At 53.9% G+C, this 141,614-nt stretch overlaps 1 protein-coding gene across 3 annotated transcripts; it reads left to right on the forward strand.

Annotated features, from left to right (window-relative positions):
* The first annotated feature begins 37,583 nt into the window (after positions 1-37,583).
* On the forward strand, positions 37,584-116,625 carry LINGO1 (leucine rich repeat and Ig domain containing 1). 3 transcript variants are annotated; one of them, XM_082452628.1, is made up of 3 exons: positions 37,584-37,713; positions 51,845-51,942; positions 113,777-116,625. In XM_082452628.1, the coding sequence occupies exon 3, from the start codon at positions 113,789-113,791 to the stop codon at positions 115,631-115,633; it is 1,845 nt and encodes a 614-aa protein (XP_082308754.1). In that variant the 5' UTR covers positions 37,584-37,713; positions 51,845-51,942; positions 113,777-113,788; the 3' UTR covers positions 115,634-116,625. The 3 variants fall into 3 exon arrangements, with proteins under 3 accessions (XP_082308754.1, XP_082308752.1, XP_082308753.1); XM_082452626.1 differs by lacking the exons at positions 37,584-37,713; positions 51,845-51,942 and adding an exon at positions 99,463-100,106; XM_082452627.1 differs by lacking the exons at positions 37,584-37,713; positions 51,845-51,942 and adding an exon at positions 104,921-108,528.
* The last annotated feature ends 24,989 nt before the right edge of the window (positions 116,626-141,614 follow it).

Consider the following 141,614-nt stretch of genomic DNA (forward strand, 5'->3'; position numbering starts at 1 on the left):
GGAAGGGGGCCCAGTCTGAGTGAGGAGAAACAGCCTTGACCTGGGGGTCATGTCTGAAGAGGTTCAGTTTGAGGACCTCCTCATCCCCCCGCCCCCCATTTGTATATCTTCTTTGGAGAAATGTCTTTTCACTTTTGGATTGGATTATTTGGTTTTTGGTGTTGAGTTGTAGGAATTCTTTATATATTCTGGATATTAACCCCTTATCAGATATATGATTTGCAAATATTTTCTCCCGTTCACTAGGTTGCCTTTTCACTTTGTTGATTGTTTCCTTTCACACGCAGAAGGTTTTAAGTTTGATGTAGCCCCATTTGTCTATTTTTGCTTTTGTTGCCTGTGCATTTGGTTTTATATCCAAGAAATCATTGCCAGGTCCAATGTCTTGAAGCTTTTCCCTTATGTTTTCCTTTAGGAGTTTTATAGTTTCAGGGCTTACATTTAGATTTTTAATCCATTTTGAGTTAATTTTTGTATATGGTGTACCATAAGGATCCAACTTCATTTTTTTTTTGCATGCGGATGTCCAGAAACTGAACATAGGCTGTAGCAACTGCAAGCTTCTTCTTTCTTGTGCAATATCTATATACCCGGGTCCATCAGACCCACATCCTTTCCTCCTAGGGAATGACTGTTGCCCTGGCCATGAGTCCTTCCTTCTCCCCTCTTTAGGCACTGCTGTACCCAGGCCTGGTTAAGCAGGACAGGGGCCTATGGCCCCACTAGGGTGGTGTGGACCATTGCAGGGATGCAGGCTTCTTCCCCGCCCATCTCCAGGGCCTCTGGGGCCTCTGGGTGGATTCAGGGGCTCTGTGACGGGACAGATACCGGTGCCCAGTGACAGTGCACTCGGGAGGACTTGGGTAGGACCAAGGGCCCAAAGAGTCAACACTGGACGTTGGTCTGTGGGAAGAAGGTCCCCAGTGGGGCAACTTAGGGCTCTGGCCTCATTCTGCCCCAATCTTCTGGTGACTTAGATGAAGGCACAGAGTCCCACATTTGCCAGTGAGAGGTGGTTCTCACCTTGGGTCCTCAGATGATGGAAGCTCTGGGCTAAAACCCACCAAACCAAATGGAATCTTAGAGGTAGAAAAATGAAGTTCTGCACTTGGGTACAAAAACTCAGTGGCCAGGGGATGGGTGCAGGAAGGGGACAGGGCCACTTTCACACACACTGCCGCAGTGCTGTGCTGGAGCCAGCTCGCACACCTCCTCCTCGAGGTGTGTCCATTGGCACATGTTCAGGAATCTTGCGAGCCAGTGGTTCAGCACAGGTGTCCCAGGTGTCCTGACTTCCCCAGGCCTGGCAGATGCAGGCTCCACCTCTGACAAGGCTGCCCATGTAGCCAGGGGGTTAAACAGTCTTCCACTAGCTTTCTGTGTGACGCAGGCAGGCCTTTTCCCCTCCCTGGGCCTCAGTTTCTTCATCTGTAAAATGACCACTGTTTCCTTCCCATAGGGGAATTTTGAGGGTTCAACAAGATGATGGCTGTAAGTCTGTCTGTGAGGAGTCAGCTGTGCTAAGAGTGGGCTGTGAGCCCGAAGGTTCCCGGGGACCACGGGTCCACTCCCTGCGCTGTATGGGTGGGGGAACGGATACCCTCAGGCTCATATGGCTGATCCAGGACTCAGACTCCAGTCCCTGAATCCCGCATCCAGGGCTCTTTGTCCTATTCAGGTCCTGGCACAGGAAATCAGCTAAGCTCAATTAGACCTGCCTCTGGACTGGGTGCACCCAAACCAGCTTGTGATACCCAGGCGGGAACCCCACCACCTGGAGGGGAGTGGTCATGAGGGTAAATCCTTCTACCCTGATCCTCCACCATAGCTTATGTGACCGGTGGGAGGACGGAGAGGAGGCCAGGACTCCATCTCAGGCTCCCCCAGGGTAGGTAGTAACAGGGTCCACCTGCCATCTGGGAAGCACCTACTGTGGGCTGGGTGTGAGCTTTGTGGAGACCTGCCAGGGTGGGATGTTGGGTGGAAATGGACCAGCCCCTGGCCATGAGGCTGGAGCCTGGCCCAGTGGGGGCTCTGGCCAAGGGAGGCTGTGGGGTACTTCCGGCCCTTGGGAGCTCGTGGCCCTCTTCCTCATTATGGAATGGTGGCTTCGTGTGCCTCGCTCCGTTTGCTCCTCACAGTAGCCCACAAAGTGGGTGCCAACCTTATCCCCACTTTACTGATGACGAAACTGAGCTCAGAGAGGTGAGCTCGAAGCTGGAAAGCGGCTCTGCCACTGATGGCTTGTGACCTTCAGCTCTCAGCTGCCGCATCTGAGCAATGAAGACTCAGACAGATGCCTTTGGGGGAATGTGTTTGACTTCAGATATATATTCTGCTAAGGATGCTGAAGTGTCAGAGTATCCACAGCTTTGAAGATTTGACAAGTCCAAGGAAGGGCCCTGATCGCAGTCTGTAGACCAGCAAACCCGAGGCAGAGAGAATTAGAGTTACGTCTTTGGAAGTCACCCCCTTTCCCGCCTCATCCCATCCCCCCGCCAGCCCCGGGTAGGGCTTGCCTGCTGCTCTGAGCCCTCTCCAACGCCCCCTGAGGCTCAAGTCCGAGCCAGCAGTCACTGGCAATGTGGGTCTGGCTGTGTGTGTGTACGTGTGCACACGCCTGTGCTGGGGTGAGGGACGTGCCTGGAGGGAGCCAGGGAAGCCGAGCAGACTCTGTGGCTACTGGGCAAGAGGAGGCCCCCCACCCCTCCCCGCTCCTGCTCCAGGGGGCAGTGAGTGGGAGATGCCCTGGGTGAGGGTTTGTGCCCACTATATATAGCTTCTCAGACACACACACCCAGCTATTTCTGTGTTCTTCCTCCTACTGAGGCAGGGGGGAGGGGAGAGAAAGTAGTCCATCTAAAAATATAACCCGGGGAAAATATCACAGCGCCAGAGCCGGAGCCTGAGAGATCTGTCTCATTCTCTCGCCTCCCACCCCCGCGCCCCGACTTACCTCACAGCCGCCTCGGCTCCCTTTGGAACCTTCGAGATGTGGCCTCCTCCCCAACCTGTGCTGCTTTCCCCTCTTGCCCGCTAGGTGGGGCTGGGGTCTCCCTGCCCCCATTTCACAGATGAAGAAACTGAGGCCTGGAGAGGGCTGGCTTCGGTGGGGCCACAGGCTCCCAGACACAGCACTTTCTGCTGATGGCCCCTTGGGATGCCCAGGTGTCCCCAGCGTCTCCCCACCCTGTTGGGCCTTGGACTTGGGTGGCAGGGTTCAGGCGTGACTCTGCACTCTCTTGCTGCAACATCTCCCCCGGAGCCTCGGTTTCCTCAGCTACAGGGGGGATGATGGTACCGTGTACCTGGTAGGTGGTGGTGAGGATAGAACAAGAGGTGCAGGTGAAGGCTGTGACCCGGTGCCAGTAAGTCAGGCCCCATCATCGTTGTTCCTATTACTACTATCATCCTTGCCTTTTTCCTGGCCCAGAGTCCCTCTTTTCCTGAGGCTTGGAGTCCTCTCAGCCCAATTTCCTGAGGCTTTGCTGGGTACAGAGTAGTTTAAAAAATGACTTTATCCCTGGGAGCTTCCTGAGGGCAGAATGGCTCTTATCAGGTCTGCATCCCTGTGTCCAGTGGGAAGCAGGCCTGCCCACCCCAGCCTTCAGTAGCTGAAGATGGTTGTATTTAAATTTGCTGAGGAAGGCGGGGCCAGTAGAAGGGTGATTAAGGGTGATTAAGCACCTGCCTCAGGTTAGGCTCCTGCTACCTGGGCAGGTCAGATGGGTCAAGTGGGGAGAGGTGTTGCCACCCCCATTATAATGATAGGAACCTGGAGCTCAGAGAGGGAAAGCCATAGTCCCTGGGTCACACAGCTGGGACAGCGGACCTGAAACAGAGGCTGCCTGACTCCCCTGGGATCCCAAGTCTCCGGGTTATAGGGGCCCCTCACTTGCCTGTCTCCCCTTCTGTGGACTGCAGGAGCCTCTTGGGGTACCTCTATGAAGGTTTAGCCCCCCACCCCATGCTCCTTCCTGGTGCTTTATGTTGTTTTGCTGCCACCTGTCTCTGAATCTTGCTGTGCAAGGGGTCCAAGGCTTCTGCGGCTGGGAGAGTGCACCCCTGGATTTAATGAACACCTGGTGGATGCCTGTGTGATGGTTCGGTGTGAAAATGTCAACCTATCCGAAAGTGGAGAGACTAGTCTACTGAACTCCACGTTCTCATCAGCGAGCATCAACTCATGACCAGACTGGTTTCCTCTATACCCACCTACTACCCACCACCACTGGGTTATTTTGACATCGTATAATTTTATCCATAAACGTTTCAGTGTGTATCTTTAAAAGGTAAGGACCCTTTAAGAAACATAACCATAATGCCATTACCACATCTTAAAACTTGAATGTTATCTCGCACTTGGTATTTATTACCTGATTCACTCTTCAAAAAAGCCCTGAGGTAGGAGTTAGCATTGCCATTTTATAGATGAGGAAACTTGGAGCTCAGAGAGGTTTGGTAACTGGATTTAGGTCACACAGCTGGTAAGTGGCCAAGAAGGGATTTGAACCTGGGCCACCTGACTATAAAGCCAGTGCTCATTCCTCTTTCCTCTGCCAGGCAGGGCCCAACTCTGCTCCTAGCCGTTCCCAAAGGGTTGCCAAATCTTGTGACCCCAGCAGGGATCTGGGCATATTTTTGTCGGGGAGTGTCTAGTTCCTGGGCTTCCTGGTCATGCCAGAGTCCAGTGCAAGGCTCAGCACGGGTGTGTGGTCAGAGCGCAGGCTGCAAGGGAGTCCAGGCCACACCAGGACCAGGAGTGAGCTGTCTCCTCCGGCCAGTGCTGAGCTTCACAGGAGCACTAACAAGCCATTTAAAAAGAGCTGACAATACACTTTGCGGCTCCTATTTAAGATGTACTAAAAAATAAGCACCTTTTCAGGGAGGAAACTGAAGCATGTTGGGGTAAAATACGCCCCTGGTGTCACCTATGCACGTGTCACCCTGTAGGTGTTGTTTCGGGAGCAGCAAGCTCTCAGTCTCACCCTCCCTGTGTGGCCACAGAGGGTGGCACGTACCCGGTGAGCAGGTGCATTTGTCAGCATCGCCAGCTCTGTGGGGGAGAAGGAGGGAGGTCTGAAGCTTTGGGGGTGTTAGATGTCAGGGTGGGGTGGAGTGGGAGTCATGGGTGGAAGGCAGAGGATGTTCCCTGCTCCAGACCACCCATTTCACAGATGGAGAAGCTAAGGCTCAGATGGGCTGAAAAGTCCCAGGTCACACATCCTAAGAGGTGCTCCCAGCAGTTCTCAGACCCTCCAAGCCCAAGGGGGACACTATATCCACAGTGGGTGGTCCTGTATCTCTCTCCTCCCTCCTCATCCCACCTCAAAGCAGACATTCTCAGAGCCTCAGACAGGCGCAGACTCTTGCACTGGTTCACTGTAACCTTGGGCGTATCCTGCTTCTCTACACCTTAGTGTCCATATCTGTAAAATGGGGAGAGCAATGACGCCCAGATGGGACGAGGGGAATGGAGAGTTTCACAGTTTGTTGGGGTGACCCCTTACCTCCTTGAAATGCCCTCAGCTGACACGGGGGCTCCCTCCCCTTCCCTCCTCCCTCTCTTCCTTCTTTCCTTCCGCGAATATTTCTTAAGTACCTACCACAAGCCAAGCACTGTGATGGACACTGGGGACACAACAGTGAACAAACAAAAATACAATCAAAGCAAAATAATAAAGGGTCTGGCTGCTTCATGAAGTTTATAGTTGAACAGAGGAGACTAAAGCTAAATAAAGAATCACAGCACTGTTGGAAAGCCACTGTGTACACACTAGCAAGGGGCGGATATGCGGTGCTGTGAGAGGATTTAAGAGGGGATGGACCAGGTCCAGGAGGTCAAGGAGGGCTTCCCTGAGGAGGTGACACATGAGCTGAGCACTGCAGCCTGAATGTGTGAGCTGAGAGGGTGGCAGGTGGTGGCTGGAGGGATGAGGGCAGGAGGTAGAGGGAATAGCACGTGAGCTGAGAAGGATGAGGAAAGGCCAGTGTGGCTGGAGTGGAGAAAGCCAGGGGAGGAGTAGTGGGAAATGGGGCTGAAGGGGGCTGGGCCAGGCCTCCATGAGGGCCGAGGAGGGTTATACACTTACATTTGTGGTATGAACAGATTTCTGGCTGTTATGTGGGGAAATGGCCTGAATTTGAGTCAAGAGTGGATTGGAGAGGTAGTTAGGGGGTGAAGGTGAACATCCAGGTGAGAAGGGCTGGTGGCTTGGACCAGGGTGATGGTCTGGGGTGCCCACTGGCTGTCCTCCTCAGTTATTCCTTCTGGGCCTGCTGACCCAGGAAAGTCCCTGCAGGTGTCCGGGAGGGACAGTGCTCTAGGACTTGTCATCCAGCAGGGGGTGAGGTGTGTGCCTTTGGAGATGGGTCTCCTTCCTTCCCTAGGAGGTGGGGAGGCCCTTCTGAGGTCAGGCATGAGAGGGGGTCATGGTGCAGGGCCCACTGGCCCGGGGGCACACTCTCTCTGAAATGCAGCTCAAGAGGCAGCCGGGGTGTGAGAGCATGAGTGCGTTGAAGGTGTGACATCTGCCTTGTCTCCACTTAGAGATCTAACCTAGGGAGGAGCGGGTGCCCGAGAGGGGAAGGGAGCAGGAGAAGAAAAAAGTGGCTCGCTTTACTTAATTATGACTGATTGTGACAGCTTGCATCTTTAGTCTGAAAAGTATCTATGGGGTAAGGACTGCTTTTCTCAATTGGGATAATTATGTTAATTAAAATGCTTTCTTTATAGCAGTTCTGATTAATAAAAACAGTTTCACTGCTCTCTTTAACACTCTAACCTTCTGTTGCACGGGGAAGGAGGCCCTTTCTCAGCAATTTATGGTTCTTCACGCAGATTCCAAGAGGCGACCTGCTGCTGGGTGGCCTGGTGGCAGGCACTTTGCTCACATACACACGGGGATGGATGCAGGGAGAGAGGGCAAGAGAGCAGACCTGGCAGGCGGCTGGACTGGCCATCGGGGCAGGGATGGGATGGGCACGTTGATGCTGAGTCTGCTGGAGAATAAAAATACCATTTATTTCTCTAATTGCTGTTTATTTCCTCTGAAAAACACAGGGATAATTAGAGAGCTCCCAGTTAAGAAAAATTACATATGGTGGAAAGAGGTGACCGGGCCAGGAGTGGTTCTAGAATTGAGGGGTGAGCCTGGGGGATGACCCCATCCTGGCCTTGGTGGGTGGGATTGGGGAGAGTGGAGGGAGGAGGGTTAGCTGGGGGGTAAGGAGCAGGGGGAGTTCCCTAATAAAGTGGGATGGTTGTTGATGTGCAGGGATGAGAGATGGAGTGAGGGAGGGACAGAGGGAGGGCAGGAAGAGGGGGAGGTGGGGATGACACCTGTTTCCCACTCCCAGTGAAGCTGAGCTGGAAGGGGATGAGAGCGGGGGCCTTGATGGCAGAAATCTGAGTTCTGGGCCTGGGTCTCCAGCGACGTGCTGTGTGACTCTGAGCCTGGCCTCACTGTCTCTCAGCCTCGATTCTTCACCTCTGCCTAGGCCTGCATCACAGATGCCGCTCAGGCAGAATCTGCTCCATAGGCGTGTGCGTGTGTGCTTGTGTGTATGTGTGGGTTGTGCTGGGAGCCGGCCCACTCAGGATGCTAGTGAGTATCCTCTTGGGTGCCCGTTTCTAGGTGGGCCTGGCACCCCACTGGCAGCTCTCCGGCCTGCTAGCCCTTGTATGGAGAGAGCAGGGGCTGTATAACCTGCCCCGTGACTCCACTGCCCAGATGTACCGAGGGCAGAGCAGGGACCCTCCTCGTCCACTCCCCCTGAGGCCCAGCCGTGGCTGGGGTTGGGCTGGTCCCCACATGGCCCAACCAAAGCCCGGCTGTGCAGTGGGGTCTGAGCACCACTGAGGAGGGCCTGGGACTAGGTGCCTGTCTGCCGGGGCTCCCTTCCCACAGAGCAGCCTGGGCCCTGGCACAGAAGAAGCTGTGCTTGCCCTAGTCTCCCAGGGCTGCCTCTTCCTCTTCCCCCCAGCACGCTGGCTAAGGTGGGGTCAGCTCAGCCCTCCCAGTCTGTCTGCCTCCCCTCCCTTCTCTCTCCTCCCATTATCTGACAGGCCCCGGGGCTGTCCCTCTACCAAGAGGGAATGTGTTTTCAAAGATAGGACAGTTCCGACCCCTAAGACGCCGGTGTGCTGATGGAGGGGTTTCAGGCACTGTGAGCAATGCCGCTGGTGCGCCCCTTCTGGGCAGGACCGCCCCCTCGCCTCAGCCGACACAGCTGGCTCCTGCATGCGTGTGGCGGCCCCTGCATGCGTGAGGCGGCCCCTGCATGCGTGTGGCGGCCCCTGCATGCGTGTGGTGGCCCCTGCATGTGTGTGGCGGCTCCTGCATGCGTGTGGCGGCTCCTGCATGCGTGTGGCGGCCCCTGCATGCGTGTGGCGGTCCCACAGGCCTGCTGGGACCTGGGCCTGCCACCCCTACCTCAGCCTGCCTAGGAGGCTGCCCCCCTCTCACCTCCACTGTATTTACGTGTCTATTTTATGATTTCAATTTTTAATGCCTCTGCTCTTTGAAGACGCTTAATGCTTTTGAGTGGAACATTTCCTTCCAGGACCTGAGCGCAGAGTGAGGACAGAGCAATAAATCAACTAATAACTGGAACCTCATTTTCTGCTCCACAGCAGAGAGTTAACCCCCGCCTCGCTGTATTCCTCTCGGAGGCGGGCAGCTTCTGGCAGGTGAGGGGGGCTCGTGATCTGAGCCGGGCTCCCTGCAGCTCACTGCTCAGACTTTCCCGCTGCTCTCCTCCTCTCCTCTCTTCTCCCAAGTCTCTCTCCTTCTTGCCTCTGTTTCCCCTCTTTCTCTTCTTGTCTTCTCTTCATCTCTGTCCTTTATTTCTGTCCTGCTCAAAGCAAGCAGGAATAGAGGAGATGTCTGGAATTGGAGATTGTGGAGGGGACCCTGGGATGGTGTGAGAAAGCATTTGTTGAGAGCTTCCTAGGTCTGGGCACTGGCCCAGTTTTGTCCTGACTTGCTATGTGACCTAACAGGAGCCTCTCTGAGCTTCCAGGCCACCAGCTATATAATAAATGGATCTCACCACATGGGCAGACGAGGATTTGATTTTTAACATCTAGGATAGACTTGACAGCAGAGGTGGGCAGTGCCTGAGATTCCCCCTGTTACTCCCCTGCCCATGGTGGCTTGGGGAGAGGAGAGGTGAGAGCCTCTCGGGCAGAGGTACTGGTGGTGATGGCTCTTCACTCCTTTTCTGTGCATGAGTCTGCATGTTCACTAATGCCTGCATCTGTATATATGTCTGTGTGTGAGTGTTTATGCATGTGTCTTGGCCTCCAGGGTCATGAAGCACCACCACTGTTCACCTAAGATGAATTCTGACCCTCTGCAGGACTTGTGAAAGAGCTCACACGGGAACCACATCTGCATTGAGAGGCTGAATGGTGCAGGTCGAGGTTAGGAGCACAGACTCTGGAGGTCACACCGCCTGGGTGCAATTCTGGCTTTGCCATTTACTGCTGTGTGACCTTGGATAAATCACTTAACCTCTCTGAGCCTCAGTTACCCCATCTGTAAAATAGAGATAAAATAGTGCTTCCCTCATAATTTTGTTGTACTCATTAATGAGTTAGTTGCCTGTAAAGTGCCTGGTACATAGTAAGTGCAATGTAAATGTTTACTGTCATTATTGTTTAAGACACACACACACAAAGCATGCTCCCCTCCCCCAACCCACTGACCATGAGACACCAGAGATGCAGTAGGCACATGTGCCCAGACCCACCAGCCTCCAACACCTGGTATGCAACACAGCTTGCAAGTGAGGAGGAGCTCAGCGTCTATCAGAGCAGCCTGGGGAGGCTTCTTGGAGGAGGTGGTGCCAGTACTAGGGTTCAGGTAGATAGGAGGGTGGACCTGCAAGGGCAGGAAGAATATTTGGAGAGTCCCAAGGCCCAGATGGTTGTGCTTACATTGATTCAGAGGGAAGCAGGGAGGGGAAGGACAAACATTTAGTAGGCACCTACTACATGCAGACATCTTGTATATGTTACCTCTCTGTGGAGATGAGGAAACTGCATCTGAGCACTGAGTTGTGACTTGCCCAGGGTCACCCAAGCTGTCTGTAGCAAAGGTGGGATTTGAATGCGTGTCTGTTTGACCCTGAAGCTCTACTCCACTCGTGGCTCAAGTCCCAGTGCTGCAAGGCTGGAGAAGGGCAGCCAGTCCAAACCCTTCCCCTACAATGTCCTGCTCTGCTGGACACCTCTGGTGACAGGAGTTCACTACCTTTCAGGGCAGTTCATGTCATTTTCACATGGTTGCACTCTAACCGTGATATTCAGGCTCAGCCAAAATCCAGTTGCTATAGCTCATCCCTCATACACCGTACACCTCCTCGGCCATGCCCTGCCCAATGGGCCCATGCTGAGTGGGCCCCACTGATGTGTGAAAGGAATGGAAAGTGCCCCATATTGAGTGCCTGCAGCGTGCCGGACATGATGAATGGCACCGCCGCATTCCACCTGTGACCACGGTCACCCTGTGGAATAGGCTGGTGCCCAGTCCTGGGCGTTCAGTGTTCCACACAACCAGGTCCACCATTGGCATCCAGGGCAATCCGGAATAGTGCTCAGCCCCGAGTATTTGGTTTCCAGAGTATTTAAACAGATGATTCTACTAGGTTATAATTTTAGCACATTACAGCTGATGTCTTCTTGGGGCCATAAAACAGCAAACTTTTACTGCTAGAAGCAGCTCCCAGCAAGACGTGGGGAAATTATCATGTCATCGAGTCATCTGGGTAACAGTTACTGTTTTGGGGAGAGTGGAGTGTGTGGATATTTATAGACACGTGCACCCTCCCCCACGTGCAGACGAGCCTGCCTCCTCAGGGGAGAGAGGGTGCTGCTGGGGAAGGAGACCAGGGAGCTCTTGTCCATTCACTCAACAAGCACTACTGAGCACCTACTATGCACCAGGCACTGACGTGCAAACTCCCTCTGGCTGGTGGGTAAGGAAGACACAAACAAAATAAAGGCAAACAGGAGATTCGAAATTGCTAATGGTGCAGTGATGGGATGAATGGGGTCACCTGTGAGATGAGGCCCGGCTCCCTCTCAGGTGAGGGAGCACCTGCGGGAGGGCCCTGAGTGGGGAAGGGGAGACTGTGTGGTGGGAGGGAGGTGGCCTCACATGAGGGCATTTGCACGGCACTCTGGGGCTGTGGGGAGGAGCTGAGATGTTTTCCAAGGGGCAACGTCCAGCTAGCTCTTGATGGGTTAAGCCGGGGAGCGACTGATCTGATTTATGATTTAAAAAGAGTTCTCTGGCTGCTGTAGGAGGGATCAAGAGGGGAAACAGGGTAAGGCAGAAGTGATGGAAGCTTGGGCCAAAATGGTAGCCATGGAGATGGAGAGAGGCAGATGATTCCAGACCCACTGTGGAGGCAGAACTGGGAGTTGGGGGAAAGACATGAAGGAAGCAAGGAGGACCCCTTGATTTCTGACTTCAGCCACTGTGGCCATCTTCTGAGATGGGGAGGACCAGATGACGTTTGAGATTGAGAGTCAGATAGGAGTTTGATTCTGACCACCTCCTGGAGCAGAAATGTCCACTGATGGTTGGGTTCATAAGGCTGGAGCTCAGGGAGAAGGTTGAGCAGGGGATGGAGATGCGGGAACCAGAAGCTGTAGGTGGTGTTTATAGACATAGGCGCTGATCGCCCAGGAAGAGATGTGGATGGTGGAGAGAGAGGACCCAGGCCTGGGCCCTGGGCTCACCAACGTGGAGAGTTGTTGGAGGTGAAAGAGCCAGCACAGGAGGCTGACGGGGCATATCCAGGGAGAGCGAGGAAAGATCCACATCAGGATGGTGTGGCAACTCAGAAGCCAAGAGAGGGTTCCAAACAGAAGGGCAAAGTCAGCCATGGTCGAGGATGCTGCGAGGGTGAGTAAGATGGAGACATAGACACCGCCCTTGCCTTTGACAGCAAGGAGGCCATGGCAGGCTTGGATGAGAGAAGTGTTGTGAAGGGATGAACGAATCCAGCTTCAAGTGGGCTGAGGATAATGGGTGGAGAGAGAAGGGAGAAAGGGTGTAGTTGACTCTTCCTATTGTGAAGAGGGGAAGAGAAGTAGATGGAGTGGGGGCTGGAAGGGGGAGGGTCACAGGAAAATCCAAAGAGTATGTAAGTCCCAGACACTCTCTACCTAGCTGCCCTCAGCGGTGATGTTCTGTATAACTGTAATACACATCAAATATCAAACCAGGTCACTGACATTGATACAAGCCACAGACCTTATTCAGATTTCCCAGTTGTGTGTGTGCATGTGTGCATGTGCGTGTGTGTGCGTATGTGTCAGTACTGTGTAATTGTATTGCATGCGTAGCTTTGTAACCACCACCACCAGTCAAGACACAGCCTGTTCCATCACCACGAGGCTCCCTGTGCTACCACATACCCCTCCCCTCCCCCACCGTCCCTCCCCCGCAGCTACCACTACTTTATCCTCCATCTCTGTAGTTTTGCGATTTTGTGAGTATTATATAAATGGAATCATATAGTATAGAATCTTCTGAGATTGAGTTTTTTTTAAACTTAGCATAATTAAGGAAGGAGTTTTTAAAGGACGAGAGATACCAGAACATGATTGCTGCTGGTGGGGGGATGATGGACCCAGTAGAGGGCAAGATGGGTGATGTCAAGAGACAGCACAGTGGTGGGAGCCAAATTCTTGGGACCAGAGGTGATCGGTTCAGAGTCCAAGTGGAGCAACTAACCTTCGACAGGCAGCGTGACCCCTCCTCAGGCAGGAAGAGGGGATACAGGCAGAAGCAGGTGGGCTTCTGGAATCTGCAGTAGGCAGATGAGGGGGTTCACATCTGCCGGCTTCTGCTTCCTCAGGGAGACTGAAGGGAGGGCTCAATTGAGAGTGACGGGTCAGACAGAGATGGGAGGTATGAGGTAAGTGGGGTAGGGGAGACATTGCCATCTTGGAGAGCAGGAAAGTGAGCCAGCCCGTGACACAAGCTGGGACTGCTGGGCAGTGCTGGGACCACTCAAATTCTGAGATTTTGAGCTCACGGAGGGCACAGCCTGCATGGTGGGCTCATTTTTTCCAATCACATTTGACTTTCCAGCTGTACGTGTCAAGAGGGTGCTAATTGGGTTCCTCCAGACATGGGTTTCATGAAAGTGTTGCCAAGGGAGAGAGGGGGGCAATGTGCTTGAAGGATTTATTATACTGATGGACCGTGGAACCCAAGCTAGGCAAAGAGAGTGAGGATGGAAGAGCAGTGGGGGAGAGAGGGAGGTGTGAAGGTCTCAGTGGTGGCAGAGGGCTAAGGAGAGGCACAGGTGGGGTGGGCTGGGAGGCTTGATCAGAAGCTGTGGTGGAGACAAGGGCCAGGCTACAGCCTGGGATGGAAGCTGGAGGGCATGAAAGCCAAAAGTCACTGGAGGCAGGAGGTCAGGGAACAGAGAGCCCCAGTGTTGGTCTTCCCTAGCGTGGTGAAGTCACCAAGAGGATGACAAGGGCTGAGACTCGGAGGGAGATGGGAGCCTTCGGTGGGTGTGGAGGAGTGGCCAGGAAGTTGGAAGGAAGAGATGGGCGAGGCACAGCCCAATGGGGTAGTCATCCAAAGGGCAGGAAAATTCTAGGTGGGAGAGGTTTGGAGCTGAGGTCTGGAAGGGACTCAGAGGAGCAGGGAGCACGTCAGCCTTCCCTGGCCTAGCAGAAACCATCTACAGAGTGTCACTGTGCACCCAGCCCTCAGATGGGAAAATAGAGGCCCAGAGAGGTTAAACAAGCTTCAGAAATGATAGGCTCTGTGGAAGCTTAGCCAGGGCCCACTTGAAAGTCAGTGGAGTGGTGAGGAAGGTAGGTTCAGGAGCTAGCATGTTGCTGGGTTTGAGTCCTGCTTCCAGCCACCTATAAGCTGTTTTCTAAACCTTTCTGGGCCTTTCTTCATTTGTGGAATGGAGCTAGTAACAGTGTCTACTCCAGAGGTGGGCACGAGGATTGAGTGAGTTAATACACACATTCTGTGAGTCCTGGAGCCAACCCTATTTACATATAGGGAAACTGAGGCTCAGAGAGAGGCATTGACTTGTCCAGGCCCCAGTGGTTCCCAGCTTCCCTGCCAGAGCCCACCGCCCTGCTCCAGGGGTACCCCACCCACTGCACTGCCCCACTTCCTCCAAACACATGCTTCTGTCAGGGTCATCCTGGATACTCCAGCAGCCCCAGGAAGCAAGCAGGATGAGGGTCTCGTTCCCATTTGGCAGATGGGGAAGCTGAGGGCAGGATGGTGTCTTTTCTCCCTATGTATCCCAGAGTGCCAAGGGAGGGTAGAATCTTTATTATCAGCCAGTCTTTACTGTGGGGGACACAGAGTTGACACAGACACTGTTCCTGTCCCTGTGCCACAGTCTCACAGGGGAGACAGGACAAAATAATGAGGCAAGGTAGTAGCATTAAACAATGGAATACAAGGCAAGGAACAGTTGCGCAAGGTGACAGGGATATGGGGCTGGGAGATCTCAGGGGGGAAAGAAGTCTGGTGACTGTGGTGGCGAAGGAGGAGCAAGGGTGTAGCTGGGTTTTGAAAGGTCGTGTGAGTTTAGAGAGAGGGGCATTTGGGGGTGGGGGGCGAGGAGAGGGGAGCTGTACTAGCAAAGACCCAGAGCGGGGGTGGGGAGGAGGCTTCCACTAGAGCAGAAGAGGTGGGAGGGCGAGGCCTTGCAGGCTGGCTCCTGTGATGTCTCAATCTTCTCCAAGACTGGTGAACCAGATGTCCCTAAGGCTTGTGAACAGATGCCAACAGTGGGAAATTGGCCAGTGGATTCTCTATGGCCCAGCACGCCTGAAGCCTCCAAGAGCTGAAGCAGAGGGGCCTGCAGGCTTGAGGGGGGCTATTGGCCCCAGGGTGCACTGGGCCAGCAAGCTCTGCAAAATGGGGCTACCCCAGCCGCCCCTTGCCTCTCCCAGGTGGGCTGGGTGAGGTGTCACAGCCCTGTGAAATCTTCTTCAGCGAAACAAAAGCTGGCACCGGGAGTGATGGGATGGAGGTGAAGGCTTTTAGACACCCAGCAGAAACCCAAGGCACGTCAGAAAGCAGAGTTTCGGGAGAACCTTTGATTTAGAGAACAAGGTTTTGTCATCAAACTGCTATCAGAGAACAGAGGCAGCCGGCCACGCCATGAAACTGAGCGCTGTAAACCTCATTAATCTGATGCCTCCGTGTTCAAAGAGGTACCTAATTAGAAAGAGCCGAGACTCTCCACTGGCTGGGTGGCCCATTGTTCCCGCTGGACAATTCACATCAGGTGACTTCAAAGCCCACTCCTCCCGTCCCTTGGCTGTGCGGCGCCAACTAACCAGCATTAGGAGCGGGCTGCCCTGGCTGGTGAGCTTGGCTGCACTCACGCTCCGTTTGATGCCAGAGCTGGGGGCCTCCACGCTATTCTCTAGCTCCTGGGGTAGATGGAGCCAAGTGCCAGGTGCAGGTTGGGGTGCGGTGCAGCCCACCGGGGCTCAGAGCCTGGAAGGAGCTGGAGAAGGCCATACTGTCACCTCCCATCCTTCAACTTCCAGGTCCAGCTCCTCCTCCGGAGGCCCCAGGAGAGGACCTAGGATGTCCAGCCAGAGGTCACACTTGGTCTGGGGACACCCTATGGGGTCTTGCTGGGTGGTCTGATCTGCATGGACTCTGGGTCCCCAAGGAGATGCAGTAACCTGCCTTCCCTGGTTTTCACCCCCACCCCACACTGTGCCAAGGGCTTTGCACAGACAGAGTAGGTGCTCAGTAAGGGTCCCAGCACCTCCCTCTCTTAGCTGAATGCTGTGTGAGAGGCTGGTGACTGCACCTGGATGCAATGGCCAACAGTGCTGCTTAGAAGTTTCTGTTTAAAGTTGGGCAAGGCTTTCAGCAGTGATGTCACTTTCAGTCTGGAACATCTGGGTTCAGGGAGACTGTGGATCTTTCTCTGCCTTTCAGGATGTTGAACTACAGTTGAGTCTAGAGTCAGGGGAGGCACAGAAGGAAGACTCAGGGTCATGAGCCTGAAAAAGGCCAGGACTGGCATTCAGGATTCCAGGATTTCAGGCCTGTGGTTGGCACTGACTGGCTACCTTGTGCTCTTGAACAGGTTATTTGCCTTCTCTGGGCCTCAGTTTCCAAATCTGTGGGATGGGAATGATAACTCTTTCCTGTCCAGTTCTCTGGACTGCATACAATAAGGTCAGATGGGGGACTCAGTGTGAACCTGCCCTGGCATCTGTTCAGAGTACGGGGTCGGGAGGAATGGGGACACTCCCAGATTTGCTTGCACACCTCCAGAGGTGAGGTGCTCACCACTTTTGAGGCTGCCTTTTAAATTGCTGGATAGTTGCAGTTGTTAGAATGGTCATTGTATTAATTTCCTAGGGTTGCCATAACAAATTACCACACACCTAGTAGATTAAAACAACAGAAACTTATCTTCTCAGTTCTAGAGGCTAGAAGTCTGAAATCAAGGTGTTGGCAGGGCTATACTCTCTCTGAAGGTTCTGGGATGCAAATTTCTTGCCTCTTCCAGCTTTTGGTGGTTGTTTGGCATTGCTTGGCATCATTCCAATCTCTACCTCCCTCTTCACGGGGCATTGTTTCGTTTGTGTGTCTATGTCCAAATTTCCCTCTTCTTATAAAGACACCAGTCATTGGATCAGAACTCACCCTAATCCAGTATGACCTCATCTTAACTAATTACGTCTGCAATTGCTAATTACCCTGTTTCCAAATAAAGTCACATTCTGAGGTTCCAGGTGGACATGAATTTTGGGGACACAATTCAACCAGTATATTCATTTTCCTTCTCCTGACCCCACCTCTGTGACCCCACCCCCAGAAATTATCCCCTGCCCAGCCCCAGCTCTGTCAGCCTCCCATGCCCTTGTCTGCTCTTCCGGGACACCTTTTGGCGTTGCAGCAACATTTCTGGCAGAGTGTCCGTCTTACCTCCCAGGTTTTGGCATCCCTCCTGCTCTTCTCGCCTTTATTTATTTATTTATTTATTTAATTTTTTAACATCTTTATTGCAGTATAATTGCTTTACAATGGCGGGTTAGTTTCTGCTTTATAACAAAGTGAATCAGCTATACATATACATATATCCCCATATCTCCTGCCTCTTGCATCTCCCTCCCACCCTCCCTATCCCACCTCTCTAGGTGGTCACAAAGCACGGAGCTGATCTCCCTATGCTATACAGCTTCTTCCCACTAGCTATCTATTTTACATTTGGTAGTGTATATATGTCCATGCCACTCTCTCACTTCGTCCCAGCTTACCCTTCCCCCGCCCCATGTCCTCAAGTCCATTCTCTACGTCTGCATCTTTATTCCTGTCCTGCCCCTAGGTTCTTTTTTTTTTTAAATTAATTAATTAATTAATTTGTTTTTTGGCTGCATTGGGTCTTCGTTGCTGCGCGCGGGCTTTCTCTAGTTGCATTGAGCGGGGGCTACTCTTTGTTGCGGTGCGCTGGCTTCTCATTGCAGTGGCTTCTCTTGTTGTGGAGCACAGGCTCTAGGCATGTGGGCTTCAGTAATTGTGGCACACGGGCTCAGTAGTTATGGCTCGTGGACTCTAGAGCGCAGGCTCAGTAGTTGTGGCATGCGGGCTTAGTTGCTCCACGGCATGTGGGATCTTCCTGGACCAGGGCTCGAACCCGTGTCTCCTGCATTGGCAGGCGGATTCTTAACCATTGCGCCACCAGGGAAGTCCCTGCCCCTAGGTTCTTCATCTTTTCGCCTTTAGATGTGGAACTCCCCATCACTCCACTCCAGGACTCAGCCCAGGTCCCACCAATTACCAGCTGCCTTGATGTGTAATACTTTAAACCCATTCACCTCATTATAGGAAATTTCTTTTGAATGGCCTTTAAAAACCATCTCATTACACAGGAAGAACTGTAATTATCTTGCACAAGAAGGAGGTTCTGGATGAGCTGCTGCCCAGCACTGTCCAAACCTCCAGACAGGGTTTACCACTTGCTGGTTTGGCCACTAGGGGTGAGCTCCTCCTCTCCCCCATTTAATCCTCTCCAGTCCCTTTTCTTCTGGGATCTGGGCACCCTTGTCACTGTTGGTGGCCTCAGGAGGTCAGAGCCTCCCATAGAGAGAGCAGAGCTGCAGAGTGGCCAGGGCTGGGGGTGGCGGACTTGGATGGGGGCCTATGCTCCGACGGTCAGAGCCTCCCACAGCCATTTTCAGGGGCTGCCCAGCTCTTCCCGAGCCCACCCTCCAGGAGGTATGTGCAGCTTGCCCGGTGGTCGAAGAAAATCACGGTGGGGCGGGACCCTGGAGGTCAATAGGTCCAGTCCCTGCCCTCAACCTCTTATCCAGTCTTCCCCAGGAGCCTTCTGAGAAGGGACTCCAGCCTTCCTGGAATCATCTTCCTGGGATCAAGTTTTTTCCAACCTTTCGGAGGATTTCTTTCGTGTCTGGCTAAAACCCCTTGCTGCCCCAGTGCTGACCTGATTTTAAGCCCCTCTCTTCCTGGCTGTGTGACCATGGGCAAGTCATGTGATCTTTCTGAGCCGAACTTCCTCACCTGCAGAATGGTCAGGATCGTTTCTGCTTCGAGGGTGTAGTGGGATGGGCTATGGCTGCCCATGTGGAACACCTGGTGTTGGCGCATAGTGGGAAGTGAATCCGCACTGCTTCCTTTCCCAGAAGAGACTGGCCGTGGGGCCTTCTTTCCCTCTCCTCTCTGCTTAATGCTGGACCGAGTGGCCACTCTGGTGACTTGAAGGATGGCTCCCCAGCGTCCCTCAGTGGTCCTGGGTGGGGGTGGCTCTCCTCCCTCATACACTGTCCCCCCTCCCCAGCCCAGGGGTGTGTGTGTGTGTTTGGGGGTGGTTGCAGGGATGACTACTTCCCTTTTCTTGGTTCCCCTCCCAGTCGTGCCCAGGCCAGAGCTGTGGGCACAGCCCGGGCCACTCCTTAAGCCTCACCCTCCCCTGAGGTCACCAGCATATTGGGGGAGTTGCAGTGGGAGGGAAGAGAGGGCATCAGGGTGCCCCTCACTGGAGATAGCCCCCACCCCGCCCCGCCATGGAGCCTTTTTGCCATCCCGAACTTTTCAATTCTCGGCTTTCTGATAGGCTCCAGGGACTGCCTTAGTCCCCACTGACTAGTTAGATGGGCCACAGCCAGGAGATGGCGGCATGTGGAAATGTCAGTGACGTCCATGGAGCCTGGCAAAGTGGCTGTCTTGGGAGGGGGGCTGCTGTATCAGTGTTAGGACAGCTACGAGGAGACACCAAGTTCCCTCCCCCCACAGGCCTGGTGGTCAGGAGCTGGGGATGGAGTCTGGGTGAGGAGGCCCCTGAGTGGGAGCACTGGGCTCCTGGGGTTTAGTGCCAGGTGCCCGAGACCCTCCCTGCCACCACACCTGTCCCCTAGCCTCTGTCCCACTCTGCATCTGAGCACAGACACCCTTCCTCCAGGACACCTGTCTCCAGGATCCCTGAGCCCTCCCAGTCTGGTCTAGGTGGCCCTACTGGGAGCCCTCTCAGCACCTTGGAGTGCCACCGCAAAGCTCTCCCTCCACTCACCTGTGCACCGCCAGGACCTGGGAGGCCCTGAGCAGGCAAGCTTGCAGGAATGTTATCTGTGTGGTCCTCTCTCCCATAGTCACGCAGGGGACCGTGCCGGGCTTATTCACTCTGGTACCCCCAGTGCCTAAGCGGCGCCAGGTGCCTGGTACAGATTTGCTCAATGATTGGATGATAGGAGGGTTGGCCCTCGTGGCTAGGTCTCCTTCATCAGGCCAGCGAACCTTAGGGGCAGGGATCCCGCCTGGCTCTAAGACTGAGGCTCATCTGAGGGTGGAGGGTGTCTCCCCCCAGGCTCCACCCTCCTTTCAGAAGAACACGACTAGCAAAGGAGCAGGAGGTGCTGGATGCTGACCACACACACGACCTTGGTTTGCTGCCAGCACTCCACCTATACTCACCAGGTCTCCATCCCACCTCCCAGGTGTGCTGACCTCCACCTGCAAAAACAATGGTGGGAACAGAGTACTGCTTCCTGGGAGCTCCCTGGGGCTGGGGAGTCCAAGAATGCTTCCTGCAGGAGGTGGGACTTGATCAGGACGAAATCTGGATAGAGAGATGAGGAAGGGCTTTCCAGGCAGAGGAAGATGCAAAGGTGTGACTGGACGTCCATGGCCTGCTGGCAGGAAGACGGGAATCTGAATTTTTGGGAGGATCAGTGTGGGAGAATGTTGAAGGGGTCAGCTTGGGAGATGCCTGGACCCCAGATGCCAGGGGACAGATGCTGTTTGGTTCCCTGCCCTGCCAGCACCTCTAGCAGTTCAGTTCCATGATTTGAGTTCCAGGAACCCCGTGTGTGAGACCCAGTCATACCCGGCCACTCCCCTCCCCACCCCACCCCCCCTGCCTCCACAACCCAGGTCAAGTTGTCCTGAGCCTGGGTGCAGCAGGGGTCAGCCACAAAGGGCTGACCTGGCCGAGGCTGCTGTGGGTAGGGCCAGGCTCAGGAGCTTGCCAGAGCCCAGTACTGAGAAGGCACAATCAGAGGGGCGAGCTTGGATTTTTTTTTTTGTCTCTCTCTCTCTCTCTCTTTTCTGGAGCATCAGGAGATGTGGGCACATCTTATTCCTCCCCACATGCCTGCCCACTGCCTGCCTCCTGCTGAGATGGTTTGCTGTGAGAATGCCCAGTCCCTGGCACGGTCTCAGCAGCTGCAGGTCCATGCCCTGCTCTGTCTCTCGCTGCACTGTTCCCTACAGGGGATCTGCATGGTACCTTGGCATAGCTGAGGCCATGGGCACCAGCCAGGGAGGCAGCATCATGCCTTTCTGGGTGTCTGTGCTTGCCAAAGCCTCCTCTGAGACTCCAGATGTGGCTTTTGGAACTGGCTGTGGAAGCAGGGAGGGTGGACTCTCTGATTGGCTCCTGAGTGATGAACCTCAGGGGGCATTCCTGTTTACTGAGCCTCTACAATGTCCAGGCACTGGGGATCCAGGGCTGAACACGGCAGCTCTGGCCCCTTCCCTTGTGAAGCTCACAGCATTTGTTAGGGTGGGGGTGGGGACAGACAATAAACAAGTAAACAAACAAATAGATGTATAATTGCAAATTGTGACAAGTGGTACAAGGGAATAATAGAGAATGTGGAGGTGGGGAAGGCTCCAGGCCCGCTGAGACAGGGCAGTCTGGGAGGGCTTCTTTAGGAGGTGTCTCATCCCATAATCAGATGGATGAGGCGGCGGGAGCCGTGTGCAAGGAGTGGGGAAGAGCATTCCATGCCTGGGGGAACCTTGGTGTGTTGAGGAGCTGGAAGGAAGCTTGTGGGGTGAGGGGAACAAAGCCGGTGGGGGCGGGTCAGGCAGAGTCTGTGGACCATGGTGAGGAGGGTGGGTGGGTTTTGCTCTAAGAGAAGGAGGAAGTTGCCAGAGGGTTTTAAGGAGGGAAGGGACCTAATCTAATTCAGGGTTCACTAATACTGCCCTGGCGGCCATGTGAGAAACAGAGTGGAGAGGCATAAGGACAAAGGGTGGCGGTCCAGCAGGCAGTGGTAGGCTTGGCCTGGACGGAGGTGCAGAGAGGAGACTGGATTGGAGACACTTTTAGGACTGTGCTGGGTGGGATGGGGGAGGGAGTGCGGGAGGAGTCACGAGGAGTTACAAGGGCTCCCACGTTTCTGGCCTGCACAGCTGGGTTGATGGTGGAGACATTCACAGAGGCAGGAGCACAGGAGGAGGAGGAGGCTTGGAGGAAGGTGGGGGATGAGGGGTTTGTGGGACATCCTGGGGGAGAGGGCAAGGATGGCAGGATCTTAGTGGTAACAGTCAGGTGACTGACATATTATTGTTCCCCTAATCCCACAGTTTATGTGGGATCTGAAGCTCAGAAAGGCACACAGCTGGTAGTACTGAGAGCCAGGATATGAACCCAGAGCCGTCACCTCTAGGGGTGACTCCCCACCCTTGCCTAGTCTTGTGTTTGAGAAGGGCAGTGCTTTACCCAAAAGGATGAGTCACCAGTGGTGGGATTTCAGGCCTGGGTGGGCAGGTCATCTCCCCGTGCCGCCACCTTGGTCTTCACCCAGGGCCCTGTCTGGATTCAGATGCACACTCTCCCCTAGTATCACGCTGTAGTGCTGTTGGCCGGGAGGCCTCAGCTGCCCTGGGAAGCGGGGGCGGGGCAGCTCATCCCTGCGGCCCCATAACGCCAGGGAGGATCTGGAAAATCTCTTCAGTTGTTCAGCCTGAGAAGATGTCCAAAATTAGCCTGGAGTTGGGGCTTTCCGAGGACAGAGGAGCCCAGGACAGGGTGGTTCCCTGAGGCTCTGCCACCTCCTGCTGCCTTCCTGGATGTGGGAGGGGGCTTGGGGTTTGCCTGACTCCCATCTGCAGGGGCCCCTCCTCTGTTGGCTGGGTGGGGGGGCGCACTGAGAGAAAGGAAGCCCTTTGGCAGCCAGAGGGCTGGGTAAAAAAAAAAGTGCTGAACCAGGATGGGAGTCCTGAGGCTGCCATTTACCCCCAGTGGCCTCAGTGTCCCCATCTGGACAGTGAGCCCAGTGAGTGGGTGAGGCCGGGGGCCCCTTCCCGCAGGCATCCCAGGATCTCCACCTTCTGAGGTCAGAGTGGCAAAACATACCAAGAGCTTGGGTCGTGGGGTTGTGATCAGGGGACAAAACTCGTCAGGGGGGCCAGGGTGATGCAAGCAGGGCTGGGGTGTGTGTGGGGGGCATCTTCAGACAAAAGCCAGTGGCATAGGGGAAAGGTGTGGGGAGGGTGTGAACAGAGGGGCAAAAGGCCGGGAGCACACACAGCCCACAGGCTCCCGCCTCCTCCCCGCCAGGGATGACCAGTTCATTTGATGGAAGATTACTCAGCAGCTTTTCTGCAAGAAGATGGGAGCCCGACAGCCCTCCTTAGGGCCGACTATGACATTGGTCTCTGGAGGGGACTGGCCGCAGTGGCTGGTGACTGGTCCAAGGCTCAGTGTGACCGGGGTTGGGATCCGGTGTGTGTCCAGGGTCAGGGCTCAGACTGGTTCTCTAGGTCGAACCCCGCTGGGGCAGGTTTGGTACCCACCTCATCCACACGTCCTCTGAGCTCTCAGCACTCATCTCCCCCATGGGCCCTGTTCTTTATGTGCCCAAGGCTGATGTCACCCACTCTGGGGCTTGATATGAAAAACCCAAAGCCCTGGCCAGGAATCTGGTCATAATGTCTACAGTTCCTCCAGAACTTGCCGCTACTGGACACTGTATGGTGTGATTATTTCCCCCATTTTATAGATTAGGAAACTGGAACTCAAAGAAGAAAAGCAACTTTCTGAGGTCAGCCAGCTAGTTGAGTGATGGAGCCAGGATAAAACTCTCTGTCCCTTTCCCCCTTTCCCTCAACATCCCTCCCTGGGGTAGAGAGGGGCCTTCAGCAGAGCTCTTCTTGCCCAGGTCCCCCCATGGAATCTTATTCCCTTTTCCATCTAGATTGGGGGTGTAAGTTCAGTCTTCCTCAGGCTGAAGTTCCCTGGGTGAGTCAGCTGGGCCTGAGGATGGACTAGGAGATACAGTAAGTAAGTCTGCTGGGTCCCGTAAGGACCAGGGGTTTGGCTTTGCCCTATTAGAGGACAAAGGAGCATGGCAATCCCAGTGGAGGCCTTTGGGCATCATGGTTCTGGATTTGAGAGCTTTAGAGGGTCCTTCCCAGCACCTCTGACATCACCCCTACAGGCATTTTCCTCCTCTGCTTCTAGGAAGTGGTGCAAAGAGGGCCACTCCACCTCCTGTAGGCCTGGACAGCTCATGTGGCAGGCCAGAGAAGAGAAGACACTTGTACTAAGAAACAGTATGTTAGTAGAGAAGAGGGACCAGAACCCCAGCACCCTACCTGCACCGTCAATATTCCTAGGTGTTCCCTCCTTCAGGCTCAAGATGATTGTGGAAACTGAACACTCATGAGCCCACAAAGGAATCAGTTCTAATAGTGGGACTCCGAGCACTGTACCAGCTATTCTCTTGGGCTTTCCTGACCCCTCTACGAGCCTCAGACATTTCTCAGTGATAAGAATCTGCCCATTTGTGAGTCATTTAGAATATTTCATGGGGAGAAGCGGTCCAGAATTTGAACGAGGTCCCGGGAGGGTACTGAGGTGGGGTCAGCAGGCAGCCCCACTGACATGGGAGGCAGCAGCCCCTGGCATGGCTTATCTGCACTCTGTTGTGTAAACCCCAGCAGGCTTGTGAGATGGACAGGATCAGCTCGTTTCCCAGCTGGGGAATCTGAAACTCAGTGAATGAAGTGAAGTGATGGGCCTAGAGTTTTCCAGCCAATTCTCACCCACATCTAAAGCCAGTGGAGTCCCCTCTGTGTGCCCAGACTGTGGCATAGAGAGGAAGATGGTTCCCTGCCCTCAAGGAGCTGCTGAGAGAATGAGATTTAAGTCAGAGACACAAAAGGGAGCAAGAGCTACTGAGCTAGGTCTCAGTGCTGTGAGTACAGATCCTAGCCATGCCAGGAGCCCAGGAGAGATCAGTGCAGCTAAAGCAGTTAGGGGAAGGTGGGTGAAGTTTGTATAGGAAGGGAGAATTGGGAAAAGCAGGCATAGCTAAGGGTGTGTGTGTGGTGGAGGTGACCAGGTGGTGGTCAGGAAGGCAGCAGCCAAGAACTGTCCGGGGTGCTGAACAAAACAGCACTCACAGGACTTGTCCTCAGCTCTTCCTGTCTTCCTGGAGCCTTGGAGTGTCCTTTCTCATGTCTGAGCCTCAGTTTGCTCACCTAGACAACTGGAGTACCGATACCTACATCACAGCCTTGTTGAGAGGGTAAAGGAAGGTCACAGAGGATCATGCTGAGCACGTAGCCTGCATACAGTTGATACAGGCATTGGGAGGGGCGGCTTGTCTGGAGCGTCTCCACTCCCCTTCCGTGTCCCCCAGCCTTTAGGCCTGGACACCTCGTGTTGCAGATGGGGCAACTGGGGACCAGAGTGGGGAAGACACTTGTGCCAAGAAACACAGTGTGAAAGTAGAGGAGGACCAAAACCTCAGGGCCCTACCTCCCACTGCCAGTATTCTTATTTATTTTTATTTTTATTTTTTTTATATATTTTTTTATATTTTTAAAAAATTTTTTTTTTTAATGCTATTCTTGTCTGCTTACATTCTTTTTATGTATGTATGTATGTATGGCTTTGTTGGGTCTTCGTTTCTGTGCGAGGGCTTTCTCTAGTTGTGGCAAGCGGGGGCCACTCTTCATCGCGGTGCGCGGGCCTCTCACTATCTCGGCCTCTCGTTGCCAAGCACAGGCTCCAGACGCGCAGGCTCAGTAATTGTGGCTCACGGGCCGAGTTGCTCCGCGGCATGTGGGATCTTCCCAGACCAGGGCTCGAACCCACGTCCCCTGCATTGGCAGGCAGATTCTCAACCACTGCGCCACCAGGGAAGCCCTGCCAGTATTCTTAGATGGTGCCTCTCCCTGGCTCAAAGCTTATGGAAACTAAACACTTCTGGGGACTCAAATAGTGGGAGTCCAGGCAATGGACACCTGTTCTCTTGGGCCTTTCTGACCGCCTCCCCACTGCCCACCTAGCCTCAGCCCCCTTATCCTAGCTCTGGGCTGAATTTCATCTCTCTTTAACCACACCCTCACCTGCCCTGGCCTCATATGAAGGTGCTTCTCAAGCCCTGTTGGCAACTTCAGGCCTCCAGGGTGCCCCATCTCACCAGGGAGATGAATGCTTTGAGCAGGGGTAGAATGAGGCAGAGGGCTGCTGGAAGCCGCAGGAGAGATATCCCTCACCCTCCCCTGCCTCTTACCTCCTCATCTCCTCAAACTGCCTGACCCCCTGAGTCCTGGGCATGGGACAACTTGAAGCCACTGGGAGGGGAGCCAGGAAGACTTCACCCCCAAAGACCTCTCTCAGGCCTACTGATTATGCTTGAGATACCCTCCAACTTCAGCCCCATGAGCCTGTTCAGCCTTTGGCATCTCCTTGTTCATTAGAAGCAGTCCTAGGTGTGAGTACCAGCCTGACCATTCCCATCTGTGACCTTGGGCAAGTATAATATAATCCCCTGGAACCTGTTTCCACATCAAGTGGGAATAATAACATCTACTGCCTAACACTGTTGTGCAGTTTCACCACTGTGCCTCTTTAGAGCCCGAGATCTGGAACCTGGCATGTGGATGAGGTGGGTCCTGTGGGAGATAGGCGGGGGGAGCTGCAGGTATAGGCCATACTCAGCACCAGCGTTTTAAACACTGGGATGGCCAAACTGAGCTGCCACCATAGCCACTGTGTAACCTCTGACCTTGCTACCTCTGACCTGACTCTGGAAGGTTCCCTCCCCCAACCCCTACCCCCACCCCACTCACCCAGGCTCAGGAGTGGTCACTTGGAGTTATGCTGAAAACATGGGTCAACTCGCAGACCTTGGCCACTGGTGACACCCACCTCACCTACCACCCTGCCTGCAGCTGGCCCAAGGCTCAGACCTCAGTCAACCCTCCACCAGCTGGTCCAGCCAAAGAGAGTCTAGGAGAGGGGCGGGCTTGCCCTCAGCTCCACCTCAGTCTCTCTGGGCACAAAGTGCTCACACAAAGCCTAGCACAGAGTAAGCGCTCCAAATTCTTAAGCTATTATTATTATTATTATTAGTAGTAGTAGTAGTAGTAGTAGTAATAGTAAGAGGAGGAGGAGGAGGCAGAGGAGTAGTAGGAGGAGGAGTACTTAGTAGTACTTAGTAGTATAGCAGTCCCATTTCACAGCAAAGCAAGGTGAGGCCCAGAGTAGTTGAAAAGCCACCACCTCTGTAAAGCCTTCCAGGTTCTGCCCCGTCTCCCAGAAGTGGCTCTTCCTTCCTCCTGACTTGTTTCAGTTTCTCTCCAACTTTCTTGGTTGGGTAGGGCCTGGCACACAGTGGGGTAGATTCTGAGGTGGGCGGGGTGAGTTGGAGGAGCAGCTCACAAGGCTATGGGTGCTATGAGGAGGCCTGGGCCCAGGAGGCCCATCTGCCCAGGGACCCTCCACCTGGGTGAACCCCATTCCCCAGCCCTCACTCCCCTCCTCGGGCTCCCCTGCCGGCCTGCTAAATGATTAAGGAGTGCTAATATGTGTGCTGAGAGCGGGGCCTCTGCTGCCCCAGCAACCTTGGCCTCTGCTTCATCCTCATGTCTGCTCCCTGGGGCATCTGCCATGTCCCTCTGTGATGTCCTCCTCCTTCCTCTCAGCCCCTTCCCCACTGGGTCCAGTGGGCAGAATTCTGACCTCCCTACATTGCTACCAGCCGGTTGGCAGTTGAAGTCAGTTCAGTAAGAGTGAATTGAGCAAAAATGTGTGTGAGACACTGGGGATGCTGTGAGGACTAGAGGAGACTCCACACCAGGGACGGGAAGGGGACAGCCATCCACGTGCACCTACTGTGTGTGCATCCGGGCACGGGGCAGCGCTTTCCTGGCCTGACCACTGAGAGGTGGGGTCGGCCTCAGTTTACTGATGAGGCGAGTAGGGCCCAGGGAAGTGAGGAGCCCGCCGGCGAATGCTCAGTGTGCTGGGCTGGCCTTGAGGAACCAAAAGGGAACAGCTGCTCCTGAGCTGACCCAGGTGGCTCCCACCAGCGGCAGGGAGAGTCTGGAGGCACTTGGGCTGCTCTGGGCTGTGGCTGGGCCCTCGGGAGCCCACACTCTGAGGAGGTTCTTCGTGCCCCAGGAGCACAGGGCAGCCTGAGGCTACTGTATGGGGCACCCGCTAGGGCAGTCATGGGCCCTGCTCCTCCCTGCCGGGCTTCCCTGCCCTCTGCCCTTCCCCTAGCTCAGACATCTTAGGGGGCTCAGCCCAGCTCTGGGTCCTCCTGATGTGCCCACTCTGACCCCTGTCACCCTCTGGCCCTGCCTGTGTGCCCCTTCGTCTCCTCAGGTGGGGCTGTTGACCTTGTCATTCCTCACCTGTGCCTCTTGCGCCCTTTCCAGCCTCTTGCCCACAGAGGAGAACTCCATCGTAAACTTGCCTCCTTCCCCTCACACTTTCTCTCTGGCTTCCCACCCCTGCCTTAGAGGAAGAGGAGCTTTCACTCCAGGCTGAGGCTCCTCCCTGCCCTGCCCGTGATCCCCCCCTCACCCCCATCAGGCTTCCCCTTTCCACAGCTGCTGTCTGGCTTCTGCCCCCGCTCGTTCCCCAACTCTGGAGGATTATCTGGATCCCCCAGCCCGTGGTCATTCCCGATCACTCCTGCAGACTCTTGGGCTGTAGCAGAAGCCCTATAGCACCTGTCACTAATGGAGACTGACAGCAGCCCTGGACTTCTGCCCACCCCGTGTGGCCATGGAACTTCCTGGGCAGCACTTGTGGGGCTCAGTTTCCCCTCTGTTGAGTGAGCCAGAACCATGCCTGGAAGAGAGTAGGCACTCAAGAAGTTCTTGTTGAATTAATGAACTAAGTAACTAATCCCTGAGGGCTGTGCAGATCAAAGTAACTAATGGATTTAAAAGGGCTTTGCAGAGTTGGACAGTGTTGTTTGCACATGAGCATCCGTGACAGTCAGCGGGATGTTGCTGCTCCCCACCCAGCTAGAGCCATTTGACCTTTGCCTCTCCCCCTACTGCTCAGCCCTGCCCCTCTTGACCCCTGAGACCCTTACTGGCCTGAGCACCTCCAGCGCCTCAGTACTGTGCCAGGAACCCAGCACTGAGTCCCACCTCTACGCTGCTCTAACCTGGCCCCAGCCCTGCCTTGTGCCCTGGCCAGCCTGCAGATGGTCTGCCCGCCACCCTGCTCTTGCAGACTCATGGCCTGGAATTTCTGGCTTCCTGGCCTGGCATCCCTGGTGCTGAATGTGTTACCATGAGTGATGCCCTTCAGTGGACCCAGGCCATGCCTGATTCTGGTTTCCTCCAGCCCTCGCCTACTAGCCTGCAAATCTGAGCAGAGTCCTGAGTGCCAGTCCCGCGTGTGAGAGGGCTTGGGGAGGATGGGAAGGAGGAAATGCTGTCCCGTTCAGAGGGAGCCCCTAAGGCTGAAGGGCCCGCATGTGAACAACCACCGGAGACTGGCAGAGCCCAGAAGGTGGGGTTCTGGCTGTAGGAGATACCCAGGGGTGGGGGTCAGGGAGGGTTTCCTGGCAGAGGTGGTGGTGCCCTATGGGGGCCAGTGAGGACGAGGAGGAGGGGATGAAGAGGAGGTCTTCACCCGTGGGCAGAACAGCGTGAGCAAAATTGTCCTGGGTGCCCACTTTGTGCTGGTTCTGTGCCAACTTCCTACCCCCACCGCACAGCCTTTGAGTGCGTATCGTCAGCTCCATCTAACAGGCAGGGACACAGAGGTTCAAAGGGGCGCAGGAACTCACCCAGGGTCACCCGCTATCACTGAGGCGTTGTCAGGCCTCGACTCCACGTCTAGCATCTTTTCAGACTCCTTAGTGGAGGGAGAGTCTGGGGAGGAGGGGGCGGGATGCTGGCACCCGCCGCAAGCATCACACAGCTGGTGACTGTGACTTTCCGGGGAGGGGGTGTGGGATGGGGGGGTGGCTTTCCTAGTTGGTCCTGTTCTTCCCTCCCCCCACCCCCGTGGAAGAGCCCTCATGATGAGAGGTTCCCACCGTGCCCCCTTTCTGGAGAGGCCGGCAGTTTGTCTTTTCAGAGGATAATTCCCCATTATACAGAGATATTTAGCCTAATAGAAGCTGACAGATCGTTCAGGGCAGTAATGCACTCCGGCTTCAAGCATTTAGTTTCCTCAGCCTGAACTCCCAGATTAAAGGCTCCTTGCCTGCGCCTGCCCCATAAGGATGCCTGTGACCTTGACTGCAGTGATGGGGTAGGTTTCTCCCACCCTCCTTCCCTCCCCCTCCTTTGCTGGCTTCCTCCTCCCTCCCTTTCTCTCTTTCTTAAAAAAACAAAGGTATTTTTCTTCTTAAATATTCAGTTGAGAGGCTGTTGCTTAAACCCTGCATGCTCTGGGGACAGGCCAATTACGCTCGGCTGCCAGTGGGGCACGGGAACACCTGGCGAGCCCGGAACACTCCCACAGCCACGTGGGGCCAGCGGGTATGCTGTACCTGGTGGGCGGTCTGGGCAGCTGGACCCTCCAGCCTGGCCTGGGCAGACAGAGGCCGGGCAGATGGCCTTGCCCAGGGATAAAACTGGCCCCTTACTTTCTCCGCCCACCTCCTTGGCCCAGGGATCTGGCCTGACACCCTTGCTGACTGGGGGCTCCTAGGACAGGAGGTTTCTTCTGCTCCTTGGACCTGGGCATCCCGGGAAGGACCTAGGGAAGACCAGTAGCTAAACTGGAGGAGCAGATGGCCGCAGAGGTGGCACTGGAGGGCCTTTCATTGATCAATAGGGTGGTTTCTGCAATTGCCTCCCTCTGGCCCCTGCAGGGTCCACTTGTCAATTCGTCTGTCCCTGCTGCTCTCTGTCTTGTCTTTGTCTTGCCTTCTGTCTCCCTCTCTCTGCCGCCCCTGCCCCTCTTTCATCTGCTCACCAGGCTGCCTTTTGAGTTTCCTTGCACTTCTGTGGAGGCGGCAGGGAGCATGGAAAGCACAGGGTATTTCGAATCAGCCAGTCCTGGGTTCAAATCCTGGCTCTAGAACTTACCGGCTGTTTCTGTTCGGTTTAATATTTTGAGTTTGGGCACGTTCTTAATCTCTCTGAGCCTTCATTCCATCATCTGTAAAGTGATATGCTGCTACTTGGCTCACAAGAATATCCTGGGGTTCAGTGTGTGATGTGACATGGAGTGGTGCTAAGGGGTGGGAGCTTTCCTGCCTCGGTGGTCCCAGTCTCCCCACCTCCTGACACTCCCACCTCTCCTGCCCAGATGCCCTCTCTCTGACCCTCTGGCTAGGAAAAGGGAAGGTGTTCAGGAGGGATACCTGGCAAGGTGGGCCCTGGTTCCCCCTGGACACAAGCTGGCTGTATAGGGGTGAGGCAAAGAATAAGGCTGAGTGGGAGGGACCCTTCTCCCTGAGTTCGTTTCCTGGGCAAAGCCTAGTGTCTGGTCCTGGGTCTGGTTTGAAGGATCCAACCTAAGGGGCTGTGGCAGTACTACCAGGGGAATGAGAGGAAAGGGTGGGAGAGCAGGGCCTCTGTAACCTGGGAGAAGCCTTCTGGGCTGGGACTCACCTCCCAGGTTTCAGTGGGGCGGTGTGCAAAGAGAGACTCTAACCTTCAGGGATGGGGAGTTGTGGCAGCTGGACAGGAGCCCAGGGTGGAGGGGAGATTCCTGTTCGCTCCTTCTGAGGCAGTGGTGGCAGGATGACCATTGGAGTGCAGGAGGGGAAGGCCCCTAGGTCTGGGGCTGACGTGCTGGTCGGACCTTGGGCTGGTCCCATTCCTTCTCTGGGCCTCAATTTCCACATCTGCTAAATGGGGTTAATCATCCTGCCCTATGTTCCTCATGGGTTGGGCAGAAGATCCAGTTAGAGAATAGATGGGAATGTGTGGTGATCTATAATGTAGTAATAATAATAATAACTATTATTCTGGCCATTACCTTGCCTTCCTTTCACTCTCTGTAAAACCCCCTTTGATCCACACAATCTAGCCCTGCTTCATATGTGAATAGAATTAAAGAAACTCATGGCTGAAAGGAACCCCCCATTTAGTGCAAATCCCTACCCAAAATATATGTTCTCTAGACCTCTGCTTGCATGCCCTCAGGGACAGGGAGCTCACTACTCCTCATGCTGAAGAGAGATCTCTCTTCCTGGAATCTTTTCTCACTGGGCCTAGCTCTGCTCTCTAGGCCCATAAATGCCAAGTGTCTTTATCAGGGATCTGAAGTCCTGACCAGGCCCCCGAGGCTTCCCCAGGGAACATGGGTTCCAGGCCCACCTCTTCCTGTCAAGCCCCTGTGAACAGACTCCACTGTATCAAAAATCTTCTAGACAGATACCTTGATGACTGACATGGTGAGCTGGAGGGACTGGCTCACCCAGCCCCCACGGCTCCTGGCCACCAGGCTCCACAGAGGCCACGACTCCCTGGCCACTCACGGAGCTACTCACAGAACTCAGCCAGAGCCTAGTAACTCTCTCTTGTCCACTTTGGCCCTTTCCTAGGGCAAGTGGAGGGCTTCGAACAGGGGCTCCTGCCTCCCTAATTGACCCCTCCCAGGCTGGACCTACTTTCGAAGCTCCATCCTAGTCGCTGCCAAAAAAGGTCGTTCCAGGCAGGGCCAAGGACCAGCTCTGCTGATGCCAGTGAGATTCTACCCCAGGGACCAGTCTGACCCACTCTCCCACATTCTTGGACATGGTTATGTAGCTAACCACTGAGAAGCCCAGCCCATATTTTTCTGTCTCATCCATCAGGGATGTCACGGGGGCCTCGCTAGTGGCTGGTTGGAGTGCATGTCATCATTTTGAGCAGCCAAGAGAGGACATGCAGTTATCCCGCAGGACTCTGTGGTAGTGAACTTCTCAAACTTACTATTGTCTTTCCTGGCGTTCTGGGCAGCACTTCTAGAATCTCTATTGGAATAGATGTAAGCTTTGCAGTCTAAGCTTAAATTGGCTTTTTTAGCCCCCTTTTTAATAAAAAGGGGAGAGATGCTAATATTTATAAATGCCAGTTCTTGACATGTGTCATTTCAGCGAGTCTTCATCACAGCTCTCCGTGGGAGGATTGTGGTTGCCACTTGGAAGATGAGGGATCTGAGCCTTGGGAAGTGAAGTAGCTTACCCAGGGTCCCACAGCGAGCAAGGGGTGGAGCAAGGACTCAAACCCAGGATTGTCTTAGCTTCAAACTCCTGCTTTTCCCAGATTCTGGGCCCTACCTCCCCAGTCCCCACACTCCTTGGTATAACTTTACAGGTTCAGCCAGCATGTTCTTTTTGTTTTTTTTAATCTGACAAATAGTGGTTTGTTTATTTATTTATTTATTTATTTATGGCTGTGTTGGGTCTTCGTTTCTGTGCGAGGGCTTTCTCTAGTTGCGGCAAGCGGGGGCCACTCTTCATCGCGGTGCGTGGGCCTCTCACCATCGCGGCCTCTCTTGTTGCAGAGCACAGGCTCCAGTCGTGCAGGCTCAGTAATTGTGGCTCACGGGCCTAGTTGCTCCGCGGCATGTGGGATCTTCCCGGACCAGGGATCGAACCCGTGTCCCCTGCATTGGCAGGCAGATTCTCAACCACTGCGCCACCAGGGAAGCCCCTCAGCCAGCATGTTCTTTACAAGCATGTGCTGGGGGCCTGCTCTGGGCCAGCCCCTCTACAACCTCCCTCATCCTGCCCTGTCCTGTCTTTTTGGACAATCTTGTCTCCTGTCAGCCTGAGGGTGGGCCCCAATCTCTGCCCCTCCCTGTGTGCCACACGTAGGACCAGAGAACAGAGCAGGGGCTTGGGAAGAAAGATGCACCCCGGGGGGTGTGAGACTCAGCATGTGTGTGGGGTGGCAGTCTTCCTGGTGGCTCATCTGCTGTTATTTTTTAATAGTTATTTAAATTTTTTGTGGGGGGGTCTGGTAGTAAAAATAGTACGTGTCTGTGGTAGAAGATCTAGGAGTCATCCTTGATTCCTTTTTCTTACCCTCACCTTCTCACATCCAACTCATCAACCAACTGCCGATGAGTTGGTTTTGCTATAACATATATCCTGCATCTGTCTGCTCCCGCCCTCACCCCAGCCCGAGCCTCATCTTCTTGTCTTGGGTGACTGCGGCAGTCAGCCCACTGGTCCCCTGCTCCCCTTCAATCCAGACTCCACTAAGCAGCCCAATGGAACTTTTCACAATGAATAAAACAGCCCAGCACTTCCCAGGTGACTCTTCATTGCACTAGGGATGAAGTCCAAAACTTTACCTTGGCCTTCAGGGCCCACCCTCCTTCTGTGGCCTCCTTTCCTGCTGTCGCCCCCACCTCTGCCCATCTCATTCTGCGTGCTGACCTGCTGTTGCTCCTCAAAAACACCAGGCTCCTTCCCAGCTCTGCTTTTTTTTTTTTTTTGAATATTTTATTTTTGGCTGCGTTGGGTCTTCATTGCTGCGTGCGGGCTTTTCTCTAGTTGCGGCGAGCGGGGGCTACTCTTCATTGCGGTGCGCGGGCTTCTCATTGCGGTGGCTTCTCTTGTTGCGGAGCACGGGCTCTAGGCGCGCGGGCTTCAGCAGTTGTGGCTCACGGGCTTAGTTGCTCCGCGGCATGTGGGATCTTCCCGGACCAGCGCTCGAACCCGTGTCCCCTGCATGGGCAGATGGATTCTTAACCACTGTGCCACCAGGGAAGCCCCCCACTCTGCTCTTTGCCCTGCTCCTGCTGCTCTAGGAGTGACTGAGTTCTAATTGTCCAGGTATAAATTCAGATGTGACCTCTGCAGAAAGGCCTCCTCTGATCCTCCAGCTAAAGTGACCCCTTAGCCCCATCCCAGGTACTCTCTCTCACATTACCAGGCTCGATTTTCTTAATTGCACTTGTCACTCTCTGGAATTATCTTGTTTCTTTATTTGCTATTTATTTGCTTATCATCTGTACCCCCCATCCCCATGAGGGGTACTCCACTGAATCTCCAGCACCTATAATATACTTAATATATAGTAAGTGCCCAATAAGTATTTGGTAACAGAATGAAAAATAACAGAGAAAAATGTAAAGGAGAAATAGAAATAAAATTGTGGATATGGTAGCAGTTAATAATGTAATAATTGTTGTGTGTGTGTGTGTATAAGCTGGGGATCACCTGCCCTTTTAATTATAGGCTTGAGGGTGCCTGGGCCTGAAGCATTGCACATACGGGAGACACACATGTGCACATGTGGATTGTATGCATGCACATGCATGTGCACACACTCGTTTTCCTGTTCAGTAGCAGTGTGACCTCTGACGAGGTCTTTTACCTTTTGGGCCTCAGTTGCTTCACTTGTAGAATGGGGCTGCCTGGGGCTGGAGGCAGAGGCCTGGATATCTTGGCCTCTTGAGGTCAGCCCTGGCCAGCAACAGCAGCACTGCAGGCCGCTGGGGCTCTGAGGCCTGTCTGCTGGCCTGCTGCGCTGTGCCAAGGGGTGCCAGGAAGTGTTTATTGAAGTCCAGCTCCATAATGGGCTGCTCCCCACTGCCCTCTGAGGTGAGGATCTCACCCAGGCAGGAGGGAGTAGTCCGAGGTCAGGAAATTGGCAGGAAAGCCTGGAGACATGAGCTTTGCTGCCAGGAGGTGGATGACGTTCACAGTCGAGGTCTCTTGGATGCATCAGTAGCTTCAGTTTGAATGTTTTCATTTTTGTGTATGTGTTTTTGTTTTACATTTTTTTGATACCATATTTTACTTCTGGAATTTTTTTTCTTTCAATTGCTACAGAAAGAATTTCCCTGCAATTAAAAAGGGAAAACACACACACATCTGTATTTCTACTGTTCCAAGTCAACAGCTGTTCCCTCCCTGCCCCCTTGCCCTTTTCCTGTGAAGACAATACTGGAACCTTGCAGAACATGTGGGAAGTAGAAGTGGCCCTTGACCTCTGTGCCTCAGTTTCCTGATCCAAAAAATAAGAGTATAAATTGCTCCTCGTACAGTTGTTGTACAGACCACATGGGCCAACATTTGTAAAGCACTTAGAATGTGTTTTTGTCAAATAGGATGAGTTAATTAATAGAAAAGAAAGGGCACCGTTAATGCCACCATTATGGCACAAAGAGGCAGCAGTGGAAGTCTGTCCTTAGAGTCAGAAATCAAGAGTTTGAGCCCCGACTCTGCCCTCACTCCCCATGTAACCAGGCATATGTGTGTGGCTTCTCGAAGCCTCAGCTCCTCCATCTGTAGAATGGTTATGAAATCTGGAGGTCGTGATGCTGCAGTGCGGGCTGGGTGTAATAGATATAAGTGGGCTCTGTGAGCGCAGAGACCTGCACACCGCTGCAACCCAGCCCCACCCTCATCCCTTTTCTGTTTTCTTGCTCAATATTGTTAGGTAAATGTTGCTCTGTGCTGCTACCAGTCTCTGTGTTTATCATTTTTAATGGCTGTGTAATATTCCATCCAACAGAGGTGTCATGATGCACTTTGTCATCTCTAGTGTGGGATGTTTAGGCAGCTTCCAGCATTTTGGTGTTATTAATAACCCTGCAGTGAACGGCTCTGTGCCCAGAGCACTTTCTCTCTGATGGATGATTTCCTCAGCCAACCTCAGGGATAGTCACTGAGGCTGCTTTGCTGGGGGGCTGGGGGATGGGCCAGCAGCAGTGGCTGGGAGAGTTAGGTCCCTTCAAAAGCGGCCTGATACCCTGCCCCAGGAGCAGCAGCATGGGTAATGGGGCAGCAAGACACTCTGTGACAGTGCTGAGCAAGATGGGAGAACATAAGGCCACCATGGGAAGGGCAGTGGGTGCTGTGGAGAGTCGGGGCTAGGAGTCTGAAGACCTAAGTTCTGGGTTTTGCCTTTGCCACTCTCCATGTGACCTTGGGCAAATCCCTTCTCCTCTCTGGACCTCAGTTTTCTCTGGGTACTGTGGCCAGGGACTGGGCAAGTGTTGGTCCGGGGCTGTACTATTCAATGTGGTAGTCACTAGCCACATGTGGCTATTTTGATTTAAATATAAATGAATAAAATAAAAGAAAAAAATCAGATTCTTAGTGTCACTATCCACATTCCAATATCCGCGTGTGGCTAGTGGCTACCGTATCGGGCAGCACCGGTAATGAACACATTCAACATTGCAGAAAGCGCTATTCGAGACATTTCTAGAGATCCAATCAGCCCAGTGTTCTGTGATTCAAGATCTCTGTCATCATGCCTTTTTCTGGAGCCAGGAAGAAAGCCAGCATCCCTTAGATCAGAGGATTCATTAAGGGCCTAAAGAGGCTTAGTGACTTTCCAAAGCCCAGGACCTCTGACAGTGTCCTGAGTCTGAAATATCCTCACCCTCTTTCTCTCCCCAAAGGTCCCAGCTTGGTCTCAGACAGAAGCTGGGGAAGAGTGTGGGCCCCTCGAGGGGTGGCCCCCCAGCCAGGGACAGTGCCCAAGGGAGGCTGGTGTGAAGCCAGAGTAGTTGGTTTCCTGGTTCCTCAAACAGGAAGGCACTTGGAGGGCCTACACTGCTCTCTGCCTATGCTTGGAACACCACCATTCATGCCCTTGGGTTAAGCATTGTCCTCTCTAGGATTCTTTTAGAAGTCCAGACCAGATATCAAAGGAGGTGGCTGCCTCAGTCAGCTTTGTCCTATTCTGGCTGCCTCAGGCCCTAGGCCTAGTTCTGGGCACGCACTGGGAGAGGAACTGTGAGAAATGAGTCCACAGTACTGAGGGTGAAGCTCCCCCGCCCTCTCCCCTCACACCAGGCACATACACTCTGGCAATAGCACATGGATTCCAGCCATGCCTGCCGCCCAGCCCTCCCTTCTCTTCAGAGGGAAGGCCTTCTACAGATGCTCTCCTACAGCCTGGAGGTACTGCAGGGGGAGGGGGCAGTAAATGGGGGAAATGAGATACAAGATGTGAGGAAGTGAAGATAAACTTGGCTGACTTTGGTCTCACCTTTGTCAAGGTGTGGCCACCATCTGCCTTACGCCCTGTGCCCCTCTGTCTCCCATGTGAACTGTACTGCTCACTCTTGCTTCTCCTTTTTCTAGGGACCCCGCAGCCATGTCCTGGCTGCCTTGAGTCTGCCTCCTGCCAGCGTTCCAGGGCTCTGGCCCTGTCCAGCCCCTGCACCCGCTCCCACGCCTATTCCTCACCTCAGCCTGCGCCGAAGGGACTCCTCAAGCTTCAGGACTCAGCAGGCACAATAGCAGTCACGGTAGGTGGCATACCCGCCCTGCCTACTCCCTAGCTCCTGGGGATGCCTGAGCCTTCTTGGTCTCTGGAACAGGAAGGATACATTTCTGAACACTGTATCTGTCAGGATCCCTTTGGTTGCAAGTAGCAAAAATCTTATTTCAATAAAATGAAATTATCAGCTCATGTAACTGAAGTGTCCAGGGGTAGGTTGGGCTTCAGGCAGGGCTTGATCCAGTGGTTTCAACAATGTGAACAGGATCTGTTTTCTGTCTGTATTTCTCTGCTTCTCTTTTTTGGTGATGGCTCCAGTCCTAGTGGCTTTTCACATGATGTGATCATAAGACATCTGCCAGCAGTTTCTGGGGCAACATGCTACCAGGTTGAAATCTGGGGTCTGGGCTAGAGACAAAATCTGGTTTCCTGATAGAACAAATAAAAGTCCTGGAGTTGATCTCTTGGGCCCTATTGTTAGGATTAAGATCATCCTGCTCCTTTAATTGGGTCCGCAGGGATTGGAAACATGGATGGGCTGGGGATAAGGGTCTGTCCTTCCCCAACCATGTGACCAGGAATGAGGGGGAGAGTGTTTCCCAAAGGAAGCGCAGGGTCCTGCTGGCAGGAAGAGATGCCTCCAACTGGGGGAGGCAAATAACAAATGATTATTATAGATGAGTCTGCCCTATCCTTTTTTTTAAGGCCCAGTTTAGGTCTCTCCTTCTCTAGGAAAGCTTTGCTGGCTGCTCCAGCCAATGGTTATTTCCTTTAGTTCATCCGCCAGCTCCACCCTTTTTACAGATGGAAAGCCTGAGGCTCAGTGTGCATTTCCTTATGAATACTCTATTGGTTACTGCATTAGTGCCAAAGTGTGTTGCTCTCTTTGCCTTGGCTGCTAGGAAGCTCATAGCTGGTTTGTGGCCCATTTCTGATAAGTGCTCAGGATGCTGTGGCATGCAGTTGCTCAGTAGTCTTGCCATTGGCTTCATCTTCTTCTCTCTCATATTTTTCCCTTGTTCTGATTTCTTCTCTTATGTTTCAGTTTGTGCTGTTCTTAGCAGCCTCAAACTCTTTTAGAAGGAGGTGGGGTATAAATAACCAAGAGTGGCCATAAATGAAGCATTCAGCGCTGACTGCAGCCAAATGCTAGGCCTTTTCCTTTCTAGAGGCAGCTGGGGTGGGGGTCTCCCCAGGCCCAAGGCCAAGCCTGTCCTCAGGGAGGCACCAAAGCCTGACCATGGTAGCCCCAGTACAATGCCCACCTTGCCCTCCTTGGGTTAAAAATGGCATTGTTCTGTTTCCCACCCTCTTCCCTTCCCATTCCTCATCTTATCAGAAGCTAATGAAAGAGACTGGGAAACCCAATCCTCTGGTAATTAAATTTACTTAACGGGTATTCAAGTGGAGTAATGAGAAGTTTAATGCAGTGATTAGATTTTTCTTTAATTAATTAAAATTAGAACCATGTGTCTTTCCAGCAAACCAACTTGACCCTCTGCTTGAGAGTAGCAGGCAGAGTAGTAGTGGAGGGTTTGGCGGGGTGAGTGGGGCTGCTGAGGGGCGGGTGCTGCCCAGCTCCGATGCCCACTCAGGCCAGTCTCTGATTCAGCTCCCATTTCTGAGCCCTGTGAGTGCCAGACCTGGGCTAGACCTGAGTCACCCAGGGCTGAGGGATCCAGCAGTCCCCGCACCCAGCTGAAAACTGATTCAGGACGGAGGTTTCAGAGGAGGGTCAGCAAGAGTTACTTAAAGCAAGGAGCACAAAGGAGGGATTTCAGGCACTGTGATAGGAGGAGGTATTTGGGTGGCATATCTCACTGCCATGTACCAGCTAACACCTTCGCCTTCATGTTCAGCCAGACCTGGGTTTACCTCTGTTGGCACTGGATCATCTGGGCTAATGGAATGGGGACAGTGGGGTGGATAATAGAAAAATCTGAGCTAACTCACAAACCGCTTCTCCTTGGCTTAGGAATGCATTCATGCCAGAAGGCTGACTGTCCTTGTTGTGTTTCTGAAGGCCAGTTAAGGATGCAAGGAAGCACTTCCTGCCTTGAGCCCCTTCTGTAGGCATCAGGTGGTGGCTGGGGCATAGTGAGTATGGGAATCCCAGCATAGCTGCCTGGAGTGGAGCAGAGGACAGGCCTTGCCTGAGTAGAGGGCAGGCATAGTGGAGACTCAGAAGACAGGCCCCAGCACCCCAGGGATAGGATATGTTGTTTTCAAAGCAGTGGGTAAGACTGGGAGAAGTCCTGAGCCCTTCATGGTAGGGGGCAGAAAACTTCCTTCATTGAACCCTGACCCCAGTCCCACACTGATCCTTGATCCTGGACAGACTGAACTTTGATCCCAGCCCCACACTGAGCCCTGATCTTGAACAGACTGAATCTTGATCCTGGTCCCACGCTAAGCTCTGACCCCAGCCCCACACTGAGCCCAGCATTGTCATGGATACTCAGTAGAGCAACAGGTGCCGGGTGGGAGGGGTGAATGGTCGTGTTTGTTCATTCCCACTGCTAGCTCTGCTGCCTGTGGGCAGGACTCCTGTGCCAGACCCCACACTCTGCAATGGATGAGATGAATCAGATGTGATTCCTGCCCACAGGGCTGGTGGGGGAGGTAACAAGCAAGCAGTCAATGACAGCCCAGTGATCAGAGTTGAAGTGGGCCTCACTTGGAGCATTCCTCTGGCAGCAGGTGGGAGGGGGAGGTGCTGGAGATGGGCCAGTGGGGAAGCAGCTAAGATAGGGTCCCTGTGAGGGATGAGGAGGATGGCACCCATGGGGGTCTTGGGTCTTGGGGGTGCCTAGGGTGAGTGATTCTCCCCGCCTCCAAGAGCTGGCTGTGACTCCCCCAGGGCATGCTCAGCTCCTGGTGAACCAAAGGACTCACCTCTGGGGCAGGTTGGTGGTGTGCTGGGCACTGGGCTGGTAATATTACTTACAAGGAAAGCATTTTTATCCATTTCACAGAAGCGGAAATGGAGACATGCAGGGACTTGCCTAAGGACACTCAGCCTGAAGTAGCCCAGTGGGGCATGGTCCCAGGTCTTACTTGTCTCTGGGCCTGCACACCACTGTTCCCACGAGTGAACTTGCCCTGGGAGGCAGGGGCTCCTCTTCTTCCAACTTCTCCACCCCGAACTGAGTGAATACGACCGGGCACTGGTGAGGGCTGGTGGGCCTCGGAGTAGGGGGTGTGAGGAGGGCCTTGGCTGGGTAGGGGACTAGCCCCAGGAAGGAGAGTCTTCTTCTTCCTCCATCCTCACTCCTCCCCTCCCTGAATCCCACCCCTCTGGATTTCTGCACCTCCCCCCACCCCCCCGGTTCCCTCCTTCCATGGCTCAACCCCTTCTGAATAACCAGGCCTGGAGAAACCACCCAACCAGTCACCCAACACTCGCATGGGGAAACTGAGGCCTTGGGAGGGGCAGGGACTTGCTCAAGATCGTAGGGCTCTGCCTCTCATGTCTCTTTAAGGTGCAGAGTGTGAAATGACATTACCTGGAGTTTATACTTTAAACACAAGGATAGTATTTGAATACTTTTTGCTGGGCTGGGAGGCCTTGTGGGTCATCTGCCCCCACAAGTTCACATCACACGGGCAGATGCCCCGTGAGCCACCTCGGCCTCCTCGGGTACGGTGCCCCCACCAGACGCGGCCATCCCCCCCTCCCTGGGTCCCAGGTGCTGCAAATCACTGTCTCATTGAATTCTCTCAGCAGTCTAGGAAGGTGCATGACTTTCTACAGATGAGGGCACCGAGGTGGGGAGCTAGGCCACTGTCCTGCAGCTAACTGCAAAGGTGGATTTGCCCGCCAGGTTCCGATCGTAGGCAATCCACCCACTCCAGAGTGCCCCCTCCTCGCCTGCGGGCAGCTGCCCCCTCCAAGGGCCCCCAGCACCCCTACCCCCTCATCCACTGCTGCTTCCCTACTTGTCCTGTGCTCCAGCCAAAACCAGTGACTCTTCCCCAATGCTCCGCACACTTGCCTACCCCCAGGCCCTTGTTCCAGCTGTTCCAGCCCCCCTGAGTTCCCTTCCCCAACTCCATCTGCCCAGATCCCCTTCATCTTTTTAGGCTGGGCCCAGATGCCACTTCCTTCATGGAGACCCCCTGTCTGCTTCATCCCAGTCAGAAGCCAGGGCCCCGCTCCTGTGAGCACCATCCGACAGCTCTTGGCCTGTCCCTCTCTTAGGCTCCTGGCCTCCATGTGTCTGACTTTACAGCACGTGGAGGGCGGAGTAGTCTCCTGGCCCCCGGCTTCCCTGGCCTGTTACCCCCAGGGCCTGACACACAGTAGGTGTGCAGGGAGTAGCTTGGGTCCCCGCCTCGGGTGGGGCTGCAGCTCCACAAACCGTCCCTTTCCTCAGCAGTCCTGGGTCAGCTGACCCCCAACTGCGCTGGTCCCAGCCCCCATCCTCACCGCCGCCCCAGCTCCCTGAGGAGACCAGCTGCTTCCTTTAGCCCTGGCTGGGTGGCGTTGGGGGCTGGCTTCTGGGCCCAGCAGACCTCCCTGTGCACGCTTGACCTGCCCAGGTTCTGGGGGCAAGATCAAGACAAACCCCAACCTTGAGACTCCCAGGCAAGTCTTGAAGCCTGGCCGGTATAGATACTTTGTGCTGAGCGCTGGTGGGGGGCTGCACGGGTGCCCTGCCGGGCACCACTCACTGGCTCTGCTGATTGTTGGCTGTGTGACTTTGAGCAAGTTGGGTAACCCCTCTCTGCCTCAGTTTCCTCATCTGTTAAATGAGGTGATGACAAACCTTCCTAGGGTTGCTATGAGGATTGAGGGAATCAATACAATGTAAAGCATACAGCACAGCCCCGACACAGACACATGTGTGCTCCCTGGTTGTTGGCTGTCACCGTTGCTGGGAGGGAGAGAGAAGGCAGAGTGTGGGGGAGTGTTCAGGGAGAGTTTCCAGAAGGTGGCGACACACGAGGAACGACTTGAAAGATAAGGCACAGAAGGCAGGAAAGTACATTGCGGGAAGATAGAACCGCAGGGACAGAGGCCCAGAGGCAGTCTGGGGGACTAAAAGGGAGCTGAGCTTGTCTATCTAGACTTAGGCAAAGAATGGGACAAGGGGAGACCTCAGGCTGGTGGCACACAAGGGCTGTGTCCTGAGGGACCTTAGGGGCCACCCCGAGGAGTTTGGACTTTGTCTTACAGCCAGTGAGGGGCCATGGATGGGGTATTTTTCTTCTTTTTTCCTTTCCTTTTTTTTTTTTTTTTACCACAAAAGCAATGTTTGCTCATGTAAAAATTGGAACAATGTAGAAGTGTGTCCTATTAAGTAGGGAAGTTCCCTCTTTGCCCTTAAATCTCATTTTGCCGAGGTCCCACTTTTGTTGGTCTGGTATGCCTCCTCCCAGAAGTTTTTCTGTGCTTTTATAAACATATTTATTGTATATTATCTAAAAAAAGAAATGGAATTGTATTATGCACATTACTCTACAACTTCCATTTTTCATTTACCAGTGTGTTGTGGGCATCTGTCAGTGTCACTGCATACAGATCTCCTATGTTCTTTTTAATTGTTGCCTAATACTCCATTGTTTGGACATAACGTAATTTATGTAACTAGTCCTGGGTTGATGGATATTTAGGTGGTCTTCAATTTTTCACTCTTGCAAATAATGCTTCAGTGAACATCCTTGTATATATACCTTGGCTGACACGTGTAAGCCTTTCTATAGGATAGACTCCTAGATGTGGAATTGCCAGGGCAAAGGGTATGCTTATTAAATTTTGATAGCTACTGTCACATTGCTCTTCCAAAAGGTTGGGCCACCCTTGGTATCTGCAGGTAGCCATTTCCCCAGCCATCCTCGCACTGAACATTATCAAGCTTTTTAATTTTTGCCAGTCCAGGAGAACATCTCACTGTGGTTTCAACACTCACTTCCCTTCTCCCCAGTGAGGCTGAGCATCTTTTCATGTGGTTATTGGCCATTTGCATTTTCTTCTCGGTGAATTGACTATTCACATCCTTTGCTTATTTTTCTTTTCTTTTTGCCTTTTTCTTATTGGTAAAAAGGAGCTTTTAGTATATTAGGAATTTTTAAATGTTCGTATGTTATATGTGTTGGAAATATTTCCCTTAGTCTGCTGTTTGTCTTTTTAACTTTGTTTATGGTATCTTTGGCCATATAAAAGCTTTATATCTTTATTCTGTCAAATCTGTCAGACTTCTCCTTAGGGCTTCTGAGTTTCACGTCTTGCTTGGCCAGGCTTCCTGGAATGCTTTTAAGCGGAGCGGTGGTGAGGTCAAATTTGTGACTGGGAAAGGTCATTCTGGTTGCCACTGTGTGGAGGGTGGGTGGAGGGAGGACTGCAAGCCAGCTGGGGTGGGGGTGAGGGAGAACCGGGAGAAGATGAGTTTGAGAAATAGTCAGGATTTGGCTGACTATGGTGAGAGGATGTGAGGGTGAGAGAGGGAAAGAAAGGACTCGAGAGTGATGTCTGGGTGTTTGGCTGGGGACTGCACGGCTGATGCCTCCACCAGCCTGAGTTAGGGACAGGACCAGGGAGGGAAATTCATGCCTGTGCATGTGAGTGCCCACCCAGGCAGGGACATGTGGATATATGAGTACATACATGCATATTCATGTCCATGCCCATGTCCATGCTTGGAAGGTCTGGAGACTGACACATCTGTGCTGTGGCTCCATGGCAGGGAGGAGGGGTGTCTACTTTTTGTGGAATTCCTGTTCTCTACCAAGTACTGTACAAGGCAACACACACACACACACATGCACACACACTCACACATGCTCTGTAATCTTTACTACCATATAAAGTATGTTATACAGATAAGGAAGCAGACTCAGTGTAAGTAACTTGCTCAAGGTCACAGAGCTAGTGACTGGCAGAAAGGGGATTTTTTGGACAACTTAGATCTGACCATCCACAGACAGAATTCCTGCCAGTAGCATTGAGGGGCGGGCCTTTCATTCATTTCTAACCTGACCAACCCAGTTTCATCAGAGACTCTTAGGATGAGTGCTGGAGCCTGACTGCCTGGGTTTGAAACTCAGCCCCATTCCTTATAAGGCAAGTTACTCCCCCTCTCTGTGCCTCGGTTTCCCCATCCTGAAAATGCAGACAGTGACAGTACCACCTCCTAGGGTGCTGGTGGGCATTGAACGTGTTCGTGCATGGGAAGTGCTTAGCCCAGTGAGGGCGGAGCTCTCGGGATGCTGTCTATGGTGACTGCGACGAGATGGTGATGTCTGTGCCCCTTTACCCTCTCCCATCCCTCTCCATCCTCCCTCCACCTGCCACCTCTCTCCTGTGCCAGCTCTTCCTCAATTCCCCACAGGAACTTCTTTCAATATTTGCCTTTGAAACGTCGTCCCCTGTTTTCATCCCCCAAACCCTTAACAGACAGTGAATTAAAGCCCAGTCAGTCAGCAAAAACCATTCAGGGGAAAACGATTCGTGTCGTGCTCACGGAATCCTCCCCCAAGCAGTTCCAGTCAGGCATTCTCCATGAGCCAGTGCGTTCATCCCAACATTGCCCGGGCCTCTGGATACCAGACCATAAGGTCCAAACCTAAAACCCCTTCCTCCCTGAGTGGGGATCCTCAAGTTTACTTTAGAGCCAGGGGTCTGAGCTGACCCCAGCCCAGCCAAATCTCCACTCTAGCCACAGGCCATCGCTGGATCCTTGACCCCAGGATGAGTAATTCTCAGCATCATTTGTCAGGAAACTTGCCCGTAGGAAACAAAAGCAGAAAGCACAGCAAATTCTGGGCACAGTTCCTTACCACTAGCATATCTAAGCAAATCCTGTGGTCATGAGGGTGGGTGCAAGGTGTCCAAACTGGGTTAAAATCTCAGGTCTGCACCCAATTTAGATTTTCTCCTATGCCAAAAAACTCACTAAAATCACCAAACTTATCATTATGGATTTCTCGTCATCAAAATAAACCCCCAGGTAAATAAATCCCCAAATAGGGACTTCCCTGGTGGCGCAGTGGTTAAGAATCCGCCTGCCAATGCAGGGGACACGGGTTTGATCCCTGGTCCGGGCATGCCGCGGAGCAACTAAGCCCGTGCGCCACAACTACTGAGCCTGTGCCCTAGAGCCCGTGTGCCAGCCCAAGTGCCACAACTACTGAACCCCACACGCCTAGAGCCTGTGCTCCGCAACAAGAGAAGCCACTGCAATGAGAAGCCCGCGCACCGCAACAGAGTAGCTCCTGCTCACCGCAACTAGAGAGAAAAGCCCATGTGCAGCGGTGAAGACCCAATGCAGCCAAAAAAATAAATAAATAAATAAAATTAAAAAAAATAAATAAACCCCCAAGTAAATAAACCCTCGTGGTAAAGAATGGAGCAGTTATTCCCTGTTTCTTTGGGGGATTTTGTTTTCATTTGAACTGTATCAGTTCACCCTTTTATTCTTAGCCAAAAGGATGGCAAAACTCACTTCAGTCCTTCCCAGGGAACAGCCACACCCAACTGCAGGCCCCCCACCCCCAAAGCCTCTGAGAGAGGATTCCTTATGACTGCTCTTTTAGAAGCCCCTGTCCCCAGGTCCCTGGGTTCCACCAAGTCCACCTTTGCCCCAGGGGCTTCTACACTTTAAACAGCCCCACCCCTGCCTCTGATCCAAGTCCCCACCCCGGCACACCCCAGTACCCCTGCAGGATGCCATGCAAGGCCACCGTTTCCAGCTACCCTGGCCCCATTTCAAAACCACAGGCCTTTGGATGCACGTAGACAAGTATTGACACCGGCATCCAGAGCTCATTCTCAAGAAGTCTTTTTAATGGCCTCGAAGAAGCCGTATTTTACCAGTTTGGAGGGGGTGTGTGGCAGGAGACAGTGTATTTTACTGTAGCCAAATCTTACTTCTTGGAAAAGGCAAGAAGTCCAGGGGCTTTATATAAACTAAGGGCTTTCCCCTCAGATCGTCTACCAGCGCCCCGCTCTTATCTTGAGGGGAGGCCTCTTCTCCGTATTCCCTGTGTTGTCCCACAGGAGCACACAACATTCAAGGTGATAATTGCTAAAGTGTCAGTAAGTTCAAAATATAAACCTACAATTAAGCTTGCAGTGCATTGTCATTTGAGGCTCCAAGGCCCTGTTGGAGTTTCATTCCCCTTCCCCCACTGTCCATCCAGGACAGACCAGTTGGGGGTCCAAGCGCCTTTCTGAGAGCTGGTCCCAAACCTGAGTTAGGGATAAAGCTCTAAAGACACTCCAGCCTTTGTTCTAAAGTCAAGTTCAAGCCCTTGAATGTAGGCCAAGGCCCCAGCTGTCATGGAGACGCTCCCAGCTGCCTCGGCTCACACCTCCCTTCCCCAGATGGGGATTGTCCTGCTAGTGGATCCTGCCGAAGGGCCTGGAACTTCCCCCTTTCCCTTGCGAATGGGGAACCTTTCAACTTGGTGATTGAGATATTCCATCCCCCACTGAAATCCTAGTCATTTAGGGGCTCCCAAATGGAGCTTAATTCTGTCACCCAGAAAGTCATCCAAACATGTTCTCAAACCATATGCCCCCATGTGGCCAGTGGGGATGTAGGTAGCATAGTGATGTGCTGCACGAACAAGCTGTCTCTGAACTCTCGGTGATTTAATGCGACAAGGCTCCTTTCTTCTTTCTTCCTTTACCATATGAATTCACATTACATGTTCGATGTGGGAAGTGGGGAAGGTGGCAGCCTCTGGTCCATTTAGTCACACAGGGACCCAGGCTGACAGAAGCTCCACCATGTGGTAGCTGCCCCATCTGGAACTTGTGGCCTCCTTCAGCCACTGTGGCAAAGAAGAGAAAATGGTAGAGGCACACACTGGCTCCTAAATGCATTGGCCCAGCAGTGACACACATCACTTTTGTTCACAGCCCACTGGCCAGAACTTCTCATATGGCCTCAACTACCTGTAAAGGAGCTGAGGAAGTGTGGGGACATTCTGTGGTGGGGGGGGAGGGCATGGAGGAAATGTGCCCAGACATTCAGTGAGCAGTAAAGTTATCTGTAGCAGGGGTTTTATGGGGTTCTCTCAGAGCAAGGGTTTCAGAATTGCCAAGGCCATGACTTCCTGTTCATTCCCTCCACCTGGGGAGGCCCAGGGTTAGTGGGAGGGACTGATGGGAAAAGCTTTGAGGAAGAGTCCCTGCGAATGAATAAGCCCCGTGGCAGGCCCAGGCCCTCTACCATCAGGCTCCAGGTTTGACTCAGCCTCACCCCTCTTATCCCCATTGGACACCTGCCATACCAACATAAAATGAATTTTTTAGGAGGAGAAGCAGGATTGAGAGTGAGAATGAGTTCAGCTTTGGAGGGAGAAAATCCAAGGGGCGGCGTCTAGAAGCCACTCTGTCTTAGTCTGTTCAGGCTACTATAACAAAATACCAGAGACTGAGTGGCTTATAAACAACAGTAGTTTAATTCTTACAGTCTGGAGGCTGGAAATCCAAGATCAAGGCGCTGGCAGATTCAGCGTCTGGTGAGGGCCTGCTTCCTGGTTCATAGATGCCATCTTCTCTCTGTGACCTCACATGGCACAAGGGGCGACAGGGCTCTCTGGGGTCTCTTTTTTTGTTTTTTAAAAAATAAATTTATTTATTTATTTATTTTTGGCCGTGTTGGGTCTTTGTTGCTGTGCGCGGGCTTCTCATTGTTGTGGCTTCTCTTGTTGTGGAGTACAGGCTCTAGGTGTGCGGGTTTCAGTAGCTGTGGCACGTGGGATCAGTAGTTGTGGCTCTCAGGCTCTAGAGCTCAGGCTCAGTAGTTGTGGAGCATGAGCTTAGTTGCTCCGCGGCATGTGGGATCTTCCCCGGCCAGGGCTCGAACCTGTGTCCCTTGCATTGGCAGGCAGATTCTTAACCACTGCGCCACAAGGGAAGCCCCGGGGTCTCTTTTATAAGGGCACTAATCCCGTTCATGAGGGCTGCACTCTCATGACCTAATCACCTCCCCAAAGTTGCACCTCCAAATACCATCACATTGGAGATCAGGTTTCAACATATGAATTTTGAGGGGACACAAACATTCAGTCCATGGCACGCTGGATTGAAGTTGTTGCCTTTCTTCCACATTTTCATTCCTTTAGCAAATGTGTCTGCTATGGGCCAGGTAATGTATTGATTATGACTCCAGACTCTGACTCCAGAACACCTGGGATTGAAGCTGGGCTCAGTCCCTTATTAGCTACCGGTTAATTACTTCTCTCTGTCTTTGTTTTCTCCTCTTTAAAAAGGGGATAGCATCTGTCTCTCTTAGGGTGGTTGTGAGGATTAAATGAGTTAATATTTGTAAAGCACTCAAAACAGTGCTGGGCACATGATAAAGACTCTATAAATGCTCGATATCATCATCATCACCATCACCATCATCTTCATCATTATCCAGTACCAGATACTCTTCTAGATATTGGGGGAGTAGATGCCAAGGTCCCTGCTCTCACATATGATGGGAGAAATGGAAAATAAACAGAAATAATTAAATCAAGATGGTACTTTCAAATAGTGATGGTACTAAAATAATAAATCAGGCACATAAAAAAATCACTCATCATCATTAGTCATTAGGGAAGTGCAAATTAAAACCCCCAGTGAGATACCACTGCGTATCTCTTACAATGACTCTTGCAAAATTGACAACAGTAAGTGCTGGTGAGGATACAGAGCAACTGAAACCCTTATATGTTGCTAGTGGGAATGCAAAATGGTACAGCCACTTTGGAAAACTGTCTGGCAGTTCCTTATAAAGTTAAAAATATGCTTACCATATAACCCAGCAATCCTACTGCTAGGTATTTACCCAAGGGAAATATAAACTTATGTTCACGCAAAAACCTGTATGCGAATATTTATAGTGGCTTTATTCATAATCACCAAACAGTGGGAAAAAAATCCCAGTGTCCTTCAGCTGGTGAATGGATAAACAATCGAATACTACTCAGCAATTAAAAAAAAAAAAAGAATGAAATTCTGGTACAAGAAACAACACAGGTAAATCTCAAATGCATTATTTGATAAATGAACAAAGCTAGACTCAAAAGGCTACATATAGATGATTCCATTTGTATGACATTCTGGAAAAGACAGAACTATAGAGGCAGAAAACAGATCAGTGGTTGTGAGAGGTAGGGAGTGGGGGGAGTTGACTACAAAGGGACAGCTCATGGAGATTTTTGGATCTGGGGGTTAATAGAATTGTTCTGTATCTTAATTGCAGTAGTGGTTACACGCTGTATGCAGCTATCAAAGCGTAGAACGGTGCACTAAAAAGGATAAAGTTTGATCCAGTTTTATTGAGAAATAATTGACATACACCACTGTATATATTTAAGGCGTACAGCATGATGGCTTGATTTACATATATTGTGAAATGATTACCACCTAATGTCCATCATCTCATATAGATACAATAGAAAGAAAGGGAGGAAGAAAAGAGATAAAAAAGTTTTTTCTCCTTGTAATAAGAACTCTTAGGATCTACTGTCTTAATAACTTTCCTATATAACAGACAGCAGTGTTAACTATAATCATGTTGTACTCTATGTCCCTAGAACTTATTTATCTTGTAACTGGAAGTTTTGATCACCTTCCTCCAATTCCTCCTCCCCCAACCCTCTGCCTCTGGTAACCATAAGTCTGATCTCTTTTCCTATGAGTTTGTTTTTTTATTTTTATTTTTTTAGATTCCACATACAGTATTTGTCTTTGTCTGACTTATTTCACTTAGCATAATGCCTTCAAGGTCCATCCATGTTGTCACAAGTGGTAGGATTTCCTTATTTTTTATGGCTGAATAATATTTTGTTATATCTCACATCTTCTTTATCCATTCATCCATTGATGGACACTTTGGTTGTTTCCATATCTTGGCTAGTGTAAATAATGCTTCAGTGAACATAGGAGTGTATGTATCTTTTTGAGTTAGTGTTTTCATTTCCTTTGGATATATACCCAGAAGTGGAATTGCTGAATTATATGGTAGTTCTATTTTTAATTTTTTGAGGACCCTCCATACTGTTTTCCATAGTGGCTGCACCAATTTACATTCCCACCAACAGTGCACAAGGATTCCCTTTTCTTCACATCCTCTCTAGTATTTGTTATCTGAAAAGGGTAAATTTTACTGCAAGTAAATTATACCTCAATTAACCTGACTGGAAATAAAGCTCACCGTGGGATTGTTGAGACAGGGAAAACCAAATGAGAAATCAGTCAATCAGGGTAGTGTGACACGGGTAAGGAGGGGCTCCTGCACATGGTGGTCAGGGAAGGCTTTCTGAGGAGGTGTCTTGAGCTGAACCTGGATGAGGAGGAGCCAGGCCTGTGTGGACCTGGAGGGAGGCAGAGGGAACAGCGGGGCGGCCCTTGTGGCTGGAGCTGAGGGAGGAGAGGGGAGGGTGGGAGACAGGTCAGGGGCCTCCACTCTCCTCTGGGCATGATGGGAGCTACTGGGGGGCATAGATAGAGGGTGATTGAAACACTGGTGTGAGTGAGATGGCCCAGGGAGAAGGGAGGGGAGGATGGAAACAGCAGCTTGTGACCATGGGTAAGGAGGAGTGATGAAGGGGTGCGATGAAAGTGAGGAGAGTTTGTGTCAGGAGCCTCTACAGGGGGGAGTGGTCAGCCAGCCAGAGACCCAGCAGGCTGGGGCAGGAGGACGGGCACGGGCAGGTGGGGGTCCTTGCTGAGGGTATTGTGGGCAGTGGTGGGACAGAAGCCAGACATCCTGGGTTGAGGGTGCTGGAGGTGAGGACATGTGAGTGAAGCTTCCAGGAGGCAGGGGACAGACTTCGTGGGTAGCAAAGGGAACCTCAGAGAGAACGAGGTAGAGCTGCCTCTGGTGTGTGTGTGGTGTGTGTGTGTGTCTGTGTGTGTGTTTTGAACAAGACTTGCCGAGATGGGCCTGACCCATTGAAGACAGTGTGAGATGGTGAGAAGGGAGGGGTTCGAACAGGCCCTTGGACACCAGGCCTGGGAGGGCAGTCCAGGGGGCTGGGAGACGGTAGGGAGGCCGGTGCCACAAGGCCCATCCCTGAGGTGGAGGTAGCGCTGAGCCCGCTGGGCTAGAGGGTCAGGATCTGCCTTGGGGGGGGGGACCCATGCTGAGGCGGGCCCACCCCGGGTAGCAGAGGCCCCATCTTTGTCCGCACTAACCCTCCTGCTCTTCCCACAGTGCATGCTGGGACCGAGACGGACAGGCTGCTGTTCCTCCTGCCGCTTCCCGGGCCCCCAGAGGACCATCTGTTTGCCTCCTGGTGCCGTCTAACCCAGGTAGGGGGAGATCAAGGGGGGCTCTCCCTGCCTCATGCCCCTGCACTGGGTGGGAGGGCTCTAAGTGTAAGGACCCCCGCCCCGGCTGAATGGGCCCGTGTCAGGGCAATGGGGAGGGGCACAGCATGGGGTTTGAAGTCCCCAGTCACTGCAGGGCCTCCTGGGGAGGAGCTTCCAGACCTCCAAGAAGTGGGCCACTCCAGCAGCAAGCCATCCTCACCAGGCCGCGTCCCTGGGACACTGAGAGGCCCCCCGTTTGGCTCTCACACGTTCGCTGTCAGCGGTTTGTTAAGGATCCTTCGTGGTACACACCTGCCAATTTCTTTGGCAGTGGGAGGTTTTGCATCTGAGGTTTCTCATCCGTTGCTGTCACTGGCTTTTCCCTGCCAGAGTCGCTGTACTCACTCCCCTGATGTTTGTGATTCCGTGAGTGGTGCCTCTTACTTACGCTCTCTACAGGACACCCTCAGGGCAGAGGTGCTCTTTCCGGCACCAAGAACAGCCCTGCCTACTTTTAATCCCCTGGGTCTTGGGCCTGAGAGAGGACATTTCTCTGCCTCTCCTGGGAGCCCCAGGTGGAGGGAGGCTTTCTGCTTGGGGCCAAGTTCCCCAAGGGCTGGGATGAGGTGGGAGCTAGGCTTGCCAGGAAAAATATAAGGTGTCCAGTTAAATCTGAACTTCAGAAAGACAACAAATCATTTTTTTAGCGTAAGTGTGTCCCCAATATTTCATGGGACATACAATTCTATTTATTAAATCTGGCAACCCTAGTGGGAGCTGAAACCCCAGGCTCCCTCTTCCTGTGTTCAGTCCTCCCTGCTGGGCTCACCTTGGTCCCCTCGGATCACCTGCATCCAGTGCCTGTGGAGGGTGCCCTGGAGCCAAGGGCGGCCGAGCCTACTCAGGCCACAATCAATGGGTATTTCCTAATCACCCAGGTCCTGCAGACTGTCCGTGGGGCAGAGACCTGGGGTTCCTGCTGGACGCTGGGGCAGCAGTCCTGGCTGTTAAGAGTGCTCTTGGGGTCCTTGTCTTCCCCTCTGGCTCTCTGACAGCAGAATTCAGGCTGAGGCGGTCACTGGGTGAGGTTGGTCAGGGCCTTGTGCCCGTGATCAGAGCTGTGAGACAGGTGTGGAGCTGTGAGAGGATCTAGGAATAGAAAATGGTTTCTTGAGCTTGGAACCCAGCATGCTGGGGGGGTTGGGGTGGAGGTGGTGGGGTATCAGGGATGAGGCAGGGCCAGATCATGAGGGAGCAGCTACTACCGCAAAAGGCCACCTCGGCAGTGACAGCAAAGCGATACAAAGGAAGTGTCTTCTCCTTAGGTGGAGTCATTTTTCCAACTGTTAAGGTAACATGTTCTCTATGTGTTTATCTATCTATCTGTCTGTCTGTCTATCTATCTATCTATCTATCTATCTATCTAACAGTGTAGAAGTATTTAAAGCATGCAGTTCAACCTCTTCCCATAATCTCTTCCTCGCCAGGGCTAACCACTGCTAACTAGTTCCATATATCATATCCTTCCAGACTTTTTTCTGTGTACTTACAAACATATTTTAAAAGGAAAAACATGAGATCACACTAGACATACTGCCCCGTCACTTGATTTTTCACTTAATATATTGTGTAGATCATTTTAACCTTCTTCTCTATCCTTTTACGCCCATTGTATGGATGGTCTTTAAATTATTTTATCAATTATTAATCCTGTTGGTGGCCATTTAGATTGTTTCCGGTGTTGGGCTACTTATAAACCTCACTCAGAGAACCTCCCAGTTCATACCTCTGTGTGCACTTGTGTTATGGGTCCTTTGGGAGTGTTTCTGGAAGTGGACTGTCTGGGTCAGAGGTTACGCACATTTCAAGGTTTGATCCATAGGCCAGATCAGCCTCCAGAAACTTGTGCCCACTTATCGTGTACAAGAGGCCTCCTCCCTTCACCCTTGCCAACCATGACATTATCAATCACTTAAATCCCCGCCAATCTGATAGGTAAAACTGATTTCTTTTACATTTCTTTGATCACTAATGAAGTTGAGCATATTTGTGTACGTTTTTTGGCCATTTCAACTTATTTGTGAATTGCCTATGCATGTCACGCCCTCAGCTCATTTTTCTATTCATCTGTCCCTTTATTCAGTAAGCATTGATTGAGCACCTACTACGTGTTAGGTACTGTTTTGGTTAGGGACCTAACAGTGAACAAAATTGACCAACCCCCCCCCACCCGCCCGCTGCTCCATGGAACGAGCTCTAGTGAAGGAGAGACAGCCAAGGGAAAATAAACAAGTGAAATATACTGTGTGTAGTATGAGTGTTAGGTGCTAAGGAGAAAAAAATAAAGCAGGTGAGGGGATGGGAGGTGTTGGGTGACTTGAATATGGTAGTCAGGAAGGCCTTACTGGGAGGTGGCAGTAAAGAAAAGACCTGTAGGAAGCGAGAGAATGAGTCACACAAATGTCTGGGACCCTGAGTCAGGAGCAGGCCTGGCCTGTTCAGGGCTCAGTGAGAAGGCCAGTGTGGCTGGAACAGGGTGAGGGAGGGAGAGAGTGGGATGTGCGACCAGAGAGGGATCAAGAGCCAGATCACGCAAGGCCTTGTGGGCCACCCTAAAGCCTTGGCTTTTACTCAGAATGAAGCAGGGAAAGCAGGGAGACATGGAAGCTTCTGAATAGTGATATGACATGATCTGAATTTCATTTTAACCAGATCATTCCAGCTACTGTGAAGGGGGCCAGAACGGAAGCAGGGAGATCAGTCAGAAAACTGTTGCAATGATCCAGGGAAGAGATGGTGGGGGCTTGGACCAGGGGGTCTTGATGGAGGTGGGGAGAAGTGGACAGATTCTGGGTGCTTGTTAATGATAGAGCCAATAGGATTTCCTGGCAGATTGGATGAGGTGGTGTGTGTGTTTGAGAGAGAGAGGGAGCCAAAGATTACTGTCTTAGTCATTTTAAGCTGCCATAACCAAATACCATAGGCTGGGTGGCTTAAACAACACACATTTATTTCTCATACTTCTTTAGACTGGGAAGTCCAAGATCAAGGTGCTGGCAGACTCAGTTCTTGGCGAGGACCCCCTGCTTGGCTAGCAGATGACTACCATCTCGTTATGTGCTTACGTTGACTACTTTGTGTGCATACGGAGAGACCAAGCTCTGGTGTCTCTTCTTCTTCTTACAAGGTCACTAATACCATCATGAGGGCCCCACCTTCATGACCTCATCTAACCCAAATTACCTCCCAAAAGTCCCACCTCCAAATACTATCACATTGGGAGTTGGGCTTCAACATATGAATTTTGGGAGACACAAACATTCAGTCCATAACAATGACTCCAACGGTTTTGGCCCAAGTAGGGAAAAGGATGGAGCTGCCATCAACAGAGACGGGGCAGAGAAGTGGGTTTGGTGTAAGGGAGGAGAAGAGCTCAGCTGTGGATAGGACTGGCTACATAATGTGTGGGGGCCAGAGCTAAATGAAAGTGGGTAGCCCTTTGTTTAAAAAATAATATTAAGAATTTCAAAGTGGTGACAGTAGAGCATTAAACTAAGCCTGGGACCTTTCTGAGTGTAGGGCCCAGTACGACTGCCCAGGTGGCATACCTGTGAGCAGGCCCTGGCTGTGGACATGTAAAGTGTGAGATGCTAGTAGACATCTGAGTAGAAATGGATACGTGAGGATGGAGTTCAGGGGCTAGGTCTGAGCTGGAGATACAAATATGGGGTCATCAGCATAAAGATAGCATTTAAAGCTATGAGATTGGATAAGAGCATCAAGGGAGTTGAGTATAGGTAGCAAAGAGAAAGACCAAAGACCTAGTCCTGGAGCCTCCTTTGGTCCGAAGTTAGGGAACTGAGGAGGCACCGAAAAGGTGACTGAGAAGGTGCAATGAATGAGGTGGAAGAGAGCCAGGTATGCTATCCTGGAAGCCAAGGGCAAGACATGTTTCAAGCATAAGGTCGAGTAAGATGCAGACTGAGTATTGATCATGCATTAGCAGTGGGGAGGTCACAGGGGACCTTGGTTCAGTGATGGTGGGAGGGTGTGTGAAATGCATCTTATTGACTTGCAAGAGCAAACTGATTTGTAAGAGGGTAAGAGATTTAACCCTTTTGCCTGTCATATGTTGCAAACATTTTTTTCACAGTTTTGTGGGGGGGGTTTTGTCATTTAAATTTATGGAGTTTTTTTTTCAAACCCTTAAAACTTTTAAATTGTCCCGTGGTCAAGTCTGTCACTATTTTCCTTTAGAGTTTCTGGCCTTACCCACTGAAGAGTTTTGAAAAGATGTCTTATGTTGTTTTCTATTTTTTATGATATTTAAAAATATTTAAATACCTAGTTAATTCGGAATGTTCTTATGTGTGTGGTTTGAGGATAGGGATCTACGTGGTTTTTCCCCAAATGACTAGCCAGTTGTTTGGACACTGTTTATTGAGTGAGCTGTCCTTTCTCCCTGCTCTGAAGCTCCATTTCTATCATGTGCCAAATGTCCTCACACTCTCGTGTCTGTCCAGGCCTTGCTGTTTGATTCCATTGATCTTTGCCTGGGGAAAGATTTAAGAAGTCCAGAGAATAGGTAGACTTGGAGATTGATTAGAGCTAGAGTGTGAGGAGGTGGGAGGAGTGGAAGGAAGAAACAAGGGGAAGTTAGGGATGATGGGAGCTCTACAGTGCTGAGGGCCTCCTATGTGCTGTCACAATTCCACAAGGTTGGTATTCTGTATACACGTCTGCAGGTGAGGAAACTGAGGTTCAGAGAGGCTTCATCACGTGTCCAGTGGCGTCAACTCTTAGCAGGTGGAGTCAGCCTGGGAGGCCGCTCTCTCGGCTCCCATGCTTGTGTTCTATCCATCCCAGTGACAGGGGAGGTGAGAGGGGTTGGGTTTCAGGAAGGCTGGAAGGGCTCCAGACACAAAATATCACCCCACCCCTCCGCTCAGCATCCCCGTCTGCCATTTGGCTGGATCTTGAAGGTTTTCCCATTTCAAAGAGCAACCTGTTAAAACCAAAATACTCCTGGCAGAGAATCACACGTTAAGTTTACAGCTAACATCTTAATTATCAGTTAACACCTCTGCAGGGATTAGCTGACAGCCAGTTGAGGACACTGAAGGGGGCCCTATTCCATGTGTATCTGGGTTGGGGAAGGCCAGGAGAGGGGAGGGGTGAAAGCGGAGGGGACAGGTACCTGGCAATTCACAGCTTTTTCCTGGAAAAGAGGGAGGTGGAGCTGGATCCTTGCGGGAGGGGAAGGGGGAGAGGAGCAAGGGAGCAAGCGCTGCAGAGCTGGGGGAGGGGAAGGGAGGGGCATGGCAGCCTCTCCACAGAAGCCTGGGGCTGGGGCTCCTAGAGGACCTGGTGTCTACTAGACACGTGCTGTGTCCTGGACACAGAGGAGATGGTCACCTGCTCAGTCTTGGTCTTGAGAAAGTCGGGAAATCAGCCACCACGTTCCACCTCGGGCACCAGCTGCCAACAGTCGCTCAGAGCTGGGATCTGTCTCAGGCACCCAAACACTGGATCTGTCACCCAGGCCTGAGGAATTGGGGCAGGTGAGAGGCTGATGCCTCTGGAACCTCCTCTCTATCTTTGAGAGCCAGTCTGCTCTGCGGGTCAGGGCTCCGTGCGTGACCTTGGTCGCAGCTCTGTGTGTGAGGAGGGTCCAAGCTCCCTGTGTGACTAAGGACAAAGCTCTGTGTGTGACCAGAGTTGAGGCTCCTTGTGTGATGGGGGTTGGAGCTCCATGTGTCAGGAAGGTCGGGGCTCCCTGTGTCACCACAGTCGGGGCCTCGTGTGTGACCAGGTCCAGGCTCCAGTGTGAAGAGGGTTGGCGCTCCGATTGTGAGGCGGGTCTGGACTCTGTGTGAGGAGGGTCCGAGATCAGCATGTGATGAGGGTCAGGGCTAAGTATGTGGCCAGGGTCAGAATTCAGCTTGTGACCAAAGTTAGGGCCCTGTGTGTGAGGAAGGTCTGGGCTTTCTTAGTCACCAGTGTTGGGGATTCATGTGTGACCAGTGTCGGGACTCTTTGTGTGAGGAAGGTCAAGGCTCCATGTGTGCAGAGGCTCTGGGATCAGCATGTGATGAGGGTCAGGGCTCCGTGTGTGACCAGGGTCAGGACTCTCCATTTGAGGAAGGTCGAGCCTCAGTGTGTGTCCACGCTCGGGGCTTGCTGTGTGACCAGAGTCTCGGCTCCCTGTGTGATCAGGGTTAGGGGTCCCGTGTGACTAGGGTCAGGGCTCAGCGTGTGACCAGGGCTGCAGCTCCTTGTGTGAGGGGGGGTTGGGACTCGGTGTGAGCAGGCTTTGGGCTCAGCATGTGAGCAGGCTTTGGGCTCGGTGTGTGAGGAGGGTCTCAACTTGTTGTGTGGGACCAGGGTCTGGGTGTGTGGGAAGAAGGTCAGGGCTCCTTGTGTGAACAGGACTGGCACTCAGTGTGTGACCAGGCTCAAGGGTCAATGTATGAACAGGCTTAGGAGGGGCTTCCTTCCCCCTTTACTTCACTCTGAACAGCGGGGGAATGATCTGTGTCTTTGGGGGATATTTGTGTCCACATGTAACTGGCTGCCCAGCTGCTTCATCACTGTGTTGGATTCTGACTTAGCCTTCCTGGGGCTCCGGGGCTAAGAGCAGCTCCCTCATCTTCCCTATTCCTCCCTATCTTGTCCCTCCTCTCCCCTTTTCTCCCTTCCCCTCCCCTCCTCTCCTCTGCCAGCCGACGCTGGCCTTGCACGCAGTTGCTGGCAGACAGACCCGGAGACACCCAGATGCCCTTCCAGCTCGAGGCTGGCCCGAGTCCTGGGTAACCTGCAGTCAGGCACACCTCCAGCTCTTCCCTCCTTCTCACCTGCACACCCTCCCTAAGGTGCTCAAGGGCTCAGCTGGGGAGGGAGCCTCATGGGAGGGGGCAGGTAGTGATGAAGTCAGACTTCCAGGAGGGGAGGAACTGAGCTTGATGCCTAGGAACAGGCTGAGAGAGGCTCCAGAAAGGGGACCTATGGGAGAAAAGGCTGGGGCTCTCTGGAGGTGCTGGAGGTGGGGCCTGTCAGTGAGTTGGGGGGCGGCTGGGAGGTGTGAGGGGTCAGATGGAGGAGGCCTCCATGGCCACCTGAAGACCTCTTTAGCAGTTCAAACCTGCAGTAGGGATGCCTAGAGTGGAAAATAGACCCCATTGTTCATTCAGCAAATGGGCACCTAGTTGTCTAGACTAGGCACATCTGGGAACCAAACAAAAAGTAGTTTCCTGCCCTGCAAGACCTGCCAGTCTACAGGGAGGCCATGACTGAAGGAGGAGTAAAGGGCCTCACCCTGCCCCCCTCCTCCCGTCCACCCAGTGGCCCCCAGGGCATCTCCACAACCACAGGGGCTCACGGGGCTAGTGCTGGAAACCTGCTGTCCTTGAGGGACCTGAAGGGGAAGCTGAAAGAGAGGATTCCTTTCTGCTGATGGATGGTTCTGGGAGGGAGGATGGCTGAGACAAGGAGAAGGTGAAAACGAGAGGAAGGGGAGAAAGGCCTCTGAGGAAAGGAGCCCCCTCCCTCTGCGGCTCCTACCGGCAGAGAAAGGGGATGGGCCCTCTCAGGCATCGCGGCCAACTGTCCCATTTGGCCCAGGACTGTCCCAGTTTTAACACTTCTCAGTCCTGGGATGGTTGGTCACCCTACGAGAAAGCCATTCTGCCCCGGAGGCTCGGCCTCTGCCGCCGGCAACCCACAGTGTCCAGGCAAGCCGTGCTGGGCCTCTTAGGACCTGGATGTCTAGGTCATGGTGCCGGCTGTGCCTAGGAATTGTGGGAAGCAACTCTGGGCTCCCTGGGGGGGCGGGGGTGCTGAGGAAGGAGTGAGGGGCAGGGGTCTCACCGCAGTGGCTGAGATGCCTTTAGGGCCCCAGGGGACTGAGGCCAGATCCAGTAGGTGCACTTGATTCTGAGGCCTGGGGAATCTGGGGGGCCTTGAGGCAGGAAGCAGCGTCAGAGCTCTCCATGCTTTTGTGTCCACCTTCCTCTGCCCACCAGAGTCTGGCTACCAGCTGCCCTGGTCATCCTGTACCGGGTTGGGAGGCCTGGCTTCTCTGTTCTGCCCCCGACTTGCCATGTGACCTTAGTTCAGTCAATCCTGAACCTGGGCCTCTGTGGCCTTACCTGAGACACGTCTGTAACTCTGGACCAGAGCTGTCTGAGGGAGGGACTCTGGACCAAAGCACAAAATGTGGCCTGGGTCAACATGCTGCTGTGGTCACTGTTGTGGCTCAAGTGCCGGCCCTTGGGGCGCCAGCTCTGGGGACCACCGAGGAGCCTCAGGTAGGGCCGAATCCCCATTCTTGTGGGGGGAGACAGATGTATGAACTAGAGGTTGAAAATTGGAGGCCCCAGCCAGGGATGTGGCTTATGGATAGGTTTTGTTTCATTTTAAACAATTTGTTTTTTCTCACTGAGATATAATTCACGTACCATAAAACTTACCATTTTAAAGTGTACAATTCAGTCTTTTTTAGTATATTCACAAGATTATGCAACCATCATCAGTATCTAATTTCAGAGCATTTTCCTCACCTCAAAAGGAAACCCTGTACTCTCATTAGCAGTTACTCCCCCTCTTTCCATCCCCCAGGCCCTGACAACCACTAATCTGCTTTCTGTCTCTATGGATTTGCCTATTCTGGACATTTCATATAAATAGAATCATACAAGAGATGGCTTTCTGTGACTAGCTTCTTTCACATAACAATGTTTTCAAAGTTCATCCATGCTGTAGCATGTGTCAGTATTTCATTCCTTTTTATGGCCTGATAATATTCCATTCTCCGGATATTCCATATTTTCTTTATCCATTCGTTCATGGACATTTAGATATTTCCACTTTTTGGCAATTATGAATACCGCCACTATGAACATTTGTGTAACGGTCTTTGTGGGAACCTGTTTTCCATTCTCTTGGGTTTATCCCAGGAGTGGAATCACTGGGCCATAAAGTGGCTTGGTGTTGATGCCTTAGGCAGGGCGTGTGCTCTCTACTTCTCAAGTCCTGCCCATCTCCCGATTGCATTACCTACACTGTCATTTCCTCTCTGGTCCCTGTAGGCATCTAAGTTTTCAGCCATTGATTACAGAACGGTGATGGAGAGAAACACAAGGGGCTGTAGGAGCCACAGAAAGCTCCTGACCTAGGGAGGGGTCCGGGAGGGCTTTCTGGAGGAGTTATCACCTGAGCTTAATTTAGGCTGAGTGGACTTTTTTTTTTTAAAAACTTTCAGCTGCACCACGCGGCATGTGGGATCTTAGTTCCCTGACAAGGATCGAACCTGAGCCCCCGGCAGTGGAAGCACGGAGTCTTAACCACTGGACCGCCAGGGAAGTCCTGAGTGGACATTAAAAAAAAAAAAATTTATTTACTTACTTATTTACTTATTCATTTTTGGCTGCGTTGGGTCTTCGTTGCTGCGCCGGGGCTTTCTCTAGTTGCGGCGAGCAGGGGCTACTATATAGTTGTGGTGCGAGGGCTTCTCATTGTGGTGGCTTCTCTTGTTGTGGAGCTTGGGCTCTAGGCACGTGGGCTCAGTAGTTGTGGCTCGCAGGCTCTAGAGCGCAGGCTCAGTAGTTGTGGCGCACGGGCTTAGTTACTCTGTGGCCACGTGGGATCTTCCCGGACCAGGGATTGAACCCGTGTGCCCTGCATTGGCAGGCGGATTCTTAACCACTGCACCACCAGGAAAGTCCCCTGAGTGGACATTTTTAAGGGCAAAAGGAGTGAGGGAGAGTGCTCCAGAGGGAAGCAGAAGCAAAGAGGTGTGAAACCGCTTCCTCTTTCTCTTCCCTGAGGGGTGAGCCCTGGGGGGGTGGGGGGTGTTCTCCAGGGGCCAGCCAAGCTACCCTCTCTCCCTTCCTCTAGAGCTTACCTCCTGTCTGTCTTCTCTCTTTCTCAGTCTTCTCTGTTTTCTTTTTTTTTCTGTCCTTTCTGTCGTTTGTTTGGGGAACTGCAAACAGTTCAACAGGCTGGAGAGGAGAAGAGGGAAGATGAGGGAGTGAGATAAGCCAGTGGTCTTCAGCCCCTGCAGAGAGAGCAGGGTGGGGTGAGGGGCAAAAGGATGGGGGACTGCGGCCCTTCCTTAGCTAGGGGCAGAGTCCGAGAACCTAGCACAGAGGTGACCCTGAGCCAGAACACTCCATGTCCCAAATGGCATCCAATTTTCCCTCCCTCGGGGGCAGGTGAGAGGTGGGATGGGCCCCGCCAGGCTGGACCAGGCCTGCAGGCAGAGGCAGAGCGAGGGGCCCAGACTCGGAGCTGCGCACACATCTTCCCAGGTTTCTGCTCCACTACCTAATGGGTAATTATACCCTGACATGCACGGAGGCAAAGAAGGGATTTTCTGTGAAGCAAAATCTCCCGTGAAATATTCAGGCCATGCTGGGCTTCGCTTCCCAGGCACCTAACCACTGCTGCTTGGCTTGGCCACAGTTTGAGAGGCCACATGTGCCTAGAAGGCCGCATGGGGCTTTTTATTTCCTTCTCGATAGGGAGAGTTTTTCATGGACTAGGAAGAACCTTGGCTTTGGGCCTAAGACGCTGCGTACATACGTGTGTGTGGTGTGTGTTTGCCTGTGTCGCCTCTGCACATTCATTTATGAACTTGGCCGTGCGTGTGTATTCTGAGGGTGCATGCTTACACATGCCTGTGATGCACCCTGGCATGGACAGTGCATTTCACACGGCTCTCTGGGTTGTCTCTGAAGGTGCTTCTCCACTGTGCCGTGTTCTCTGATTCTGGGGAGGCTGCCTATGAGACCCTCTTGGTGGGTGAAAGTCCACCCTGTGTGTGAGTTCTGCCTGTGACCGGCATGGCACTCAGGGTTGTGGGTTTGCACCGAAAGCCTTGAAGTCCTCACGAGTTCGGGGGCTCAGAGGTGTCAGCTGGTTTGCTGCACATTTGAGTCAAGCTTTGCCTCTCTTCTCTCTGGCTTATGGTTTGTTTGGTTTCCACCAAGTTTTGAGTGCTTGATGGAGGCTTGGGGGAGCATGTTCGCTTCTGAGAGTTCATTGAACTGGGACATGTCTGTCTCTTTGTCAGTGCCCCCGAGCCCCTAACCCTAACCCCACTTGTCTCCTCTGGCCCTTAAAGCCCCTGTATTTGCACTGAAGATCACCCTTCTCAACCCTTGCTTTTGTACTTAATTTACTCCTCCACATTGCACAAGATAGGCGGGACTAGAATTATTGTACCTATTTGGCAGATGAGGAAACTGAGGTCCAGAGAGGCAAAAGACATGCCTGAAGTCACGTGGTGAACCAGGGCTTTAAGCAAGATCACTAGCGTCTTCTCCCTGTGTATGAACCCTTTGCCTGCAGCTGCAGCCCTGGCCCTTGGTAGAGAGGACCCTGCCCAGAGGAAACAGTCCCCAGTTTCATGAATGAATCGAGCTGGAGGGTGCTGCCTTCTCCACATGGAGCTCTCCTCTCCTCTGTCATCATTCAACATTGTCCTGGGGAGACAGCCACAGGGCTCTTTTCATCTCCAAATCAACAGGCAGGGACGCAAGAGGCAGTAATATTGACGTCCATCATTGATATTTCCTTATTGTGGCTGTAATTAGCAATTCTTCCATGGCTGAGGCTCGATCTGGCAGACAAGTGGAGGAGCTCCAGCTTGTTAATGTCAGCCTGTTAATGTCACACTGACATGGCTGATGGGGGGGCGGTGGCCTTAGGTAGGGAGAAGGAGAAGCGAGAGGCTGAGCAGAAGGTCGACAGCTCTTCCCTCCTCCCCAGGCACTTGTTCTCCTTGAGCACAGCCTGCTAGAGCACCCTTCGTCCCGTGTACCCCAAGAGAGTTCACTTCCCAGGTTGCCTCCTTCACCCCATGCCCCCTCGCCCCTCCCTGTTCTGCCAGGACAGCTTGGATTAAACAGAGGCATCCACACCCCTGGGAAAGTCCACAGGCATCAGCCTGAGGTCCCCCACATCTCAGGAAGCGTCCCCAGAGGTGGGAAAGCAGCTCCTCAGCCCTCTGTCTTTCTCCTCCAGCTGGGAGAATGCCCCCCAACCCCACCCCCAGTCCTGCCACATCAGATCTGCATCTCCCTGCTGGCGCTGGCCTCCACAGCAAGGCAACCACAGCCCCTTCCAGCAGGTCCTAGCACACCTTCTCTCATCCGTGTACATTCTGAGCAAAAGGGCTAAGATTAGCACTCCCAGACCCTTGGGAAGCCACTTGTCCATTCACTGAAGCCTTCCCCTCTTTCCTCCTCTCAGGGTCCCTCCACCCAGATCTCTTTAGATCCGTTGGTTCCTTGAGCAGAGAAAGCCAAACCAAACATCCTCTGGTGAGGTTGATTTACTCAGCCCTAGACATCTCCCCACCTCCTCTGCTGCCAGCCTGCCTGTTCTCTGCACGCCTAGTCTAGGGCTGCTTCTAACTAATGATAAAACAAATAATAGTGGCCGTTCTTGTTCCTTGGGTGCTTATTCTGTGCCAGGCACTGTTAAAAGCATCTTATAAGCATTTGATCCTCATAACAACCCTATGGGATAAATACACGTTATCATCCCCATTTTACAGATGACGAAAACTGAGATGCAAGGAAATTAAGCTAGCTGCCCAAGATCACAGGGCCGCTAAGAGGTGGGCAGCATGAACCAGGATGTATGGCTCCCAAGCCACCCTCCTCTGCCTCTAGCTTTAGCCCATCAAGTCGTTTCTTCCACCTGCATCTCTACTTCCTGAGCTCCCAGGGCAGGCAGGGACCACATCTTCCTTGGTCCCGCAGCAGGTGCTCATAGTCGGCAAATGAGGTAGTGGTGGCAACAACACGTTCTTCGGAGCTCTGCGTCATGCAGATGGTTCCCCTCCCAGGGCTCTCTGGTGCTCCCAGGAGCACCGTGCACTCCCTGAGGACGGAGGCTTCATACACTGTATGCCTCGCTGGTAGTGTCTGCTGACTGAGGGACCAGCATCTGACTGTAAGACTCCCTAAAGCACATCTGCCCCCTTGAAAGAGACCTTCAAAGCTGTGTCTCAGCTTACGCTGGGACTTGGCAAGGATGTCCACACGTTCGCATCGTTCATTCATTCATTCATTCAATAAATATTTGCTAGATGCTGGGTACTCAGTGCCAGGCCCTAAGGAGAGCCTTAAGCATGCTGAAATGAAGGTCCTGACCATGCCCTGGGGGAGCCCACAGCCAGTCAGGACAAGAACATAGCCAGACCTGACCAGTGCCGGGTTAAGACTTGCCCCGTGGAGACAGTACCAGAGCATCATGTGGGTATGAGCACAATGGGGGAGGAAGGCTGCACAGAGGAGGAAACATTTGAATAGATTCATTAAGGAGAGGGAAGCATTTTCAGACTGATGGAGAGGGAAGGTCATCACAGCAAAGGAACAGCCTGTGCAAAGGCTCTGAGTCTGAGAGAGCCAGGCAGACTCAGGAAAAAGCAAGGAGTTCAATTACAGAATACCCAAGGGGGCCTGGCTGTGGAGACAGGGTAGGGGTGGCTGAGGGAGCTGTCGGGAGGATGGGTGCACCTCCTCTCTCCTGCAGATGCTGGAAAGATGCACCGCAGGGCGTGTGAGGACAGAGGCCAGGGCTTCTGCAGATGGCCACAGGCCCAGCACACATGTCGGGGAAGCTCAGCGTTGCTCCTTTCCTGCCTGGTGTCAGGTGAGGCGTGGACAGGTCAGCGTCCATGGGTGGTGACTGAGCCCGCTGTGAGGGGGTGTGTGAGGACTAAGGGTATCCTGACCATGCTGGGAGGCTGCCTCGGGCTCAGGAGCTAGGTGCTCTGGGCTGCAGCTGGCCTGGAGGGCACCCATGGCTGTGGCCGCATCCACCTGTGCCACACCTCCAGTCCTCACAGTGACCCCTCCGGAGGGGTCAGCCTTATCGGGCAGAAGGGAGACTGAGGCCCCACAGGGGCAGGGCCATGCCCAGGGTCTCACACGAGCGGTGCGTGAGCGTAGGGTTCCTCCCGCCCTTCAGCGGGATGTTGGGGTCCTCACAAGGACAAACCCCCCCAGCTCTCAGGGTTCAGGAGGGAGCCAGGGTGGCCGCCATGCAGGGCGCAGAGAAGACCTGGCTGGAGAGGAGTTGGTGCCGGGCCTGCCGAGGGCAGAGGTCTGGCAAGGAGCCTGGAATGTGGCAGAGGAGGACACCTCCCTCTGGAGTCTTACCACAGGAAGGTTTTCAAGGATTTACCTTGAGCCCCTAGTAGTCTCTGGGGAAAGTTTCTCTCACATGCCTCACGGGGCCCAGAAGAGCCCACGAGGGAACCAACCATTGTCCATTGTGTGCCCGTGAGTGTACCAGCTCATACCTGAGTGTACAGCCCTGCTTCTGTTTGCACAGGCAGGTCTCTGTGTATGTCACGTGTGTGTGTCTGATGGAGTGTGACCCTGTGGGTACAGTTCTGCATCTGTATGTGTACACCAGAGCCCCCGGCCATGACCAGCAGCCCTACCGGACAAACCCTTTTCCTTCCACCGGAGCCAGAAAGCTACTGAACCTCCCGCTGCCAGACCTGGGTGCAGCTCTGCCCTGCCCTCACAAAGCCCTTCCCTGAGTGCTAAGGTCTAGTCCCTTGGGGACAAGCATTGTGGGTAGACCTGGCATCAAGGGGACAGCTCACGCTGGGAGGGGCCATCCAGCTCTTTTTTGTGCTCGCCCCCTCCCTAGCCATCCCTAAGTACCTGCCATGGGATCCTGAGAGGTAGGTACCCTCCCCCTGCCACTTGTACAGCCCCCATGATGGGGAGCTCATTGCCTTCCAGGGCAGCATCAGTGTGACCTGTGGGACACTGCCCAGGAAGGAGAGGTCAGGAAGCCCAGAGGGTGGGGTTAAGGCTCAGCCCTGACCACTCAGGGCCTGGGGCTCTCCCCCAACAGCCAGGCCTGTGGCTCCAGCTCCTGGTGGCAAGGTCAGGCCCGAGTATTCGGGGCCTTTCACCTTGTTGTCAAGAGCATATTTTAGCTATTAGTGATAGAGCAAGGGATTTGGGGAGGATTTCTCTCTCATTTCCCAGAGCTTTCAGCAAGCTTCCTCCCTTCCCACCACCCCTCTGCCTGCCAGAACTGAGAATAACACACACACACACACGCATGCACACACGCACGCACATACACTCATACCCGGTGTTCCTATGTGGCTGAGAGAGAGGGAGAGAAATCTGGGTCAGTCTCACAGGGAAAGCTCCGTGGCATCTTCCCACCTTCCCCAGCAGATGCTCAGTGTTGCAAACTCAGACTGTGGTCTGAAGGCCAAGGCCTGTCTCAGTCCTGCCTCAGATGCCCTGTGGTGGGACCCCAGACTCACCCTGGCCCCTCCCTGGGCCTCTCTGTCCAGGTGACCTCATGTTCTGGCCTCAGTGTTTCCCCAGCCACGCCCCGGGACTCACAGTTCATTTTTGCCACTGTCTGCTGATTTCATGGAGGGTGGCGGAAGCTCTCCCTTCCCCCACTGGACCCTCCAGCTTCAGCCCCTGGGTTCTGGGGATGAGGGGAGGAGTGGCTGGGGAGGCCTGGCTGGAGCTGGGGCCTGTGTAATAGCACTCCTGTGGAGAGAATGCCTGACACAGAGGAGGGACCCCTAGTGGTGGAGTTTCAGGCAATAGGCAGGGTCTGAGGTCTGGGTAGGATGCGTCAGGGGTGGGAAGGGGTTTCCAAGAGAAGGTGGACAGATAAACGGCTAAAGACATTACTGCCATTTCAGGATGGACTCAGCTAAGTTAAATCAATGTCTGAGACAGGACCTAAGTCCAGGGTGGGAGCCTCGCCACTCCCAGTGAGCTCAGGGAGACATTCACTGGACTGGGGGCAGAGCGGGGAGGGGTATTTCCTCTTCAGCTGGGAAAACGGGATCACGGGGAATTGCTGTGGTTTAAGTCACCCAGGGACACTGGATGCCTTCCCCTACCTCCACCCCTGGGAGGCACCAAAGCCACTTCCTTCTTACTGCCCCTGGCACACAGTTCTCAGGTGACCCAGCAAATCTCACCTTCCTTCTACCAGGGCATGACCATGGGGTACTCAGTGCCTGCCCAAGAATGTCTGTTTAGTGAAAGGATAGAGCATTGATTTGATTTAAGCTAGACATAGGAAGGACTTCCTAATGCCACTGGGGTAGCCTTAGCCTCAGGGTGTGATGCAGGTGGAGGTGAGACAGATCCTCGAGAGGGCTGTCGTGTGGAAGGGGGGACCCCAGCCACCCCCAGCTTCTGTAGAGGCCAGTTCCTGCCTGCCAGGTGTGGGGAGTGGCAGCTGCCTGCCTGCAGGGGCTTCAGCTTGTCCCAGAACCTCCAGGCCCAGAGCCCGCTGGGATGCTCGTCTCTTTTCAGAGTGCATGTGTCCCATGGGGGGCGTGGCTGTTGAGATGCTGGTGTCACGTGTGTGGATGTGTTGGCACACGTCTGCGCTGTGTGTGTATGTGCATAGGATGGCTCAGGAGTCGCTTCATGGACTTAAAAACTCTTTTGAAATATGGAAGCAGAGACCATCCATCTTTCGAAGGGGCTACAGGGATTGTTTTTGAGGCCATGGAGGGGGTGGCTGGCCTCCCTTGACTCAACAGACACTTATGGAGTGAAGACTCCCAGGCTGGAGCATTCAGGGAAACACTGGTCTGGCTGTGAGAGGAGTTAACTAAGGTCAGGGAAGAGAGGGTGGAGAGGGTGGAGGTTTGAGAGGTGAGGGCGGGGTCATGCATGGCCTCTTGAGGTGGGGCCCCAGAGCAGGACTGGGTTTTTTTTCTCACACTGGGGTCCCTGTGGCATTATTTAGGCTCCTGGACAGCCTGGCCCCTCCTTGAGAACCTGTGGAAAAGAGTTTCCTGCCCCCTCATTCCCAAGGGCCCCAGCCAGGCCCACCCCTCTTCCCTTCTCACTACGCCCGGGCCCTTCCCTTGCTCCCATTCCCCTACGGCCCTGGCCAGGCTGAGCTGCAAGCACAGGCTCAGGGCCCCTCGGGCAGGAGCCAGACAGCTGGGGCAGCCGGGGCGAGCTCAGTTCCCACCGGGAGGGCCCGAGCTGCCAGCATGCCATCCCCTGATAAGCTGACCGGCTCAGCGCGAGCACTGGAGCCCCCAGAACCCCGCGGGCCAGGGGCACACACATGCTCACGCGTGTGAGTCCTCCCGGATCAATAGGGTAAGGAAGTGGAAAAGGTATAATTCAATCTGTCAGCCCGGTTACTAGTTATTGTGCTGGAGGTGGGCCCTGCTCCTCCTCTGCCTTCTCCTCTCGCCTCCATTCAGAGGGCCAGGCAGAATCCTGGCTGGAAGGAGAGCTGGGCCGCATGCAGCGTGGGCAGTGTCCCGGGTAGGAATGACCCGTGAAGACTGAGGCAGAATCTGGGACAGCCTCTCCCTGCCCAGAGCCATCGGCCCTTGGAGGGTCTGCGAGAACATGAGTCAGCACAGCCGTCGTGCAGACAGGGAAACTGAGGCCCAGCGAAGGTAGAGGGCTGACGCGTGCCTGTGTGTGGTGAGGGCCGCCCTGTGCCAGCTTGCTCAGCCTGCTCTGAGAAGGATAGGAGGGAAAAAGGGGCAGAGGGTGGGGAGGTCAGGGAGGAAAGGGGTGTGGGATCTAGAGTGGTGTGAGGATGTGACCAACTGTTCACCCGGCAAATGACGTCTAAGCCCCTGGGCCAGAGAAGGGCTTGTCTCCACCCTGCCCTCAGGGATGGTGGCCCAGCTGGGGAATGGACGGTGACCTGCACTGTGTCTCATTTGGAGCCTCATATGGCCTGGCAGGGTAGGCACTGTTACCCCCATTTCATATGCACAAACTGAGGCCCAAAGGGAGGCCTTTCCAAAGCCTAAGTATAGGGAGGGACAGTGCCCGCGCATAGGAGACACAGACCTGCTCCTGGTGAGGGGTCTCCCACAACTGAACACTCTTAGCAAAGGGAGCTTTCCTTGCTCCCTTGAGGCAGAGCTGGGACCAGCTCCTCTGAGAGAGGCCGACGCTTGCCTTTAGGACACCAGACTCCTTCAGTTTGTTCCTTGTGCTGGCCGAGAATTTCTTCTGCAAGTCTGACCACAGTCCCTCATGCTTTAACTTCACCCTGCCACTCCTGTGGGATCTTGTTAATCCAAAGGCTCTACTACCTCTCCTCGGTTCCTCTGCCTTCTTCATTCCAGGTGGGTATGGGGGCATGCACACTGGCCCCTGCAGCCTGGCTAGCCCGTGAGGGCAAAAGGCGAAGCTGACCTACCCCAGCCTTCCCAGCCAGGCCTGGTTGAGAATCAGCTCACCTTTGCCCGGCATTGCCATTCTCATCACAGCTTCTGCCCATCTCATTTCTGTTAAACTCATTTGCCATCTGAAGGGCTTCATTTTCCACTCTGTTTGCCCATAATCACCCCCCAACCCGTCCCCATCTTCCCAGCCTCCCCCCGCAGTGCCCAGAGCAGTGGTGGGCAGGCAGCCAGGCTTGGGCACAGCTCAGTGCCTCCCCTCTACCCCCAGCCTTCCCTCCTGCCTGTCTTGGGAAGAGGCCTGTGTTCCAGGCAGGCATCTCCCGCCTACCTCTGGGGATTTCCCTGCTCCCAGACCAGACGCCTGGTTTGGTTGAGAACTAGGGGCAGACTTAAGCCCTTGAAGGCTTTTCACCCTTCACTCTCTACCTTCTCCACCCACCCAGGCTAGGAAGACCTGGGCAACATCACCCTGAAATACAGTGCTCAGAGGCCCAGGTCTTTCTTATTATGCGCCCCCCGCACGACAAGCTCCAAATTTACCCTCATCCCAAGAGAAGCTGACCTTAGATGGTTGAGCAGGAAAGCAAGATGGTTTTTTAAACTAATTCATACTAAGGTGTGAGTGATTGGTAGCAACTTATCCTGCCTATGGTATTTGGATTTGAACAGAAGAGCATTATAGTAATAGTGTTAATAATAATAGCAATAATAATCACTAACACTCAGTTTTTACTGTGGGTCAGGCACTGTTGTTAACACTGTACAAGTATTAAAAAGCTGTATTAAGCCATTTAATTAATCTAATAACCCAAATTAATTTCTAGTTGGTAGGAAGGTAAGGGAAGAGTGTTGAGGGGCAGGAGGAGAATGGGGGGGCAGGAAGCAAACCCCTGCCTCCTCCAAACCTCTACCCCAGTTGTACAGAGAAGTACCAGTACATCCCCATTGTACAGGGATTACCTCCCACTTGGCACAGAGAAGAGAGTCCAGTTGTTTGCACTGCAAACTATGTTGGGCGTTCACTTGAGGTCACCTTGCAAGGGCAAGAGAGTCTCTGCGTCTCCCTGGGGGCTCACGGTTCTCCCAGGAGACGCCTGGGAGGCTGGTGCTCCAGGGTTGGCAGCCTTCCTGCAGGAACCTCAGATCATCCCTTAGGAAGTCCCTTGGTGCTGAGGGTCATCTCACAGGCCCCCTGAGAGGTCAAAGGCAACGTCCTCCATGGTCTCTGAACCCCTCCAAGTCTCCTGTGGCCGAGCAGCTGCCCGGCCCTCTGGCCACACCCTTGACTCTACAGTAGGCTGGACATGACCCAGAGCTTGACTTAACGTGAGCTTCAAACAAACCCTATAGGGTGAGTGGAGCTGGGATGAGGATCCCCATTCTGCAGATGGGGAGACGGAGACTCAGAGAAGAGAAATAACTGTGCTGAATCCTCCTATCCAGAAGGATGCCCTGATGAACTCTGTCCTGCGGGGCGAGGAGGGCTTATTGCATTCTGACAAGGACCTCACCACTTTAAACAGACAAGTGTGAGTTAATGGTGGCATTTCAGTCCCCACCCCTTTCGCTCTCCACCAAGCGGTCTCCTGTTTCCCCCAGGGACCCCCGTTGGAGGAGGCTGAGCACTTGCTCCTAGGCTACCCCCTCACCTCACCCCAGCCTCTCCTGCCTGCCAGCTTGCAAGGTCAGGTTGCCTGGTAATTCAGTAATTGTTCTGGGAGACTTCCATTATAAATGGAAGCCGTGGCCAGCTTTTCCCATACAGCCAGCTGCCCTATCCCGCAGCCCATTCTGTCCAGCTTTCCCTGGTAATGACCACTCATCTATTCCTTGTTTTCCCCATCACCACAGCCCTGTGGGCAGGGCCCCAGGGACTCTGAATTCAGAAAGAAGTGACATGGTTCTGAACTGACCTCAACCACCAAATGCTGTATGGTCTCAAGCAAGCCACTTCCCCTCTCTGAGCCTCCGTGTCCACACCTGGGACGTGGATCTGGTCAGATGGCTTTGGGGATCTAGTGTGACAATGTGTGGGAGCTGGCAGGGGTGGCCACTGTGATGAGGGTTCCCTTGGGACCCATGCTTGAGGGGCCTCAGGGTGGAGGAGCCCAGAGTAGGGCATGATTGCACCTGCCTCTCTCAGCAAGTCAGGAAGACTTCTCAGAGGAGGTGGCATTTGGGCTGGGCCCTGAAGGATGACCAGACTCTCCTACATTTGGGGGTGGGGACAGTGATGTATGGTATTCTAGGGCCCTACATGGAGGCATGACCAGCCTGGGGCCTTAGGATTTCTTACTTGCAAATCTGACCACATCAAGCCCCTACTTTTATACCCTTCAGTGGCTCCCTGATGCCCTTGGGCTAAAGTCCCCATTCCCTTGGGAAGCTTCGGAGGCCTGGCAAGATCTAGTCTCTGCCAGCTTCACATACTCAAGCCACTGTCTCCAGCCTTGATGAATTTTTAAAAAATTCTCTACAGGCTATAACCTTTGCACCAGATGCTCCCTAATTTGACTCTATGACCGCGATAAAATTTGACTCTGTGAACAAATAAAACCCCCACTCCCTTCCAGGGCCCACAAGGCCCTATGTATCTGCCTACTCCCTCCCCCTAGAGCCCACCCCCTCTCTCTCAGCGTCCCAGACCCTCACACTGAATCCCCATGTTTGCGACTCAGCTTATGTATGCCCAGCTTAAAGTAGCCACCAGGTGACCCGTCATCCTGGTCCACCTGGGACCGAGGTATTTCCAGGGTGCAGAAGTTTTAAAGCTAAAACCAGGACAGTCCCAGAGACATCAGGATGATTGGTCACCCTAATTCCCCTCCAGCCCTGCTGCCAGGCCCACCTGTTTTCTTGTCTTCACCACCCTCTGCTGGAAGACATTCATTCATTGAATGAATGAATGAGGGGCATGGACTTGGACCTGGGCAAGCCTCTCCTCCTCTCTGGCCTCGGTTTCCCATCTATACCATGACGGTGGGCTCCCAGCCCCAGTGCATCCAAATGCAGCAAACTGGAGAGGAGGGGCAGTGCCCAGCTCAGTGAGGGGCTGCGCATGAGCTGGACTGCAGGGTGGGCAGAGCTGGCAGTGGCCTGGCAGCAGGGTGGGGCAGCACGGCTCGGGGAGAGCAAGTGTCTAAGCGTTCACCTTCTTAGACATCCCACCGTTACCTGAGGGCCATTTCTGGGCCAGGACATTGGTCCAGACCTAGGATTGGGGGTATCCAGAGTGATGACACCAACTGCCAAGCCCCACTCCCCTCCCACCCCCGGGGAACAGATGGCCCAAGCTTGGGCGGGCGGCAGAGATGGGGACTGGCATTTGTGTATGTGTGTGGTTTTTTAAAAATCTGACACATTTTTGTCACATCTTGGTGCATCAGAACAGTAAAGGAGGCGGGAGTGTGAAGAATGTTTTAACTCGCAACTTTGTAACCGTTCCAGTTTCTCCAGGCCTCCTCCCCCTCCCCCAAGCCCCTGCGGAGGAGCCTCAAAGCCCATCTGTTCCTGAATCCCTGCTCCCGGCTCCCCCCGCCCCCATCCATCCATCCATCCAGTAGTCTGGGACTACTTGACACCAGACTTGCTGTGTGAGCTTGTGCAGTTTCTGACCTTCTCTGGGCCCCAACGATGTGCTCCTAAGGGCTCAGGCCCATCCCCTTTGGGGTTCCCTGACTCTGACACTCATAGAAATGTCAGGGGAGAGGGGATTAGAAATGGGAGAATACAGGAGGGATCAAGACAGGGAAGTTTTGGGTTTAGAGCATCCAGGGAGAATGGCCCCAAGGTGGTGAAGGGAGCCACATTCATGAAGCCAGACTAAGTGGGTCCCAAGACTAAGTCACTCCCCTCAGGTCTGGGGCTTGGTCCCCCCCATTAACTCCCACTACACCTAACCCACCCAAGGTGGTTCTTTGCAGGTGATCTGAGTTCTGGGCAGCTGCTCCAGGGTCAGGTGGAGGGATCCAGGCAGTACTAGGGACCTAGACATCCCTCCACTGCACCGCTGTGCTTGTCTGTCCTGCGGGGCCCTGGGAAAGGAAGCAGAGCGGGTGCCAGGCCCTGGAAGATTTGTTTCTCAGCCGCCTGCCCTGCTTTTCCCAAGCCTGCCTGGCACTAGCTTCCATTTCATTAGTCATGGAAATGCCAGCTGGCCTGGAAAACCATGAGTCCACATAGTAGGCTGGTAGGAGCTGCCCTGGGCATGGAGAGCAGTTAGAGGCATGAACGGGCAGTGCCCTGGGGCAGCTCAGCCATGGCAAGGGCCCAAGCCTTGCTTCCTCATTCCACAGCTCAGAGACCAGAGCTGCTGGGTACCCGTGCTGTGGCTTGGGATGGGGGCAAGTAGCTGGTGCACGATTGCCAGGAGCAAAGAAACAAGCCCCAGTTCCATACTGTTTCCTGTATCGATCCACACCTAACATGGAAATCCTAAAGTCCAGGAGACATACCGGGGAGCAAAGGCAGAGGGAAGGAGGAGGCAAGGGAGCTCCCTCCTACCCTGTTAGGCCAGCCCACTCTGCTCTGCCTTTAAGGGTGAGAAACAAAGTCTGCATCAGGTCAGAAAAGGCCCCTCCTCAGGGCTGAGGCAGCTCCTGAATATTGCCCCCACCTCCCTGCACCCTGGGTGGGACTTAGCACCCCCAAAGAGTCCCTGCAGGAGGTGGTCTTGTTTGCTCAGGAGGGTAGGTTCTGGCCAAGGCAGCTGAATAAACCAACATTAGCCCTGTTGAGGCCTAGGCCTGGGACCCCAGGGCCCAGCTGAGTCAATGCCATGTGAATCTTACCATATGGGCGCAGGGCGGCTGCGGCAGGGAGGAGCTGGGGTTGCCATGAGAACCCGCATGCTGGCATTTCCTCTTTGGGGGAGGCTGAACCATACTTCGCAGGCGGTGTAGGCTTCTGAATCCCATTTCTCTGTGTTTTTTAGGAAGGGAAAAAGGGCAGGGGAAGGGGGTGGGAAAGGCAGGGAGAGAGAGACGGAGTAAGACAGAGGGAGCAGTAGGAGGGCGGGAGCTCTGTGGGGCTGTTGAGGGTTGATTGGGGTCCTGTGTTCCCCAGAGCTCAGCCCAGGGCCAAAACAGGCCTGGTGTCCCCTGTCCAGGCCTTGGGTAAAACTTTACCTTAGAACATGCAGCCCTGTGCCCTGCCTGAGGGTTCACGTCAACTCCGCGGCCCTTTCTGGCTTCGTCACCCTATCCCTGTCCCCTGACCCTGTGGACAGTGACACTGGGGCAGAGACAGCAGAAGACTCGGGCGCTTCTCCTGGTCAGGGGCAGGCATCAAAATCTAACCGGAGTACATCACAGACTCATTGGGTGGCAGTGGAACTCCACATGGCCGGGGCAGACGCGGAAGGCTGCCTGGAGAACAGGGAACCGTGCAGAGGTGGGAGGTGGGAGGGGAGGCTCGGGAGGATTCGGGGAGCTGAAAGGAGAGGACTGTTTCCACCCATCCATCTGGCCAGGGATTGAGGGGGTAGGTATGCTAAGAGTACAGGCTTTGGGGACATGGCTGTGAGTCCAGCTCCCTCTTTTCACACCTGTGGTACCTCTGGTAAGTAAGCCTCCTTGAGCCTCAGTTTCCTCATTCTGTAAAATGGGGCTGATAGCCCCTACCTTGAAGGGCTCCTGTGGTGTGCACACAGCACGGGGGCTAGAGTAGATCTCATTAAATGGTAGCTGCCACTGGTGTGGTTATTCAGGACATGATCTCTGGCATTTGCTGGGGACATAGGGATGAGTTTATGTGGTCCTGAGCCTGGAGGAGGAACTGCCCTGAGCAGAGGCGTGGTGGTGGGACCTAGTGTGGCCATGTTCCAGGTAAGCAGCAGTGTAGAGAGGGGCTATCTGGATCAAGAAGAGTGAGATGGCAGGAAAAAGCCTGGGATGGCAACTAGGGATCTTGGGTCTGGGGGCAGAACTGGGCCATATGGGCAGCTCTAAAGCAGGACCGTCACCTACATTGAATCTCCAGCTCTCCCCTGGCTCCTCTTCCTGGAAGCCCTCCCTGGCGTGTCTGGGGCGGCCAGCCTTCCTTCTTGGGAAGTCTCCTCCAGACCCTTGGAAAATGGGGCTACTGAGCAACACTGTGACACCAGCTCCACCAGAACCTCCTGATGTGTGACGCTGGGAAAGCCTCTCCTCTCTGACTATAAATGGGTTTACAGAGAGCTATCCTTCCCTCCTCCAGGGGCTGATAGGGCCCTGTGAGATGATGGGGCAAGCTTCCTTTAGGATGTGTCTAGAGAAAACAGGGCAGGGAAGTCTGGCTTTATTCCGGTTGAGGAGGTGGGGAGGGCAGGGGTGGAGAGTGGGGTGGCCTCAGCTCTGGGTGTTGCCTCCAGTGATAACAGAGACCAAGTATCAGGTCCTACGATATGCCAAGATCTTTGCATCTCATTTCATTCTTACAATAACTAGGGAAGTAGCATTATCCCCATTTGACACCTGAGAAGACTGAGGCTCAGAGAAGGACAGTAACTTGCCCAAGGTCACCCAGCTAGGGTAGCGGAGCTAGGACTAGAACCCAGGTCTGCCTAACTCGTAACCCTATCCATGACCTCTCCAAGCCTCTCTCCTCTGACCTCCACCAGCCCTCACAGACTGAAAGGCCCCAGTCCGGCCCCTCCAATGGGCCACTGGGAGGGGTTACAGGGACACTACGCTCAGCAGAGCGGAAAATGAGGAGAAACGGACGCTGAGCAGCGGGCCCCAATCCCCAGTGGCTGGGGTCTGACCACACCCAGCCAGCCTGGGGCAGACACAGGACCCCAGCTTAGGAAGAGCATGGTCTTGGCATCAGGTATATTGAGACTGACCGAAATTTGCTACTTACTCACTCTGGTTCCCCAACAAGGTACTGAACCTCTCTATGCCTCGGTTTTCTCATCTAGAAAACGGGAACAGAGCGGCACTGTATCAGTCAGACTAGATAGGTTTTGCTGCGATAACAAACAACCTTAAAAATCTCAGAGACTTAAAACAGCTTAGGTGCATTTCTTGCATGACTGCGACAGGGGGAGGGAGGGTCTGTTCTTAATTGTCACTCAGGACCTTAGGCTGAAGGAGCTGCCCCCATTTCAACATGTGCGCCCATGATACCATAGCAACAGGAAGAGGCATGGCCAAGCTGGCAGTGGCTCTAAAGCTCCCTCTTGTAAGCGACACAGGTAATTGCCACTAACAGTTCATTGGCCAAAGCAAGTCACGTGGCCATGCCCAGCTTCAAAGGCAATAGGGAAGTACATTTCCTTACCACATGCCTGAAAGAAGAAAACTGAGATCTTAGCAAACATTGCTTACTGATGACCACCGGCACTGCCCCACAGGGATGCCATGAGCATACAACGTGCTAATACAATGGAGACCCTGGCACACAGAATGTGCCTAATAAATGTTAGCTCTCTTCCCCTGCACTTCCAACTCGTAGGGAATCCAACCTCCTTTCCTTTCGTGGCTGTCTCCCCTGATGTCATCAGGGCTGACCGACAGTCCCCACCTTGAGGATGAAGACTTTTGCTTCTGGGACAGAGCAGAGCGGTGTCTTCCCCTGGGGCACATGGCATGGTGGCAGCAGAGCCAGGACAAGCAGAAAGCAGACAGATGTCCTCACTCCCAGCTGAGCACCCCTCCCCCCCGCCAGTGCCTCTTTTAACAAATGAAAAAAAGCAGGAGATACCAGTAATACCTTGACTTTATTAAGGGCTTCATAAGACCCAGATCAAATTACACCTCCTGCAATTGAACAGTAAATTCAATTCTGTTCAACAAATGTTACATTTGACATGGAGAAGGCCTGGGGTGGTCTGCGTGACCCACCAGGCTGAGGACCCCTCCTCTCACTCAGCACCTTCCCTCATCACTCAGGAAGGTGCCATCCCCCCTGGCTGGAGGCCACACATCTGCCTTAGAGTCCAAGATGAGTAACCAAGAGCTGGGGCAGGGAGGGGACAGGGGGCAGGGACAGTGACTTAGGACTTGGGCTTGAGTCCACGGCCACATAAGGCTGTGTGACCTTGGTCATGTCCCTTTCTCATTTTGGCCCTCAGTCTCCTCCAATGAAGGGATTGACTTAGGTCCCCACCCCCACCTCTGACATCAGGGTTCTGAGAACTTCTTTACCAACCAGCATTTCCCCCTCCCCAAAGTGAGGTGGCTTTCCCTTACCCTACCCCTCACCCGATATTCACTGGGCCAGTCAGACCCTGCCCTCCCCTGCAGTAGCTCACAGTCAGAGGAAGAGATAGGCAGGTAACCAGGCAAAGACCAGGTGGTGTGACAGAGACACACTCCCTCCAGGGAGGCTCACTCCTTACCAGCCATGGCACAAACCAGACAGGCTATAGGTTGAGCCCAATTTCCTGCCTTCTCTTCCGTGGTCCTGCCATTGACCACTACTGGGCTGGAGAAATCCAGGAGGACTCCCTGGTGAAGGAGGAATTGGATCTGGACCCTGAACCACTTAGCTGGACAAGGAGGGGGAGCAGGTTCTAGGTGGAGAACAGCAGGAGCAATAGCTTGGAGGTGGGGTGCATCTGGACTGGGTGTGAGTGACAGATGTCACCTGGAGGATATATTTACATGGAGAAAAGTGATTTCCATGTTCTAGCAACACACACACACATACACACACACACACTTTCCCCAGCTGCAGCCACAGGCAAGGGATGTTGGGATTGTCCGGGAAGACAGAAGAGCTGTCAGCCAAGATTTCATAGTGCAGAGCAGAGATGCTGCTGGAAGGCCCAGACAGGCTTCTGAATCCCCGGGGACTGTAGGAAGGGACCCCCTTCTACTCAGTGAATCAATAACAGCAACAAGAATAGTAGTAATTCTTTCTGGCACTTTACCGTTAATGAAGTACTCGAGTATTCATCGTCTTATTCAATCCTCACAGTGGCTCTTTGAGGGATGCTCTGTCCCATTGATTCCCTGATTCACAGAGAAGGCAAAAGTTTTGCCCAAAGCCGGTGGGTCCATGAGGTGTGCTCATGCCCTTTGACTCCATGGTGTATTCTTGCCTGCTTTTCAGAAGCCACGTGGGCCCTCATGAGGGGGAAGCGCCTCAGCTCCTTGGTGAGTAGAGGGAACAGGGTTCTGGCATGAATGGGAAATGGATTCTAGATTCACTGCTCTGTGGCTTTCCTTGACTTCTCGAGTTTGAGAGGTCTCCCAAGGCTACCCTTGCTCGGCCTTCAGCTGAGAGTCCCCGAGGGCTTGACCAAACCCAGAGATCCAAAGACCCCAGGCCCCAAATTACTTCAAAGCCTCTTTCCCTTGAAGCAAGACTGTGGCAAAAGTAGCCAGTTCATTGGGTGAAGGGGTCAGCCACGACCCTGCCCCAGAATCTATATTTCCGCTAGCCGGAGTTACTTACCCATCAAGAACTTTTGAGTTTGTGTGTGTTTGTTCTTCATTTGAAGCTGTTTGGAAAGTGTGACTTCCAGGACTTCAAGCTGTGAGGCGAGCACGAGCTTCAGAATCATGGCTTATTAAGTTAGAGCATGACCTAAAGAAATCTAAACACGTGGGTACCTTGTGGTACTTTCTTGGTAGGAATGGACTGTTATCAGTCACTACTTGATATAAATTTGGGCTTTTATCATTTGACCTGAAGAAGGAACTGTGACCACTTTTTCCAAATCTGTGTTGCCAGACGCTCTGGGTGTGCCCTGGGCCACGTGACGTTCAGAGTCCTGTGGTCTCCTGGGCCAGCAACCTCCTCATTTGTATTTTTAGGTTGGCTTGGCTTCTTTTGCTGCTTAGCTTTCAATACCAGCCTGCAAATGATCAGAGACAAGGTGTCAACTGCCTCCTTAGAGCTTCCATGTAGCTTTCTGAACACCATACATTCAGTCCTTTGTCATTCATTCATCTGTTCAAAAAAGTATTTCTTGAAGTCAGGCACTAAGGATACACAATAAAAGAGGTAGTGAACTCCCAGCTACTTTCCACAAACGTAGGACTCTCTCTTCCCCCCAGTTCAGTTTTCCATTGAAAGTGGCCTCTGTGCATACCCAGATGCATGAATCTGCCATAGCTACTTCTTTCCAATCAGGATTTTTCTTATCCACATTTCTCTCCTGCCTGACCCCTGCCTTTGAAGCCCAACCCTGAGGCCAAGTTCACTCTAGACCCAGCCTCTAAAATGACTACTTGCCCTCCATTAACATAGGCTCAGGGGTGGCTTGGGGGAGCCACTAGCTTCCACACCATGCCCTGTCCACTCCAGCACCTGGACCCTCCAACACTTACTCCATCTCCCAATCCTTATTCCATCATCTGTATTAGCCATGCATGGCCTCTCCCCTCTGTGACCACCATGTGGGACTCCCTTGCTGCCTCTGGCAACCCTTCAGCGCCCCCATCTCATCCCCTCCCCATCCTGAGACTTCTCTACCTTCAGACTCAGCTCCCAGTCTCAACCTGGCCTGGCCCCACCACTAGGCAGCTCCTGTTTGTCCATCGTGGTGGCCTCCAGAAGAGAAGGAACTGGTGACCTCCAGGACAAGGGTACAGTACTGGACCCAGCCCCACCTTCTAGGATCTGCTGGGCTGACTCACCCTGTTCAGCCCAGAGAAACCTGCAGAGTCCAGGCTGCCCCCTGCCGGATGCCCAGAGTTGCTATGGCGACCCTCTGCCTGTCTTCCCTGCGTGGAGACAATCGAAAAATAAAAGCAAAGACTGTTTTATTCTGTGTCCCACCTGGGAGCCATTTAAGCCTCCCCACTCCTTTTGACACGTAATAATTTTTTTTTTTTTTGCTTTTAAGATTATCCTGAAATCTCACTTCCTTCTCTTCCCCCTCACTTCAAACCTCTGTGGCAGTCTCCGAGAGCCTCAGGTCTTAAAAACATATACACACATGTGTGTACATGCTGTGCACATGCTTACACACCACGTAGACATCAAATTGGCCTCCCTGGTGCTTATCAATCAACAGCAAAGCTCCAGGGACCAGGACTCCTCCAACCTCACATTGCACATCACTTTACAGCTTTCAAAGCCCTTTCACATCCTATCTCATGTGGGAACCACACAGGAGGTATTAACACACCCTCCATTTTTCATGTGAGAAGATTGAGGCCTGGGATCTTAGGTGCATTGACCAGTATTATCTGGTGGCTGACTAGGGCTGGAACTAAGGCTTCGTGACACTCTTGTTTTATTTTTCTGTCGTTGACCCCCTGGGATGCTAGAGTTGGGGGTGGTGGTGGAAGGATCCCCACCCTTTCATCCTCCCCGCTCTCCCCTTGGTAGGGCCTCACTTGCCCAGTCATGAGCAGTGGAGCCCAGCCTGGGTCCAGCTGGGCACACGGGATTCCAAGGTCCCCTAATTGCACTTTGGGTTCCCTTGGCTTCTGTTTCCCAGCTAGAGACCTTCCGCAGCCACGTCTGGACCCCAGCTGAGCAGGTTCTCCACCTTGACCCAGGAGCCAGAGTCCAATACCTGCAGCTTCTTTCTGCACCCTCCTCCCCGCTCAGAATCCTCCTCTCCTTTCCACATCGTGCCCCTGGGTCTTTGCTCTCCCTGTGCCACCCTTTCTCATCGTGATTTCCATCTCTGATAGTCAGCCCCATATTGCAGATTCACATGGGTATTTGCCTCAAGCTTGCATCTGTAGTGAACACATGCGTTACCATTGACCCCACATGTGCATCTCCATCGACCAAACGTATTTTTCATGAAGTCCTCTGTCTTAGCAAAGACTGGACATTTACATTGAACACAGCATCACCACCTATCATGTTCACTTTGAATTCATGAACATTTACACCAGCCACAATTAGCCTAGAACATTCCCATTGACATGAACATGTGTGTTGCTATTTAAACACATTTACATTGGACAGCCAAGCAGGGCTCTGGGTTTGCAGATAACACAGACTGCTATCCTATATTACTCCCAGGTCTGATCCGAACAACCTTTCTTAGCTTGCAGGATTGATAGTCATTCCTTGGATGTGTCTTAAAAGCACTTTCCCTAAGTTTGGACTTGAGAGTACACAGATCAAGACCCACAATAACACAGGCACAGCTGAGGGCCTCCTGGCCTTGCTGGGGTGCTGCAGGGTGTGTGTGCAAGATTCCTGGGAGCCACTGGGCTGTGTAACAGCAGGTTTCAGGCCCAGGCCAGGGTTCCTGTTGTCCCCTCCTTGTGTCTTCTGGCCACAGGGAGCAGACTGGGATCCCAGAGGAGCAGGGCCCTGCCTGTGGTCTCCAGCCCTGGAGAACAGAGTGAGCAAAAGGTAACCCTTGGGAAGGAGGCATGGGTTGCTCAGCATGGTCCTGGGGGGGCCTTGGCCCCAGTTCATGTGTTGCTATCCAGGGCCCAGCCTGTCCAGTCTCCCCCTTTCTTAGCAGGGTCTCTGAGGCCCAGACAGGGCAGGTCATGAGGATGAGCCAGGCTTAGCCGAGAGCTCTGTACCCCTTGGCCTGAGGAATCAGGTGTGGGTCAGGATCAGGCCAGGTCTTCCTGTGATTAGAACTGCTGTTTAATGTTCTCTTGGCAACAGCAATCAACATGGAGTAGAGCCCAGCTTTGGAATGAGAATGTAGACAAGTGTGGGTTCAAATCTTGATTCTCCCATTAGCAGCCAGCTGGAGGGCAGGGGAAGGTTGCAGCTCGCAGAGTGAACATGGGCATGGTTGTATGGGGGGACATTCCAGCTCTACGGGCCCAGCTGTGTGGCCTTGGGCTAGTGACTTCCCTTCTTTGAGCCTCAGTTTCCCCCTCTGTAAAACAGGGTCGGTAATGTATCTGCCTCATAGGTTCATTGCATGTGAAATGTCTAGCACAGTGCCTGGCATGCAGCAAGTGCTCCTTAAGTGCTGACTCTATGGTTAGTGTTAGTATTGTAATTATTGTTGTATCTGGGTGATCTTGAGGCTCAGTCTCCTCATCTGTAAAATGGGCTTAATGATGCTACTGAGGGCCCCAGCTGCCCACCTGATGCCAAAGTCATCCCCATTTACTACCCTTCTCCCCCAGCTGCTGTATGACTGCCCGGTCTTTCCTAGATTCCCACAGAACAGAGCCCAGAGAGGCGGAGGAATGAAGGAGACAAGGAAATAGATATCTTACCATCCATCCATCAGTTAGCAATGGTGGCGTCAGTTTTCATGAGAAGGGGAATCTGCAAAGTAGTCAAAAAAAATATTTTCTCTTTGACTCCAGCAGCCCAGCTGTTCTCTTTCAGGAAAAGTGCTGAGGGCTGAAAATAAAATAAGGAACAATGGTAGAAAGACACAAGGGAAGAAGGAAGGGAGGGTAGGGAGGGCGGGAAGGGAGGGGTGGGCAAAGCAGACAGGGAAGAGAGGGCATGGGGCACAGCAGCAGAGAGGGGAGCAAGGTTTTGCCAGGGCCTTTCTCAGGCTGCCTGGAATAGCATTCAGCAAGGCTGCCATTGACCCAGCATGTGCTCTAGTGAAAGAAGCCATCTGTGATCTTTAACACTGGGATTGTTTTTGTGAGTCTTCCTGCTCAATTTCAGGGAGCTTCTCGGATCCCTTGGCTTTTTAGAAAAGGTTGCATCTCAGCAATGAGTTAAAACACTGCCCTCAGTGCTGGGGAGGGAGACCTTGGAGAGGAATTCCCAGGCTTCCACTCAGCCTCTGACTGTATTCTGACTCTGACCCCATGCTGGGCAGTTGTGGCCACTCCATGGGCCTTGTACAGACCCCACTCTGTCCAGTCTTCATACCTTTATACCTACTGTTCTTTCCTCCTAGAATGTCTGTGCCCCTCTCTGAAGGTCAGGATCCTACCAATCCTGAAAGACTGCCTCCTCCAGGGAAGCCGCTCTGATTTCCTCCCTTCCCTGGGGTTCATCTTTCCTCCTTTCCTGCTCTGGTCACTACCCATCTTGTGTCAGACCCTCCTGTGAGCTGGGCCTACCTATCCCCTGGCTTGTGCTCTGGCAAACGGACTGGGACCCTTTCATCTCTGGCTTCCTAGTGCCTTCTGTCAGGGGCAGGACAGCATGGGGGCCATAGCAGGGCCTGGTCTGGGAGCCTCCAGGGGCCTTGATTCTCAGCAGGGCACTGGCCCATCCCTAGACTCTCACCAGGGAAGCTACAAGAGAAACTGTCCTCCCAGCTTCAACATTAGTACCTATAAAATAGGCAATTAGACAAATGAATTCTAGGTCCCCTACCACACACTCAACCAGCTTAGAGCCTTCCCTGACCTCCACACTCTACAGCTGGAATGTACCCAGGGGGCCACTTACTTCTCTATGGCCTTGGGTAAGTTACTGTGCTTCTCTGTGCCTGTGTTTCCTCACCTGTAAAATGGGGACGCTCATAGCACCATCCTCATAGAGTTGTTGAGAGTATGAAATAAGTTAATGCCTAGATTACAGGAGGGCCCTGGTACCTGGCACAGAGTAAATGCTCCGGAAGTGTCAGGCATTTCTATTTTTTCCTACCATCTGTGGTGGGGCCTGCCTTTCTTCTGGGCCTAGTTTAGAGGAGCACACCTACCTGGCTGTCAGCTAATCCCAGCCCAGTCATTTGTGACTGTCAAAGTCCCCGCCCTTCCTGGGGTACTCCTGAGGACAGAGACACCTCAGAGGCCCCAAGGAAGACATCGCCCATGCTGGAACCTCAGGCAGTGGGGATGGAGATGGGAGAAGAATCACAGCGGACTTAGCAGGGGGAGCTGTCTGGGCCAGGGGTTGGCCCTCAAACCTTGCCCTGAATGTGGTTTTTTACTCTGCCACATCTGTTCCCAGGAGAGAGAGCCGGCCGGCCTCTGCTCTGGTCTACTTGGGGGTGGGGGAAACTCCAGGTTCCTGCCTGGCCTCTACCTGCTCAGAGATTTGTGACCTATATAGGGGACACAAAGAGGAGGGGAGGGGCACAAAGAGGAGGGAAGGGGCACAAAGAGGAGGGAAGGAGCACTTGGCCCTCTCAAGTGAATTGTGAGCCACAGCCCAGTCCCCTCAGCCCACTCCTCTTTCCCCATCCCTGCCCTGACTCAGCTCTCTTGGTTGCCATGACAGCAGGGCTCTGGGAAGCGGGACTCCGTATGGGGACAGAACCAGAGTTTGCCAGCATATGTGCCCGGAGCGGGGAGCTTCGTGTACATGCCCGGGTCCTCCCACACACTGGGGTGTGGTGGGGTGGCGGAGGGGGCCATGTGTTTGGGTGGGGTCCCTTCAGGTCTGCAGGCCTGATTCACACACACACTTCCCTGACATGTAGCTAAAGCACAAGCAGGAACAATCCATCCCTTTACTGACTATGGGGGCCATAGATGTGTCTTTCCCCTCGGTGGCTGGGTGTCTGCCCCCATCACACCCCCACCAGGCTCGTGCAGAAGGCCCTTCTCATGTCTCTGGCTCCTTCATGAGGCAGGAAGGATAGATAGTGCAGTCCCAATTTGTAGATGGGGAAACTGAAGTCTCGTCATGCACTCGCTCATTCCCTGGACTCACCCTGGACTACCAGCCAAGCTGAGGCTCTTCTGGGGCATCCTATGACCCTGGGCTGTCTCCTCGTCCACTGGGAAGGCAGACTAATGTCCACCACAAGGGGAGAATTATCAGCAAGATGTTTAACTTTGCTTCTCTTTATTCTTCAGTTCCCAGAGATAACTGATGGCTTAAGGAAAGCCCGCTAGCCTTTCTAATGGGGGTCTGGAGCCCACTCTCTAGGGGGACCAGTAAGCTGTGCAGGAGTGCAGGTGTGTAACAAAGTGAGCGAGGGTCTGAGGCAGCCGCCCTGCCTGCATTAGGGGACAACCTGCCTGGGGACGGGAGGGCACACACTGTGGGCCTGAATTTGTTCATGACGCTTCCTACACTTCAGACATTAGCTGGCATTTACCTTTAGCCATGAGATGTGCAGGTACCCCCTCCACCCCAACACACACCTCCTGCGTGTTAACTAAATGTGAAGCTGTCCCTGCCAAGTTCAAGAGTGGAGAGAGAGCTCGGCACTGGTGGAATGAGTGGTGATGAGTTCCACCTCTCCACTTCTGCTTGGGCTGCCTCTGGCGAGAGAGACAGTGAGAAGGAGTGGGCCTCGGGGTCAGCCCTCCTCTCCACCCCATTCTCCCCACCACATTGTGTGCCCTGGGACCCTCCCTGGCCCCTGCTTCCTAGGCTGGGATGTATGGAGTCTTCGCAAGCTGGCTGGCCAGGGCTCCCCCCTCCCAGACCCCTCAGCCCCCTGAGTTGGGGAGTGGATGGGTGGTCTTCTCTACCCCCGCTCTCTTTGGGGGAGGAAGGAGGCACCCAGCCAAGCCAGTTTCGGGGGTGTGCATATGGGAGGAGTGTCTGGGTGTGCAGAGGCGGGGGGTCCACACGTCTGTGAGTCACTGAAATTTCCTGAGGGCACACCAGACCTCTCTTCCCACTTGCCTGATGAGCCACCACGACAATGCAGGTATTTATGGCTGGTTTTCGCACCCCAGCAGGTGGTGTGAGCACACTGCATCTGAGTGTATGAGCCCATGTTTTGGTTCAGGGTGGGGGGCCCCCATTGTTTGGGGCCTTCCAGATCTCTCCACCTCAGGCTGCCAGCCTGAGCCACATCATTTGCCCCATGGAGAAGTTTCCATTTGGGGTTCCTCCTTCCACCCCCAAACCTCTGTGACTATCACCAGGGCCAGACCTGGCTGTTAGTCCTGGCTCCACTGACTAGGACAAGTCACCTCACTTTTCTGAGCCTCAGTTTTCTCATCTGTGAAATGGGCACAATAACACCCTCTGCACGTGTTGCTTGAAGGGAGTGAGGGAACCAGCCCAACACTGTGTCCATCAGCTTCAGGAGTGACCAGTGAGAAGTCAGCCAGGGCTCAGCCTGCCCCTGGCTCAACCCTGCTTTGGGACCCATTTCCTGTCATCTCAGGGGCACATGTGCTAGGTTCTTTCTTGCCCTCCTGGTATCACTCATACTTCTATCAGTGCCAACCTCATTTCCCAGGTTATAGAAATGCCACAAGTAGGTGGTAGGCCCAGAAGGAGCAGGTAGATACTCAGGTCTGCCCTTGGGACTCCTGGAACCAGGGTACCTCCCTCACCCACCTGCCCTCCAGGCTCTGGTCAGCCAGTTGTGGGAGGTGGGCTTCTGGGACAACATGGGCAGAGAAGAGATAGAGAGGGCAGGCATGGTCCAGGTATAGACCACAATTGCTGCTCCTCTCCACACAGCTGGAAGCTCTGAATGAGGGCTTGGGTTTTCTGTCTGTGGACTGATGGAGCTAAGAGAATGGGGGAGATGCAGAAAAGTCCTGCTCAGGACACCTAACCCTGACACACACAACAGTGATGACATATCACATTTAACAGTGATACACACAGAACAGATCTGCAATACAACACCATTATCATAAAAAACCATAACACAAAGAACTGGATACACACACAAAGCAGACATCCCTGCACCAACTAGACTCATGATCACAACAGTGCACCCTCTTGAGGGCTGACCATGTGCTGGGCCCTGTTCCCGGGGACCTGAATAGATTATGTCATTGAATCCTCACAACACTTTGGAGCAGGTTGAGGGACTTGCCTAAGTGCTCTGCCCAGAGGGTTCCATGTTCCAGAACATTCTCCCACTCATTACACCCACCCATTTCCCTGTTTGCAGATATATCATCCCCCTGCCCAGTCCCATACTAGAGGGAGAAGAGATAGGAGGGCAAAAATCCCAAGCGTCCTGCCTGGGGGTGGCACCAGACTCTCAGGAAGGATGCCCTGGTTTCCCACATCCCTACCTGAGAATTTCCTCTGGCTTGCTGCCTCTGGGCCAGAGCTGTGGCTCCTCTCAAGGTAGAAACCCTAAACCATTGAGCTTGGCGTGGGCCCTCCTGGGATGGGCCCTGTCTGACACCGGTGCTATGCCTGGCGGGACGGCACACCCAAGAATGGCAGGAAGGGAGGTGCAGGCCCACATAGCCAGAAGAGGCCATGAGGAAGTGCCACAGACCTGAGCCTCCTGGGCTTTCCTCCCTGTGTGCCCACCCTCCACATTCCCCCATGAGCCTCTCTTTCCCTCTGTGTAGCCTGACTATTGCTGATGGTCCGCAGTCCCTATCAAGGTCTGACCTAGCTAAGGGAGGAGAGAAGGTCCTTCTCGCCTTTGAGGGTTGCCTCAACCCCCAGTCCTACCAGGGCCCTGTGTTTCCCCTGACCCCCTGGACAGCCCTGTTTTCCCACCTGGTCCAGCCCAGGCAGCCTTCCTGCTCTCCACTCCTCAGCTCCCAGCACCATCCAGGGGGCCTGGTCAGATCCACTTGTCACTGGCCCAGGGGTCTGGCCTGCCTTTCTTTCCCCTGACCCTTTGAGAGAAGGAGGGTAAGCCAGAGAGATGGAGGGAGGGACAGACCCTCAAGGGGTCAAGGAGGGGCTGATGCTGATCTCGGGGCCATGAGGGTCTGTGAGCTGACCTGAGCAGCCCACAGTACACACCAGCCAGTGACAATACCGCTGCACCGTCTACATGCTCCCCCCGTTTATTTTGGTGCAGACTTTGCAACCAGACAGATATGTTCCAGCTCCCCCCACATCTGACTTATGATCTTGGGCAAAAGATGTCCCCTCTCAGGTCGGAGGTGGGGGGAGATGTCCTTAGGTCCCAGGTGAGCACCCAGCCCCAAGAGCCGTCCCTCCAAAATGCCTCCATCCCTCTCTGAGCAGGCCACCTGGCTGTCACTGCAGGCACCTACCCCAGCTGCCCCCACCCCGCTGGGCAGGTGATAGATAGGCAGGTGCTGAGGACTGGGAGTCCTTAGGCAGGAAGGGCGCTCCTGGGAATGCCACACCACAGTGGCTGTCAGAGTGCGCTCATCCCAACAGTCACAGCAAAATGCCCAGCGCCCAGCGTGACAGTGTGAGTCTCCCACTTCCTCCCAGGGCTGAGTCCAACAGGCGTGGGGAGAGGCAGGAGGCCCCAGCTTCAGGCGTCAGCACTGACTTGCTGTGTGACCTGGGGCAGCGATGATGCCTCTCTGTGCATCTGCAAAACAGGCTGCAGTGGGGCAGACCGAGCCTGTACAAGATAAGATAAGGGGTGCAGAGAGGACCCCTGGAGGAGAGGCCCAGCCCGAAGCATAGCTGATAAAAACTCTCAGGATTCCCTTCTTTCCTCAGGAAGAAGGAAACCACTGACAGAACGAACACTCTCCTGGGGGTATTTCAGGACTGGGGAGAGGAACCCATCTGTTGCCGGAAGCCAAGCCCAGATGTTGCCCCGCTGCTCCCTGTGTGGCCTCAGGCAGGTTATGGAGGGTGATCTTGCTGCCTCTCCAGGGCACCTTCCCTAGTCCCCTCCTCTTGTCTTGCGTGGCCCTTGGCAGCTGAGCACACCATGGGCACCAAGTGCCCCAGTCAGGCTGCCTGGCTGCACCTCCTGGAAGAAAGCATCTTAGAGACTACAGACCGCCAGCCTGAGAGACAGCGAGGTTCAAGTTCTTCATCATCAAGGAGCCAAAATGCTAGCATTCCCCACCATCACTCCTACACCTCCCCACTCCCCCGAGGCCTCTCTCTATTGGCAGCTCTAGCTCTAGAGCACCCCCTCCATTTTCTTCCTCTGTTCCCTGGGGTGAGGGTGCCCTGTGTGAGGTGGAGCCTGGGGTGGCCCAAGACCTGGCAGCTGGACACCTTCCCCCTCCTCGGCTGCCTCCCCCCTTCCTCCTAATGTCCCAGACTCAGGCTTAAATGAAGCGTAAACAGAGCCTGGCAGAGGGAAGCCTCATTAGGCCTGATCTAATTAGAAGCCCCCCTGAGAGATTGGGGGTGTATGTGGGAGGTAGAGGAGCGTCCTATGCACAAGGGCTTATGTGCACCCAGAGTGTCACATATGTATGGTCCTAGGACCCCCTCCACAATCCTCCATGATAGGCATGGCTATACCCAGGTAGCATGAATGGAAAGTGGCTCAGAGGGTGGGTGACTTACCCAAGGTCACACAGCTGGCAGGTGGCTTTCCTGTGATGTGCACCCTGTGTGTCTAGCCTCAGCATCCGGTTTTTCCCAGCACCCAGTTGGCCTAAGCACGTCAGACTGGGCAGCCCTCAGAGTTTTTCGGCTCCTCTGTCCTCTGTGACAGGTTTGTCCAGGCTCTGCTCGCACGCTGCAGTGATGGGGAGCTCATGGCCCGTTTTGGGCTCTTTATGTCTGTGGACCTCCTCTCTCTCCCAGCACCACCGGACTCCACAGTGAGTCAGGATGTTGGAGGGGGGCAGGGAGGGGGGCAGCCAGTCTCTCTGCCTCTCTCCACACCCACCCTCATGCATCTCCCTCTGCAATCAGGGAGGGTGTGGGGGGACCCCACGCAACACCAAGCAGCAGGCTGCCCCTTCGTTAGTCTTAGCTAACAAGCTGTTTATGGGTGCCACATGACACCTGCTTTCTTCTTTATAACGTCAATAATTTACGGGCATATTAGTGGCCAGGCGGCTGCCCTGGGTCCCAGCCAGACTGGACGGGGAGATGCAGCCGGGTGCCTCTGCGGATATTTACTCTCTCCCACCATCAATTAGTACAGAGCGCTCCTTCATTTTTGTACATAATTACATACGCCGTTATGTTTCGAACTCCCCTGCTCTTAAGCCCTCTGGAGAGGGGCCCTGCCTGCCCAACAGGGCTGAGCTGGCGTGGGAACACAGCTGGTTAGAGAACCCAGCAGGCAGACACTCTCCCTACTTGGGAGAGAGATGGTGGCAGCCTCAGCCCCACACCCGCTTCTCAGCTGAGTTGGAACCATCTTGGTCATTGCTGGCCTTCCTTGGGGTCTGCTGTCTCTCCCCCACCGTCCCAGGGCCTTTGCACCTGCTGTTCTCTTTGCTTGGAGTACCATCCCCCACCTTCCGTCTTCTGGTTGACTCCTACTCACCCTTTGGATTTCAGCTCAGCCATCACCAGCTCCTGGTTGTCTATCCTGCCTGCCCAGTGCTTGCTCTGTGTGTGCATGAGCCCCCATGCTTCCCTTGCCTCAGCCTAGCTCACGCTGCGCTGAGTCTTGTGCACGAGACCATGGGCTCTTTGGGGCACAGAGAAAGCTGTAGCGAATGTTTGTTGAGGGTATGAATGGGAGAAGGGAAGGATGAATGCCTCCACCTGCTTCACCATTAATGAGCCCACTGAAGCACCTCCCCCTCCCCCTCCTCCAGGAAACCTGACCTGATTGCTCCAGCCACACACATCTTTCTCTCCTCCCAACTCCTCCAGACCTTCCTGGTCTGGGCTGGGATCCCCAGAGGGCAAGAAGGCTTGGACCCTCCATCTCTGCCCCTAGCACCAAACAGAGGGCAAGTCAGGGTGGAGGTAGGACAAATCCTGACAATCTCAGCTCTGCTGTGCCACCTGGGGAAGTTGCTCACCCTCCCTGATTTTGTTTCCTCATTGGTTATGTGGGGATAATAACAGTTCCTACTTACTGGGTTGTGGTTGAGGCTTACATGAGATAATTTAGAAAAAGCACCTAATACAGGGCGCAGCATGTTGTAGGTGCTCAAGCAATATTCCTTCACCTCAACTATTGTCTGTGAACTGAGTCAATGCAAAATTGAACTGAACTGCATTGTGTTGAATTGAACCATCTTATTCACACCTTCTCTTGTCCACACCTCCTTGATTTTAGTCTCCCCTACTATGTAGCTGGCCCCAGGCTTGGCTTATGGGGGGCCTCTGCAAATATTCCAGATTGATTAATCAAGACTTTCCCAGCATCTCAGTCCACACCTAGGAAGGGGGAAGGGGAAAGGGGGAAGGGGGGCAAGTCTCTCCCATGCTACAGAAGAATAGACCGAGGTCAGGGAGGTAATGTGGCGTTCCCTAAGTTAGCAATAAAGTGAGGAACCAAGCCCTGGCCTCCCACTGCACTCCAGGAAAATCTCCCTGGAGATCCTGTGCCTCATTTTCCCCCTCTGTAAGAAGAGAGAATAATAGAATGGACCCCATGGGGTTGTTGAAAGGATTAAATGAGTGACTTAAAACCACTGTGCATGCTCATGGTAAACGCTCTGGAGTATGGGGTTCAGGATAACCCCAACTCTACCACCTTCCCTTCCTCTGTCCCCAGAGGTAACACTCCCCTGGAATCAGAGTTGATCATTCTCATGCATGTTTGTATGCTTTTCTTATATATGTAGATGTCCATACATAATTTATAGGGTTTGGGGCTTATTTTTAAACCTTATATAAATGGTACCATCTTTGGTTTTTTTCCTCAACTTTGTGTTTGTGAGAGAACCCACACTGACATGTGTGGCTCCAGCTTGTCCATTTTCATTGCTGCGTAGTATTCCACTGCATGGTTATACCACATTCTGTTCATGCCTTCTCCCCATGATGGGCATTTAGGGCATTTCCAATTTTTCACTAATACAAACACTACCCCTGGGAACATTCCTGTGCTTGTCTTCTGTGGACATGTTTCTCCAGGGTGTATACCCAGGAGGGTATTGTTGGGTCATAGAGTATGCATCTCCTCAACTTTACTAGATAACCACCTAGTTGCTGTGTCATTCCTCACCCTGACAGGCAGCAGGCACTTTTCCTGCATTATCTCAATGCCCCCAGCCATGTTGGGAGAAAGGAATTTTTATGCCCATTTTACAGATGAAGCCTGTATTAGTTATCTATTGCTGCATAACAAATCATCCCAAAACATAGTGGCTTAAAACAACAAATATTTATTATCTCACAGTTTATGTAGGTCAGGAATCCAGGTGAGCCTTAGTTGGGTGCCTCTGGCTCAAGGTGTCTCACAAGGATACAATCAAGACGTCCACCAGAGCATCAGTCATCTCACGGCTGGACTTGGGGAGGGTCTACTTTCATGCTTGCTTGTGTGGCTATCGGCAGGTCTCAGGCCCTCGTGGAGTGTTGGTTAGAGACATCAGTTCCTTTGCATTCAGGCTTCTCAACAGGACAGCTAATAACATGGCAGCTGGCCTCTGTCATAGTGAATAAGCAAGTGATGGAGAGAGGGTGCCCAAGGTGGAAGCCACAGTCTTTTTGTAACCTAATCTCAGAAGTGATATCCCATCACTTCTACCATATTCTGTTCACTAGAATTGGGTCAATTAGTCCAGCCCACAATCAAGGGGAGGAGATTACACAAGGTGGGGGGTAAATACCAGAAGGCAGGGACCATTTGTGGCCATCTTAGGGGCTGCCTATCACAGGGCAGCTGAGGCTCAGAGAGGTGAAGTGCCTTGCCCAGTGTCACGCAGTGGTTAGAGACAAAGCCAGGACTGGAACTCAAGACTGCTTGGCTCTAGGGCTGGACATCTTCCAAGCTGCCTTGCTGCCTTTGGCTCAAGTTAATAACAGGTTCTGACTTAATAAACAAGTCTCCTGCACAACAGAACTCAAGACAAGTGCTTAATAAATGGATTTGTTAATAGTGCTGTCTGTTTACACACATTAGCTCAAGTTCCCCCTGACATGATCCGTGGGGACAGCCGAGCCCAAACTCTTGGGAGAAGTCGCTCTGCCAAGCCTGGAGTCTAGATTCCCAAGGAGCCAGGGAGTGTCCCTTTATACAAACTACTTTTTACATTTGCTTTTTTGTTTTTGCTCTCAATTTAATCATTTGGATATTGTGTGTGTGTGTGTGTGCATGTGTGTGAGTGTTTAATGGCATGCACGCTTCCCTGTGTTCTTAAGGAGAGCTAACTTCAAGGTCAGGAACATCAGTTATTCCCCTGGAGGGACTTCAGGGTGGGCAGGGCAGACGAGCCCCTTCACTGACTGGCCCCAGACAAATTTCCTGCTTCTCAGCCATTATGGATGAAGCAACCAGGCACCAAGCTCACCAGACTGAGTAGGGGCCAGCCCCAGGACCTCATCTCTCTGCGGGCTTCTGCCTTGGGTCCCCCAGGAGCCTTTTTGCCTCCCCCAATTCTCTGTGCAATTTCAAGTAGTGGAGGCTGCTACCTACACTGTTTCTAGATAAGTGAACATCACTGATGCTGGAACATTTCCAGTGGAGGCGTGGGTGATTGAGGCCCCCAAGATGAGGGGAGGTGAGAGCTGGGGATTCAAGAGTATCCCTGCCCCCGCCCCCCATGCCCTGGTTCCCTTCTCCAGAGGAGCCCATTGGTCCTTCCTGATGAATGGATTTCAGTTGAGTTTAATTTGCACACATCAGACTCTCTGGAATCTGGGCTTCGGGCTCTCTGAGGAAACTGGAGGAGACACAAGAACAATCCCTGCCTTCAGGGTGTTCCTGATTCTTAGAGAATGAAGAACTTGGTCCAGGCTTCTCCTGATGGGAATGCTGAAAGGGAGCTTAGGGTAGACCCCTATCTTTACGGAGGAGGGGCTGCAGGGTCAGAGGGCAGAGAGCAACCATAACAGTAAGTATAATAACCATAAAAATACCTACATTTATCAAGCACCTACTGTGTGCCAGGCCCAGCATCAAGTACTAGATATACATTTTGGTCCTTCGTATCCAGTTTCCACATCCACAGATTCAGAGGGCCGACTTTAAGGGACTTGAGCATCTGTGGATTTTGGTATCTGTGGGGGGTCCTGGAGGGATGAGTGTACATTGTCATGACATCCTCACACCAGCCCCATGAAATGCGTTCTACTGATATTCCCATCTTACAGAGGAGGAAACTGAGGCTTAGAGAGGTGCCCACGGATGCACAGGCCAGCTCAGAGCAGGAGACTGAGGTGCTTCGAGCAGGCTTCTGGAGGGAGGGGGGCCACATAGTGCCCTGCATTGGAAGGGGAGTGGGTGAAAGGATTCAAGGAAGTGGGTCTAGGGTCTTAAAGCTGTTAATGATAAATAAGACATGGCTGCAGTGGGGGCTGCCAGGGAAGAGGAGGCCCCAAGGAAGTGAGGGTGGGCTCTTCACACCCCTGCCCTTAGAGTCTTGGCCTCAGCCTGTACCCACAGTGGGTGTCCCTCCATGTCAACCAGCACATCTCCACATCCAGCTGGGCCAGCCACTGTGCAAATAGGTCCCCTTCAGTTGACCCCCAGTGCCCCTCCCTGTGCCAGTTGCCCCATGCAGGATGTGGCAGACCAAGAGCTAGGGTGCACCTGGACAAATGACCTTGAGTAAGTCCTTTCCCTTTTAGGTACCTCAGCCAGACCCTCTGTAACATGCCTAGGTGGGACCCTGGAGTCCCTGAGTCCCTTCTGGCTCTTAGGGAAGGACTTCAGAGGGAGCAGGAAGGCCTGAAGCCTGGCCACAGCTCCAGGCCTACCTCCTACAGGGGACTTTCCTGCCGGCCCCCTCAGGTGTCCCCCCCATCCCTTGCCCCCTCCATAGCTGCACCAGCACGGGGCTCTGACGTATGGATTTTCTGCCACTTCCTGATCCACTTCACTCCAGCCTGAGTCTTTAGGACTTCATTATACCGGCAGCCTCAGCAACCCCAACATGGAGGGCTGTGAGAGCTATGCAGGGCTTCTTCAGTGGCTCCCGGAGGCTATAGGACCCCCAGCTTCTGGGCTTCAGCCTCCTAGGGACTCAGGGTCTTTCAAGGAGCCCCGTCTTGCGGCTTCATCCTATTCTCCCCATAGAACCCTGAACTTAGAGACCCCCAGGCCAACCCCTTATTGTGTATCTGGGGAAACTTTCACCCAGGGAGGGGCAGTGACTTCCCCCAAGGTGACACAGCAAATTAATGAGTGCTCAGAACTAAATGTGTGGCATAAAGTGGGACATGGGTTCCACCTGCCCCACAGAGACCTCCAGCTGGATGCCAGCTCCAACCCACTTCCCCAACCCTGCTCCATGCCCAGTGCCACTTGCCCAGCCCCCACCTGCCTCCCTGGCTCCTGGTCTCCGTTTTTCTTGCTAATTAGAGGTCTCAGCAATGACTCCACTGTCCCAGCCATTTTAGAGCTGTCATTAATTTCAAGTGCCTTCAGAAATAATCATCACTGTAAAACCCTGAGAGCTGCTGGGATGCAAGCGGGCAGGACCAGCACAAAGCAGGCATGCGTACAGGCCTGTGTGTGCCACCCATTCCTTCCTGTGCCACAGGGGACTAGGCCCTGCCTCCTCAGTCTCCCACAGTAGGGGAGAGCAGGGCTTGTGCTCTGATGCCAGACACACACAGAGCTTCAAATCCCAGCTCTACCTCTTTCACAGAGTAAACGTGGGCAAGTCACCAGCCCTCCCAGAGCCTCAGTTTTTTCATCTGTACAATGGGGATAGCAATCTCAATCTTGAAGTGGGATGAAGTATGTAAAGTATAGCTTAGACCCTGGCTTACAGTAGGAGCCAAATAAATGTTGGAGGGTCCTGCCCCTCCTCCACAGTCCCCAGACAAACCCATTCCCAGCTTCTCTGCTTTGCTGTGAGCACTCAGGCTGTAGCAGACTGACTCCTTGCAGCCATCAATTCCTGCTTTACTGGGACTTGCTGAGTTTTCACCCTGAAGCCAGGAACATGCTGTCTCAGGCCTGCTCTTGGGAGCTCCTAGTCTGAGGACAGAGAGGGAGGAGACTGGGCCCTTGCCTCTAAGGGCATTTCAGCCTGAGGAGGAGAGACAGGAATAGATGCAAATGGTCTTAGTTTGGTCTTGAAGCACAGGTGGGAACCAGGGAGAGGACAGGCCGAGCAGGTGGACCAGTAAGGATAAAGGCTTGGAGGTGTGGGTGAACCTTCTTCAGCTGAAGCTCCAGGGTTATGATCTCCAGGTTGTGCCAGTGAAATCTTGGACTGGGCCATTCTGATGTTCCACATTCTTCATGGCCCTGGGATCCCTGAGAGGGCTGTGTTGGGGACCGCCCCACCAGACAGTAGTGGAAAGATACCTGTCCCCAGTGACACCCTCCCCCTTTCATGGGGTCTCTGGTGACAAGGCCAGGGACCTGCACTCTCACCAGGCCCAGGCTGGACCCTCAAAAAGGCCTTTTCTCCAAATTCTTCCCCACCCCCCCCCCCCTCACCGAAGCCTTCCCTTCCCCATTGTTTCCATTGGTGAAATAAGACACGGAATGCTGGGAGGGGTCATTTCTTTTAGAGAAACGGAAGGGGAAATGGCTTGGATACTGTTCACATGGAGAACTAAGACTCTGGGGCAATTCCTCCCAGACACACAGCTCTTTGGTCATCCCTGCTGCCTCCAAGGTGCAGAGGGACAATTGTGGGCCCCAGAAGACCTCACCCCAGGACGCCAACTTCCTCAGCCAGCATCTGGGGGTTGGGGGTGGGAGCAGTGGGCTCTCCCCCATTTCTCCGTCGAGATCACTGAGGCAGGGAGCAGGTGAGTCGGGGGCGGAGATACGCCGTGGCCGTGCAGTGTCTGCGTCAGCCGCCGCACCAGGAATAGCCCCCGCCCCCGCCGCCGCCCCGCAGCGGGTCTGCTCGCCCGCCGGGTGCCTGGCGGAGCCTTTACGCAGGAGCGAGAGAGCGTCTATTCCTGTCTGGCTGGTGGGAGGAGGCGGCGCGGGAGGGCGGGAGCTCACGGGTAACTCACAAACAGCCGGGGTGGGGGAGCTGGGGAGCCTGGGATGGGGGTCCAGGCGGCACAGGGTTGAGGGGCCGGGGAACCGCCTGCGCTGGACTATTGAAGCGAAGGGGACTCCTGTGTCGCCTTCTCTCTTCCCCTCCCAGCTTTTATAAGTCCCTCTGCCAAGCCTGCCCCCTGCTGGAATTGGCCCTGGAAGGCGATTCAAATTCCCTTTCCAGGCTTTACTAGCTGTTTGACCACAGGGAAATCACAGAACCTCTCTGAGCCTGGGGTTCCTTCTCTCTGTCACAGGGGAACAACAGTGCCTTCTCCCACGGTCGCTGGAGGATGAATGTAGAGTGCACAGCACAGCATGCTCACTTACTAGGAGGGGGCTCCAGCTAGGCCTAGGATGAGGATGGACATAGGAGACAGGAGATGGTTCTCCAGGCGTGACTGTTCAGAGCTGTGGTGTGGCTGTGAGACTGAGAAGTACGCAAACTCTGTCGAGCTAGAACAGAAGGTCTGTGCAACTCTTTGGGCTGTGTGTGAGGCTGAACAGTGGAGAAGATGGTGCTGTGGGGGAGGGGGGGGGGGACTGGCGGCCCCACCATGCTAGCCAGGTAACTGCAGTGAATGTCAGACAAGCTCCATGGGGGTCAGGGCACTGGGAGCAGGATTCCCCGTTTCTGCCCCAGAGACTGAAAGGCTTTGGGCCAGTCTCCTCCCCCACATCTGTGCCCCTCCCGCCTCAGCTTCCTTTTCTGCCTGCCGGGACCCCTACCCCTAATGTGCTCATGTGATGCACTCCCAACAGTGGAGAAGGGGCGAGCATGTGGGATGGTGTCAGCATTGATGGTTATTCTAATCAAACTAGCTTAGTGTTAAAGGGCATCTGGCTTCAAGGAGATGGAAGGGGGTGTACAGTGGAAGGAGGTGAGGTCCCGAGGGTCGTAGCCCACTCTGCAGGCTTTGCCAAGACCCCTCCACCAGCCGAATCTCTGTATCTGCAGGTCAAGGAGGATCTGGATCTGAGGAGAGGTCCCATTCCTTGGGCCTATCTGAGTACGTGCCTCAACTCAGGATCCCCTGGACCCTTGGGGAGCGGGGTGAGGGACAGTCAAGCCCAGACTGAGGCTCTGCGTTGCCCTCTACTGGTCTCTGGGTGCAGTGCCCGCGGCCAGAGCTGGCCAGAGCTGGCCAGAGCGGCCTGCTGCCCTCTGCTGGACAGGAAGCCAGGCTGGGCGGGGACCCAGGCTGCAAAAGAGGGCGCAAGACCACGCTTGGGGTAGAGCCGCGGGGCTGGCGCGCCTTCTTCGGCGTCCCCGGAGCTTCCCTCTCTACCTGCTCCAAGGCCGCCAGGATGTGGGCCCTCCAGGGATTCGCAGACAATTCCGAGGAGAGGGGACAAGGCGTTTGACCGCGGCTCCAGGCCTCACCCTTCCCACGCCGTCCTCCAAACAACCCTGGTCGGTGGGGAGCCTTGCCGGTTCACGTGCGTGTGTCGGTCCACATGGCAGTGTGCAGTGACCCCAGTTAACACGTGTGAACACACGCGCTCACATGTACACGCAAGTGGCCACACGCGAGGGTGGGCACACACCCCCAGGGAGGACCGCAGACCGGACTCCCCGCGGCCGCGCTGGCCTGGGACTCGGAGGAGCACGGTCGTGTGCGGGGCTGGAGCTCGGAGGCTCCGGCCCCCGCGCAAGGCTGGCACGCCCCTAGCCCGCGCCCCTTCGTCAGTTTCGCTGCCCCATCCGTGCAGGGCGGTGGTTGGGGCGCTCCTCCCTCTTCGCCCCCTTCGCTGAAAGGAGCCGAGTCCTCCACCTTACCTCCTCCCCCCCACCCTCGGTTTTGCGGCCGCGCCTTCTCCTCCCCCGCCCGGCTCCCGCCGCTAGCTCGCTCGCTCGCTCCCTCCCTCTCTCCCTCCTCCTTCCCTGGCTCGCTCCTCGCGCTCCCTCCCCGCGCCGCGGCAGAGCGCGGAGCCCGGGCGGGAGCCGGCGCGGGAGCCGGAGCGGGCGGCCGGCGACAGCACAGGCGGCGGCGGCGGCGGGTCCAGGTCCCGGCCCCGGTCCCGGAGCGCGCGGAGTCCCCACCCGCGCCGCTCCGGCTCCTCTCCCGACGCGGGGCTCCGAGCAGCATGCGCGGCCGCTGCCCGCCGGCATCAGCCCTGGCCCCGGCCCCGCTGCGGAGCGCGCCCGGCCTCGACCCCGGCCCCAGTGGCAGAGGCGGCGGCGGCGGCGGCGGCTCCAGGCTGGCCCGGGGCGCAGAACGAGGCTCGTAGAGCCCGCGTCGCTAGTCCTGAGCGCACCCGCCTCTCCGCCCGCCGGGGCCCCGGCCTCCCGCCTCCCCATTCCCCGGCCCTTGCCCCGGCCCCGGCTCCGGCTTGGCTCCCGCCCGTGTGGGGCAGACAGACGGACGGCTAGCCCCGCGAGGGCGCGCGGATTGCCGGGCGGAGGTGTCGGACAAGGAGGAGGAGACGAAGGAGGGGGCTGGGCAGGGGCTGGGGCCCTGGCGGGGGAGACATGCGATTGGTGACCGAGCGGAGCGGACGGACAGCGCGCCCGAAATGCAGGTGAGCCCGGCGGCCGCGGCCCAGCCCCGAGTGGGCAGCCCCACGGCGAGCGCCCCTGGGGGCCGCCGTCGGCCCGGGCTGTGCCCATCTTGGGGCTGTGGGGCACCCCAGCGTCACCCAGACCCGCTTTGGGGGTCACAGATCTGATCGCCCCCCCGAAGCCTCAGAAATGAAGGTTTTTTCTTTCCCGTCCCTCCCACCCAACAAATTTCAGGTTGTCTAGCTGGGACCCCCGGAGCTGGGGAGGGGTCCCAGTCCTGCTCGTCCTCTGTCCCACCTCCCATTCCGAGCATTGGTCACCCTGAAGGGTAAGCCGCCTGCTCAGCACTGGGTGGTTGCCTCTCTCCATAGACCCCAGACACCCCCAGGCAGCCCTAGCCTGCACCAGGCACCCCCAAGCCGGTGGATGCAGGTCAGGGACCAGGTTTCTCCACAGGCACGGGGCTGGGCGCCACCTGACTCCCCTAACAAGGGGCAACCCCTTTCCAGCTCCTGCCCAGTGAGAGGGAGGAAAGGGGAAATAGGGGCTAGGAGAGTGGAGGAGAGGGAGTTGGGGTGGAGGAGGACCCAGGAACCATTGGGGGGCCTCCCCTTTGTCTTCAGCCCTGGCTTCTCACTTCCCCCTGCCCCACTTTTCATTCCGAAGCAGAGCTGGTGGGAGGTAGGAACCGGCTGAGAAGAAGGGGTCTCCTTCTCGGCCCCCCACCTCTGCAAGATGGGCTGTGGGCTTCCTGCTTCCCCAGGCACCTCCAGGTGGACCCCACTTTGAGGAGGGGTGGGGCCAGGCCCAGTGGGCAGTCCCCTCCTGTCTCTTGCCCTGGTCCCAGCCCAGCTCCATCCAGCCCTGGCTGTGCCGGCATCGGCACCTCCTCTTTGTTCTCAGAGGTCCTGGGGTCGGGGTGGGGGAGTTGGGGCATCTGGGAGGATGGCAACAGCTCTGCCCTGGTGGGGTGGGAGTGCAGGAAGCCCTGAGGTGGGGGCAGTACCATCTGGGCAAGCCCCTTTCCTGCCAGCCCAGCCCTCGCTCCGTCCTCCTCTGCTCGGCTTGGGCAGCTGGAGGGTGTGCAGCCCAACCTGGCCAGCGGCTCCGGCTCTGGCTCAGCCCTGCTGGTCGTTACGCCAATGGCTCCAGCACTGGTGCCTCCCATGCCCAGGGAGCAATGAGCCGGGGCATTGAGGCGGCAGAGAGCCTGGGGCTTCCACACATCCAGCAAGGAGTGCTGTGAGGGAAGGGAGGGTCAGCAGCTCCCAGACCCTTTGTCCTTGTGTAGGCCAGGAGGGGCTCAAGTCCTCACACCTCTGGGAAGATGCCAGCACCTGGTCTGCTGGGACAGCTTGCCTGCCCTTCCTGCTTTCTCCCCATGGCCTGAGGCAGGAGACAGGGGATTAGGTGACAGAAGGGAGAGGCCAAGAACTCCTCGGAACCCAGATAGGGGCTCCCGGCAGCACCCAGCTGCCCCTCCTGGAGGGAGGCTTAGCAAAGGCGAGGGCGGGTATTCTTGTTGGTATTCTTGTTGTCTCTGCCCCTTCTCCCACTCCCTGCCAGTTTATGTGTGAGCTGGGCCTTGGGTAGGGCTTGGTCAGGGCTGCAGTGCTCCCCAGTGCCTGGAGTTAGAATGGGTCCCGAATCCAATGGGCCAGGTTTGGGAGGATGGGTGGGTGCTCAAGGCTAAGTTATCATGGCTTGTGGGCTGAGGGCATTGTAGAGACCACTCTACCCCTTGCAGTAGTCTTCTTCCTAGAGATCAGTTCCCCTATCCCCTGCCCCGGAGCACCCATTTTTCCTATACTAGATATTATTTTCTAAAACCCAGAATTCCAGGGGGATATCAAAAAGAAAAGAAAAAAAAAGTCTTCTGAGGGTTGGTCAGCATAAAGCCAGACAGGATCCCTGGTACCAGCGATGGCTCATCTGTTACTGCTCTCCACGTGCCACCAAAGCAAATGGTGAGAGTATCATGATTGGGTCTGGAGGGTGGGAGAAATGCATTCCTGCTGAGAGATGAAGCAGTGCAGTGGTTTGCACAGGGTCCCATGGAGGCATGAGGCAGTGTGTCAGGTGGAGGGTTGAGGAAGTGGGTCCTGTGGGACTAGGGAAGGGCCAGGGAGGGGAGGCTGTAGGTGGTGGTGGTTTCAGAGTGAGAGCCTCGGTTTTGCTGGCTGGGGTCTCTTGGTCTAGCTGTGAGAAGACCTACTCAGAAGGTCTTCTATTCTCCTGGCCCCTCCTCTAGGAAGCCTCCCTGACTGCTCCACGTCACTGACCCTCCTCCTCCATGCACCTACGGTGCCTGGTTTGCACCTAATATTGTACCAGCCAATTCATTCATGCATTTATTCTACATATCCTGGCTGAGCTGCCTGCTCTGCTCTGGGCTAGGCCCTCGCATGGCCCCCATGGATTGCCTTGAACACCCGGGGCAATCCTGGACCCATCCCCTGGGCTCCCCTGCCTGGCGTTGGGGATAAGAAAGATGCTGGGAGGCACCAGGGAGCAGCTGATTCTGGTAGCAAAAACTACCTGGAAGGAACACAGTGTCTTCAGCCTGTAATGGATGGACAGAGGTAGGTGGTGTCAAGGATGCCCCAGGCAGGGGTTGGGGAGAGCCAAGGCAGGGTATTCAGTAGCACACACTAGTACTCAGAGAAGGTTGGGATTTGCTCCTGGGGGCTGCGGCAGTCAGGGGTCCTCCAGGAAGAGAGAGAGACTGGGTATCTCTTGAGGCAGTAAAAGACTTGGCAGAGACGCAGAAAGCAGGATTCCAGAATCAGGGACAGTTTTTTTGTAGAAAGACAGTGGGAAGGCAAGTTCATTTCCAAATGCATTTGAGGGATGCTGACCTTCATTTATGTGTTGAATGAATGAATGAATATTCTTGGGCTCTGTGGACCCAGTAGAGGTGTTCTGACAACAGTCCCCTCCTCCTGTGTTCAGTTCCTTTTGTGTCATTTTATAGTGAGGTTGTTGAGTGTGGTACCTGGAGCCAGATGCCTGGTTTCAAATCTCAGCTCCACACTGCCTAGCTCTGTGACTGTGGGCAAGTAACTTAATCTTTTGGACCTCAGTCTCCTTATCCGTAAAGTGAGGATAACAGAGGGCCATTATGAAGACTAAGTGTGTTCATGTATGCAAGGCAGTTAGAACAGTGCCTGGTACACAGTAAACTCTCCAGAACTGCTAGCTACTCATAGTTTGTATCAGTGATGTGCTCTCAATCTTAGCCTTGTAGGTGGTACAGAGATTTGATTTTATAGCTGAGAAAACTGAGAGCCAGAGAGGTAGAACAACTTGCCCAAAGACCCCAGCTTACAAGCATGGGGCCCAGTCTAGAATGCCTTCTTCCTGAGCTCTGGTCTGCGACTCTTGCTCACCAGTCCAGGCATGGCCTGTTAATTAATTAATGTAGTTAGTATTACTACTACTACGACTACTAATATAATGAACACCATGACCCTACTCCCCAACCTGAACACTAGCACTTTAATAACGATATGCATCTTCCCATGTGTTTCTTCTCACCCCATCCCTTGGCAGCCACTACCCTAAATTATCTATTTAGTATTCCCTTGCCTTTTAAAAATCACATTTTAATATAGAGAAATTGTTCAGTTTTAGTTAGTTTTGAACTTTGTAAAAGGAACATGAAACTGTGCAGTCCTCTGGAATTTGCCTTTTTTCTTCAACACCATATGCCTAAGTTTCATCTATATTGTTACAAATAATGATAAATGTAGTTCATTCATTTTCACTGATGCATAATGTTCTGTTGTTTGAACATAAACAGTGTATTTATTCTTCTATTAATGGGCATGTGAGTTGTTTCCCTTTTTACTCTTACAAACAGTGCTGCGGTGAACTTTCTTGTCTCTTCCCCTGAGACAACAGGCAGAGCATCTCTGGGGCACACAGCTAGGAGCGGAATTGCCGTAGGTCATATTCATATTCAGCTTTACTAGGAAATGTGCCACAGTGTTTTCCAAATTGGTTGGACCGTTTATGCTTCCCCCAGCAGGAGATGAGTATCCCCATTATTCCCCACCCGCACCCACACTCGGTATGTTCAGACATCTCGACTTTTACTGATTGAATGAGTGTAAAATGATCTTATATTACGGCCTTGATTTGCATATCCGAAATTCACGGTTTCTGGTGTATGAAATGGGGGTTGAGAGAGGCAGCAGCAGCCAGTGTGTAATGGGTGCTCACTAAGCAACCATTCCCTTTGCACCTCAGTTTCCCCAGGTGTTGAGGTGCTGTCCGTATAAACCCTGGGCAAGCGGGTCAGGGATGGGCAAGAGCAGTCAGGCAGTTCTCCCCAGTGAAGTGGGAATGAAGGAGGAGCAAGGAGAGCTTAAGTCCCTGCACACTTAGAGCCAAAGGAATCCTAGTGGCTCTGTGTTCACCCACAGGATGGGCAGGGGTGGTGCTAGCTTGGGAGGTAGAAGGAGACTTTGCTTCATTATTTTAATAATGCACAGCCCCCGATAAACCCCTGGCACCTGGTGTGGGGCTTGGCCTTGGTGAGTGCTAAGAGTTTGGTGACCTGGGGAATGAACAATGATGAACATATGTATGTTCGCTCCTCCTTCTTTCCCACCTCCTTGGGGAATCCTCCCTGATTTCCCTTGCCCACTGAGCAAGTGAGGGATGGCTGAGCAAGGTGGCTCCTGGGCATTTGCAAGGCCCTCAAGCCCCTGCCTACCCTCAGGGGCTGAGAAACCTGGTGCTGGCAAGCTAATCTGGAGCGGCTCCCTCTGCCAGCCTGGTGCACCAACAATTGATTCTACACCGCTTTCCCCACCCGGGCCTGGGCCCCTGGAGCTGGTTAGAGATGAGCGACGGGGCTGGAGGAATAATTAGGCCTATTTCATGTGACACCCAAATTGATTGCCGCCAGGGTGACATTACCAGGGCATTGTTCCTTGTCTCCAACCTCTTATTACATGTTATTAGGGTGTGTGGTGTGTGTGTGTTTTTCTTTTTTTTCCCATTTCAGGGAATTAATCTCTCTCTGCCACCTCCTCTGCTTCCCTCTGCAGAGAACTGGCTCGTGGCTCCAGGAGGGGGTGGGGGCCTGGCCAGCATGCTTCCTCTGTCTGGCCCAGCACAGGGTTGCAGATGCAGTTGGGGGGCTGGCCATGTCAACTCCCTTTACTGGGGTGCAAGATGGGGGTATCTCAGAGCTAAGAGGGGCCGCTGAGGTGTGGACCCAGCAGAGGAGTCTTCCTGCAGTGTCCCTGATCCACGGTCTCTGCTTGCATATCTCTCATGACAGCCGGCTCACTCATTATCTAGCAAGGTACATCTTCTATCCTGAGCCGTCTGATCTTCCATTTGATTCCTCGTACTGAACTGAATAGGCCTCCTCTATGACTCCACACATGGGTCTTTGGTTCTACCCTGTGGGCGTGCACTGGACCCTTTATACCCTCTGCCTTGGGACACACCTTAGAGATTTGCAGAGATGCCAGGGCTGTCCCAAGTTTGGGCTTCTCATGAATGCACAGTCAGGTGATGGCATCAGTTGTGCCTGTTGAGTTCATATCATGCTAGCTTTGTGACCTTGAGCAAGTTACAGAACCTCTTTGTGACCTTGAGCAAATTACAGAACCTCCTTGTGCTTCTGTCTTTTCCATCTGCACAGTGGGAACAATAACAGGACCTACCTCAACAGGTTGTGGTGAGGTTAAATTAATTTTTATATGTAAAGTACTTAGAATAATGCCGGCACACCAAAAGTCCTCTGTTAGGGTTTTTCCAATCATCATCATCATCATCATTATATTTATTAGGTCTCTGGCCTTCAAATCCCACATTAGATCCACCACTCCCCTCAGCTCCCCCGTATCCACCTTGGGTTTCTGAGGCTGTGACCTCGCCCCTCTCCCAAGCCCAAGGCTTGTGACCCTCCCAGGTGGGGATTAGCTGGTTTTCAGGCCTCCAAAGTCTGAAATGGGCCAGCCTGAGCTGTTCCCAAGGTAGAGGAGCCTGAGGGCTGGACCAACTGGGAGAGGGCCCTGGGTGCCCCAGAAAGAGGGGGGCTGAGGGGAGATGAAGCAGGCATGTCTGCTAGGCACCTCCCAAGGGGCCCCTGGCCTGGGCGGTGGATGGGGTCAGAGTCCTTCGGGGGCATCTTCCTGTCCCCGAGGGCCTGGGTTGGCATCTCAGACCTGGAGAGAGATGGGAAGGGAGGTATGGGGGTGCAGGACCATCACTTTCCTTGAGACCCGTCAGGTCACCACTTGGGTGCTTGTGTACCACTCCTCAATTCTGGGACAGCAGCAATCCAACTAGGAGTGCTGTCCGCTCAGGCAGGCCCACAGCAGACAACAAGGAAGCTTCCCAGAGCCAGTGGCTCCCTCCTGCCTCCCCCACGCCGGCTCCTAGCTTCCCCACTGGCCTCTCACCTCAGAACAACCGTGTGGAAGGGCAGCAGGGTCCAGAGTGGTCCAGGACTCACCCAAGGTCACACAGCAGGGCAGGGTGCCCTGGCCAGAGCCCAGTGCCCTTTGCCCACTCAGAAGTAGCCTTCTCTAGGCCTTGCCCCACCCTTGCTCCTCCGCAGCGAGCCAGCAGCTCCTAGAGGGCGAAGCCTATACATAGAAGCCTTTAAACACTAAGATGCTTTGCCAATTAAAATTCATAATTTATCCCACAAATGGCCTGGGGCTGCGAACTGGCTGGAAGGCTGTCAGCTCCTGAGATCAGCTGTGCTCAGTGGGGTAGGCGGTGGGGTGGGCAGGGGCGCCCCTCCCTTAGGTGCAGGGGGCACGGGTGCTTGCCCAGGGCCACACAGGGGCAGCCGCCCTAGCAAACAGGCAGGCACACTGCACCCAGCCAGCGCCCTCCAGCCCGGCCATGGCTGAGAGGCCAGGGGAGCACCTTTGGGAGAGGACTGAGCTTCCAAGTGCACCTAAGAGATGGGGCTGATGGCAGTGGCCGGGGGTGAGGGTGGGTGCAGGGAGCGGCAGTGGCAGGAGGAGGGACAGCAGGCACACACACCCACATAGGCCACACATGGCTGCCTGCTCACAAACGTCACACACACACACCCCGGGGGCCCGGCAACTCTTTGCTAGAACCAAGAGCAAGAGGAAAATAAAGAATTATACACGACAAAGGACATGACCTCAATTTTCTTTCAGGTTGATTTTTCTCTCCCCGTTGGGGGTGGATGAAGGAGGAGGAGAAGGGAGAAGGAGAGGGCAGGCAAAGGCAGGCAGACCAGCCCAGGAGGAGACAGACGGACGGACGCGGCCCAGCTGCCTGCCTGCGGGCCACAGTCGGTCTGGATTTATCCTGCCAGAGCTCAACCTGGTGCTAACCCCTCCTCCCAGGGTTTCCTTTGCCCCCATACCCCCTCCCCGTGTGCCAGGGGGCAGCCCCTGCCCTTCCCCAGGCTCTCAGCGTAGCCCTGCTGGATCAGACTGACCAGGGAAGACCAAGTTTCCCCCATTAGCAGCTCACACCTTAAGCCATTATCAGCCATTCACACCTCAGCAGGGATTAGCCCGGGAAAGCCAGAATGGAGGATCTTTAAAAGGAGTCCAGGGACCCGGGTCAGGATTTGGGGTAGGAGAGAAGCAATTAGGAGCCCCTGGATGCTCTCAGATGTTCCCGGACATGAGTCACCTCCACCCTGCACACCTTTGCCCGCACTGTTCTCTTGGCTGAAATGCCTCCCCTCCCGCCCCGACTCGGCAGGTGGAAATGTATCTGTAGTTCAGCCTGAGCCCACATGACACCTCCTCCTCCTCCTTGAAGCCTCTGTAAAGAGCTTAGACCAGGAGTCAAGAGCTGTTCTGGGGCGCTGTCCCAGCAGCTGTGTGTCGGGGCTCTCTGCCCCTTGAAGCTGGGCCTGGCGGTGCTGAGCTATAGCAGCCCCAGCCCTGTACTGGGGACTCTCCATCTGGGGGCCACAGAAGGGGAGGCAGCAGAGGCTCTAACAGAGGGAGGAAGGGAGAGAGGTAAACACACCAGCAGTACTTGGCGGAGGCCCACCCAAGATCCAGAGGGACCCCCAGGAGGTGATCCCTTCTTCTTCCTGGGGACTTGCAAAGAGCGGCTTGGGGTAGAAGACCCTTGAGCTGGATTCTGAAGGCTGAGTGGGAGATCTCCAGGCATGGGGCAGATGGTCGACCATCGCTGTGGGGGAAAGGCCCCGGGATGGAGCGACCATCGGGGCTTTCTAGACAGGCCTCACTCCACCCCACCATTACCCTACTTTCAGCCACGTGGCCACAGCTGCCTCTGAACAGGTACTCTTATCACGAACGTGCTTTATCATTTCATGAAATGGATCCAGCTGCTCTGTGCCCTGGAGCTCAAAGCAGAGAAGGGACTTCAGACAGGCAGGAACTTGGGGACAGGGCAAGTCATGAAGAATCTAGACCTTGCCTTGCCTGCAATCTTTGGTGACACAGCGTAAGTCCCTTCACCTTTCCGAGTAATCGACCCACCTCAAGGGGTGGTGGTGGGAACAGGATGTGCTAACAGGCCCAGGGCTTTCGACAATCAGTAGGAAAGGGTAGTAGAGCTGGGCGGGGCCGGAGGCAGACTCTCTGAAGCCCTCAGTCCCCCATCCCAAGTCTGCCCTCCCTCCTCCTTCCTTCCTGTTGCAGACCCGGTCTTAGGAATGTAGGGTGTCAGGACAAGATGAGATCGTGCATAACAGCCTCATTTCCCAGTGAAGAAGCAGCCTGTCACAGTTGCCCCAGGTCACACAGCCAGGCTGGGAACCCAGGGGGCCACGGGTCCCGGGGATGGCAGTGGGCACCGCCATGCCAGGGATCTCATGCCTGTGTGTACTGGGGATCCCTGCGGTCCCTGAGGAACACTGAGTGGGAACACCATGAAATATTGATACTGTAAACCAAAAATAACTGAACCTTCCATCCTGTGCTGCAGCCGACCCCAAATTAGGTGAGATTCTAGCATAGACAGTGGCAGCAGGCAAAGGAGAATGGTACGGTGGGAAAACACTGAAAAAATTCAGTGTGTTCAACATACAGTTTTCTGACAGTTGGGGAAAAGCTTTTGTCATTTAGGGGGCAAGTTACCTACATGCAGCTACCTAAGGACTAGTGCCTTCCCTTAGCCCTGGGGGCCTTACCCTAGCGCTTCCGTGACACGCGTGCCCCTCCTCTGGCTCTGAACTGGCCTGTGTGTCTGAAAGAAGTCCTGCTCCACTTGTGGTAGCTCTTGGGGCAGGCAGCCTGACCAGGAGGAATGGAGCTCTGCTGTTTCCTAGCTTTGTAGCCTAGGCCTAAAGGCAAAGGAATTTCCTTTTGGAAACCTCAGCTTTTCTCATCTGTAAAATGGGTAGGAAATATCTCTGAATGCTGGGTGAGGGTTTCTAAGACTGTGTGTATAAAGCCTAAAACCTGGCCTGTAGCAAGTGGTCTGAAGATGCTAGTCCCAACCCTTCCCTCAGTGCAGGCGTCTGACCAGCTCGTACGGGCCAGGCTGGTTGCATGGTAGAGGCATGCCCCTACCCCCAGGGGCCTCCAGATGCTGCCTTAGGAGAGAGAATGACCCCTGACCTCCCTTAGGGTTCTCCAAGTCCATCCACGGATGATCCCATGCCCGTTCTGTCTCCACCAGTTATACTCTTTAACCCTGAACCCCGAGGGACAGCCCCAATGTGAGGCCCCAGCTGGGGATGCCAACCTCAGATCCTTACAGTCCCAGTAAAACTACAATTTGGGGCCTGAGCCCTTACTCGCCTTCATCCCTTAAGCAGGTTTGAGGATGTTGACTGTCTAGCTGGGGAAGATCCAGTTTCTGTGTGGGTTCCCTCAGGGACCCTGGAATCAGCCCCTCCCTGCACAGCGGGGGAAAGGGCAGGGAGGGCAGGCGTCCTTGAGGGGCACACAGTGGAGTGGCTGGTGTGGGGAGCAAGTGAGCCAGGCTGTATCTGCCCCACTACGTGAATGAGGGTGTGATGGTGGCAGGTGGCCGTCTGCAGTGCAGGTCTGATGGCTCGGCTGCTCCCACCGCTCTGGGGTTGGGAGGACGCAGGCTGCTGTCGGCTCTGTATGCTGTGGCCCGGGCACGGCTCTCCTCTGCCTGCCCACCTGCCAGCCTTCGATGTTCATTTCCTTTGTATTTATTGGTCCAATTTTTAAACTCTTGCCCTTGTGGGAAGCCCTTCAGCGGGCAAGGATCCAAAATAAAACACTGATTAAAATGCATAAAACACTTCTCCTTGGCCATTGCAGGGGTAACCAGCGGGATTAATGGTGCCAGGAGGGCAGGAGCAGCACGTTGCTCACTCAACAGTTTTGGTGACCCCGTCAGACACAACCCTACCAGTATCCCTAGATGACAGGGACCCTATGGGGGTGTTAGACCTGGAGACCAGGCCCAGTGTGCTGTACCAGCTTGGGAAGCCATGTTAGCCCCTCTAGGCCTCAGTTTCCCCATCTTTCAGGACAGTGACATGTAAAAGGCAATTCGGAGGATGTGCCCTTCTGGAGCTATCCTGGTCCCGTGGAGTATGGCCCATTGCTCTGGGGGTCTAACTGCCAGGCCTGCCACACAGGGCAATGCCGACCAGCATTTCTATCAACATATTTGAATCCCCCAGGTCTCTCTTTGCTCAGTGGGCCTGCTCCAGAGCCAGCTTCATCAGAGTGACTTCAGCCCCTGCAAAAACTCTCTCATGCACACACACTTCCTTTCAAAGAACATTCAGTTGAGTCTCTTCCGTGCCACACCTTGGTCTGAGGCTGCAGACACATCATCTGCCCTCAGGCACCTCACTCTCTAGCAGGTGAGAGAAATGTACCCACGGGAGTTTGACCCAGGATTAAATATACTACGACACAGGAGAGGCGCCAAATGCTGAGGCTTTGGAGCACATTTCCCTCTTTGCTCAGGTCACTAGGAAGCTCTCACCTTTAATCATTATATAGGATTTTGTGACCTTCTTTCTTGAGTGGCTTGCCTTCTTTAGCTTTATCTTCTTACCATCTTGTAACAATTTTTCTGGTCATTGGCTCAAATCATTTTTAGAATGAGATGTGCTATACATCAGTTACATAATGTCATTACTAATAAATCTAAGGTACTTCAGAGTTGTGGGCAAGAGATGATTTCTGACTGAGTAGATCAGGGGTGGCCTCATGGAGGAGATGGCCTTTGGGATGGATGGTCACAAAGGCTGCTGGGGCAGTGAGGCTGGGAGAGATCTCCAAAAGGAGATGGTTTAGAGCCAGGAATGTGCAGGACAAGGCTGGGATACCTGGGTGTTTTCCCTGGGGGGAATGGTGGGAGAGGAGGTAGATGGGTAGGTTGAGACAAGGGGGTGGAGTCTTCATATGCCAGATTCTTGTCTGTATGAGGGTCTTACTGACATCTCAAGGTAGCCTGTGCACTCGCTATCCCCTCTCTCATTCCTTAGCACCCTCTCCATCAGCCTACCCCACGCCTCAGTGCAGTGGTGAGCTGGGTGCTAAAAGTCCTGTTTACCTCTCCCGGTCCCCAAGCTCACACCCACGCCAGCCCCAGCTGCCATCCCAATTACTTATTGATTGCCTGTCAGGATGTTTGCTTTTCTGGTGGGTCACTGGAGCGTGTGTGACTTGTGGAAAATGGCCTGATGAGGGTGGGGTGGGGGAGGCCAAACCACAGAAAACTCTGGAGAGAGGATGAGAGGGGCTGAGGGGAAGGGGGGGTGGTGGTGGACAGAGCCCTTGGGAATAACAAAACCTTGCAGATTCTATAACATGTCAGTGACACCAGGAGCCCTCTCTAGTTAATCAGTCACTTAGTCGATCAACAACCAGGGAGTGCCTGTCAGTCCTGGGAGACCGCTGGAGCATTGTCATTGAAGTCCGACAGACCAGAGCCTTGGTCCCAAATCCACCTCCTCAACTGGCTGGGTGTCCTTGGGCAGCCACAAGCTCTCTGAGCCCCAGTTGCCATAAGGGTTGAAGTGCAGATGATAAGACCTGTAGCTTTGGAAGTGGAGGCTGTGTGCAGGTGTGGGGAGGAGCTTGAAGGGGTGGGAGAAGGGCCTGAGCTGGGGCAGAGAGATGGGACCTTCCCAGCTTGGGCATCCCCTTCCTACAGTGAGGCCCCCTCAGGGCCGTGAGTGTGGGCTATGTGGATGGCAGCAGAGCCCCAAGGGTGCCAGGCTGGGTGGGATGGATCTTCACCCCCACTAGAAGGGCTTCAGCTCGGCCCCCAGAGACCGTCTGGTCCAGCCTCTGGAGTTTGAAGGAGTCCAGACGAGTCCTCCCAGCCCCCTAAGTACCCTGCTGGGCCAGTTTCCCATAGGGTGGAACAGAGATAGAGGAGGGAAGAGCAGTCTAGCAGAAGTGGGAGCAAGTGGCCTCTGAATGCGGGCTAGGAGAGAGTAATCAGGGGGCAAGCTCCCGCACACCCCTTGCTCACACCACCTGCAGCCTGTACTCAGGCTGGACCCCTATCCCGGCACCGTCTCCCTTGTCATCACCACCCAAATCCTGCACGTGCCTCAGGGCCCAGCTGTAACAAGCCTCACGTCCCCAGTGCCCCAGTGTGGACCGGCACCTCCAGGGCTGCCTGCGCCGTCCTGGGCTGTGGGGGTCTGACTGCTCCCCCATCGGACCAGCAGCTGCACAGAACCCTGGTACTAGGAGGAGGGTGATTGGAAGCCGGAGAGACAGACGGATGAAGCCTGGGGGGAGTCTTTGAAGGGGAGTACACTTCCAACTGGGGATCAGAAAAAGCTTCTCAGAGCAATGGCCTTGAAGATGGGGTTTCAACACACCGGGGGAAGGGACATTCCAGGAGGAAAGAATAGCAGGAGCCTGAGCTCAGGAGCCTGGGTGGGTCACCATGGGGACCCAGAGGAAGGGTAGAGTTGGAAAGATTCCCCAGGGAGGCACTACGGCTGGGTCCTGGCTTTCTGGAAGGGGGTACCCTCCACTGATCCAGAAACCCCACTGGGGAGCAGTTTCACAAACAGTGGCAGGAACCACTGGGTATGCTGGTTGCCCAAGATTCTTGGGCTTCGAGCTCAGCACAGTGTTGATGGGGAGGGAGCCGTGGTGTCTGTGCCTGGGGATGCTCAGGCTGAAGTTCGGAGAGGGTGGGCCCCAGCAGCCTCAGAAGCCCTTGCCTGGCAAGCTGGGGCCCAGACGTGCTCCTCTGCTGGCTATTCCTAGAGACCTCAGCCTTTGAGCCCCTTTGATTCGCTCTGTGAGCCCAGAGGGCAGCTCAACAGGTCTCAATTTATCCCTGATGAACACCAGGGGAAGCTGAGGCTCAGGGTGCCAGGTGGGGTGTGAAGTGCATGCCTGGAGTTGCATTGTCTGTAAAATGGAAAGGAGGTAGATGCAGCCTAGGGTGCCAACACTAGGCTTATCTGAAGTGACCCTACCCCTTCCATGAACCCCCTGGATCCCAGGGATACCGGAGGGTCCTTCAGGAGGGCTCTGGGTAGGGTAAGGGGCAAGGAGGAAGCAGCATGGGGTGGCAGGAGGCCCTCTGGCCTGGGCATCTGGACCTCACTGTGGGGTCCCAGGCAGGTGTCATATGCCACTCTGGACCCCTGCCTCTCTCTCTGTGTCAGGGACATCCTGACAGGGCAGGAGGGCAGAGGGCACAGAGGGCTCTGGGCGGGGGTCCAGCAGACACTGCCCTCTAACCGCCCCCTCTGTCCTGTGCTTGCTCCTGGCCACAGGTGAGCGAGAGGATGCTGGCAGGGGGCGTGAGGAGCATGCCCAGCCCCCTCCTGGCCTGCTGGCAGCCCATCCTCCTGCTGGTGCTGGGCTCGGTGCTGTCAGGCTCAGCCACAGGCTGCCCGCCCCGCTGCGAGTGCTCCGCCCAGGACCGCGCAGTGCTCTGCCACCGCAAGCGCTTTGTGGCGGTGCCTGAGGGCATCCCCACTGAGACCCGCCTGCTGGACCTGGGCAAGAACCGCATCAAAACGCTCAACCAGGACGAGTTTGCCAGCTTCCCGCACCTGGAGGAGCTGGAGCTCAATGAGAACATCGTGAGTGCCGTGGAGCCTGGCGCCTTCAACAACCTCTTCAACCTCCGGACGCTGGGGCTCCGCAGCAACCGCCTGAAGCTCATCCCCCTGGGCGTCTTCACCGGCCTCAGTAACCTGACCAAGCTGGACATCAGCGAGAACAAGATCGTCATCCTGCTGGACTACATGTTCCAGGACCTGTACAACCTCAAGTCACTGGAAGTCGGCGACAACGACCTCGTCTACATCTCCCACCGAGCCTTCAGCGGCCTCAACAGCCTGGAGCAGCTGACGCTGGAGAAATGCAACCTGACCTCCATCCCCACCGAGGCGCTGTCCCACCTGCACGGTCTCATCGTCCTGCGGCTCCGGCACCTCAACATCAATGCCATCCGGGACTATTCCTTCAAGAGGTTGTACCGGCTCAAGGTCTTGGAGATCTCTCACTGGCCCTACTTGGACACCATGACTCCCAACTGTCTCTACGGCCTCAACCTGACGTCCCTGTCTATCACACACTGCAACCTGACCGCTGTGCCCTATCTGGCAGTGCGCCACCTGGTCTATCTCCGCTTCCTCAACCTCTCCTACAACCCCATCAGCACCATTGAGGGCTCCATGTTGCATGAGCTGCTAAGGCTGCAGGAGATCCAGCTGGTGGGTGGGCAGCTGGCCGTGGTGGAGCCCTACGCCTTCCGCGGCCTCAACTACCTGCGCGTGCTCAATGTCTCCGGCAACCAGCTGACCACACTGGAGGAGTCGGCCTTCCACTCAGTGGGCAACCTGGAGACGCTCATCCTGGACTCCAACCCGCTGGCCTGCGACTGCCGGCTCCTGTGGGTGTTCCGGCGCCGCTGGCGGCTCAACTTCAACCGGCAGCAGCCCACGTGTGCCACGCCCGAGTTCGTCCAGGGCAAGGAGTTCAAGGACTTCCCTGATGTGCTCCTGCCCAACTACTTCACCTGCCGCCGTGCCCGCATCCGGGACCGCAAGGCCCAGCAGGTGTTTGTGGATGAGGGCCACACAGTGCAGTTCGTGTGCCGGGCAGATGGCGACCCGCCACCCGCCATCCTCTGGCTCTCGCCCCGCAAGCACCTGGTCTCGGCCAAGAGCAATGGGCGGCTCACGGTCTTCCCCGATGGCACGCTGGAGGTGCGCTACGCCCAGGTACAGGACAATGGCACTTACCTGTGCATCGCGGCCAACGCGGGCGGCAACGATTCCATGCCTGCCCACCTGCACGTGCGCAGCTACTCGCCCGACTGGCCCCATCAGCCCAACAAGACCTTCGCCTTCATCTCCAACCAGCCGGGCGAGGGAGAGGCCAACAGCACCCGCGCCACCGTGCCTTTCCCCTTCGACATCAAGACCCTCATCATCGCCACCACCATGGGCTTCATCTCTTTCTTGGGCGTCGTCCTCTTCTGTCTGGTGCTGCTGTTTCTTTGGAGCCGGGGCAAGGGCAACACCAAGCACAACATCGAGATTGAGTATGTGCCCCGCAAGTCGGACGCAGGCATCAGCTCCGCTGACGCACCTCGCAAGTTCAATATGAAGATGATATGAGGCCGGGGCGGGGGGCGGGGACCCTGGGGTGTGCCGGGCAGGGGAAGGGACCTGGCCGCCGTCCGCTCGCTCTCCAGTCCTTCCCACCTCCTCCCAGCCCCTCCACACACACTCTTTTTCTCCCTCCCACGCCGTCCCCTGCTGCCCCCGCTGGCCCTCACCGCCTGCCCTCTTTCTACCAGGACCTCAGAAGTCCAGGCCTGGGGACCCCACCTGCACAGGGGCACACGTTGACAGACTGGAGTCGGAAGCTGACACGGCACAGTCAATAATTCAATAAAAAGTTACGAACTTCCTCTGTAACTTGGGTTTCAGTAATTATGGATTTTTATGAAAACTTGAAATAATAAAAAGAGAAAAAGAAACTATTTCCTATAGCTAGTCGGAATGCAAACTTTTGACGTCCTGATTGCTCCAGGGCCCTCTTCCAACTCAGTTTCTTGTTTTTCTCTTCCTCCTCTTCCTCCTTTCTCTTCTCTTCCCCTGTGGGGAGGGATCACTCAGGAAAACAGGGGAGGAGGTTCCAGCCCCACTTGCCTGCCCACCCGTCCAGGGCAGTCGCCAGGAGAAGGTTGGGTGGGGGGTCTGGGCCCAGCTCTGGGCTGGCTGTTTGCGGAGAGCGGGTGGAGGGGACAGGGCTGCCCAGTGGGGGTGAGGGTCTGTCTGCTGAGCTGCCAGGCAGCACTGCTGCCAGGGGTCGGGGCCTGGCTTGAGTGTGGCTGAGACTCTGGACAGGGGCTGGGGTCCTCCTGGAGGACAGCACAGTCAGTGGAGAGAGCCAGGGGCCGAGGCCTAACTCTGGTCCCAGCTTTGCTGCTGACTTGCTGTGTGGCCTCAAACAGGTCATTGACCCCCTCTGGGCCTCAGTCTCCACATCTGTATAAACGGAAACGCTACTCCCCGCCCTGCCTACCTCACAGGGCTGTTGTGAGGAATTGATGAGATGATGTATGTGAAACACTTTGTAACCTGTAAAGCGCTGTGCACATGTGTGGGTGACTGTTCTCATTATGGTCATTATTATCTCACTGCGGGTGGTGGGGCTCCTAAGGGATCTCCATGGCGTCAGGGTTGGGGGCATGCCAGGGGAGGGCCCCCTCCAGGGACTTCCAGAGGCTTCTCCCAGGACAGCTGCCTGGCGGTGACCACAAGCGTTGCCTGGATGGCCAGGGCTCTAGACGCCCCGAGGAGTCCCGAGGCCCATGAACATCATCGCTTCCACCACCTCTGGGGTGGGGTCCCCCCAGGCAGAAGCCCCTTGCAGCTTTGACCTGGACCTACCCAGGGATTGGGAACACCAGATCTCTCCAAACCTTCTTTCCATAAGCATTTATCAAGTGCCTACTGTATGCCACTTCCCATGTAGAGCCCCCAGTCTTTGGGGCTAGGAAGGCAGTTCTGGGGCTGCCCTTAGGACTGCCCAGACCCAGGTCACCAACCCAGTCATGCCCCGTCTTCCACCAGGCTTTACTCTGAGCCTTCCCTGGGCTTTGAAGGGCTCTGGGTTTGGGATTGGGAGCCAGCTGCATGTGAGCTGACCAGGAGAGTCAGAAGTGGCCCTGTTCATTCTCACCAAACCTAGACGCTCCAAACTCAACCCTGGAAAGGGATGCTCTGAGTGATAGAAATGTGAAGAGCCAGACAGGTCAGCTTGTAACTTTTCCGGAATCCATGAGCTCTAGAATCTGGGGCGGTAGCTCAGCCAGCAGACCATGTGCTCACCCCCCATCTCTGTCGGACAGGGAGGGGCATCAGGTTCAGGAAAGCTTGGCTTCACCCTTCCAAGTTTCCTCTTTCTACTCGGGGACTCCTTGGATTCAGCCCCACAGTGGGCCCAGGGTGACCCTGCTGCCCATTAACCCTCAGGCTAGGGGAGAATCCAGCGATGCAGGAACCCATGGGTACAGACTTAGCTGAACTTGGGGGTGGAGGGATGCAATAGGGAAGTCAGCCCTCAGCAGCAAGAAACTTCCAGAATGCAGCTCCTCCAATCAGGGCTCCTCCTGGGGCTCACACACCCCCACCCAAGCTGGCATGAACTGGGTAGCTGCATGCCTAGCAACTTCTAAACCAAGCCTCTGGTGGGATGGCAGGGTGAGCAGAGTCTGGCATGGAGTTGGCACTCATTCATTCATTCATTCATTCATTCAGTTTACAGATGTACCCAAGAGCCTGCTCTGCTCCAGGCAGTCTGTGTACACTTGCCCACATCTCCCAGCCACCACCCAGACTGTCCCTGGTTCTGGGGAAGCCTCAAGCCCTCTGAACTGTGATTTTATCCTGGGAAAAAACAGGATCCTCTCCCCACAGGATCCTAGAATTTTGATGTGGAAAAGGTTGCTAGTCCCGGGGTCGGGGGGCAGCCTAGACTAGTGATGATACGACCCTGAGGTTTGAGGTCAGGTCTGAGTTTGAGGTCCTGTTCTAGCACTTACTAGCTGTTTGGGGCTGTTTCTTAACCCCTCTGAGCCTCGGTCTTCTCATCTGTAACATGAAGATGATCTTACGACTTTTGGCCATTAGGAGGTTAAATGAGGGAGCATAGGTATATTTGTTGATTGATATAGTGCCTGGCACTCAGTAAACCCTCTACCAGTGGTGCTGGTGATGATTACTGTTGGGTCCAACTGTGATGCAGAGCCAGGAGCAGAGAGGGTGGTAGCTTAGCCAAAGTCACGCAGCTTCTAAGTGACAGGACCAGGGCCTGGAAATTCCAGAGCCACAGACTTCTAAGCCTGGCTCAGGGCTTCTCAGGACCAGGCCTGGGTACCCCCATCTGGCAGGAGACAACTTTGGGGACCTCAAGGGCAGGGAGAGGAGTCCTTGGACATGGGGGTGGCTTGTATGCAACAAGAGGCCAGTGGTATCACATGAGGCTTCAAGAACTCGACAGGCCTGCCCACCTCCAGAGAGAGACCAGAGCATAGGCTCTCCATCGCCACAGCCCTGGATGCCCTGGTGGGCACCGACCTCACGCAGAAGGCAGCCCATGGGATTGTTACTTAACCCATCTGGGATGCCGGGATCCCTCGGGCTTCACGAGGTTCTAGTAAGAGCAGGGCCAATATCTTCCTGGCTACTGGGAGGGAACAGGATCCCTGAGGAAATTCAGTACAGAAGAAAATTGTGAGGTTGTTTTCAGATGGGGGAGAGAGTCAGTTCACAGGGATGTGGGCACCCTGGGTCAGGGGGCTGGGTTGGCCCAAGCCAAAGAGCCTGGGCCCCAGGAAAAGCCCAAGCTGGGAGCTAGGCAGCTTGGGTTTTAATGCTGCCCCTTCCTAACTGTGGGACCTTCATCTATAGAAGAGGGTAATGAACTCAACTGCTAAGAATCCTGGCAGATTTAAGGGGGAATAGCGTGGAAAGTCAGACTGGAGAGGTTACCTTCTGCATGGCCTGACAGCCTCCGACAGAGAAAGAGAAGGCACAGATACCACTCACCACATGACCCCAGTCTGCCTCAGACCCAATGGGGTTGTGGAGGCAGGGTGTCCTGCCACGTCAAGCCCTATAGGGAGCTGGCTTCTCTGCTCACTGTTCAGCCTGGGTCCAAGCTACTGGGGAAAAGGCAAGATACTGAATCCTGAGAGTTTAGCCTGCTTTCCAGAAGACCAAGACCAGAGGCAGTCTCCAGGCCTGTTCCTTCAGGATACAGCATACCTTAAAGAGAAAGGGTGGTAAGACTGGGAGCCTACCCTTGGACAAGCGAGTGGACTGGGCCAAGGATAGCATCCAGCAGGGTAAGTATTAGAGGGAGCAGAAAACACCATGATCCCCCCGGCTTACCCGTCAGAAGTGTGAATCTGAAGCTCAGAGAGGGGAAGTAACCTGCCTAGAGTCACACAGCAGAGTGGTGGATGGGGCATGGACTTTGGAGTTAGGCAGACCTTGGTTCAAACACCGTCTCAGGTGTGGCACCTGTTTGGTGTACAACAGTGACCACTGTTATTATCGTGACATCATTATGGACAAGCAGAGAAGTGGTGGTTGAACTCAGGAACTGCGTGGGGAACATAATGGGGAATCCCAAAGAGCTGGAACTCCAGTGGGGTTGGGGTAGAGACCAAACCTGGTCACACCCTCTGGTTTGCCACTAAAGGCCTTGGGGCTGTGTGGGTTGGATGGCAGCAGACTCTAGGCTATCACGCCTGACTGCCTAGGATGGAAAAAGAGTGGCCATGCCCTGGGGCCCTGGAGGACAAGGCCACAACCTGTGTGTGTTTCGGGGGATGGAGGTCACAGGGAGCAAAGGAGAGGGGTCAGAGGAGCAGTGTAGACCCCTGGCAAGTATTAGGAGTCCTGGGGGACCTTGAGGCTTTCAGGGCCTGAAGTCAGGGTTCGTGAGGTATAAGGAGCAAAGTCAGAGCAGACCAACTGGAGTTAAGTGATTTATTTGGGCCCTCACAGAACCTGGTTCCATGGTCTATCAGCTTTCCTGCTCCTCTCCCCAATTTGGTGTCCTTTGATGACAGGACAGCCTGCATAGGGCTGAAAGTTGTCCTCAGCTCCCATTCCCAAACCCCAGCTTCAGCTGCCTTCATATTCTGGCTTGCTAGGATCTCTGATCTTTTCATTCATAGTCTCCAGAGGGAAAAAAAAAATCTGATTGGCCACCTGTCAGCCAATGGATGTGCTGCCTCTAAGTCAGGTGCTCATCTCCTGTCCAATCAACTGATGCCAAGGAGCTCCACCCATCCAGGCCAAGTCTGGGTAAAGATGGTACAGAAAGGGCTAAAGGATTGTATCAGTTATCTGTTGCTGCATGACAACCACCCCAAAACTTAGTGGTTTAAGACAACAGCAACCATTTATTGTTTGTTCATAATCTGGGCAGGCTTGATAAGGACTGCTCATCTCTGCTCTGCCTGGTGTTAGCTGGGGAGAACTGATTGGGGCTGAAAGATCCGGGGCCGCTTCTGGCTATGTCTGTCACTTGAGCTGGGGAGGCTGGAAGGGCTGGAGGACAGCAGGCTTCTCTCTTTCCACATGGTCTCTCCAGTAGGCTAGCTGGACTTCTTTATGGTAGCTCAGCGCTCCAAGAAGGGCGAAACGGAAGATGCCAGGTGTCTTGAGGCCTAGGCCAGGAAGTCCCACAGCTTTACGTTTGCTGCATTCTATTGGTCAAGGCAAGTCACAGGCCCACCTAGATTCAGGGGAGGGAGGTCAGACCCAGCTCTGGGTGGGAGGAGCTGCAAAGTCACATGGTGAAAGGGCAGGCAGGATGCGAGGGTCGATACAGCCACTGTTGGAAGTCACCCTCCATAGGAACCTCCACAGGGCCTTTTTTCTTTCAGGAACCATTCATTTGTGAACAGGCCTCTACAGTTTACCCAGGAGTAGGGGACTTAGAGAGTGATGGTGTCAGGGCTACAGATGATCTACAGGTGGTAAGTAAGAGCCAGGACTTGAGCCCAAGTTTGCTGCCCCTGGTGCAGTGTCCTTTCAAGCAGAAGCAGGAGGCAGGTGGCACCAGGGTTAATATAGCAATAATAGTAACAGCTGTTGTTTATCAAGGGCTGTGCCAGGCACCAGGCCAGACACTTTACCCACATTCTCTTATTTAATTCTATCACAAGGATATTCTCATGTGCTTCCTTTTGGATGAGGACACTGAGGCTCAGGGAGGAGAAGTGGTTGCCTGGGGCTCACCGCCAGGTAGGTGACGAAGCCAGGATTCATACTCAGGGCACCAGTACTTCATGGCAAAAAAAAGCACCAGACTGGTCTCTACTTTGAGCCACTCTAGGCTCAGGCTTCTCAGCTGTGGAGTGGGCATGGTCCCATCACCTCCTGCGGCCTCCTTCCTTTGTGGGATGGGAATGAGTCAGTGATGGAGAGTGTGCTTTGGCACAGGTGGGTGAGTGCATGGGTGGGGGTCACAATCAAAGCTTCTGCTAATCAATTCTCCCCTCCTGGCTCCCAGTCTACCTGGCGTCTCTGTGGGGCCCTGAGATCAGAGCATGATATACACAAGGCCCAGCAGCCTGTTCTAAGGACCTGGCAATTTGGTCCTGGTACCTGCCAGGCAACTGGGGACTACGGGGCAGGGTCTGAGAACAGTGGCCATGTAACTAAGTCCTGGCTCTGACAGCCTGAGGGAACTGATTGCTTAGCCTGTGAAGGGATTTACAGCCTCCCCATAAACCTCTTATGGCTCATCCTATACCCCAGCCCAGGCCAGGTGACTTCTGTTGTCTGGGAAGGCTAGGCTGGGGACTTGGGGGCCACGGAGACTGAGGGATGCCCCAGTGTCTGGATGGGTCTCAGCCCCAAACCCCTCCTCTCCCAGTTCCTTCACACCCCAACCCCCATGCCAATACATGCCCTGGATGTGACCCCAGCAGGAACCAGAGCATGGCTGTCCCCGTACCCCCCACCAGCTCCACCCTGTCCCGCACCCCCTCACTCCCAGCCTGGGCTGAGACACACCGCCATGGAGACAGCCAATCCTGGGGATGGAGCAACAGGGTGTTCTGGAGGAACAGAGGAGGAGGAGGAAGCTGGAGGTAAAGCTGGAGGTGGAGGAAAGAGAAAGCCAGGCAGGTGAGAGGACTGCGGACCCTCCCAGTGGTCCACCATTCCCAGGCCCCAGCGTCTAAAGCTGAGCCCAAAGCAGTGATCAGCATGACTGTCTCCCTGTTTTGATGATGAGAAACACGAGTCTCAGAGAGGCTGAGCCATTGTGCGAAGTTGCACAGCTAAGGCGTGGCACCTCAGAACGCACACAATGCCCAGTGTGTGCTCCCGTTTTGCAGATGAGGAAACTGAGATTCAGAGAGGGGGAGTGACAGGTCCAAGGTCACAAAATGAGTCAGTAGTAGCACCAGCTCTGACTCAGCTGAACTGGGACGTGGCGACAGGGAGGCAACCACTGTAGCATCCAGAAAGCTTTCCCATAGGAAACACAAGGTCAGGCTGGCCCCAGGGGACACCCAGCCCCAGAGGAGGGGGGCAGCTGGGGGCCCTGACTTTGCTCTCCGACTAGCAGACATTTACATAGCTCGTTAAAAAATATAGTGTTGTAAAGAGGAGAGACACAGGCACAGTAAACCCTGTCCCTTCCATTTCCTGTCAGCGCCAGAGCCTCTTTCAGGACACGCCAAGGGCACAGGGAGCAGCCCTGGGTGGGAAGGGGAGTTCGTCTGCCCCCCCGGTAGCACAGAGCTGGGTCAGAGTGAGGCTCTCCGTGTGCCTGTCTCCTGGGCTCTGTCCAGCGCCCAGCACTGGGAGGGGAAGACACTTCTCTGTGTGACCTTGCACCGGTTCCTGAGCGTTTCTGGGCCGACACTCCCAGGTGCCTGAGGGAGGACTATACCAACTGGGTCTCCCTACTCCCCTCCAGCTTCAGGGTCCACCCCAGAACTCAGCGGTGTCCCCGTCTCACTTCCCTGCCCCCACACTGCTGCTGAAGCAAAGTAGAGTTACAGCCTCTCTAGCACAACGACATTTACTGCCCAGCCCTGCGCCTGGGCTCATAAATCCCCCTCGCCATGCTTGATATCAACTGCTCAGTCACCTGGCACAGAGGCCCCAGGGGCCTGCTGGCCCATCCACCTGCCCCGGCCCTGGCCGCCTCAGGCCACCTCAACCTTCCTCAGATGCTTCTCAGTCTGGAGCCGGGACAGTCAAAGCCCCCAGAGGCCCAGTCACCAGAGCAGCCCCCTCCCCACACATACCCTGGAGGTCACCTTTCTGGAGTCTTCCTGTGTCTTCCTCAGGGAGCCTGCCAATCTTCTGCCACTTGGGGTGAGTCCCTGCCCCTCTGCCTCACTTCCCTTCTCTGCACAGCTAGCGTTGGACCAGGTGGGCCCCAAGAGCTCAGCTAGGCAGGATGGCCCAAGAGGAGTGGGACAAGATCCTCTGCCCCATGGTGAGTCCAGGTAGAGCCACCAGCATGGAAGTAGGACTGGTGGAAGGCCCTGCAGCCAGAAGTGCCGAGCAGGACTGCTTAGCCCCTGGCTGGCACCTGGCTGGCCAGGAGTCAGGAGAACAGCTGTTTCCTTTGTCCTGAGGGGCAGCTGGAAGGGATAGGGACACTGCAAGGTTGATGGGCTCCTGTAGTTGCCCAGAGGCAGACAGGACTGCTGAAAGTATGGGTTGATGGGAGGATTGTTCTGTGGTGAGGCACAGAGCTGGAAAGGCTATGATGGGTTCCCAGGTCCCAGCTGGGCGCTCCAGCTGGCCTCTAGCCCTCCTGCACAAAAGAAAGTTTCCCAAACACACTTGCAGGCAGGGGAGGATTGGGTGGGGAGGTAGATGAGGGGATAACACCTGGTAAGCACCCCACAGCTGTGGAGTCCAGTGTCCCACAGGCAGTGGGGGCCTAAGGGAAGGTTACCATTCGTGTAGCGAGAGCAAATAGGGGAGACAAAAGGCAGGTCCCAGCTTTCCAAGGCTCCTAAGGCCCTCAGCTCCAGTTCCCCTGGCTTAGGTTTAAGAAAATCTGCTTTGAACTCTTCACGCCTGCCCTTGAAGCCTCCCCTGCACCAGGGACAGAATCCCCGCTCCTGTTGGCTCTCGGTGCTCCTGTGGGAGGGAGGGCGACTTGAGTGTGAGGGGCTGGGGAAGCTGAGGTGGGTGTTCTGTAGGTGCCACGGGGCAATGGGGAGCTATGGTGGGTGCTTGAGCATGAGAGTGACACATCTCAGAGTCTATGGAGGAAAGATCTGAGGTGTGGGAGCAGCAGAGGCAAAGTATGCACACATGAGTACGTACACCTCTCTGCTACCCATGCACACACATGCACACACACTCCAGTGGGCACACGTGCACATGGAAGAGCTCACATTTATACAGCCTCACACGTTCTCCCACACAGACAGGCAGCAATATATGTGTCCACACACAAACCTTTTCACCTATGCAAGCAGACACCCTCAGTGTACACGTTGGTACAGATAATAGCTGTTTACACTGGTACACCACACTGGATCCTCTCACCCGAGCACTCACACTAAAGCACAGACATACAGGACAGCCCCCTTCCACAGCTCACAGGTGCACCCTGGATAAGCCACCCCCAACCAAGCTCTGACCATCTGGGTCCTCCCAAGGGTCCACACCCCGCCTCCCATACCGCGGCTGCCCTCCTTCCTGGGATCACAGCGTGCCCAGATCAGCCCTGTGCTCAATGCTCCCGCACCCTGCACACACACGTGAGCCCGCTCACACACGTGCACGTGCGGCCAGCAGCCGGGAGCCTCGCTCCCGCCTTCCGAGACGCGGCCGGCCAATGAGAGCGCACCGGGCGCTATCTCCTAGGCGACCAGAGGAGGTGCCCGGCTAAGGGCTGCGAGGGGCCGGCCGGGAGGAGCGTGACTAAGGGAACCTCCCTTTATCCCCCTCCCCGACTCCGGACCCTTGTGCCCCGACCCTGTTCCTTTACAGGGTTAGAAGGCAGGGTCAGGCTGAGGGCAGGAATGGTAGGGGTTCTTCAGAGGCGCCCAGATAACGAGCCCGAAATAAGTCCCAGTGACGCTGGTCCCCCTGGATGGGCGCGGCAGGTCAGCATCCTGGCCAGTAGTGCCTCGTGGGGCCCACCCCACGAGGTTTGTGAAGGGACCTGGCTCAAAGACTCCGGGGGAGCCTTTATGACCCAGTATGGTCTCCTCTCTCCAGAGGGTTCTGAAGAGCTTGCACTGACCTCCTTTTCCTGAAATGCCCAAGTTCCTTCCCCTCCAGACCTCCCCACATGTTCTTCCCTCTCCTTGGGATGCTCCCTACCCCCCACCTCCCTCTTGCCCCATCATGCACACTCACACACACATGCTCACTTCTTTTTTCTGGCAACCTTCAACTCATGGTATAGGTCACTTCCCCAGATAGTCCTTTTCCGCATCACCACCACCCCGCCCTCTCCCCCACCCCCTTCTGAATCAATCCCCTGGCCTGGGGTCTGCCAACAGTGGGATTAGGCAAAATCATACCCTAAATATTTGAATCACATTGAAACACAAAGCATACCAAGAGATGAAGTCCTGTCAAAGGGGCCAAGTGTAGGAAGTTAAGAGCATGGGATCTGGAGCCAGATGACCTGGGTCTAAATCTTGGCTCTGCCACATACCAGCTGTGTGCCTTTGGGCAGTTTGCCCACGTAACTTATGAGGATTAAATTAGATCATGCCTGCAAAGCACTTCGAATAGTGTCTGGCACGGAGCAAGTGACCAATCAATGTTTGCTTCTACTATTATTATTCTTATGGACTCCCCATTATATATAATGCCACCTTCTCAATACAGCTTCCTGCCCCCAGCCTTCACTCAGAACATTCAGAACAAGCATGGGGCCCTGGACCAGGAGACTCACAGGTGGTGAGCAATGGAGGGTTTGTCTCTGACGCACAGCCAGACCCGTCCCAATACCAGGTGCCCTGTCCAAGAGGGAGACTTGTCCCATCAGGGTAGAAATTAAGAGCCCATGGTGAAAACCAGTCATAATGGTCTTTTACCCTATTGAGCGGACAAGCCCACCTTTCTCTCTCTCTCTTTCTCTTTCTTTAGGAACATTAAAAGCAAGCGTGGTTTCTGATGGGCCCTGTAGTGAGGTTCTGCAGGCCTTTCACCTTCTTCAGTTCGTGGCCCACCTACTGCTCACTCTGGGTCGGGCCTATGGTTCTCAGCCTCGGGGAGAACAGCCACTGCTCATTCCACCTGCTCGTGCTTGAAGGGGTGGTGGCTCCCCGTCAGAGACGGGAGGCCTCCGTCGCAGGAAGGGGTTCACTCAGGGTCTTATCACCACGTTCTCATCCCACACTCAGTTTGTAGTTATGCATTTGTCCAGGATTACTTATGCCTACAGCCGTCCTGAAATTTCACTTCTTGGGCCTCCACCCCTGCTCTGGGTCAGGTCCTAGCCTAGCTTAGCGGTTGCTCCCTGTCTGACCCCGGCCACTTGGTTTCCGCTTTCTGGGTTTCACTTTCCCCATCTAGAAAATGGAGTCATAATTCCTGCTTTTGAGCACTCCCTCCCTTCCACATATTCACTGAGCACCTCCTCTAAGCAGGCACTGGGCTAGGCACCAGGGATTTTATGAGGAGAGTTCCTGCCCTTGGGGAGCTTCGAGTCTGGTGGGGGAGACAGACTCCAACTAGACAGTCACTCAAATGATACACATTTAAAAAGTGTGATCAGAGCTACAGGTACCAGGCGTTATGAGGAATCACACCGGATGGGGTAGGAGGGGACTGTGGTTCACAAAGCACTCTGTAGCCTGTGTGACAACAGTGACAGGGATGATGAGAGTAATCACAGCTCCCAGCTTCTGAGCATGCCCATGCATGTCCCAGGGCCTCGGGCCTCCCACAGTCTCTCTCAGGGCCTAGGCCGCAGTGGGGTTGTTTTCAAATGGTCAGCCCCCCTCCTCCCAGGCAAGCAGCAGCCCCACCCCCTTTCGCAGCAGGACCTCCACTCTGCCCTGCTTTGCATAATTGGCTTCCGGTGAGACACTTTGGAAGCGGTTTGGCACACCGGCTTTCTGTCTCTGCTCCACACTAATCAGCCAGGCAGCCTGGGGCACAACACTGCCCTGCTCCTTAAAACGGTGATAATCATTCCCACCTTGCAGGCTTGTTGGGAAGCTTAGAGACAAAGCTGGTGGAAAGTGGCTGGCTTGTGGAATGTGCCCAGTAGACGCCAGCCCGCTGCCCCTCACTGGGCCCTCCAGGGCAGAACGGTGGAGGCTGCAGGGGCATGTGGGGCTCTTGGGCTGGGGTAAGTTTGAGCTTCCAGTGCTGTCAGTATCCAAAACGATTTGACCGCACTGCAACGAACAGAAGCCCATTTAAAGATGTTCTCTAACAAGGGGATTGCTGTAAGGATATAGTCTCAGGGAAGCCCATCACAGGAAGCTTCTTCTCTCCTCTCTTGGCTCGGCCTCTGGCTGCCCAGAGGCTCAGGTCACCTGTCCCCTCCTCTGCTGCCCAATCAGGAGGTGTCTGAGCCCAGCTCCCCTAAGAGGGCAACCTCAGCTCCCCATGGCAACTCACTCAGCCTTCGTGTTCAATTCTAAATTCTGAAGAGAAACTGTGATGTGCCGGGATTACGTGAGGTGTCCACCCTTTGTCCCATCGGCTGAGGCAGGGCCAGAAGATAGGGAAGGCCACCTCTTCTAGGCTATGGGCGGGTTGGGGTCTGTAAGTATGAGTGTGAGTGAAGTGAAAGTGTGGCTTTCTCTAGATCAGTGTGGTTCTCAACCCTGGCTGCACATTGAAATCACCAGGGGACCTTTAAAAACAAAAAACAAAACAAAACTGCTATTTAACTCCCACTCCCAGAGATCCTGATTTCATTGGTCTGGGGTGCTGCCTGAGTAATAGTATTCTCAGAGTTCCCCAGACGATTCTAATGTGCAGCCAAGGTGCAGACCACCACTTAAAAGACTTCCCAGGGCTGAGTCCACACTGTGGGTGCCATCTGTCCCTCTACTTTGGTCTCATTTAAGGCCAGGTGAGACTTTCACCCTCCATGGCCTACATCAGTGATTCCCAAGTCATCCTCCAGATAAGATAAGGTCAGAATTCTGATTCCCAGGCCCAGTCCAGCCATACGGAATCCAAATTTCTGGGAATGTGCTCTGCTGATTCTTGTCACCGATCAAGTTGGGGACACTGGGCTAAATGGTAATTTACCACCTATCCATGCACCTGGCATGCAGTCATGGGGGTTGGGAAATCAGCTCAAGTGCCATGAAAACTTCCATGTAGCAAAGGGGGAAGTAGAAAAAAGCTTTCAGCCCAACACTGCATAGTTGCCATCAGTAGATGCCAACCTGTATCCTCTGGAGAGAAGTAGGTGATGGGAGCAGGCCTGATGCCCCCAGATCTCTGTGCTTAAAGAATGGAGTGGGTATCAGTTGTTCTGCCTGCTTTGTGTGAGGTGCCCACACCTACAACCTTGCGGTTTGACTAGGAACTGCTGTTTTCTTATGGAACCCACCCCCTGGACATGCCCCGGCCTAGGGGAGGGTACCCAACCCAAGCTGGGCTAACCTATACCCAACCCACATCTCCTTGCTAGTGTGAGTGGATAAGAAATTGGTATGTACTTGCCCCAAGTCTGGCTAATCAGTACCCTGTCCTAGGATATTTGAACTTGGAAACAGAGAATACCAATATTGGTTTTTCTCTGGAGTTGAGGCTGGGAAATGTGAGCCTGGGAGCTACCAAGAGCCATGTTTCCAATTCACAGAGGATGCAGAGAGAAGCAGAGGCAAGCTATAGGGCATGTCCCTGATGCTACTTTTTTTCTGTGGTTCCTTGAGCCTGGCTCTCAGTGGGCCCCAGGTCTGGGTCCCAACGACTATGGGCACAGCATAATTAGCAGGTTTGCTACCATATGCTATGGGCTACTGACACCCCCTTCACTCCTTCCCAGCTAATTCCACACTTTATCTGAGGGTCTGTTTCTTGTCACCTCAAGTCCTGGAGTCAGTCTCTGTCTTAGGGCCAGTTTCAGTGGATTTCTGCCCTTTCTCCCAAAAGTGCCTTTGAATGTAAGGTTACAGAGAAATTTGAAGAAACACAATTGCACAATGAACTACCAGGCTTCCCTATCCCAAGATGAAAACCATCTGTGTCTGTCTCTCTCAGGAGCTAGGAGTTCTCTCATCTCTGCTCCCCTCTGCATATCCGCTCTATTCTCCTCATCTCTGCTAACCAAGCTTTTCCCTCACTTATCAGCATGCGCTTAGCTGAGCTTGACCACCCCAAGATGGTAGCCCCTGCCTGGAGCCAACACAATCTCCAATCTCAATTCCCTACTACTAACCTAATCTCTGTGCCCTGATTTCAAATTCCCACAAGACACCCTGTGATTGGCCACATTTTAGTCAGGTGACCTCAACCTGGCCCAATCAGCTGGGGCTTGGGGAGGGCTGCTATGGAGAACAGGGACTCATCTTCATTCACCAGAGCCAGGACACACCACCACTGGAACCCTGGGACCTGAGGGAGATTACTCTTGGATAGCCTTAAATGAAGCCGCACTTTCTCCCTGAGAGCTTGTTCCTCAGCAAGTCAAGAAGAGAGTGGGAGTCTCATCTAGGGGGTCAGCTGATTCTGCTAGCAGGACCTAGTAGGTGGTGAGGAGGGACAGGCGGCGTGACCCTCACCCTCACCCTCGAGGCAGCAGCTGCAGTCCTGCTTTGCATCCTGTCCAGATATTTCCAGTAAATAAACATTGACGCTTTCGATATCATGTTAATTTCACAGGCGGCTGCTCTGCTGACAGTTTCCACACTCTGCCAGCGCCTCTTGTCAGTTTTATACTCACAGGCAGACGCCAGCCCCACTTGCAGGGCACCCAACATACAGACATAAAAACAAATGGCTCAGAAAGCCCTGGTGAAGTGACAGGAAACAGCGTAGGTGCCTAGGTTGGGGAGAGCAGCCCTGCCTAGTGTCCTAAAGTTGACCAAGGCAAGGACCAGGCCACAGGGCTTAGAATCCACTATGTAACCTTGGTCAAGTCTCTCTACCTTTCTGGGCCACAGTTTTTGAGTCTGTGAGAGGAGTTAATATGCCGCACTTCTTCTCTGAGACCTTGACTGAAAATCTTGGGCAACCTTTGACTCTTAAAGACCCTTCTTAAACTTCCAGAGGAATCCAATCCACATGATGGCTATTGCCTGGATTTGACCTTCAGCACAACCCCTGGAGGTATTTGAGCTGAGACTTATTCCCATTCTGCAGATGGGATAGCTGAGGCCTAAGGCAGGGCAGTGATTCGCTCTGTGTCATAGGGAGAGACAGGAGTAGAACCAAGACAGGAACTGGGGTTCCTGCTCCAGCTGCTCCAACAGCTGTCAGCTACATAAGCCAGGGTCCTAGGGTCACAGGGATGGTGGAGCCAGAGACCCCTGCCCTGTCCCAAGCCCACCTGAGTCAGAACCTGGGAGCATTTAGGCTTCTCCCTAATATGAATAGTCATGAGGTCTCATGCATATTCATGATTCATTCCTATTATAGGCTGAGCTGAGGTGGTGCTTTCTGGCTAGGGTTCTCCTGTGCTCTAGGACCCTGCCTGGCTGCCTGAGTTCCTAGGCCTCTTTCAGGGAACCCACCAACAGCCCCACCTTACCTCTTGCCAACCCACACTGGGAGCTGAAGGGGGGCCGCTGGCCAGGGGACTCATTCTGGGTGCCAGGCTGACTCCCTTCTTCCTCTGGCTGCTGCTATGGCTGCCTTTGCACCCTTCCTCCAGGTGGGAAGACACACTTACATCACCTGGGCCAGTCCTGCCACACAAGCCCCCACCACAACCTCAAGGCCTAGGTTGGACCCTAGGAGGGACCAGGCGGAGGCTAGGTCACAAACTATTACAGTGACGGCCTGCCTCCTTGTCTGCCATCTACTCCCTGAATGAAGGCTTCACTAGCCAGGAGGGACATCGGGGGGCACTGCAGCCCAGGGGTGGTGACAGGGAGCAGGAGGTGATATCTTGGCCTACTCGACGGCTGTCCAGGGAGGCTCAGATGGCCATCTTCCCTGGGAGCAGGGCTCTGGAGGACCCACATGGTAGCTCACACTCCCACACTCCTGGCGCCTGCTTCTGCTCAATAAAGACTCATTGATGGACCAAAGTGAATTAGAGTCATTAACACTGTTATCAGTGGCAAGCAGAGGTCTGCGCCTGCCCTCCAAGCCCAGCCCGCAGTCTGGGGAATTTGGGCAAGGTCTCAATTTACAAGACCCTCACCTGTAAATTGGGGCCTAAATGCCCTCTCAGATGGCTTCCATCACCCACAGGCCAAGATTCCCAAGCTCTTGCGTTCCAGGCTGCCTGACCTGCCCTGTCCCCAGATTCATGTACTCAACTCACACACACCTGGACACCCTTGTTCCCTTCACACACTGGGCACCAACCTGTTTCCAGCCTTCGCCATGCTGTTCCTTCTGACTAAAAGTTCAACTCTACCTTCTCCCAGGCTGCTAACCTCCAGAGCAGCCTACAAAGCCCTGTGCCAATGTTACCAGCACCAGGAAGGCTTCCCTGACCATCCCACCCCAGGCTGGGTTGGGTGGTCTCTCTCTGGGCCCACCTCAAGGAACCACCCATAAGGGAGCTTACATTTTGGACAAATTTAAAAGAAGCCCCACTTTCCCCAAGAGGAATAGTCCTGGAGGACTTGTTCCTCAGCAAGTCAAGAAGAGAACAGAAGTCTGGACAGGGGCCCAGCTTCCCGCTGTCATTGGCAGTGTTGTTGTCTATTTAGGTGTCTGTCATCCCCACCAGGCTACCATCCTCTTGAGTGAGACCTAGTCCAGCTCTGTCTCACCTAGGGCTTGGTACACAGCAGGTGCTTCCTCCAGCATCCTTTCTCCAAAAGGCCTTTGAGAAGAAGGAAGGGCACAGCCTCCCTCCAATCCCTTCCCTACCCCCATCCCCCTCCCCGCCTGGTCCCTGTTCAGCCCCTTCAGAATCACTTAATTTTTACAGATTTTTCCTCCTTGATTATAGCCCATGTAACAAATGACAAAGGAAGGAGGGAGGGAGAGAGGGGAGGAAAGCAGGAAGCTGCCAATCTCTTGCTGCCACATCCCAGGAGCTCTGAGCCTGGACGAAAGTGGTGGGTTTGAGAGAGGGAGGGGGTAGGGAGGCTTTCAGCCTGGAGAACAGCTCTCACTCCGGTACTTAGTGACCCCACATCTCCCCTGGCTCCAAGACGAGCTGCACTGGGGCCTCTCCAGGCCAGAGGCCTTCTTGGCCACTCCACGCAGGTAGGAGCTGTCTAGACCTCTCCTTTCTCTGGCTCTTGATGAGGGAATTGTCTCCTAAACAAAGATAATCAATTACAACGGCTATTTATAGAGGGCCTTCTGTGTGCCGGGAACTCTGCTCAACCACTACTCTGATCCTCACAGCAACCCTTACCATCAGCCGCTCTACAGAGTGGGAAATGGAGGCCTAGGAGGATGAAGAGATGCTCCACTAGGAAGTGGATCTGATTTCAAAGTCTGCGCTTTCCATGAAATTGTGCTGCTTCCCACATGAGCAAGCCTACCCCCTCTGAGGGATGGTTTGAGCATCTCTTGGGGCTCTCACATCATTATCTCTGCTGCCCCAGTGAGGAGATACTATATACTCTTTCTTTTTTTCTCTTGGGGTTGTCTATGCACAAGGGGAGCCACCAACATCCTTTCCCCTTTCTAACTGCATTTGCTGGGTGGGTGGAGATGGTCAGGAGCAATTTTATTGCAAGGGATGTAAAAGCAAAGCACAAAGGAGCCAAAAACAAACCCCCCAGATCCAATTTTTTCTAAAGCACGAAAACATGATGTTTTTGCCAAGTCCTAGTTTCTAATCTGTCAAAACCACAGCATCCTGCTTGGGGCAGGCAGAACCTCGTTTCTGCTGGGCCTGGTTCTGTGTGCTCTGGGTCACCTTGCCTCCCACTGACAGACTCCTTGGAGAAGAACTGAACCCTGAAGAAAAAATAATCCAAACCCCAGCCTCCCCAGGCCAAGGCTGATTCCCTCTTTCCTTCACGAGCTTGTTCCATAGAGGAATCTGGATTTCTCTGATTTAAGGGGTAGGTGAATGCCATTCATCTCTCCTGCCCTCAAGGCTCTTGGCAGCAGGAACGGACAGTGGTGGTTTTGACCTCTACAAGGCGGGGAGGAAGCAGCACACTACTCCGTGTGTGTCGTTCCTGCCCCTGCCCCCAACCCACGGGCCCCATGTTTAGCTGTGTAGTGGGTTATATGGGAAAAGGCGCATCTCTGCTCTTGAGGGCAGCCAGGCCAGTTAGGAGACAGCATCCAAGGTAGGAACAAAAGGCAGCCACATAATGTTTGGCAACAATTCATTCATTCATTCATTTCTTCATTCATCAAATGCTTATGGAACACCAACTGTGTGTCAGGCAGTGCTCCTATTGTTGTAGGCATTGGGGACACGGTGAAGAACAAAGCTGACAGAAGTTCCTGCCTTTGTCAATCTTATAGTCTAGTGTAAACATTTTCTGTAAACAGCTAGAAGTAAATATTTTATGCTTTGTGGGCCACATACAGTCTCTGTTGCATATTTGTCTTTGTTTGCTTTCTTACAATCCTTTAAGAACGTAACATTCTTGGTTCATGGGCTGCACAAAAACAGGTTACTGGCTGAATTTGGCCCACGGGCCATAGTTTGCCAATCCCTGGTCTAGTATAACACTGTCCAACAGAAAAATAATGCGTGTCACGTGAGTAAGTTAAAAATTTACTAGCTGCATTTAACAAAGTAAAAGGAAATAGATGAAATTCATTTTAATAATATAGTTTATTTAAGCAAATATATCCATAATATTATCATTTCAACATGTAATCGATATTTTTTAATTGGTTAGACATTTTGCATTCTTTTTTTCATACTAAGTCTTCAACATCTGGTGTATATTTTATACCAACGGCATATCTCAGTTCGGACTCTCCACATCTCAAGTGATCAAACAGTCACATGTGGCCAGTGGCCACCAGATTGGACAGCATGAAGGTCTACAGGAGAAACAGGCAATAAACAAGGTAAATAAGTAAAATATGACAGATATTTGAAGGTTGTAAGTGCCATGGAGGACCATAAAGCAGGGAGGGGGGATAGGGAGTGCTGGTTAGGAGTCCCTTGGGCTCCTGGGCTGCTCCTAAGTCTGGGAATTTTACTCAGGCCGAGGATCTCGTAATTCCCAGGGAAGCAGGAAGTAGGGAGGCCGTCTGCAGCACTGCCAGATCTTATCAGCAGACAAGAACTAAGAGGTATCATCATGCCCAACTCTTGCCCTCGACAGATGGCAGTCCAGCCCCTGCTTACTCACTACCCTGATGGGAAGCTCATTCCCTCCCCAAGCAGCCTGTTCCTCCCTGCTGGGGTCTCTGATTTCACTCCTCCTCCCTTCTCGACTTTGCACCCTGAGTGATCTTTTTAAAAACAAAATATTTTAAATGTTAAAATTCTTCAGTGGCTCCCCATCGCTCTTAAGGTAAAGTCCAAAGTCCTTATGGTGGTCTACACTGATATATGCTTTCTGCCGCTAATAACAAATATCAAGCTAGTACTGGCTTAAACCGTAAAGAAAGGTACTGGCTCACAAAACATGAAGTCTAGAAGTAGGTGGGCCTCCTCTCAACTCTCATTGGCCAGAAGTGGGTCACACACCCCTCCCTGAGCCAAACACTGATGAGGAAATAGAATGGCAACTCCATTCCCTTGAGCTGAGTTCAGTCCCTCAGACTGCATTGCTGGGGAGAGGGTGGGGAAGATGTAAAGCCCCACTGTCCACCACTGGCCTCACGAGATGGGTCCAGCTCAGGCCTCCAGTTTACGCCTACCATGTCCTGCCTCACACGCTGTGATCTAGCTTGCTCTGGCCCACCAAAATGCCCCTTTTGCTTCTTAGTCTTCACACATGCTGTTCCTTCTGCTTGGAACACTTTTCCCATTCTCTGCCTCCCTCCCCACCTTTGGATGACTACTTCTTCTTGTCCTCTAAGCCTCAGGCCAGACGCCATCCCCATAGGAAGACCATGCCTGGTTCCCAAGATCAGGTCAAGGGTCCATGAAGAAGGACAGAGACCATAGCAGACTCACTTTCCAGTGCCTAGCACAGAACCTGAATAGAGTAGGTGCTCAGTAAATACTTCTTGAATAGGACTGTCTTTGCGTACCTTTCCGTGTGGAGTTGTGGTGAGCTTGGCAAACAGAGCAGGTCTCCATGCCACCCAGGGCCTTCCAGGGAAAGACCCAGGTTCAAGTGCCAGATCTGCCTCCTCTGGCCTTGGGTGTGACCTTGGACAGGACTTTTCCGGACCTGACTGGGTTTGGGGGGGGTGGTGGGTAGATGGGATTGCTGGGAGCTAAGGCAGGGAAGCAAGCCCAGCACTGTGTAGCCAAGGCCCACCTGCTGCCCCCTCTGTTCATGGCAGGGTCTTTGATGCCCGCAGAGCTCACATAAGGCCAGGCCTTCTCCGCGGAGAGAGCTCTGAGCCTCTAAGAGAGTGGGAGACAGGAAAAAAGCAGGATTGAAGTTCCGTCAGGCGCTCCCTGAGCCTGGTCCCTGGAGCCTCTGTGCCTTTGTTCCCTTTAATCAATATGTAATTAAACTGAAATCCCAGCTTAAGAATTTCCAGCTGTGTTAAGACTGGGCTTTCCGAGGGGCTGGCAGAATTGAGGCTCCTGAGTCCTCCAGCTATTAGCCCCTCACCAGCCTGGCCTGCTCCCACCCTGCCAGGCCTCAAGATCACCTTCCCCAGCCGGTCAGACCAGAGTGGGACTCCAGTTTTCCACACATGCTTTCTGGAGGAGATGGCGGGGCATCTGAAGGGCAAGGGGATCAGGAGGAAAGTGCGTGTTCACTGACCTGTGTCACCAGCCTGGGTCACCAGGGTTCTGGTTACCCTCACATGACAGCAGGGAAACTGAGGAGAGGGAGGCCAATGCAGAACTGAGCTTCAAGCCTGGCTGGCCCCATCCACCCACCTCCTGTCTCCTCTCTCCTCTGAGGGACGCAGGCCAGGGCTCTGACACCCCTGACTGCTGTGTGCTGAGCACTTACTATGTGCCGTATGCTATTCTGACAGCTTTACGTGTGTCAGCCCATTCAATCCTCAAAACAAACCCATGAGGGAGGTACTAATGTTAATTCCATTTTAAGATGAGGAAACTGAGGCACAGAGCACCCAGTGTCAGCAGCTAGTTGATGGCAGAGCTAGGATTTGAACCCACGGTGCTTGCTCCAGAGCCCTTAAGCACTAAGGGCGCTGGCGTTGGGACCTCGCTGCTAAGGACTGCCTTGGATGGCGTGCGCTCTGTGCAGGAGCCAGCAGAGACCTCAGTGCCCGTGCTGGGTGGATCCCACACCTGCCACCGTGCTCCTCCACAAGCCCAGAGCTTGCTTTTAGGTGAGAGGCTGAAACTCCTTCCAGGGCTCACATGCTCAATACCTCGGAGTCCCCAGTCCTCCTGCACAGACAGCTCTGTGTTTAGGGAGGTCTGGAAACCTGCCCTTAGACTAACATTGGCCGACAAACATATTACATGAGCCACAAGTGCAAGGCCACACATGGAATTTAAAATTTCTAGTAACCACATTAAAAAGAAAAAAAAAAAAAAAAGAAACAGGTGAAATGAATTTTAAAATATATTTAACCCGTGTCGAAAATATTATCATTTCAAGGTGTAATCAGTACTAAAAATTATTGAGCTATTTTACGTTCTTTTATGGTTCCAAGTTCCTGAAGCCTGATATGTGTTTTCCACTTACAGCACATCTCAGTTCAGACGAGCCACATCTCAAGGGCTCAGTGGCCACAGATGGCTGATAGCTCCTGTGCTGGACAGTGCAGCCTGGGACAGTCACACCCTGTGTCCTGTTAAAATGCTATGAGAAAGGGAAGATGGGATTCCTGCTTTGAGGGCGCCATGAGCTCACTCAAGCAAGGGGAGCTGTGGGAGAAAAACCGCAGGGAGGACTATTGGGTAACAGGTACATTTCCTCCCCATTAGGGGTTATCTGGGGAAGGGGAAGGAGAGGAGTCACCCGTGGGAAAGTGGACCTTGGGGGGGTCTAGGCAGGTAAGGGAGGTGGAAGAGCGTTACTAGGCAAGAGAAGCCAGACTCCAGCCCCAACCTCATCCTTTGCTCCCTCCTCTCCCTGTACCCCTAGCAGCTGCCGCTCTGAGACTGGGGGGGGGGGGTCTCCTGGGGGATGGAGCTAAACCAGAGGCTGCCCTGTCTCCCTGGAGGGGTCGAGAGCCCCAGGTGAGCAGAGAGTAGGTGCTCCCCAGAGCCAAACCCACCTCACTCCTGCCACTTACCCCTCGGCAGGCAGAGGGAGGCTCAACATTTTGCTAAGTGGAGCCGTTCCTCATTCGCTGGGGCAAGCATGCTGCTGCCATAGGCTCCCTTAGAGAGAACAACCCACGGCCAGGCCTGGCCCAGTTCAGCGAGGAAGGAAGGTAGCCCTGTCCCTTGAGAAAGCAGAGGCTGTATTGTCCAAACAAATCTGTGCTTGGTCCTCAGAGGTGTTGGGAGCTCAAAGCCGACACCGGAAACATCTCCTGTAACTCCCCATCCTCTCACTCGAGCCCGGGAGAATGGTTCCTGGACACGTGGCAGCAAGGAACCGACACTGGGGATGCAAGAGGTGGGGGGCTCCACACCTCGGACTCTTGGAATCTGTTCTTGGAATCTTTCACGCCTTAGGGCTGTCATCATAGATTCTTCCAGTTTAGATGCTTGGAACGGAAGTCTAGAAGAACATGGGTCCCTTAGAAGTGGCTTGTTTGAAGAGCTCGTAACTGTGTTGGACTGAGGTGCTGCCTGTGTCGCTTCCGCACCCCCGGCCCTTGCTGTGGCAGAACTCTGTCTGAACTGATCTGTCCTGACCCACACCATCCCAGGACTTTCCTCCCACATGGGCCATAGCTAGGACCGATTTCCTTCACATGTCCTTGACACACACTTTTGTGAATGTCTGAACCCTTGACTATGGGGATCTGGAATGTTCTGGTAAAACTCTTCTCCTGCTCATACCCCAGCTCCCAGACTTCCTTCACCTGGGCTTGTTGTGTTGTCTCCCCACCCCCATCCCACAAGCCCACTGCCTACCCTCCTGGCCTTTGGTCTTAGATCCTCGGTACTCCAATTCCTCAGGAAGGCTCCTGGGAATTCTCCTTGCCATTCCTGTTATCCAGGCAGAGCTGCTCCAGGACACCTCAGAAACTGGACAGACTGTCTCCCAGTCTATCCCAGAAGAAGAGGCCTTAAAAGCAGTGAGGACCTTTGGTTGGTCCTCAGAAGAAACTGGCAACCCAGGCGCCCAGCTCTCCAAGAGAAAAGGGGGCACAGCTGGCAGAACAGCCTCTCTGACCCTCTGCTCCCCACCAACCCAGGCTCCTAGGTCAATTTCTGGGTCCATGAAGGGATAGTTTCCTCCTCCCAACCTATCTGACAAAATCTGGATAAGCAGCCCTTCAGGGAGCCATCTGGGTCCTCAGTAACCAGCTGAGATAGCCCCAGCCCCTGAGTAACAGGTGAGGCATCAGGGGAGGATTTGGAGAGGCTGGGGCCACTGAGGTTGGAGGAGAGTCTAGACGAAGGAATAAGGTGGGCAAGGCCAGGCCAACCCTGGGGTTTCTGAGCTGGCAAGTCTGTCCAGGGTCTATCTCCACTCCCCAGAACCCCAATTAATGTAGTAAGTCAATGACAGAGCCAGGGCTGGAATGGGTCCTGGCTGGAGGGAAAGGTGTCGGGGGAGCTCACACAGCTGGAGAAGAGCCAAAGGGAATGGGCCCCGGGGAAGGTGACTAGGAGGCCTACATGCCAAGTAAAGACGGATGGACGGGATGGATGTGTCCTTCTGGTCCTTCTTGGATGTGGACATCCCAGGTAGGCTCGGTCAGGGGGTCCAGGACCAGAGCCTGAACACACCGGAGCTTTGCCCATGAGCGCGGCTGGGGGCTGCGTCCAGGAACAGCAGCTGGGACAGTAAGGGTAGGCGGGCGGCAGAGGTCTGGCCAGACCACGTCGATCTTCTCTAGCCAAAACCCCAATGGAGATGCCAGAACAGCCTTGGAGTCCTAGAAGAGTCTTTCTTCTTTTTTTTAACTTTTTATTTTATATTGGAGCATAGTTGTTTAACAATGTTGTGATAGTTTCAGGTGTACAGCAAAGTGATTCAGGTATACATATACATGTATCTATTCTTTTTCAAATTCTTTTCCCATTTAGGTTGTTACATAATACTGAGCAGAGTTCCCTGTGCTATACAGTAGATCCTTGTTGGTTATCCATTTTAAACATAGCAGTGTGTACATGTCAATCCCAAACTCCCTAACTATCCCTTCCCCCGACCCTTCCCCCGCTGTAGAAGAGCCTTTCGAAATGGTGTTAACTGTGGAAGCACCCAGAATCTTGCTCAGAGCACAGGAGGTGTTCAGCATGCTCATTCTGAAGTCAAATCTGCAAGCAGAACGGGAGCCCAGCGAGTACTGTGTGCCGAATGCACGAGGAGGGCAGTGGGGTCAGAAGCTGTGACAACGGCCCTGCTCGAAATGACCAGCCCCAGGCTAAGCTGGCCTCACCTGGACCGTACTTTTTCTGGGCAGGGTGAGTGGGATCCAGCCAGCCCCAAGGCTTGGTGGGTGGTGGTGCCGACCCATCCTTCTTCACTGGCGCCACAAGACTGTTGCACTGGGGCCAAAATAAACTTCCATCCTGGGGATGTCCCCACAGGCTGCTGCCCTCCTTCCTCCCTCCCTTCCAGTTCGTACCAACCTTTAAGGATGATCTGCAGGCCGCATGTGGAGAAAGGGCAAGTTGAGATTGAAGAGAAGGCTAAGAAAATGCGACGATGGTTCACCTCCCCGGGAACAGGCAAGAGCTGGCGGCTGGCCTGGGGGCGTGACAGGCATGGTGATTAAAGTCCCCCCCAGCCTCCCCCCACCAGGTCCAGTGAGCCTCACACCAAAGCCTTCTCTTCACGCTCTCAAGACCCTCCCTTGGAGGGGGCTGTAAAGGGGCAATGGGAGAATTCAATCCCTGTTTCCTGACCCCAGCTCTGCCCCGCGGGGCACCCTGTCTCCCAGCTCTTAACCCATGGCCTCGGCCCACCTTCCCTTGCCAGAGCAGGATGGGAGGAGGGTTGGGAGAGCAGGGCTGGTCAGTGGAGGCACTGCTGGGATTCGGGGGCCAGCACAGGTCTGGGAGACACCTGGAAGTACAAAGCGTTGCTCAGAGCCCCAGTGCCTTAGCACATCAGCACACAGCTGAAAACCAGCTCTCTACCTTAGATCTGAGATTCCCCAGCTGCAGCCATTCAGGCTCACCCCACAACTTCTGCTCAACTTTTATACTACCTGTACTGTTGTCCTAATATCCTTTAAGCCAACTTACATTTTGCTTATTTTTAAAATTATTATTATTATTTTTGATCGTGCCGCGTGGCTTGCAGGATCCTAGTTCCCCGGCCAGGGATTGAAGCCACGCCCCTCGCAGTGGAAGCGTGGAGTCATAACCATTGGGCCGCCAGGGAATCCCCAACTTACATTTTACTTAGATAAATTTATTTTAAAAGAAGCTTTTCTATTAGTAACTTAAGAGAAAATCAGTCTCAATTTTCATAAATAGAAGGTAAGTGTAAAAACCACATGCCATGAAAATGATAAAAATGATCCCATTCTGAAAGATTAACTAGACATAAAAGCCAGGAGTCCTTGAGTCTGAGGCCTGTCATTTTGGGTTTAAGGGGAGGAGATTCCTAAGAGTTAGGGGTGCTGAAGATATACCAGCACTGCCTGGAGACTTTCTCAATGTTTCCAGAAGACTTTTGAAACTAATTGAAAATAGAATAACCTTCGTATCCAGTGACAATTTGATGACATGATGACACGTCCTTCTGTGACATAAAAGCATCTCCCTACCACCAGTCATCACCAGGTCTGAATCCCTGACCAAGACTATTTCAACAGCCTCCTAATGGGATTCCTGCTTCTACCCCTGCCTCCTTCCCCCTCAGCAGCCAGGGGGCTCCCCCCACGACAACGTGATTTGTTCAAACACACGTCAGGTCCTGTCACTCCTCTCCCCACCGGCTTCCACCTCACTCAGAGCAAAAGCCAAAGTCCCTACCATGACGATGTGATTCTGCATTACTCCTCCAACCCCTGCCCTTAACGTCTCCCAGCTCCCTCCACCCCAGCCTCCTGCTTCCTAGGCCGTATGACCCACCTGAGGGCCTGGGTACTTGCCGTTCCCTATGCTTGATTTGCTTTTCCCAGGGCCTACCTGACCTCCTCTCTCACCTCCTTCAGATCTTGCTCCAGTGTCAGGTTTTCAGCGCGGCCCTCCCTGGCCACCTGAAAATTGCAGGCCCACCATCCCCATCGCCACTGACACTTTCTATTCTACTTTCCTGATTTATTTTTCTCCTTAGCATTTATCAATATCTAACAGACTATCTATTTTACTTATTTACCTGGTTTACTGACTGTGTCCCCCCTAGAGCACAAA

The sequence above is a fragment of the Balaenoptera physalus genome, assembly GCF_965194825.1.
Source record: "Balaenoptera physalus genome assembly, chromosome: 2".
In the NCBI taxonomy this organism is placed as follows: Eukaryota; Metazoa; Chordata; class Mammalia; order Artiodactyla; family Balaenopteridae; genus Balaenoptera; species Balaenoptera physalus.